Source organism: Molossus molossus, unplaced genomic scaffold, assembly GCF_014108415.1.
Source record: "Molossus molossus isolate mMolMol1 unplaced genomic scaffold, mMolMol1.p scaffold_m16_p_1, whole genome shotgun sequence".
NCBI lineage: Eukaryota > Metazoa > Chordata > Mammalia > Chiroptera > Molossidae > Molossus > Molossus molossus.
Genome location: NW_023425344.1, coordinates 121,983,545 through 122,111,139, shown reverse-complemented (window position 1 = coordinate 122,111,139; position 127,595 = coordinate 121,983,545). Strand labels below are relative to the sequence as shown.

Genomic DNA, 127,595 nt, shown 5'->3' with positions numbered 1-127,595 from the left:
TTAAAAAAAAGTAACTGGAGAGTTTTTTGTTTTGTTTTTAATCCTCACCCAAGAATATTTTTCCATTTATCTTCAGATAGAATGGGAAGGGGAGAAAGAGAAACATCAATGTGAGAGGCACCGATTAGTTACCTCCCACACGACCCTGGGGTCAGGGAACCGAGGTACGTGCCCTTTACTAGAATCAAACCCACAACTCTTTGGTCCACAGGCCAATGCTCTAACTGCTGAGCCAAACCGGCCAGGGCTGTCACTGGAGAGTTTAATAGAGATGTACTATGATGTTTTCTTCATTGTAAAGTTCCTTGGGGCTGCTGAGTAGAGCCTGGATTGAGGGGGAGCTGGGGTAGGAGCAGGGAGGAGACCAGTGGGTTGGGTATTGCAGTTGCCCAAGGACGATGAGACCAGGCTTGGCTAGGGTGAGGGAGGGACTAACTAGATCCAGTATGTAAGTTGTAGCAGAAGCAGTGGCAGTTGGCTGGAGTGGGATGTGAGGAGTGGGGTAAGAAAAAGGCACCGAGGATAACTCCTAGATCTTCTACCACAGATGTGCACTGCTTTTACCACCAAACCCCCTAAATCACACACAACTACTAAATATTACATAATTACTAAAATATCACAGCAGGTGAAGACGGCCCCTCCCAATAGACTTTCTTATTTCCCAGGAACATCCTTCTCCCCCCAAGTCCCTGCTCTGTTCCTTGCCCCCATGTGTGGCATGTAGGGAGGAGCAGAGATTGGGCACTTCACTCAGGCTGACAGGAGACAAGACTGTAAAAGACAGGACAGGGAAGGACAGGAGGGCTGCAGAGGGGCTGGCCCAGAGCATGACCCCAGCATATGCCTGGAGCAACTTTTTTTGGCAAAGACTGGGATGGAATCTTGAAGGTAGGTCCAGTCTGGGAGGGGTCAATTAAGGAGACAGGGTCCCTTGTACAAAGCCCTCCACTTTCCCTAGGAATGGGCCAAAGTGGACAAGAGAAAGTTAGTGAAACATGGGTGAATCCTGAGAGTAGTTGCCAGAGCCAGCTCTGCACAAACTGGCTAGGGAGCCTGATGGCCAGGAGACCCTGGGGCTGGGTAAACCAGCCACTTCAGCTCTGGAGATGGCACAGCCACCTCCAGACAGCCATGTCCCGTCATTGATGTATCAGTCCAGAAGGTCTTTAATAAAATGAATCCTGCTCACAGGGGCCTTGTCAGAAACAGGTGGGCCTTGAACCCATGTCCTCAGGATACTTCAGGTCCCTGACAGACACTTGGCATTTATGAACCCAGAGAGCAGAGCTAGGCCCAGTGAGAAAATATTTCAGGGAGACAAATCTTTCCTTTGCATTAGGAGTAGTGAGCTCCCTGTCCCTGGGGGCATGCAAGCAGAAATCTGGGGATCATGTATGTCATGAATACTGGGTGAAGTTTGCACTAAATGGGAAGGAAAATTGCCTTCAGCTGTGAGTTTCTTCAATTTTATCAACATATGAATTAGAGTTAGATTGTGTGGATCAAAGTGGATGTTACAAAAGTGAAGGGAAGGCAAGGTAATGCTCAGAATGATAGTTATTATTACAACATTATAGATCACAGAACACTCCCATCTATTCTCTAACTGGATCTTCTGCTCAACCCATGCGACATATAGGGCAGGATGATTAACCTCATTTAGCAGATGAGGAAACTAAGGGCCAGAGAGGGAATGGGACCAGCCCAAGGTCCCACAGCACATCAGCCACAGATTCCCTCTATGACCCCGCACGTAGGGACCTCCTGCACCCTCAATGGTAATCCTGCTATTCCCAGCCCTGGAAGGAGCAGGAATCTCCCCCATCCCAACCCAGGCTTCCATCCAGCTTCCAACACTTCCCAGCCATAAAGGTTAGGGGCTCTCTTTGCCTATCTTTCTAAAACCTGGGGGTAGAATCCTAGCTTAGAAGGCTCCTGTTCTCAGGGGACACAGGTGCTGCTCTTCTACCCACTCCTTTTCCCCTGGTAGTCTTATCTCAGTCCTTTAAAAGTTGGCTCCTTCAAACCAGACCTGGAACCACACACTAAGCTTTCCTCAGAAAATGAACTCAAGGAGAAAGGTCTCTCCCACTTAGCCTCATTATTTCCCTCACACCTCTGGATCCCCTTGTGACCAGGGGGATCCAAAGGCCACCTTGCCAAACACCCTTCCTGATCAACTTTCCCTTTTTTGGCCAGAGGGGCAGAGAGAGGGCATCTGGGCAGGAGAGGTCAGAACATCAGAAGGTGGGGTCTCAGCAGGGGAGACTGGGTTCACCAAGACAGGACAAGCTGCCGCCCCGGCACCACTTCTCACATTACACACTGAGCCCGTAGAATGCAGCATCTCTACAGGTGAGGGAATGAAGGCTTAAAATATTAAATGGAACAGAAACAGCTTATAAATCCTGGAGTCAGGATTTGAACCCAGGACTGATTGATTCCAAATATCCAATGCTTTCCCAGAAGTACAAGGCAGTTCAAACAGGCAGCCTGGTGAGCAGATGAATGGGGGGGCGGGCAAAAAAGGTAGGCAGAGAAAGGGCTGAGAAGGCAAGAGAGCAACAGAAACACATGAACCGACAAGTAGACCCCCCAGGGGCTAGGAGGCAGCTCCAGAAGGTGCCCTCTATCCATGAAAGGCCAGGAAGGTCTACCTCTGCAGCCATCCGTCCAGCCTCTGTCCGCCCATGCCTGGCTAGAGGGTCCAGCCTCCGTCCGCCCATGCCTGGCTAGAGGGTCCAGCCTCCGTCCGCCCATGCCTGGCTAGAGGGTCCAGCCTCCCAGACTGCCTACCAGACACAGCCTCCCCCCAGCCTCTGTGTCTGAGTGACTGTTCGAGGCCAGTGAGGGGTTCCGGTGCCTGCTGGCAGTGAGCACAATGGGTCTGTCCCCAGAGCATGCAGGGTTTAAGCAACCATCTCTCAAATGAATATTTAAGAAGAAAAATACATTTTTTTAAGAAAGAGAGAGAAAAGGAGGGAGAAGGAGCCCTCACAGGAAGAGGAGGGAGGGAGGGAGGGGGAAACTTATACCATCACTGCAGTCAAGGTCACAAGCATGGGTGCAGGGAGAGCACAGGCAAGGTGCTGGCAAGGAGCCTTTAATCTGGGAGTTCAGGCCATGGAAACTAAATTCCCGAAGCTGGGATACATTACTGCCCTGAACGATCTGTCGGCTTCTATTAGGCTAACTATCTCTGTATAATGGAGACTTATCCTCTGAAAAGGCAAACTTCTGGCCTTTCCAAGGAGGGGTGAAGGACGGAAACGTCTCATAGTGAGGGCTCTCCTACGGCGGGTGGGGGGGGAGCAACAGGAGAGTCTTGGGGGTACACAGGACCAACTCAGAAAGCCACCCCTCATCTTTCCACACCCCCTCCCTGAAAGTCAGTTAGCAGCTGTTGATGCTTGGTTTGTGACAGATGCCACCCTCCTTCCTAGACTCTCCCTTGCTCTCTCCACTTAGGAGCCTAAAGAGATGCTAGACCTGAAGTGGAGGCCTGACAATGCCTTCATGACAGTGGGTGAATCTCTGTGCCTCTTTGAACCTCCGTTTCCCCATCTGTTAGATGGAGCTGATAACACCCACTCAAGCACTGTGCTGTGGGAGGAAATGAAGCTGGCCCAGAATCCACCAGAGTGGGCACTTGGGACGGTTTTGCTTGTGCTGCTCTGTCCTCTGGTAAGGACCTCCTCCTCTTCCTCCCCTCCTCCTCATTCTCACTGTCCCCCATAGGACACTACCACCTCCTCCAGGAAACCTTCCCTGATGGCAACCCATGGATATCTCCAACAGCAGAATCCCACCTTCCAGTCTCTCCCAGTCTCCGGAGGCTGTATGCAGTGAATGCTTCAGGGGGTTCCCTCTGAACAGAACGGCATTTCTATCCTCCCATCTGCCCCAAGCCTCTCCCACACTCAGGACTGGCATACAGGACTCTGCCCAGATGTGCAGGCTTCGAGAAGGGGCTGCTAGAAACCAGGAGCATGTATGAGCTGAGTCCACTGAAAGGTGACATTCATGAAAAGGGGTCAGCACCAGGGAAGCTGGACCAGGAAGCCAGAAATCTCAGGACATGAATTTGTGAGAGCAAGGTGGTACCCAGACCATCTGCAGGACTGCCAGGGCACCAGGCAGGGTCAAATGAGAGACTGTAGAGGTGGACTCAGTGCTGGGTTCCTGACTTAGTGCTGAGGCACCGGATGTGCTCAGGCCAGGCCATGACAAGAGGGGCAGAGAGGACTTATTGGGAGGGGCATGGACCAAAAGGCTATAGCTGGGTAAGAAACAGGGCAGCAAAGCTAAGAGCTAGGTGGGGAGATTTTGCAGACCCTAGTCTCTTTCCCTCAGGACTCCCATGCCACCCTCGGTCTGTAGTAAAGCCCTGGGACAGCTCAGGGTCCCTCACTGCAGGGACAGCCACTGATACTGCAGGGCATGAAGCTGGGCCAGGACAGCTATGCTGGGAGCAATTCCAGGACAGTGCCTACAGTTCAGCGTTGACACTCAGAAAGGAAGGCCACCAGGGCAGGTAGAGGCATGCTGTGCTGCTCACCCCCACTGTAGGGCCTAAGGTCCAGCCCAGAGTCTCCACAGCCTGGGGACAGGGAGGGGGTGGCTTGTTTCTTGATTGATTCATTCGGTCATCCAGCAAATGCTCTCTAATGCTTTCTGTGAACTAAAGGAACAAACATTGAAACATGTCCAAGATCCTGCATCAGGGAATTCAGTCTAGTAGGACAAGTGGGCGGGGAGAGGAGGGGCACACAGGGAGATAAGAGACCACCACCCCTCAGGGACTGTGTGAGAGGAGAGCCCAAGGAGCTGTGGGAACAACAGGGTGGGGGCATCCAATCCAGGGTTGGAGGTCAAGGAGTTCCAGGGGAAGGGATCTTTGAAAAGGTCTCCAAGGAAAAGGAGTTGAGTTTGAAGCACTGCGGAGGCGGCAGGAGAGGAACCTATGTCACGCCCCAGGGGCATGAGCAATGGGCTGAAGAGGGCCTATATGCAGGACTGAGATGTCTGCTGTTATCAGCCATTGGGAGCCTGAAGGGTTTTTAATGGGAGTAACAGGGTCCCATTCATTCTGGCTGCCACTAGTGCAGAATGGGTACACAGGAGAGCTAAGTGAGGACTGAGGCAGTAGCCAGGGGACAGCTGATGGGGCTTGAGGTGGGCAAAGGGATAGAGAGGACGGGTAGATGTGAGAGGTATTTAGGAGGCAGAATCTGCAGTGAGGGCAGTGATTATAACACCAACAGCAGCAATATCCCGCTGAGCACTAAGGATGCTCATGGCTAAACAACACTATCAAACTTCACAAAGCCCTTTTAAATCCACTTTGATCTGTATAACACTCAGGTGAGGTGGGCAGGCCAGGAATTACTTAATTGGTTCATTCATTCAACAAGAATTTGTTGAATGTCTACTATATTCCAGGCATTGCTCTGTCCCATTCACCAGAAGGGAAAACTGAGACCCAGAAGTGCTGCCCAAGAAGTTCCACAGCCACTTGGGGCTACACAGGGTGGGAGCCCAGGCTTCTGTCAGTCTCTGTTAATGAGAAGTGGTGCGGGACTTCTGCCCTAGCCTAAGAGGCTGCAGGAGTGAAGGGGAAGGGCCACTGGCTTGAGAGACCCAGATATCCTCCAGAATAGGGAAACAGGTGGGTGCAGAAGCCAAATAAGAGCTGTGCAAAGGGAATGCCTGACACTGGGGCTGGGTCATAATGGGGACAGGGATGAACGTGACTGGAGTGAAAGCACCTCTTCCCCCAGAACAGGAGTGGGAAGCCAGAGAGGAAATGTGAGGTAGAAGGAGGCACGCTGACAGTACAGGGCTCGGTCTCCTCTATGGGCAGGAGGGGCACAGATGGGCAATGGCAGGACCATCAGGCCCACCTGAGGAAAGGGGAGGCATGCGGCAGGCCCAGAGGGTGACAGAGGTCAGGGTGGGCACAGCAGGAGGACCCAGAGCTGCCCTGGGACCCCTAAGTTGGCTGCAGGAAGAGGAGAAGAGCAGGGCTGAGCTAGGGAAGGGGCAGAGGCCAGGGAGACCCAGCAGAGAAGAGCAAGCCCCATGACCTAGCAGATGCCCCATGCAGTGGCTTCAGGCTGCCCTCCATACTCCCACTGCTACTGACAAGAGCCACCTGGGCCAACTCTCCTCCACTGGCTCCCCTACAGTTCCCTGTCTGTAAGTCAGGCCTCAAGGCCAGTGGTCCACACCCACCATTGACCAGTAGGCTCTTCATTGCCCTGGAACCTACTCTTCCCATCAGTAAACCGGGGAGCTGGAGAGGCCCCCATCTTTCAGGAGGTCAGGTTGGGAAAGCAATACCAATGTTCCGCACACAGTAGGTGCACACAGATGATTGTCCCTGCCCTTCCCTGGTGGCAGAGCCTCTTGGAGTCCCCAGTGCCTCACACACACTTTTGTTCAATGAACTTTTACTGACCTGAGTTTAAATGCTAACCACCTGATAGCAGTGTGAGGCAGTTAGAATTCTGCCCACTGGACCCGGTGGGGAAAGAGCTGCAAGGAAGGAGGACATGGCAGACACCTCAGGGAGCAGGCATGAGGATGAAGCAGAAGCCAAGGTCGATGGGGCAGGTGGCTGAGGCCCTGCTCCTACCACACACAGTAGCACTCCTCAGTAATTTAGCAGACCAGCAGAGGAGCAAGTAGAGAGTAGTGAGGGGTAGGGATGGGGTGCACCCATGTGGAGGGTCTCTGGGCAGACAGGCCTTCTTAGGTCTCCTAATAGTATACATAGTCATGTGAGCTGCCCCTCCAAGCCACCACAACCCACCTCAGAATTCACCCCACTGTATGCCAGGCCCTGACCAAGCTATAGCATTGGAGAGACAATGAAATACATCAAAAATAAGGAAGGGCCACTCTAGGAGAAGGGGCAGAGCCTGGAAGGCTTCATGGAGGCAGTGGCTTTTCAATTACTCTGGGCCTCACCTTGCTGTACTGTAAAATAGGACTGGACTCTTCCACTTCCTATTCTTCCTCCTCCTCCTTTTTCTCTTCCTCTTATGACTATCACCACTAATAATAATATCAAAAGCATTTGGGGCACTTGCTCTGGGGGAGCTCTTTGTGCCAAGATAGACAGGTAAAGCTGAGGCTGAGCCTGCTCTCTCCTGGATTTTCTTCTGCTAGACTGGCTAGTACAGGTTTGACTGGGGTCTGGGCCTTGGGCCAGCTGTAGGCAGGGTGGTAGGGGAGGTGGGTGTCCAAGGTCTGCAAGTTGCCCAGTATTTTCAGCATCACTCCAAGTGGCCTCTCCTGAGCCTGGGTGAGTGGGGCAAGGGTGGAGTTGGATTAGGAAACCTTCCAGAGGCAGCTAAGTCAGAGTTTACACAGTGGCTGTGGTAGCAGCTCAGTTTGGCCCTCCTAGTGTTTAAACCACTGATGCTGAGTGTTGCCTATAGCTGCAGCTTCCGCATTCCTGTAGTCCAGAAGCCCAGCTTCATCCGTGTGTAAGGCTCCAGGCATCCTCAGAAATAAAGGAAAGAGGGAGGAGAGGAAGAAGAGCAATAGTAGTCATCGCTATATGTGTCTCCTGGGCTGAAACTGTGCAATGCTGGGTGGCAGGTATTATTCACAGTTGACTAGGAAACTGGCTCCAGGGGATTGTGTCTCTTACCCAAGGTCACAGATGGAAATGGCTGAGCTGGGACTCACACCTAGCACTGTCTATTTCTAATGAACAAGAAGATGCCAAAGGATGACAGAGCTCATGGGGCTGAAGTCAGAGGGCATTTCATGCATAATCATCAGGCCTTGGAAGGCCTTTGAGAGTGGACTTTTCCTGGATCCCTACACAGTTGGTGCCAATTGTCCCACAACACCCAGGGCTGGGGGAGGGCTAGGGTGGGTTAGGAAGTTTGTGAAGATAAGTGGCAGGGGAGGATGAGGGAGGTCTCTCCTTTGGCTTCCAGCAGCCCTCTGCCCTACCCGACCCCTCTCTGAAAACATCCCACTCCCTGGCGAGATGAGGCACTCAGGAGGCTTGATGTTGCCAATAGGGCTTGAGAGGTTGAAGAGAGATGAAAGCTCAGCCTAGAGCTAGGACAAGGCTACCTGCGGGCTCAAGCTGGGTGGCAGGAGCGTTGGGGGGTCAGTCAGGAAAACCCACGAGAACAGATGTTGCAGTGTCTGGACTCTAGCTATCAAAGCATCATTTCTTTGAGTCCTCAACGGTGTTTAGTTTCCACAAGGCTTCTGAGCCTGGGAGAGGGACAATCCTGGAATGCTGGCAATGGACACAGTACCCTGGAGTCCAGTTCCCATCTGCTAACACACTGTGTTTCTTGGCACAAGTGTCTTCTGAAACTCACTGGTTACCAGTCACCTCATGAATTGTCCAGGGAATACCTAAGGGGACTGGAGACGCCCCAGACAAGCCACCCCTCCCAGTGCCCATGTCAACTGTATGCAGGCTGTGTGCTCAACACAATCATCCATGGCCTTCCTTTATCCTCTCAACAGGCAGTAATGTAGGTATCAGACTCCAGTCTACTAGGAAACTGAGGCTCAGGGTGTCCAGGAAGAGGGGCGGACCAACTCTGTGGGCACTGTTTTGTGCTGCACCCTGGTCAGCTCCTGGCTGCTGCCTTCTTGACAACCACTAGTCACCTCCCTCCCCCCAACAAATACACACCCTTAGCTATGCCTGCTTTTCCCAGTCCCCTCCTCTTGTCTAAACTTCATCAGCTCCTGTGACTGCTCCAGCTGCACACATCTGTCCTGAACTTGGGACACATCTGTGATCTGTATATATAGCACTGAAACTTAATGGACCACTGGCTCCCTTTACTTCTGACTTAAATCTCACTCTTTCAACATCTCCTTGACAGCAGGAAACTCCACAGTCTGGGCACACAGAGGGGACTTGAAAAAACACACTGGCATTAGATCTTGCAGACATGGGTAGAATTGAGCTGGAAAACTCTTGGCCCATCTCTTTATCTCACTGAGGTACAGATTCCCCAGCTGGGACACAAGATGACCCTATCTAGTTCACAGAGTGCAGATAAACTTTGAAATGGGCTGCTGCCCCACCTCAGGTCCCCTCCCTTCTGGGACTTCACTTGAATTCTGTACCACTTCTCTCCATGAAATTTTCTAAACGACTAACAAATAGGCAGATTCTTATGGCTGAGAAACATCTGAGGCTAGTAGAGGGGCCAGGAAGGCCCAAGAAAACAGTTGGGACAGTGCTCAGAACCCCACTATTAGAACATGATTCTTTTGTATGCTCATGAGTCTTCAGTTTCCACAATGGTTTTGAGCCTGGGAGCAGGAACACCTAGGAATATTGGCAGTGGGAAGCAGGGTTCTGGGGTTCTGGTTCCTCTTCTTTACTAATATACTGTGTTTCTTGGCACATCTTCCCCTCTCCAGCCTTCAGTTGCCCCATCTGCAACATAAGATGTCCAGGAAGTGTGCCCTCTTCATACCACTTCCTGGAAGCAAAGAAGAAAAATGATGTAGGGGTGATGTCAGAGTGGTGAGAAGGACCCTCCAAAGGTCTCAAATCCAGGACTATGATGACCAGATGCCTCCACTGGAGGAGCTGTCACATTCCTTCAACCCTCTAAAAAAGGACAAAGCCAACCTCTAGGATTTAAGGACCCCTGCAGACTGGCTCCACCTATTCCCACATGCCCTCTGAGGAAGGACAGGGCCTGAGTACATGCCTTGGACTCTGGAATAGGGTCTCCTAGTCCATCCTCAGGCCAAGATAGCCTACCCAGGGAGCTTAAGCCTGAGGAAAGCTGAATTTACATCCCCCAATCTAGATGGAAAAGGGAATGAGATTCCAAGGGGGCACCTGGGCAGGAAGAGCTCTGCTGAGTGCCCTCTGCCCCAGGAAGGGACGCTGAGGGAGCCTAGAAAGGTAGAAGGGGGCAGAGTTTTATCTTGGCTCCACCACTTACCCACCTGGCTGACTGTAGAAAGTCACTTCACCTCTTTGAGTTCATTTCCTAATCTATAAAATGAGTAAAGTGATAGACACCTCACAGTGCCTGGTAAGTGGCATGTTCTAGAGGAACTATTACTGCAGGTAGTCAGAGAGCACTGGGGAGTCTCCTCCATCAGCCAAGGTGGTGCAGGGGAAGGTTCTTACACCGAGTGCACTGAAAGCTAAAAAAAAAAATGAATGGATGGGGCCTGAGCATGCCAAAAGCTAGCCAGATAATTAGATAAAAAAATAATTAAAAAGCCCTCCTATCCCTATGAGAAGCACAGATTTAAGCAGAAAGGGAGTATCGTCTTTGAGACAGGAGTCCACCATTCTCCCAGGCTGCAGCACTTGAATAGTCTTCTTTCCTTTTACACCAGCACCTGTTTCATGAGTTTGGCTTTCATTGTGGCTGGCAGCCAAACCTGCATTTCAGTTACAGAACTGTGGACAGTATGACCAGATTCCTGGCCAAGAATTTGCTTTTTCACATTAGGCCCACATGGGGTGACCTCAGTCTTGAACATGTGATAAATAGGCACAATGGGGGAGATGAATATTGAGACCCAACAGGGAGTGAGAATGAGGTAAGGCCCCAAATCTGCCCCAGTGGGGTTCCACCTAGAGAATCAGGCTAGTCCCAACCCTGTTCACATACTGAACCCTGATGCTGCTCACACACTGAACCCCAAAGCTGTTCACACAATGAGCCCCGATGCTGCCCACACACTGAGCCCTGACCCTGCTCACATACTGATCCCTGTTTCTGGTCCATAAGGAGCACTGGCTCTGGTCACACAAGAAACCCTGGTCACACACTGAACCTTTACCCAGTCACTAGCCACTGTAGCCAATCCCCACCAGAGAAAATATTGTATTTGGCTCTAAGGAGGGCTCTCATCTCTTTGTAGAATAGCTGCTGGGCTCATCTTTCATCATATGAACTGGCTCATCTCTAGTGAGGAGGGTGTGGGAGACTGTGGGCTCAGTGTATAGCCCCAGCCCCTCACTCCTCCTATTTATACCCTCTCCATACCTTCACCTTATGCCACTGCTTCTGCCTGAAGATGCCCCACACACATCCCAGCCCCACTTCCATAACTCTGGCCAAATTTCTAGGCCCCATGACCATAACTCTACAGCCCAAGCCCTTGGTATGTTTTTCCCCTCTGACCTTGGAAGGTGGAGATTCTGGAAGGCCTGAGGGAAAAGGCCTCAGGCCTCACTCATTCACTGAGCTCATTGTTCAGGTGGGGACATTGAAGTCACTAGGGGTGAATGGCAGCCCCAGGACTTCCATCCTGGTCCAGTGTTTTTTAAATCCAGACCTCTGACTGCCAGGAGGCTTCCTCCTCTCAGTGCCCCACCCAGCCAGCACAGGACAGGCCCTTGTAGATGGGGACCAGATAAGCCCCAAGCCCCCTCTCATGTCCAGCAAAGCAGAAGGAGGTAGCAGAGCCTTAGGAAGCCACCCTGCCCTGGGCTCCTCTGCCTTCAGAAAGTCCCAACTCAGGGTTAATTTTAGATCTCTTCTCAGGCTGAACAACTGAAGAATCCTTCTAGATCCTCTCTAGCATAATGGGACCACAATGGGGCTGAACTGCCCCAACCCTCTCCAGTGCAGCTGAGGACTCCTGGCCAAGGACAATAGAGATGATACTGAGACTCTGCAACTGAATCCAGTGGCCCTGGGAGAAGACCCACCACACATGACTCATCTTTCAGGTAAAGCCCTGATCTTCTCAAATACAAGACTAGGCAAATGAGGGGGTCACCTTTAGCTCTGTGTTCACATCCTGGATCTGTGTTCTACCAGTGTGGTCTTTCAGATTCTTAATCTGTAAAATGGGGATAATAATAATGTCAGTCATCTGATTGTGACTGCTAAGATTCTGACATCCTTGCCATCTCTTCTGGGATGTCCTGCAAACACCTCATGGGGCCCTCATCTTCCCCCAAGCCCTCTCTTCCCCTCTAGTGCTCTGCTTCTGTGAAGGTCACCATTGGCCCAGCTGTGCAGACCCAAAACCTGGGAGCCCTGTGACTCTTCCTCCTCTGTCTTAATCATCCAACTCAGAACTGTATCCCCAGTCCCTGGAACATAGTAGGTGCTCAATAAATAAGAATCCTCCCTGAGGTTCATCCCTTAGGAGCAAACTGAAGAATCCACCCTCCCTGCTTCCCCAGCCAGTCCCAGAAGCCATATCCGGAGTTTCAGAAGAGGCCATGCTGGGCACGGACACCAAATAAGCACAGCTCTGCTTGCTTGGCCAGTGCCCATGCCTGCGGCACCCTTTCTGATGCTCCAGGAGAGAGAGAGAGAGAGAGAGAGAGAGAGAGAAGAAAAAGCCTAACTTGCCCCTCTGATTGTGCCCATCTCAATGCTGGGCTCTGGCAGGTCAGCCTTTTGTGGGGTACACCCACTGCAGTGGCCACACTCAAGACACCTTGACCTCAGGAATGGGGAGTGGCTGGGAAGGGCTGGGTCTCACACACAGGGTTCGTGGACTCAAATTTTGGAATTGAACCACTGTGACTTCTAGAATTGCTGCAGGGAGCCAGATAGCATCCATCCATCCTCTGGCATTTGGGGGTCCTCAGCATCTCCCAGCTTGACACCTCCCAACCTTCGCCCACATGAATCCCTCTCAGAAACCCACATTCTCATGTTCCTGACAGCAGGCCACAGACATCCAGTCACACCTTTACAGCCAAAGCTGTTTCCTTTGTTCCTCAACATCTCTATCCAAATTTCACCGATCTAGTCCCAATTCTTATGGGAAGCATTCCCAGCCGATGGAGCTCCTACAGAAAGAGGATTCTGTCCCCATCACTTTCTCCAGATGAACATCAGCACCCCTGGGACATAGTATGGAGACCTGTTAAGTGGAGTGCTGGTGGTAACCATAGCCATGTGTGTAGTGAGAGTCAGCACCTCCTACTTTTTACCCAGCCCAGGCCTATCCCCTGCCAGGTCAGGGGAACAGACTTCAGGGAGGAGGAGGAAAGAGAAGGAGGAAACACCTTCTGCTTTCAGATGAGCCTCAGTCTTTGAGGCAGGCAGGGTCCCTGTCTCTAGGAGTCATGGTCTGATGAAGGAGACCTAGCCATGAGGTCAAATCCTTCTATCATTCATTAATGAGCAGATCTGCACCAGGCACTGCTTGGGCACTGGGGGCACCAGGGTGACAGAGCCCAACACAGTTCCTAGTGTGACTCCTGGGAAGGATGACCACACAAATAGAATTCCTTCAACCTCACCTATTCAAGGCTTCCTAGGTCCTGGGCTGGGCACAGGTGAGAGGGGAGAACTCTGTGGTAGCAATCTGAGAGCTGGGGAGCACATAGGAGGGGTGCCTAGACCAGAAAGGGAAGGCTCAGGGATGCTAAAGACAGACCTCCCAGAGAAAGAGTGCTGACAGAGGCCAGAGGACCATGGTGGCAGGGAGGGTCTGGAGGAACTGGCACTAAACCTCAGATATCCTGTCCTGCCACTCTGGAGCTTCTTCACACAGACACCCCCAACTCCTGGCCCCCAGGCCTATGGGACAGGGAATTGGTCTATCACCATAGCTGTCCTATCATTGACTTAGCAGCCCTATCTCCTGAGGGAGCCACTTTGTCAGGCTCTGAGGATGTCACTGACATTTTCACATGCTATTATCCACTAACTGTGGCCCACCTAACTAGCTGGTGGGGACCAAGGCAGTGCCAAGAGCCCACCAGAACGCTGAAAACTAAAATGGTCAGGATGGCAACAAAATGTCCCATAGGGAGTATCTCCAGTAAGGGACACCCTAATGGCCTCTCTTCTCCTCCCACCATAGCTCCCCCATATGCTGGTGACCTCAGGGGAGAGCAAGGCTTGAGGAGTGGCCCCAGCTGTGCCCACAGCTGGGACAAGGACCAAAAAAAAGGGGGGGGAATCAATCATCCCTGCCACCATCTAACACATACACATACACAATCCCCTGGGCTCCAGGTGTGGGGAGGAGAGCCACACCCCCTCCGGGCCTCTGAGGGATACTGGAAAGCCATTCTTCATGTCAGCCGAGTGGCCATTTGGTTCAGCAATATGCAGAGAGGAAAGAGAAAGGAGCCCCTATGGCTAGCCACTCCTAGGGAAAGGGACACTCACTTCCCAGTATGCGCCCAAGACCAGGCATGCCACACCTGTGGCCACAGACAATGCTCACCATGACCCTTGAAGCAGAAACAATTCTGACCATTCTGCAGGTGAGAAAACATAGTTCAGAAAGGTCACATGACCAAGGTTGAATGCCAGAAAAAAAGGAGCTTAAAACCAGGTCATGCCTGGGGCAGCAAGGGTTTTAGTCATATACAAAGGAAACCTCCTGAAAGGTTGGAGAGAAATCTGGATCCCTGGAAGCTGGGCTGGGGTCCAGGAAGAGAGGCTGCTGGGGAGAAGGACAGGGTAAGTAGCTGAGGGCAGGGGCTGGACCTATTGACCTCCAGGGTCCCACCCAGCTGTGATTTTCTGGGACCACTGGGCAAGCTCCACCAGCCTCCAGAAGGACAGGCTTGGACTGGGCAGCCCCTGAGAATGGTTGGGGGAGGCTCTGGTGATCGGAGACCAAGTGCTTGGCTGCTCTCCTCTCTCTGTGGAATGTTTGACCTCTGAGGTCCACCAATAGAGACAAGAGTGCCCAGATCCCAGAAGGAAAGGGGCAAGAGAGGATTAAATGGGGGAAAGGAGGAGCTCAACTGTGCTGGCCAGACCAGCCAGCGGTGAACCCTATCCTGCGGATTTGAAAGTGCTAGGCACCAGCTCAGCCAGACCTCCTTCTTACTCTTCCTGTGTAATAAGATGGTTTTTAAAAGCCATTCAAAAGAAATTTCCTATAATACGTTGAAGGGGTTTATAGTGTTCTACATCAAGGTGGCTGGTAATTGGTAGGGTCCAGGTTGAGTTCTGGTGTGGAGCAGTGGCAGTTCCATGTCTAAAGGTGAGAAGAGCAGGAAGGACCCACCACGAGAGGTGAGACAGACACTCTGCCAGAAAAGTTGCTGCAATACCAGCAGGCATCCCTGAAAAGGACATTGAGGGCATGACAAGGCTGGAACCCTTTGGGGCATCGGAGGCTGACAGAGCTGGGGCTGGGCAGGAGGATGCATGGGGATGAAGTCACAGAGCAGACATCTGGTCTCAGGAGGAGGAAAATGAGTGTACTGTGTTGAATTGGGTCCCCAAAATTCATGTCCATCTGCAACCTCAGAATGTGACTTTATTTGGAAATAGGGTAATTAGTAATTGCAAATATAACTAGTTAGGCCAAAGTCATATTGGATTAGGATGGGTTTTTTTTTTTTCTTCTTTATTAATTTTAGAGAGAGAGGAAGGGAGAGGGAGAGAGATAAACATCGATGAGAAAGAACATCAATTAGCCACCTCCTGCATGCCCCCCACTGGAGATTTGGCCCACAACCTGGACATGTGCCCTGACCGGGAATCGAACTGGAGACTTCTTGGTGCATGGGTCAACCCTCAACCACTGAGCCACACCAGCCAGGCTAGAATGAGTTTTGATCTAATGATTGGTGTCTTTATAAGAAGAGGGAAATTTGGACATAGACACACAAACATGGAAGAACTCCTGTGAAGAGGAAGGGGAGATTGGAGCGACGTATACAAGGTAAGGAATGCCAAAGAAGCACCTGAGCCACATGAAGCAGAAGGAGGCAAAACATCTCTCCCCTAGAACCTTCAGAGGGAGTGTAGCACTGCCCACACCTAGATTTCAGACTTCTAGCCTCTAGAACTGTGATAGAACAAATTGCTGATGTTTTATTCTACCAGGTTTGTGGTAATTTGTTATAGAAACCTAGGAAATTAATACAATTACCATTTTAACAACTGCAACTATCTAGCAATAAAAAACAGCCTCAAAAAGTGGTGAGCACCCCATCGACAGAGGATGCAAACAAAGCCAGGAATGTCCTCTTCCCCCCAGGGCTCTGAACAGCTACTGAAGCAGGTTCACATTTAGTCCCCCACCTGACCTCACTGTATGCAGTCCAGAGAGCTGGACAGGACAGTGATGTCATTCAGCACAAGTCAGTGCCAGCGGCAGACCTGGAATCCTAGAATCCCATCCACCGGTCTGGGGCTCTTTCAGGCTCACTCCCCTGAGTCTCACTGCTGTGTCTTCCCTATCTTTAGACTGAACTGCCGTGCAATGTCCTCGAAGGCAGAAAAAACCCATAGTCCATAGCCCAGCTATTCCAGACTGAAAGTGACATCAGTTGGGCCTAAAGTATTGCCCAATTCTAACACAAAGCTTCCGAGCAGCACCGATGGCCTCTGATGTCCGTGTCCTGGTGCAGTCACCAACCTCTCAGACACGTTCAACTAAGAGAGAAATGCTACTGTGTGCAAAGCTCTTAGCAAAATGGAAAGTGGGGGGTAAAAAGCAAAGGAAGGCAGAACTCCCTCATCTTCTTGGGGACCCAGAGTCCATGCAAATCAGGCCACCAGTGAGACCCCATGGGGTGTCCCCAAACCAAGTGTAACCTCTGGCTGGGCATCCTGGGCCCTCTCTTGGAGCCCTCTCAGGAGCAGCTGGACCTGGAAGGAACGGGGTGAGAGAGTGTGGCTGAGGGAGAGCAGCAGTTCCTCTGCCTCCTCCAGCTCCTTTCAGGCCTCTGGGCCCAGAAGGCTATCCCTCATCCCTACCTGAGGTTGGCACTCAACTCCACTCATCTACCCCAGGAACTGGAGAACTGTTCAGAGGCCTCAGTCTGACAGTCCAACCTGAAACGCTGGTTAACTGGTGCCATGAAGCCCAGGCACGAGAGAGGAGCAGGCTTTGAGGTCACCTGGTGTGACTTGCTGGGCAGGAACAATGGGCCACCCAGCCTGTGGAGTCACTGCTCCTTCTAATTAGATGCCACTTTGAACACAGAGGCACCAGATTAACGAGGTTTACAGTGCTGTTTCACATCCTGGCGGCCTGCCTCTATTCTCTGATCGCAGTTTGATGCCAAAACCTTGTTCTTTCTAAATCAAAGTTTCTCCCAAAACTCTGCTTTCTGATGCACCTTGGGTTTCTGCTGGGCATCTCTGCCAGGGAGCTGAAGCCTTCGCCATCACTCCAGTGCTGACTCTTGTTTTGCTGAAGAAGACTGCACAGGGCTGTGACACCTCACACAGCCACTTATATAACACTCACTAAATAGCAAACTACCAAAATATTGGGAAGGAGCAAGGGGTGACTGGGTTAGCTACATTCTGCAAAGTTGGCTGGCTCAAGGTCACAGGTGAGCTGGTCAATCACACCCTGCAGCCAATACCCTCCTCCAACCCTGGCTTGCAGGCCCCTTTGTCTCAGCAAATGGTGGCTTGGGCATGCTGGGCTACAGAGAATCCACTGGCCAATTTCCCATTGTTGGCATCTGTTCATAAGCCTTAGGCGCATCTGGGCCCCTCTCCCAGAGAAGACAGACATCTCAGGAGCCAGCCTGCATACCTGGCCTTCCTACCTCTGTTGATCTAGTGGACACCCCCCTAACCCATCTCTGGGACTTTGCTCACATAGCTCCCCTCCCCCTTTCTCCTGGAATACCCATCTCTTCCCTGCCCTTGGATAAACTCACACTACTTTTCAAAACCCATCTCCACCCTTGTTCCTTCTTCACCACCACAGTCACCAGACCTTTCTTTCTCTCTTTGACATCTTCCAGCCCCAAATCCCTGTCACCTTGAGCAATTGTATCTTTACCTACATTCCACTGTTTAATGTTACCACCTTTGCTTATTATTTTGTCCTGTCTCTCCTATGAGACTGTGGTATAGGGGCAGGAGCAGCATCTGTGTCTTCTGTATGTCCCTCGTAGTAAAGACTGTCTGATAAAAATTCTGACCTCCCTCGGCACTTTGGGAGACATAGAGAGAACATTTCTTCCTGGCCACTTCCCCTCGTCCACATAAGGCTTGGGTCTCCCTCTACATATCAGCCCTTGTCATCCTATAGGTGACTTCATTGTGCTAGGGATGACTAGCACTGGAGCTCTTCATTCCCTGACCTCCTGACTCCACTGACCTTTGGCTTCCATTCCCTCGAGCCTCTATCCCAGGCATGGCCTGACTCTCATCTCCACCACAGCTCCAGGGCAGGCCTCCTGGCCCAGCCAGCCCTCAGGTGCCTCCTCTCAGCCCTCTTGCCACAATTCTTTCACTGAATTGAGAAATTCACACCTCTCTATCTCCATCACTGCTCTTCTTTCTTTTCCTAGCCCATCAGTGAATTAACCTCTCCAATGCCTTGACCCTCTCTCCCTTGGCAATACTTTCATGAAACCCTAACCTGAATGCACTCAACCAGCACCCTCTTGGCACTCATCTGGGAAGTCAAATGTTGTTGGAAGAAATGAGCTTGCCAGGAAAGCTGTGCCCTCCATAAGCTTAAGGCATGAGCAGTCCCAGCTCATGTCACTAGCCAGCTCACTTTCCTGCTCTCCCAAGAGGTCAATGTCTCTCCTTGTCTGCTCTCCTTATACCTCCCATTTCTATCTGAGTCACCACTCTCAACTGAGACTTCCTTCAATTCTCAAGTGAAGAATGTCAACCCTATCATCTGCCCCCTGAGTATTCTAGAAGCCCACCTGCTCTGCCCATGTCCCCTCTTGCTCCCTGAGAAGGGGTCATGCTGCATGTCAAAGGTTAGGTGTGCCGCCTGGACTCTGAACCCATTTCCTCTGGCCCAGGAGTCAGCTGCCACCTCTATGCTGTCTTTCGTCATCACCCATCTTGCCCTGTCTACTGGATCCCTCAGCTTTCCCACCAGCAAACAATCATGACCTAGTATCTCCTGTCCTTTAAAAATCCCCTCCCTTAATTACGCTTAAAATGTTCAGTCTCAGAAGGTTCTACATTGTATGATTCCACTCATATAGTACTCACTAAATAACAAAACTACAGAGACACAGAACAAAGGAGTGGCAGCTGGAGAGAGGGCCAGTGTGAGAGGGAGGGGCATGTGGTAGCACAGGGAACCTTATGGTGATGGAACAGTTCTGTGCCTTGATTGTGGTGGTGGTTACACAAAACTACATATGTGACACAATTACAAAGAACTGCACAAGCACACACACACACACACACACACACATGCATGTATAATTGGGAAATCTGAATAAGGTCTGTGGGTTATATCATTGTGGATCGTGACCTGGTCTGCTCTTGTCCTAGAGTTATACAAGACATCCCCACTGAAGACAGCTGGGTAGGATCTGGAATGAGCCTATATATCACTCGAGATTTCTTGTGACTCTTCCTCCAGCCACCACTTCATTTCTCTTCTTTACACAAAATTTCCAGGAAGAGTCAGCAATACCCTTTCTCTATTTCCTCTTCTCACTTGAAACTAGATTCTATCCATCCCTTCATAGCACTTTCTCTCATCCCAGCCCCCATGACCTCCCTGTTGTCAAATGTAATGGTGGTGTCTATGTCCCCATCTCCCCAACCCCTCACAACACTGACCATGGTAACTTGGTCCTTACTTTTGAACCCTCTCTCTGCTTCTGAGATGCTACAGCATCCTGGCTTTCCTTGCCCTCCTTGAATGTGCTCTGTCAGCCTCCTGTGCTGGCTTTGCTCCTCCATCAACTCTCCACATTGCTGAGCTCAGGGTCCAAACCTTGGTCCTCTCCCTCCACCATCCATATCTCTTCCTGGGCAATCTGCAAGATGTCTATAAACACCACCTACAGTTACTGACTCCTGCATCTCCATCCCCCGCTCAGCCCTTTCCTGGAGCTCCAGGCTTACAAACCCAACTTACAATGGACATCTGTGTTCCAGGAGACAGTCAAGAACAAGCTCCTGTCTGATTCCAACATTCAACCTTCAGGAAGTGGCGGCGGACAGGACCGGAGGGAGGGTGAGTGTGTCAGAGAATGAGCAAGGGTGTGAGAGAGTGTGAGTGGACGTGAAGATGGACAACCAAACCCAAGCAGTGCAGAGATGCGGTGCAGAAGGTTTCTGTGCTGTGGATGGGAGCAGCCAGCTACCAAGGTAAACAGCTATTCAGGGCGCTTCTCCCTGCGCCGCAGGGAGGCCCTACCATTTTGTTGATTTTTTTTTATCCTCACCCGAAGACAATTTTCAATTTTTTTTTTGTTCAGATAGAGTGGGAGAAAAAGAGAGGAAAAGACAAAGAGAGAGAAACATCGATGTGAAAGGGACACATCGAGTGGCTGCCTCCTGCACGACCCAACGAGGGCCGGGGACAAACTGCAACCAAGGTACCTGCCCTTAGCGGGAACCAAACCTGGATCTCTCTGGACCACAGGCTGATGTTCTAACCGCTGAGTCAAAATGGCCAGGGCAGTCCCACCATTTTGGAAGATCCTGGGTCTTCCTGGGAGGAGGCAGTAGGAGCAGCTAGGGCCCCGCAACCTGAGCCCACCAGTGCACCTGGCACCATCGGACCAGTGGACACTCTGTGTCAACACAGACCAGTACACAGCAGTGGAGCTCCCAAGGTGCTGGTCGTGGAAGCTGCAGACAGCCAGGAGCCCAGCACCATCCCCCATAGTAGCAGCCCAATCAGAGTCGAGATATACCCCCAGCAACAGAGGCTGGAGAGCAGACATCCATCCCCAGGCAACAAAAGCAGAGACCAGCAGCTGAGACCCATCCCCAAAAACTACAGCAAAAGTTGAGCAGGAGTTGAGCCCCACAGGGCAGCAGCACTCCCCAGCCGCCAGCAGCAGGACGTGGGGCTCCACAGAGGTCTGTGTGATCCAGTAGCTCACAAGAGCAGTGGGAAGCCAGAGCCCAAGTAAGACTGGTGCGATCCAGCTGCCCACCCATGGGAACTGCAGGGTACGGGGGCACCAGAGAGGCCTGTGTGACACAGCAGGGACTGCACAATCTAGTTACCCACGGGGCCTGTGGGTGCTGAAGCACCAGAGAGGCCTGTGCGACCAAGTAGCCCATATCATAGGCATAGACCAGGTCCCCAAAGGAACTGTGCGATCCAGGTACCCACAGGACCTGAAGGGTGTGGGGGCATCAGAAAGGCCTGTGCGACCAAGTTGCACACAAGATAGGCATAAGTATGTGAAAATGAAGGTGGAGTGAATGGAAGCTACACAGATGATCTCCCAGGACCAAACAAAAATTACAACTAAAATAAAGACAAATCCTTGGGAAAAAAGCAACAGAAAAGCAGCAGGACAAGACCATATAACCAGGGACACTGGTAGGATCTGTGGAGGTGCAAGAGGGTGGCAGGCTGGGAGCCCACTGACAGCACCAGTCTTAGCTGTGAGCAGCGCCCTTGGGGAATAAATACCAAGCCAGCTCCACAGCGCAGAGAGCTAGGACAGAGCACTAAAATAGCCATAGCTCCTCACCTGGGGGCCACAGCAGAGGGAGGGCAGACTGGGCTGGAACTCTGTGGGGAAAACCGGGATTTGGAGGGCACTCAGAGTTTTTGCTGAGTTGCAGCCACAAAGGACTGTGGCCAGTGTGCTCTTTCGCAAAGCTGTGGGAAAAAGCAGCAGCCCCCCCCCCCCCCAAGATTCAGCCTTTCCCAGATGAGGCAAAGAAATGCAAACTGAGGCTCATTAACAACCAGCATCTATCCCACCCTCTGGAAATCCTCTTATGCAGAACACCAGGGCCACATTCCAAGGCACTGAGTAACTGAGACTACTAGTCACCAGGAAAAAGCTAGAGGATAACTGAACCATTCCTTGGCTTGCAAATCTACCCAGGAAAGTCAGATTTGACAGTGGTGTTTAATGTGAGCCCGCCCACGCTCATCTAAACACAGTAGAGGGGGAGCCATGAACAGCAGAACACCAACACCCACATGGGAAATTTGGCAGGCTCCAAAACCCACTGAGATACCCAAAATGGTGAAACAAAGAAACAAATCCCAAATGAAAGAACAAGAGAACTCTATTGAGGATGAGATAAGTGAAATGCACCTAAGCAAATTATCAGAGGTAGAGTTCAGAGCCATGATCCTGAGGAAGATCAACAGCATGAGTAAGCACATCAGCACCATGAGTAAAGATATAGAAACACTGAAAACCAACCCAGTGGAAATGAAGAATGACATAGCAGAAATTAAGAATACTTTGGAAGGACTAACTAGCAGAGTAGAGGAAGCTAAGGACCGGATCAGTGAATTAGAAGACAGTGTAGAAAAAATCAACCAATCAGAAAACCGAAAGAAAAAAAAAAGCAATTAAAAAATAGAAAGACAGCTTAAGAGAACTGTGGGACAACTGGAAACGTAATAACATTTGCATCATAGGAGTCCCCGAAGAGAAAGAAAATGGGCAAGGGATAGAGAATACATTTGAAGAAATAGTGACAGAAAACTTTCCTAACTTGGTGAAGGAAGAATGCATTCAAGATACCAAGGAATAAACTTAACCAAAAAAATAAAGGACCTATCTGCAGAAAACTAAAGGACATTAAAAAAAGAAATAGAGGAAAACATAAAAAAGTGAAAGCACATACCTTGTTCATGAATTGGAAGAATCAACATCATTAAAATGTCCATACTACCCAAAGCAATCTATAGATTCAATGCAATCCCCATCAAGATACCAACGACATATTTCACAGAACTAGAACAAATACTTCAAAGGTTCATATGGAAGCAAAAAAGACCTCAAATAGCCACAGCAATCTTGAAAAAGAACAAAGTTGGAGGGATCACATTACCAGATTTCAGCTTATACTACAAAGCCACTGTAATCAAAACAGCCTGGTACTGGCACAAGAACAGACATATCAACAAGTGGAACAGAACAGAGAACCCAGAAATGGACCCAAGGCAATACGCTCAATTAATATTTGGCAAAGGTGGCAAGAGCATACAGTGGAGTAAAGACAGCCTCTTTAATAAATGGTGTTGGGAAAATTGGACAGCTACATGCAAAAAAATGAAACTAGACCATCAACTTACACCATACACAAGAATAAACTCAAAATGGTTAAAAGACTTAAATGCGACTCATGAATCCATAAAAATCCTAGAAGAAAATGTAGGCAAAAAAAATTTCAGACATCACATGCAGCAGAATTTTCACTGATACATCACCTTAGGCAACAGAAACAAAGGAGAAAATGAACACATGGGACTACATGAAACTCAAAAGCTTCTGCACAGCAAAAGAAACAGCCACCAAAATGGAAAGGCAACCCACTCTAAGGGAGAGCATAACTGCCAATGATATATCATATAAGGGGTTAATTTCCAATATATAGAGAGAGTGCTCATACAACTCAACAAAAAAAAGACAAAGGACCCAATTAAAAAATGGGCAGAGGAACTAAACAGACACCTCTCCAAACAGGACATACAAATGGTAAGAGACATATGAAGAAATGCTCAACATCACTAATCATCAGAGAGATGCAAATTAAAACAACAAAGAGATATCACCTCACACCTGTCAGAATGGCCGCCATCAACAAATCATCAAACAACAAGTGTTGGTGAGGGTGTGAAGAAAAGGGGACTCTAGTACACTGCTGGTGGGAATGCAGACTGGTGCAGCCACTATGGAAAACAATATGGTGTTACCTCCAAAAATTGAACTTCCATTTGACTCAGTGATCCCACTTCTAGAAGTATACCCTAAGAAGCCTGAAACACCCATCAGAAAGAATATATGTACCCCCATGTTCATAGCAGCACTATTTACAATAGCTAAGATCTGGAAACAGCCCAAATGTTCGTCAGTAGACAAATGGATAAAACAGCAGTGGTACATATACACAATGGAGTACTATGCAGCTGTAAAAAAGAAAGATCTCTTAACCTTTGAGACAACATGGAGGGACCTAGAGAGCATTATCCTAAGTAAAACAAGCCAAACAGGGAAGGACAAGTATCATATGATCTCACTTATTTGTGGAATATAAGGAACATAACAGTCTGAGGAATGGGGTAGTCCCAGAGACGTGGAAGTGAGGTACAGACTGACAAGCCCCAGAAGAGAGGATGGTGGGGGAGAGATAAGCCACAGAACTTATATGCATGTATGCATGAACAATGGACATGGACAACAAAGCTGGGGACGGGGTGGGGGGATCAGTGGGGGATAAAGGAGAAACATCTATAACAAAAATAAATTAATTAATTGAAAAATAAATAAATAAAATATACCCAAATGTTAAAAATATATATATATCCAACCTTCACTATCTTCCCATCTCAAGTTAGGAAATGAGCAGTCTTCCTTGCCTCCTTCACGTTCCCCCCCCCCCCCCCACCCCCCATTCAGCCTCCATGACAGGTCTGTAGTCATCTGCCTCTCTCCATCCTCATGGCTACCATTTTGGCACAAGCCTTCATCACTTCTGCCTTACCCCGTTTCCCCTCTTGGCCCCTCCTGCACCAACCAGAGAGATCTTTTTAAAGCATAAAGCAGATCAGTAGCTGATGACCCATCAATACCTGGTCACTGTCCCTTGGGAAACATTTCAGCTACTCCTCCAATAGCCCGAGTCTCATGCAAAGGTCCACACATGAGGCCTCCTCCCCTGTTACACAGCCTCCTCTTCCCCACACAGGGCCCTCCCACAGGTGCTCCCTGACCTGAGAGAGGCCTAGGCCTCATCTCACAGGTGTCCCCATCCCTCTCCATCACTGCATCATTAGCAATTTAAAATTCACTGTTAGCCTTTGTTTGTTATTGTCTGCCTTACCCACCAGTCAGCACCTGGTACATAGTAGGTGCTCAATAACGCTTGCTGAGCCCGACCAGTGTGGCTCAGTTGATTGAGCATCATCCCATGCAAAAGGGGGTCACTGGCCCGAGTCGCAGTCAGGGCACATGCCAGGGTTGTGGCTTGATCACCAGTAGGAGGCATGCAGGAGGCAGCCTATCAATGTTTCTCTTTCATCGAAGTTTCTATCTCTCTCTTCCTCTGAAATCAATAAAAACATATTTTTTGAAATAAAATAAAGATAATGCACAGCAAAGGAAACAATCATCAAAATGGAAAGGCAACCCACTGTATGGGAGAACATCATTGCCAATGATGTATCAGATAAGGGGTTAATTTCCAATATATATAGAGTGCTCATACAACTCCACAAAAGGAAGACAAAGAACCCAATTAAAAAATGGGCAGAGGAGCTAAATAGACACCTCTCCAAACAGGACATACAAATGGCCAAAAGACATATGAAGAAATGCTCAACATCACTAATCATCAGAGAGATGCAAATTAAAACAACAGTGAGGTATCACCTCACACCTGTCAGAATGGCTGCCATCAACAAATCATCAAACAACAAGTGTTGGCGAGGGTGTGGAGAAAAGGGGACTCTAATACACTGCTGGTGGGAATGCAGACTGGTGCAGCCGCTATGGAAAACAATATGGTGCTACCTCAAAAAATTAAAAATTGAACTCCCATTTGACCCAGTGATCCCACCGCTGGGAATATACCCTAAGAAGCCTGAAACACCAATCAGGAAGAATATATGTACCCCCATGTTCATAGCAGCACTATTTACAATAGCTAAGATCTGGAAACAGCCCAAGTGTCCACCAGTAGACGAATGGATAAAAAAGCTGTGGTACATATACACAATGGAGTACTATGCAGTGGTAAGAAAGAAAGATCTCTTATCCTTTGAGACGACATGGAGGGACCTGGAAAGTATTATCCTAAGTGAAAGAAGCCAAGCAGAAAAAGACAAATACCACATGATCTCACTTATATACGGAATATAATGAACATAACAGTCTGAGGAATACAGTAGACCCAGACACATGGAAGTAGGGCACAGACTGACATCCCTCAGAAGAGGGGATGGGGGGGTGGGGGGGTGGGAAGAGATAAACCATAGAACTTATATGCATGTATGCATGACCAATGGACATGGACAACTAAGCCGGGGTCGGGGCGGAGGTGGGGTGGGGTGGGGGGTGCCAATGGGGTAAAAAGTTAAAATATCTGTAACAAAAAAATAAATAAATAAAATAAAAAAATAAAATAAAATAAATAATAAAACCCAAGTCAAAAAAAAAAAAGATAATTCTTGCTGAGTGAGTGGACAAGCTTCCCTCATCTCCTCCTCCAGCAGTGTGTTCTCTGCCACCTGACGAGGCTGGCTCACTTGTGCATGGGAGAGGGTGCACATGTCTATAAACCCACACACTCCACTTTCCCCCAAACAGAAACTGAAACCCAGTTGACTGGACAATGTAATAGTTTTCCTACATCATGCTCGGAGCTGCTTCCAGAGGTAAAGTTTGCTGTTTTATGGCCCCAAGACGACATCAGCCATAATGTGCTAAAATTATAACCTAGGAGAGTCATCTGTTTAAATACTCTGGAAACTGCCTGGCTGGGTGGCTCAGTTAACTGGAGCATCATCTGTACAACAAAAGGTTGCAGGTTTGATCACAGTCAGGGTACATACCCGGTTGTGGGTTCAATCCCTGGTAAGGATGTGTATGGGAGGCAACCAATCAATGTTTCTCACATCGATGTTTGTTTGCTTGTTTTTAAGTGTTTTTATTAAATTTTAGAGAGAGAAGAAGGGAGAAGGAGAGAGAGATAGAAACATCGATCAGCTGCCTCCTGCATGCCCCGCAATGGGGATTGAACCTGCAACCCGGGCATGTGTTCTGACCAGGAATCAAACCAGAAACCTCTTGGTGTAGACAATGCCACATTGGCCAGGCTCACATTGATGTTTTTTTCTTTTCTTCTTTCCTTTCTTTCTTCTTTCTTTTTTTTTCTCCCTCCCTCCCTCTCTCTCTAAAAATCAATAAAAATATCCTTGGGTGAAAATTAAAAAATAAATACATACTCTGAAAACCAAACTCTCAGGGCTGAGCACTATTCCACATTGCCCTGGGTGCCCATGAATGACCTGGCTGATGGGGGACCCTGCACTCCAGGGTTGGGCACCAGAGCTGGGCCCAGCCTACTCTACAGGGTGACCATGGTCACATGTGATTGTGGCGTGCCACACCTCGTGTCCAGCACACTGCAGGTGGTTAGTGTGGGGCACTTTCCATTCCTTTCATGCATCGGGGGCACTGGGAAGAAATGGTGCAGCCTACTCAATGTGGGCCCAGCAGGAAGCCAGTGGGCCCAAATGGACAGGGTATGGCTGAGGGAGTATGAAGTTGATGAGGGCTGAGTTATGTCAATCAGATTTGGGCCTACCCTAAATATCACTGTTAGAATGAGTGGAATCAAACAAAAATGTCATGAACTATCTTGAAACGTGGAGTCAGCTCCATCACCAGAGGTGTCCAGGCAAAGCAGGGCATTATGGGGAAGGGTTTGAACCTGGGCTCTTCTCCAGCTCTGCAGTGCTGGGACTTGAGCCATGAGTGGAATAGAACTTCAGGGTCAAAATATACACAAGTTCAAATCCCACTTCTACCATTGACAGTTTGGGTGACTCTGAGTAAGTTACATATGTGTTCAGATGCAGATTCCTCACCTCTACAGATAGATAACATATACAAGATGTCTGCATGCTATAGGTGCCTACTAAACATTAGCCTCTCTGCTTCCCTCTGAATCAATGTAAACATCTCTCTGGACCTTGGCACTCTCCAGATAGCCTTTCTGTCCTTCCCCAACAGGTTCTCAGGCCTACCCTTCTCTGTCTATCGGAGGACTAGTGCAGGTACCACCTCCTCCAGGAAGCCACTCCTGGCTGCTCTGATGGACACTGGGCTCCTCCTCACTTGCAAGTTGTAGAGCACACCAGGTACACTTTTGGTACCTTATGGTCAGTGAGTTGAGGCAGGAGATCATGCTGTGTATGAGTGTGAGGGTGTCTTAAAATAATGACAGCAAATATTCACACTGAATTTGCATGTACCAGGCACCTTACAGGCAATTAACTCATTTAGTCTGTACAACAAAGTTAAGAAGGAGGCACTGTTCTCATCTCTATTTTACAGATGGGAGAACTGATGCCCAGAGAAGTTAAGTGACCTACCCAAGGTCATGTGGCAAAGCCAGATTTGTATCCAATCAGTGTGATCCCAGAGTCTGTACACCTAACCTTGACCTGCATCACTCAGCCTCTCAATGCAGAGGTGGGCCCTTTCACAAGTACTACAGAGGGTCAGGAGCCCTTAAGTCAACACTAATGATGCTTCATGACCCTGGAGGCCAGGCTGCATGCAGATACACACACACACACACACACACACACACACAGAGGCATTAGTTAACACATGCAGACTTATGCACACAAAGGAAAGAAGAGACATTGAGCTATCACTACCAGTCCCAGGGCCTGAAAGTCTCTCATCCCTTCTCTCCCCAAGGCACTACAGGCAAGGAGGAAGTGGGAAACATCAGGCATTGCCCACCTCTGCTGTCAAGTCTGTCCTAGGTGTAAAAATCAAATCCTGGTCTGCCCATGTGGTAAGACCCCTTTGCCTAGGTGGTAACCTGGAGGCTCAGAGAGGAATGAACATTCTCTTTAGGTCACATAGCAAGTCAAGGCAAAACTTGGTCAACACCCAGGCCTAGGAAGTTCTCAAGAAATGCTTTGTCACCACATCCCAGGGTCCCCTCCACAACCCCCAATTCCAGACATCTCTATTCCTACTTGCTTTGAGCAGGACATAAAGAAATAGAGATAAAGAGAAAACAAGAAAAAGATGGAAACAAAGGCAAGTAGGAGAGGGACCCAGGAGCTGAGAGGAGAGAATCAACAGGAAATGTCTGAGCAGAGAGCAGTAGGGCCCTGGCTCAGCTACCAGCTCACCAGGCCCCTCACTCACCCCTGTGCCAGAGGAATGCAGAGAGGCAGGGGTTAACTCTCTTCTGTGGAGCAGAAAATTAGGCTCCAGTTATTAGTTGATTTATTGCCCTGTCCTCAATCTGTGCTCAGGTCCTGGAAGGAAATGTTCCACTCGAAAGCATTAAGTGTCTTCAAAGAGCATGAGCATTAAAAATTGAAATCATAAAATAGACACGTAAATATAGTGGAGGTGAGGGGGGCAGCCCCCTGGGCAGGCTGAGGTGGGAGTGGCAGGCCCAGGTCCCAGCTGGCCTACACAGGAGCCAACTGTGTCTACTGTGGTGTGGGGGTGTTCCTGCCCAGAAGTGGCACCCAGCATCACTCACAGTGCCTGAAACCCCTCCATTAGCACTCCATGTCTTAGCAGTTGGAATTGCCTTATCTTTGAAAACTCTATTCCCTCTTGGCAGAGGGTCCTAAGCTCAACCCAAGAACCTGTCACATAATGGGGGAGAGGGCTGGGAGGAGAGGCAGATGGGGATTTAGCTGACTTCTACCTTAGCAGCTGTGTTGATGGGAAGAGGAGGGGGCAGGCCTGGGATTGGGTCAGGGCAGCTCCTTCTGGGCAGGTCCAGGCTGCTGCTTTACACAGGAAGCAGTCCCAGTAAACCAGCCCGCGGCCAAGGCCTTCCTCAGCAATGCTCAGACCCCAGTGCACGTCTGGGATTTGGTCCCACCATGTGAGAAAGGGCTCACCGCCAGTTGGGCCTCAGAGGGGAGTGGACAAGGAAGTCCCTGCCCTGTCCTTGGCACATCTAGGCAGTGGAGTCACAGAGCAGGTTATCCAACTCATGCTCTCTCCATACAAGGGCCTAGTGTGCTGGGAGAAGGGTCTGAGGCCTGCCTGTTACAGGACACTCACTGGCACCTAGAAAGACAGTGCCATCCCTCCCAAGGGGGCTGGCTCCCAGCACAGACCAGAGTTCATATCTCTGATTTGTCACCACCTGCCTAGAGAGCCGCCCTGTTCCAAACTCTAAGGAGGGGCCTTGTCAGGTCCCTCAGTGGCACACACAGACCTACATGGGAATACACACATACGAACATGCAAGGTAGTACTGGGGTGCAGCATCCCAGGTGCACATGTTAAAAGCCACATGTATGCACACCCATGCCCATGGATGTGTATACATACACAGGAGCATTCCACACATGTATGTATACATGTGCAACCACATGCCTGCATGTACCCATTTGTGTGTGCACAGGCATGTATCAACACTTATACATTTGTACAGGCACACCCCACATGCACACACATGTGCACACATGTATATGTACACCTAATGACACACATATGTATCCATTCCTACACATGTACATGTGTGAGTGTCCAGACCCATGTGCACAGGCAAGCCTCTGGACTCCAACATCAGGCCCCAAAGATGTATGTGGTCCAGAAGTTAGTGTGCCGGGTTCTCATGAGAGATCCAGGGGTCTAGAGAGCCAAGAGCATCTCTTTCTCTGGCCCTGGGGACCCTGCAGCCTTAGTTTCCTTGGCCTTGGCCACGGCCACCCTCATAACTCCCTGGGGTCATGGGGTCTGTCCCTTCCCCGACCATGGCTCCAGGCTGTATGACCTTGGACAAGCCTCTGTCCCTCTTGGTCCACATGCTCTGTAAACTACTGGGGCCTCTCTGACTGCAACAGCTTCTTCTTCAACCAGGCAGCACATTAAAAAAAGAACCCTTCAACTTATTTCCCCATTTTGAGCAGTAAGAGAGGCTAGAACTGGGCTGGGATTGGAGGGCAGCAGGAAGACAGACAAGGTTTCAGCTGTGTTTGGCTGGGGGGCCTGGGTTGGCATGAGCAGAATTGGAGCCAAAGCCATTAGTAAATCAGGAGTATGGCCAGAGGGGAGCAGTGACAATGACCTGGGGAGGGATACACAGCAGACTGATGGGGTCTCAAGGAGGAGAGGGTGGCACTCAGCTCTCCCTGCTAGGCCCTCACTGCTGTGGCACTTCCTGTAACCCTGTCCTCACAGCCTCCTTGAGAGAGTCAACCCCTAGCTTCGAGCCCCTTGGGCTGTGACCATGACTGGGCTGAGCAGCTCCTAGGACTGAGGTGGTGGGTATGAATGGAGTGAGGAAGCCAACAAAGTCTCCCTCCAGCACCTGGGACACTTGTAGTTGAGGCCTCGGGGACCTCATCTACACTCAATCCTCTTAGAAGGGCATGGCGGTCAGCTGAGATGTTCTCCCTTCTGAGGGGACCTAAACACCCTTCTCTGTAGAGACCATCCCTCCAACCCTCATAGGCCTTAGCTGACCACAGACTCACAGGGTCCCAGAAACCCATCAGGACTTTCTGAGATCGGGGCTTGACACCTCCAGGTCAGGCTATAATGGAGATGGGGAGGGGAGAAGGCTCCGTGAGAGTGGCTGCTGTTCTGCCCACCCAGGGCTCCTGGCATGCAGAGAGTCCCGGGCTTCTGACTTTTCCAAATACATCAGAAAGCCTGGTTTTGATGGGAAACATCCAATATTTCCAAAATCTGTGGGCTGAGATTTTTACCACATCTGTGGCTAGAATATACACATTCTCACACACATACATGATCTACACACTCAGGCTTACACACAAACACACTCATATTCACACACACTTGCATGCATAAATGCACAAATACACTCATATCACACTTACATAAACACACTCAAAAACACACATCATAAACACAGTCACATATACACTCTTACACATACATGTACTCACACACACTTGCCCACATGCTTACTCTCACCCATTCACACACACACAAGCACATCCATGGAGTAGATTGTGCTTCTGAGCCACTGTTTAGGATCTCTGACCCAGGCAGAGATGAGGAATTGAGGGTGAGACCATAAGGCTGTGTTGGTAACAAAGGACATCAGGGGTGGAGGAGCCAGGCCCAAACTCAGATTCCTGCCATCAAGGCCCCACTCACTCCTCCCAGCTCAGCTTCCCTGGGAGTGAGAAACAGGAATCACCCCTTCCTGCCTGCCTTTCCCCACCCCAGTCTCTCCCTCACTCTCTCTTTCATCTGAGCATATCAACAACCACCTGCACCCCTGCTTTACCCCTCACTACCCCCCCTTCCCCCTGTCCCCACTCAGCCCGAAGGCCAGGGTGGGGGAGTGCCCCAGCTTGTCTGAAACCACTCTGGCCCAGGAACTCTTTCTCCCACATGTAACTTTCCTAACTGGGAGCTCATTAATTATCTTCATATTTTCCAGAGGAAGTAAACAACAATTAGAGAGAGAAGTGGTATTTTTATTCTCCAGAAGACTCAGCAGCATAGCACCCCATTCCATCTCCACCCCTGATAGCCTGTCCAGCCGCCCGCCAGGTCCACTCACCTGCCCCTCTCCCTGCCATATGTGAGCAACCTGCCTGCCACCAGGCCATCCAACAGCAGGTCGCCTCTTGAAATCTGCGTGAAAATCAATAAATTGCTGAGAAAGGGCCTCCTTACTCATGCAACAGAAGGTTATAGTATTTACAGAGAGCAGTGAAACTGTTTTTATTAATCAGAACTGCTATAAAGAAAGCATTTTAATTAACATAATTATCCCAATTGACAAAAGCAGTCCTTACCCTATAGATACTTTTCAGACTAAAGATGCCAGCTGTCACCATCGGTCACAATTAAGTAATGCAAGCCTTTTCCCCTCTCCTCTCAGGGCACGGCTCTTCCTGAGTTAGATCTCAGAGTGTGACAAGATGTCATACCCTCAGTGCTTGTGCTCCCACACCCCAGATGCCTCTTGAGTTGCATTTCAGAGAAGGAGAACCCATGCCTGGCTTCACTGCCTCCTAGAGGAGGAAGGGCACCCACTTCATCCCCTTAGCCCTCCACCTCCCACAAAATAGTGAATCCCAGAGGGCTATCCCTCCTGGACACCTGCAGGGACTTTCCGGGGTTAGTTAGGGGGTGGAAATGGGGGCATACAGCTAGTCAGTTGGCACTTAGATCAGCACCCTGGTTCTGGCCACCAGTCCCTCCCACCTGGCTGCTCACATTCACCCCTAACTACCACCCCCACTCCACTGCTCACTTAACTTCAGACCATCTTCCCACATAACAGCCAAGAATCTGTCCATACCACAAATCTAAGTGTAAGACCCTCCCTATCCCAGCTTAGAGCCCTCATGAGCCACATGGAGGCCTGGCCCTGCCCACTTCACCTCCCACTACACCTCCCTAAGTGTGCTCCACTCCCGCCATATTGGCTTTTCCTCATTTCCTGAGCTCTACCACAGAGCTCATGCCATTTTGTACATGCCATTCCCTCTGCCTGCTGTCCCGTCCCTCCAGCTACCACCTCCCACCTTCCCAACTCATCTGTTTATCCTGCAGCACTCAGTTCAGGTGTCACCTCCTCAGGGAAGGCCCCCCAACCTCCCTGACCTGGCTAACCCTCTCTCAGACCCTCTCAGGGGATGGAGAGCCACCAGAGCAGTATGTACACTGCAGCCTTACGACTTGGATGGCTTTTCTATTGAGCTTCGGTCTCCTCTAATCAACTGTAAGCTCCATGAAGCGGCTAGAGACTTCAGTTTTGTTGGTTTGTTTGATCATTTTACTGTACTTTTTGTTTGTTCACCGCTGTATCCCCAGTGCCCTGGGATCAGTGTTTGGCTGGAGGTAAGCACTTAAGAAACATCTGTGGAAGGAAAGAAGGAAGAGAGGGAGGAGGGAGCCCCAGCTCTGTACTCTCTAGGAGACTGCCATAGCCCGAGTGTACTGGGGGCCTTCCAAGAAGGAAGTGAGAGAACATCCAAGAAGCTGAAATACTCCATTCCCCTAGTCCCACCTGGGCATCATGATTCACCCCACCAAGGCCCAATGAGAGGCAAAGGTGCACAGACTCTGGGTTTGCCCAGGTCCTGACTAGGTCTGCTTCCAGGATGAGGCAGGAGGACAGAAATATAGGAGTCCCTCCTATGGGTACAATGTTCCTTTGGGCTGCTGGAGACAGATATCAGGATGTGTGACCTTGGACCTTTCATTCCTCTTTCTGGGCCGCAGCTTCTCCATCTTTGAAATGGGCGGCCTGGAACAGGTAACTACATGCCCCACTCCACCCCACCCTATCTAACACCTCCCAAAGCTTCAGACATCCCTCCTTCTCCTCCCCCTACAAGGCTTGAAATGTTGACCTGCTCACCAAGTACCTGCTGTCCTCAAGACCACCCAGGGAGGGTGAAGCTGGGCACTCACTGTCCCCCTCATCAGAGCTTTTAGGATGACATATATGTGTAGGTGACACCATGGATGTATTTCACCCTGACATGCTGCAGTTTCCTCCCTGAAAAGGTGCTTATTTTTTAGTACATCTTAAATATTGGAGCTGCAAAGTGTGCTGTCAGCGCTTTTTAAATGGCTTGTTAATGTCCCGTAAAGCTCAGTGCTGGCCAGAGGAGACAGCTCACTCCTGGGCCCAATACAGCCTGTGCTCCAAGCACACACTTGTGCCGAGCCTCAGGACCCCAGACACTTCCCAATTAAAGATGCCAAAAGCCCTGCTGGGGCCACAAGACTTGGCAACTCTCAGAGAATGGCAAAGGAAAGAGAAAAGTGGTGCAAGTTCAAATCCCTTCTTGGCCACTTACTAGCTGGGTGACCTCAGGCCAATGACTAAGCTTTCTGCACCTCCAGTTTCCTCATCTATAAAATGGCAATGCTAAGTCCCACCTGAGGTCTATTTTGAAGAGTGAATCAGGTAATAAATACCAAGTGTCAGGTAACATTTGACTTTTAAGGTGTGGTAATGGCATTATGGCTATATTATTTTAAAGGGTTCTTACCTTTTAGAGAAACATGTATGGATAAAAGTATACAATGTCAAAATAACCCATTGGTGTGGGGTATGGGTGGGTATGGAGGAAACAAGTCTGGTCATGAGCTGATGTTCATTGATAGAAATGTAGGCTTCAATAAACTAGTCTCCCCACTTTGATGTAGGTTGACATTTTCACACTGGCACTCACTGAGTGTTCCCTAAACCCAGAGGTGCACACTCCCAGTTTCAGAAGGCTTGGACCTCACAGACCCCCTTGCAGGGCCAGGTTCAGAGACAGGAGGCAGCAAGATCCCATGAAGCACCAGGAAGGAGCATTCGGTGTATGTTGGGTTGGGGGTGGGGGGTGCTGAGCCTTCATGGAGGCCCCCACAGTCCACAGACGGGGAGACAGGCAGATGAGGGGCCCTTATAACCCAGAGACTTAGGAGTCCTGAGAATTCAGGTAGCCTCTGTTCCGGGTCCACCATCCCAGCTGTGTAACGCAGACCATGGCTTTCCCTCTCTGCTCTCCAGGATCCCGACATTAAAGTGGCAGTAGCAACAGCTCATCCCACTCCAACTGCCCGTAAATGTGCGCCTGGCCTAAGGCAGGTGCTCTCACTCGCCCTTAGACTGGTCCTGCCTTCCTCGGCAGAGCTGTCACCTCCTAAAGGTGTGGTAGGCAGGCTGCCCTCATACTGGGCACCAGGATGCAGATCTGCCCTCAGGAAGCTCCCAGGGGAAAAGTCGTTTTTAAACAACACTGTACCGTGCAAAGTCTCAGGAAATGGGGCTTAGAGGACACTCTCCTCAGGAAAAGAAGGACTCACTGCCAGGACAAAGATGAAGATAATATTAATAACAACGACAGTGACAGGGGCTGACTTACTGAGTGCTTTTGAAGTGCCTGGCCTCACGTCACAGTCTTTACCTGCACCTCTCCTTCCACCCTCACCACCTACCAGGTAATGGTTTCATTTATTCCCCATGTAGTTGAGAAAACGGAGGCTCAGAAGGTAAATATTGCAGCAAGTGAGTGCTGAGGCAAGTCCTAAAGCCACCTGAGTCCAAGGCCCAGTGGGGTGGGGAGGCTCTGGGCATCCAGAAGGGCCATGGCAGAAGTCTGGGAGCCTATGGGCCCACTGAGACAAGCCCTCTCCAGGCCTCGGTTTCTTCACCTGTGAAATGGGGGCAGAAAGACCCCAGCCCCATGAAAAGGGCACCAGGGAAAAGTGGCATGAGTGCAGGAGAAGGCAGTACCCTGAACGTTCCAAAAGGAGTGGAGGCAGCTGTGTGAGGTAAGTCGAGGTGTAAGGGCGGCAGGCAAGAACACGAGAGAGAGCTCAAGCTGAGGCTCAGGTGCTGGGATATTTTCCCAGGGCTGTATTTTTAGATGAACTACTTTTTCTCCCCTCCACCACCCCAGTAGGAGAAAGAACACAGAAATATCTGGGTGTGCTGTCTGAGCGGCTATATATAGTGGGCACAAACCACGCAAACCAGTCACCTGGGTTCCTCCCTCTCCCTGCCACTGGACCCCGAGCTGAGAGGCAGGGGCCCTTCCTCTTGCCCAATTGCCACAGTGTCTGCTCAGCTCCAGCAGCTTCCTCTAGGCATCCCCTCACTCCAGCACACACATGTGTGTACACATGCACAGCCAGAGACGTTGCCAATGACTACCTGCCCTGACCCAAGTCTCAGGGGTGTTTGAACAGTCCCAGAGCAACTGACAAGCCCTGCCCAGAGAGGTATTAATAACAGCATGAATGACTCCCCAGAGAGGGACTCATATCCATCATCTTGTTCAACCCTCAAAATTCCCCACAAGAAGGAAATAATGGTTATTTTACAGATGGAGAAACTGAGGACAAGAGAAGAAACAAGGCCTTCCTGGGTCACACAGAAAGCTTGTGGCAGAGCTTGTTAACTCCCTGGCTTCACAGCAGACCCATCAGAGGTGGAGCCTGCATCCGCCAGGTCTGGAAAAGATAGGACATCTCAGATGCCTGTATTGAGCAAGCAGCTCAAAAAATCCCTGAACACGTGCCAATGGGTTCAAGAGAGAGAGGTATTTGAGCTGGTTCCAGCTCAGCACTGCTGGGGGCGAGGGGTGGCAGCAACTGCCCAGTCCTCACTCCTATACCCATCCCTGGCATTGAGCTTTTGTGCCCAAGTGCAAACCTTCATTTTTTCAGCTCTAAAATTCCAAGTGGTTTGGTGGGTTTCAGCCAAGAAATCCCATCGGCCTCTTGCTGGCAAATGTGGACACTGCACCATCACCTCAGGCACCAGAAAAAAAATCGGGTAGGAAGAGGCCAGAGGCTTAGGGTGCCTCACTGGTGACCTTCCTCCCACAGATCAATGACTAGTCTTGACTCTGGGCTGTTGGTCCTGCTCAGTAGACTGACACTGGACACCCATACCTACTCCATCACAGAGCTTCTGACCCCACCCAGAGGCCCTGGAGATGAGTGGAGCAGAAGCCCGCATTCCTGAGTGATTTATAAGACCCCAGTGGGGATGGAGGCCCTGCCCTGAGGGCAACCCAGCCCTACTTGACCTGCAGGCAGCAGCGCCCAAAGGGAGGAAAAAGAACTCGGCACCAGTACAACAGCCATGCCCAAGAGGAGAGGACATGGGTCCTGCTCTCGGTGGACCTGGATAAAGACATTACATAAGATAGAATGAGCTTAAAGTTACTTTGGCCTATGTTTAGTTTCTCAATATCCGCATGCAAACAAATAAAGCTGGACCCGTATCTCACACCACACAAAAAAATTAAAGTTCCAAAACTATAAAACTCCTAGAAGAAAACGGGGAAAACTTCATGACATTGGATTTGGCAGTGATTTCTTGGATATGACACCAAAAGCACAGGCAACAAAAGCAAAAGTAGACGAATGGAACTACATCAAACTGAAAACTTCTGCACAGCAAAGAAAACAAACAAGAGTGAAAAAGCAACTTACGGAATGATAGAAAATATTTGCAAACCATATATCTGACAAGGGGTTAATATCCAGAATATATAAAGAATTCCTACAACTGAATATCATAATCATAAACCAAACTGGAGACTCATCCCATGATTGCCAAATGTCCATTCTCTTTCACTCTCCTTCCTTCAAGGCTTTACGGAACCCCACATCCCTGAGAGTCCAGGCAGCACCGGAAGGGAATTAGGTCACTCCACCATCCTGCCCTTAGCAGCTCAGGGACCAGTGATTTGGGGTGGGAAGGGCTAAGGTGGGTACCTGCAGAGTTAGGTCATGAGAGCGGGTGTGGGGAGCCCCAAGGGCTGAGCTAGGCTCTGGGTTGAGAGCTGGAAGGCCAGGGACAGAGAGCTGAAGCCAAGGCTCAGGCAGTGGGGAGACATAGAGTTCTTGAGGAGAGAAGCAGACTTGACAGAGCTGACCTCAGGCCCTGCCCTGCAGGTGTGCAGGCCCAGATGAACAGGAGAAACCAGAGCTGGGGGTGGGGCTGGGGCTGGGAAACTTGGAGCAGGAGCACATATATCGGGGGTTGTGGTCCAGTGCCCACCCCACACACGCTGGCCAAAGAGTCCTTCCCCTGTGCCCCAGCATCACCCTGTGCAGGAAGAGAGGGTCTTCCTGCCTGAAGTTGGTCAGCCTCCTGACCCAGATTTGACCTCCATTCTCCAAATCCTGAGCTTCTGTGGAGAGCAGGAATGGTTGGACAGATGCAGCCCCCACTTTAGTCAATCATGATCTTGAGAGGAGGGAGCACCACACATCTCCTCCCATCTCCTGAGGCAAGACAGGCCTGGTTTCAAGCCTGGCTCCTCAGTTTCCCAACCATGAAGCCCTGAGCAAGTTACTCAGCCCCACTGAGCCCAGCTTCCTCTTACACACCCACAGGGTACAGTAAGGAAGAAGTGGGTGATGGCTTTAAAATACCTGGCACAAAATGCCCCTCTGGGCCTCATTTTCCCCACCTGTAAAATGAGTGTTGAGAGATGGTATATGAGAGGCCTTTTGAACCAGACTCTACCTCTGGGTGGGTGGTTCCAGCAGCATCAGCCCAGCTCTGGTGCCCAGCTCACTGCTCACCAAGCTCTGCCTCCCTGAGCCCAGGTGCCAAGTGAAAAGAATGGGATGACACTGCACCACCTGCAGGGTTCCCACCCAGTCCACTCCTAGGCTGCAATGTGAATCCAGTGAATCCAATGTCCTGGTGAGTGGGCAGGAGGGCAGGGGCTGCTCTGATCCAACCTGACAAGTGTGGAAGCCTGCATATCCCATTCCCCTAAGACTCCTCCTCCTGGGAAACCACTCCTCAGAGCCCTCATGCTGCTCCGTTCCTGAGGACAGTGTAAATCTCATAACTGATGTTTCTCTCGTCACTCTGACCACCGGGAAGCACAGGCCCAAATATTCATCCCAACATCAGGCCCTGTGTGTCCATGTTGTAAGTTTCCTTCCTGTTGCATCCTATTTCCCAGCTCTGGAGTAAGTCTATCTCAGTATCACATGAATGCTTGGAAGCCCTCAAGAATACTTGATGGAATAAGGTGAGTTTAAATAGTTAACATGTAAAACAAAACAAAAATAAAGCCAAAAAATAAACCCCCCACACATAGCTCCTCCCTGGTGATGAAAAACTCAGGGCCTGAGGTCTGGAGAAGGAGAGTGGGGGTGGGGGCAGGTTGAGGAAGGCTCCAGCCCTGTCCTCTTAACTCTGGCCTCTAGTTGCACTCAGGAGCTGAGAGGGCTCTGCTGTCATCCTAGAACATTCCATAGTCCTACTAATAATAATCCTGGCAACTGTGACTGGAATTTATTGAGTACTTATTATGTGCCAGGCATCACTCCTGGTGCAGTACGTGAGCAATGCAGTTAATCCTCTAATAGCACTGTGAGTAGGTTCTACTATTCTTTTTTGTTTTCCAGATGAGAAAACTGAGGCACAGAGATTTTAAGTAACGTGTCAAAGGTCACACGGCTGATAAGTATTAGAGCTGGGATTCACACCAGGCTGTCTGATGCCATTGCCCAGGTTCTTAACAACTAACCATACTGCCTCAGGTGGTAAAAAGGACATGAGATGAGAGCCCATTCCTTACCCTCCACCCACCTGTGCAGGGGCTGATCCTGCCTCTCATTTGACGTCTGGACTGGCCCAGGCTCTCCCCTACCTTCCAGCTGCATGAGCAGGCACCAGGACTGGGCGGGTAGAGCAGGGTGCATTTACTCCCCAAGTAGCATTGGGGGCATGAGTGGGCAAAAGGAGTCACCAAACATTCTGACATAACAGGGTTGGGGATAAAGGCCAGACTTTGGCACCAGGATGGCCTGAGCCCCTTCTGAGCTTCAGCTTCCACATCTATAACATCGGACAGTAAGAAATTGCCCGCAGAGGCTCTCCTGGGATTGCCCACTGAGCAAACCAGAGCTGGGCCCATTAGCCCTCTACAACACCACGGCCAGAATCCTGCCCTTCAACTGCCTGACTATGTGACCTTAGGAAGGAAACTACACCCCTCTGGCCTCAATTTCCTCAGTGGCAGAATGGGAATAACATAACCCATACTTGGCATACAATGTCTTAGCCGCTAATTATTTTTATTATCCGTGGGCACCTTCCAGCCCTGAGCACCCCTCTTTCCTGTCAGGCAGGCTGGACAAGGGGCTAGGCAGAGGCATGAGAGGCATGTGCAGGAAAACAGGCTCCAGTGTGGGAGCTGCCCCAGGTGTCAGCACTGTAGGAGAAGGCAAAGAGCTGTTCCACCACCCTAGCTACCCAAGGGCTTTCTGCTGAAATGAGGAGGGGCATCAGCACATAGCCACACAAGGATATGCACACACAACCTGGACCATGTGTGACTAATTAATCCCCAGGTAGAAGTCAGCACTAGAGCCCTACCCATTCTTGGTCCCCTCTGCTGCCCTCCCCTCAGGTGAGAAGGTGCATGTGCGCTCAATCCCAGCTCTGCCTCTTCTGTGACTGGGGTCAACTCACCTTCCCTATACGTATTGGCCTCCATTTTTCATGTGGAAACAGGGCTAATAACATGCCTCTCCTGTATGAGGAACAAATGATGTTACCTGTGTGAAGAGCCTATGTTAGGTCCCTGGCACATGACACATGCCAGTTCCGTCTCCTGCCCTCTCTCCACCCTTCCCTCACCTCAGCCTGCCAGGCCTGTAGGCCCAGCCCCTTACCACTGCTGCCTCCCTGTGCCTCATTCAAACAGCCACCCTATTTCCTCACAACTCAGATTTCAGCCTTCTGTGCCCACCTCCACCCTGGTGGCTGAGAGCACCAGTCCCCAAAGCAGAGATAAGCTCTTTCCAACCTCACGCCCAGCAGTGTTCCTGGCAGCCCTCAGGAACTGATCCCCAGAGGAAGGCAGCAGAAAGGAAGCTGGAGCTGCCTCTCTCACTACAACCACGGGCTAGAGTAGAGAGATCCAAATAGCACTGGCTTCAGCCTGCCCTGCTCTGCTGCCTGCCCCGTCCGTGAGGGCACCCAGCTACCAATTCTGGCAACTCTCGACAGGGCTTTGCCAGGCCACATTTAAAGTCTTCTTGTGCTTCATCTTATCTCTCTCTGCATCCCCATGATGAAGCCACTACTGTGCCCATTTCACAGATGAGCAGTCTGAAGCACAGAGAGATTAGGACACTTATTCAAAGTCACACAGCACACAAGTCCAGGATGTGTGTGCATGTCCATGTGTGACTATGTGGTGATACCCCTCACTTGAGCTCATCATGTTTCTGCTAAGACCACCAGCACCTCAGAAATGCCCAGGTCTGGTGGGTACTGGAGAGAGTGCCATGGGGTCTCCCTCCTGTGTAGGGCTAACTGAGGTGAAAACCAAAGTAACAGAGCTGTGTTTGAACAAAGGTGATGACCTTTAAAGCTGAAAATTAGGTCCCCGGGAATAGAATCTTGTTTACGATACAGCCCTATTTCCTCCAGTTTCAGAAATGAGGAAAGTCACAGCTTGGGTCAGTGTCTCAGACCCTAGAGAAAGTCAGGTCAGTGAACTCCAGCAATGATGATGGAAAAGGGTGGGTACCTGGCAAACCCACCAACCCAACAAGCCTTTCCCTGGCCTCCTAGGCTGTGCTGGGTTGTGCCCTCAGATGAGTGTCTACCCCTTGGTGCCCACATATGGCTTCACCTGAGGCAAAACATTGGCAGAGGCTGATATGACCCAGGCCTGCCCAACTGCACATGGAGCCTTGGTGCAAACTAAGACTCCTCATTCTGCCCTCGGTGATGCTGTTGTTATAACCAGGGATCCTAGATTTGCATAATGCCTCCCCCACGTTCCCCAAACCCCAACACACAAGGTTCTGATCCAGCAGAGGTTTCTTCTATTCCAAAGATGACATCTTTGTCCCATGAGTCATAAGTAATCAACAGTCATGTGCTACATGCAAGTGTGCTGGGTAACATCCTTTCAGTCTGCAACAGCCAGACTCCTGGACTTGAACCTGCCGCTTCCCAGTGCTGCCAGGGAACAGCATCCCTATGTCTGTGGGCTCCCTGAGTTGCCTGCCCATTCTCCAGTCTGTTTCCATGACCTCCCATTCTCCAGTCTGTTTCCATGACCTCCCACAGGGCAGCAGACACCCCACACTTCTGGGGCCCATTCGGTCAAGAGAGGGTAGTAGGCTGGAGAGGTCAGCTGAGGACAAGTTACTGTGGAGGAGCTTCAACGAGGAGACAAACTCTGAGCAGAGAGGCTGTCAGGGTGCAGGCAGGAAGAAAAGGAAATGGGTCATGTCCAGAAGGATGGATGTGTCCCAGAGAGGGAACCCGGCAGACTGGCCCAGTGGTTCCATCTTGCAGCCCTGTGGCCTGGTCCAGACAGGCCTCCCCACTGACTTGATGCAGCCTCCAGCTCCCAGTCCACATGCTATGGCTTCTCAGAGGCAGACCCCACCTCTGGGAGCCTTGCCAGAGGACAAGGTGACCAGAGGCATGGCCTCCAACTGTGCCCCTCCCCATGGGTGGCCCCAAACTGGGAAGCAATGTGCAGGTAGTGGGGAGTGATGGGTAGACTGTGAGGCCTGGAGAGAGGAACTAGGCTGAATTCTATCTCAGCCACCAGAGTCTGTCCCCACCTCTAGGAAGGAAACAAACTGCTCCCTTTCATGGGTTGTTGTTAAAATTTATGAGCTAACTAAACTGGGGAAAAGTTTCTTGTACACTTAAAAGAAATGACCAACCACAACAAATGAATCACTATTAACACTCTTCCCCAGGGCCAGGCAATCTACCTGGATTGAGTCTACTGGGCACAGTTTCTCCTAGCTAGAATGGCAGAGAGGCTATGCTGGCCTAAGCAAGGACATCTGAGCTGCTGAGAGCTGCTCCTCTCTGTTCCCAAGAGTCCTGCAGGCACTCCCCAGTAACCAGTCCTACCCAGGGCTCTGCACATGCAGAACTCAGTCCATGCAACATAATAGCTGATGTGCGTTTTAACATTCACTGAGCACCAGCTGTGTGCCAGGGTCAATACCATGCCTTCCCTACACAACACAACATCCAGAAGGATGCCCTCTGAGGAGCCCATTTCACGGAGGAGGAGATGCAGGTGAGTGGGTCACACAGGGTGAAGCAAGAACTCCAACTCCATCTCATTTACTCCCTGCCCTGTAATGTGAGAGTGGAGGAGAGGAGCCCCACCCTCACCCTGCCTACCAGCTGCTGTAAAAGGCTTGGGGGTAAATTGCCACTTCCTCAACGTCACACCTCTATACTTGCTCCAAAGGCTGACTCAGCAGACACACTTGGGCCCCCTGAAACCAAATTAAAGCCAGAAGCCCTCCCAGAAATCATCCACTCAGCAAAGCTGCCTTGAAACTGAAGTTCAAGGAGACACAAGAAGCTGGGGGGATGAAAGAGTGTCTGTTCCCAAGACCTGCTGGGGGCCTGTTCCTGCAGGCCCTCACTGAACGGTGTGCTCAGGCACAGGAATCATGTCCCTCAAATTATGCACCCCCATACTCATCACACTACACAGCCAAGCCCCTGAGGCCAGAGTCTGATCCCCCAAAACATCTGCAGCCTCAATCATGTGGTGGCCTTCCCCAACAGGCAGGCCCACCCTACCTAGGTGACCCACAGCTATGCCCCCTGCTTAATGAGAGACCGCCAGGATTCCCAAGCCTCACTCCTGGCTGGTGCCTGAGCCAGGTACCCCCAGGACTCCAACACCCAGGGGCCCCCAGCACCCTAAGCCTGTCACAGCAAAAAGTTACCCTCCTCCTTTTTTTCTTCTTCTCCACTTTATTTTTATTTATTTATTTATTTTAAATTTTTTTTCTTTATTGATTTTAGAGAGAGAAGAAGGGAAAGGAAGAGAGAGATAGAAACATCAATGAGAGGGAACATTGATTGACCACCTCCTGCATGCCCCCCACTGGGGATTTGGCCCACAACCTGGGCATGTGCCCTGACTGGGAATCGAACCGGTGACCTCTTGGTGTGTGGGTCGATGCTCAACCACTGAGCCACACTGGCCGGGTACCCTCCTCCTTTCTTCCCAAAAGTTGTCCCCAAACCTTCTCACCCCTTTCTTCACTCTGCAACTCAACAGCACCTCTCCCCTCCTACACACACAGGTGCCTGGCTGAAGGGGGCAAAGGTGGACTCCAGGAGACAGAAGAAGAGAAAGGGGTGGCAGAGAGAGCCCAAGCGGAGGATAACAGCACCCCTGGAACCTACCGTGCACACAGACTCCCAGCCCCTACCTCATCCATTAATCCAGACAGTGGGAAAGTGATGAAGTGACAGACGGGGCCTACAGACTTCTGGCCCACAGGACCTGCCCTGCAATCAATCCCACCCAAGCCTCTACCCACAGTCCTGGGACAGATGGAGCAGGAGGAAACCTGGACCCTGCCCTCTGCAAGCTCCTGGGCAGCCCAAAAATGCCAGACTCACTCCACAGTGTCAAGAAGGCACTTTCTGCCTGGCCAGTGTGGCTCAGTGATTGAATATCAACCCATGCACCAAGAGGTCGCCAGTTCAATTCCAGTCAAGGCACATGACCCAGTTGCAGGCTTGATCCCCAGAAGGGGCATTGATCCCCAGTAGGCTTGATCACCAGTAAGGGGCCTGCCACAGGCCCACAGCTCTATGTGGCCTCTAAGGGGTATGCACACCAGAGAGAGCAACTGCTGCACCTATCCACGCCTGCAGGCTCTCTGGCCCAGGACATGCAGCAATGAACCCTGGATCCTTCCTCCCAGGGCAAAATGTGGTGTCCCTCTCGTTTACCTCTGACTAGGACCTTGACCTGAATCATCTCAGACTTTGTCATAGGCTCTCTCCATAATTCTGGACTCACCCTTCCCCTAAATGTACCTTGATTTCCCGTTAGTACCTCAAATTCAGTAGTACCTGTGGGTGCATCAGTCACTGGAGGGCTTATGAAAACACAGCTTGCCGAGCCCACCCCCAGAGTTGCTGATTCAACAGGACCAGGTTGGAGCCTCCGAAACTAATTTCCAACAAGCTCCAGGTGGTGCTGATACCACTATTTGAGGACCACACTTTGAGAATTGCTGGCCTAGATGTGTCCAGCCTGAAAAGTGCATAACCCACACGTTAAAGTTCATAGGCTGGACATGGCCAGGTAGCTTGGTGGGTTACAGTGTTGTCCTGATATGCCAAGGTTGTGGGTTTGATCCCCAGTCAGGGCACAAACAAGAGTCAACCAGTGAATACATAAATAAGTGGAACAACAAATTAATGTATGTCTGTCTGTGTGTCTATCTCTCTCTTTCTCTTTCTCCCTTCCTCTCTCTAAAATCAATTTTAAAGAAAAGAAGTTCAGCCCTGGCCGGTTTGGCTCAGCGGTTAGAGCATCAGCCTGCGGTCAGGAGAGACCCGGGTTCGGTTCCCGCTAAGGGCATGTACCTCGGTTGCAGTTTGTCCCCGGCCCTGGTTGGTCGTGCGGGTGGCAGCCACTCGATGTGTCTCTTTCACATCGATGTTTCTCTCTCTCTCTTCCTCTCTCTCCCTCCCACTCTATCTGTGCAAAAAATGGAAAAATGTCCTCGGGCGAGGATAAATAAAATAAAATAAAAAAAGAAAAGAAGTTCATCGCCCTGAATGGTTTGGCTCAGCAGTTAGAGTGTTGGCCCATGGACCAAAGAGTCACGGGTTCGATTCCGGTCAAGGGTGCGTACATCAGTTGCAGTTCAATCCCTGGTCCTGGTCGGGTCGTGTGGGAGGCAGCCAATCGATGTGTCTCTCTCACATAGATTTCTCTCTTTCTCTCTCTCTCCTCTCCCTCCCACTCTATCTGAGGATAAATGGAAAAATATCCTCTGGTAAGGATTAAAAAAAAAGAGGTCATAGGCTAACTGAAGAGACCACACACACACACACACACACACACACACAAAATCATGCATATTGGACTCAAAGCAGCCACAGCATGACATGTGGCTTCTAACCACTAAGAAGATCTGGGTCGTGGGCTGGTGAAATCATGGAAGGCTTCCCAGAGGAAGTAAAGACCTAAATTACCATTTTATATATTGAACTCATTATTACACAAGTAGAACATGAAAGCTTTCTCTGATTAAGAGCTTCAAATACAGATGTGTTTACTGTAGCATAAACAGTCATTCCCTACATCTCCAGAGGTCCTCACTGCCCTTTGGTGTGAAGCTTTCACTGTGCATTTGCATACACATTCAAAGAAGTGCATATATGTGTACATATAAACAAACACACATGGGGTTATACACAAGGGAGCACAGCCTCTGTGCCCTTGCATAACTGCATTTCTCACTTAGCAAGAGATTCTGGAGACCTTTCCCTGTCTGTACATGAAGATAACAATAATCGCTTCTTCTATTCACTGAGCACCTATGTGCCAGATACTGGGTTGAATGCTTTATGTAATTAATTTGCACAACAAGCTCCTAAGATGGGTGCTGTTGTTCACCTCATTTTGTAGTTAAGAAAACTGAAGTGTAGAGTGGTGGTCAGTAACCTGTCCAAGAACACCCAGCCAGGGAGTGGCTTGGCCTCTGGAGTGACAGTGGCTGTGTGCTCAGCAGAATGCCATCCTGAGGAACTCCACGCAAGGCATGCCCTGACCCTACTTAACCAGACCCCTGAAGACAGTGCTTAGGGGTTTCCAATTTTTATTTCAGACATTGCTAGAAATAAAAACTCTTCCTCTTTGTCACATGTGCAAGTATTTTTGAAGGGTAGTTCAAAGGATATACACATTTTAAATATCAATATTATCAAATTGTCCACCAAAAGTATCTGTGCCAATGCCTGGTTGCCCATTTCCCCATGGGAACACTTAAGAAAAAGTCCCATTTACTGAGCACCTATTATGTGCTAGATCCAGTAACACATCCATTTTGCAAATGTGGAACTAAGGCTCAGAGAGGTTAAGCTGCTTGCCCAAATTCACACAGCTAGTAAAAAAACATACTAATATGCCAGGTGGGAGCAGAAAGCCTGTGAGGTAGTAGGCTGGAGGGAGTGAGATGCCCTGTGGGGGAGCAGGCAGGTGTTGGGTATGTGTGGCGGGGGGGGGGGGGGGGGGCTTATTGGGAGAACTGTCAAATTTTGCTGATGGTTTAGGTGTGGGGTGTGAAAGCCTCAATACTGTGGATAGTGGGAGGGAGGTTCCTCCATCCTACATGCCCTTCCACTTTTCTGCTCCCTTTTGTAACAAAACTCAAGAGAGTAAGCTTCTCTCTCAGTCCCCCTTCAACCCCCATCCCACACCCCACTCACTTCCTGTTCTCCAGCACTCTCCTGTTGGGCTTCTATTCCCACCAGTCCACTGTAGTGCTTTTATCAAGGTTCCCAGAAATCCCTGTTTTGCCAAACTCATTGGTCATTCTCTGACTTGCACTTTAACTTTGGGCTACCGGCATTCAGCCTCTCCTGGGTGTTCTCTCCTGGGTGTCCTCCCATGCCTTCCTCCCCTTTTACCCCACCTGCTCCAAACATCCAAGGCCCCAGGGCTCTCCAGGCTCTCTTTTCTCTCCTGTCTATACAGTCCTTGGCTGGTCTCCCTATATCATGTGTCTTTAAATCCCAGCCAAGCCTCCAGTCCCTGTTCTCTGTCCTGGCACCAGCTGCATGTGTCCAAGAAACCTATCTGTCATTTCCACTTGCTCATCTAACAGACATGTCCAAAACAGAACTCATTTTTATCCCCAAAATTACATCTCCCTTTGCCTCGCTTGTCTCTTTCACACCCCACACTTAAACCATCAGCAAAATTTGACAGTTCTCCCAACAAGCCCCCCCACACACACACACACACACCCAACACCTGCCCACTCCCCCACAGGGCATCTCACTCCCTCCAGCCTACTACCTCACAGGCTCCCTGCTCCCACCTGGTCCCAAACTACCACAGCAGCCAGCAAGTGGTACAGATCAGATCCTGTCGCTACCCTGCCATAAACAAAGGGTTTCCATGGCAGAGAAAATCAAGTCCAGATTCTTCAAGCTTGCTCACTACTCAGAAATCACCTACTACATGCTGGCCAGTCTCAGGGTCTCTGTCCTTGCTGCTTCTTCTGCTCACAATGCTCTTCCCCAACTTTCCTATCATTCTGTTCAAATGGGACCTCCTTTATCTACCCTGGTCATCCTCGGTCAAAAGTCTTCATGCACCCCAATCTCCTCCATTTTTCATAGTATTTACCCTTACCTGACATTTTCTTCTTTATTTGTGTCCTTCCTATGTTTCTCCTCATCATAACATAAACTCTATAAGGTAGGGAGGAGCCATATCCATCTTGTTGGCCCTATGTCCACTCCTATACAAATGTGCAGTGCTTGGCACATAACAGATGCTCAGTAAATATTTGTTGAATGAGTGAATGCATGCATGAATAAAGGTGCAATGAATGAATGAATGAATGAATGAATGAATGAATGAATGAACAGGCAGAGCCACATCTCTCTAGCTCCAAAATGATTCTGTTCCCTATACAAACTACTTTCCATATGAAGAAGTGGGAGGTAGCCAGAGGCACACCCAGCAGAGCAGGACCCACTGAGCAAAGGCAGGGAGGTGGGCATAAGACTAAGACAAGTCCAGTTGGAACACTGGCTGCACCTTGAAGGCACAAGGCCTCCCAGGATGCCAGGCCCCACAGCCCCACCTCAGGGGGCTCCAGAGCTCTCACACCTGCCAACCTGTCCTAATCAGGAGAGGGCCTTGGGGGGCAGCTGGCAACTGAGTATAACTGGCAGGGGACCAGGATGCCTGCCAACATCTGGCACTGCTGCCAGGCAGCCAAGTAATCATATTAGCCATGGAAATTGGTCCAGGGAGTTTTTTTTCCCCCTTCACCTCCCATTTTCTTTCTCTTCCCCTTCTCCCTTGGAGCTGCAAGACTCGGAAGATTGATCTTTACCTGAAACAGAGGAGATAACTTGATATAATGAACTCCACTGTCTCTCTTTCCATTTGGAGCTTTTAAAAATTTTAAGGGCTAGAGACAAAAGCTTGTCCTCAGGCTCTCTGAGGCTGCTCCCCTCCCTGGAAGCCTCTGCCCCTGTGCGTGCCCCTCTCCCAAATCTCCATTTGCCTCCTTCTTCTTTCTTTTTTGCTTGGGATGCCTTGATGGAACAAAGGTTAAAAATATCTCTTTCTCTTGTAGGTTTTAAAAATAATTCCACTGAAGTCAGGACTGGATCCACCCTGCCTCCCATGGCCCCTGAGGCTGTCCCCACTCCCTAGAGTCACCAGCCAGCCTGGGGGTGACAAGCTGGCTCAGTTCACCTGTTCCCACAGCATTTCTGAAGGGAGCAAGTAAGGTGGCCCACCCAGTGAGGTGTTGCCAGAGATGGTTTTTGTTCCAGCAAACGGCTCTTTAAAGAGCAGTTTAATGACACACCAAGGGTGCACAGCTCTGACAGGGACCCAGGCTTTGCTCCCCAATTACTTCCCCTCCACCAGCCTTGGCAGCCCCTCCAGCCTGATGCTCGTGGATCTTGTGCCCTGGCATGCACACAATCAATATTATTAAGCACCTACTCTGTGCCAGGAACTGGGCTGAGAGCTGAAGGGGACAACCAAACCCCTATGATTCCTACCTCAATGGCTTTAAAGCCTGGTTGGCATCAATGACCATGTGTGTGGGGGGCACACTGAGGTGATGGCCAGGGGGCCCTGAGAGCATAAACAGTGATCAGGGAGGGCTCCCCTGAGGAAGTATCCTTGGAACAGAGATCAGAGGACAAGCAGAAGACCACCAGGAATAAGGTATGGGTAGATGTCTCCAGGCATCATGGGAAGTTCTGCTCTCAGGATCATGCCACCCAATCAGGGGCCTCTCCCCAGTACTTTCTGACTGCCGAGGGAGGCCAGACCTCCTGGTTCCTTACCTGACATTCGGGGCCCTTCCTAGCCTGGTCTCTGTCCCCAAGATCCCCTCATACCCAGCACAAAGTACGTCACAAATCTCTCTTTATTGGCCCTGGGGCAGGAGGTGCTGCTCCCTCTGGGCTCCCATACCACTGTGCTCCTCCCCACCCCATTCCACCACAGACCACTCTGGCCTACTGCTGGGTATTACAGGGCCCCTGCCCACAGCAGTCTCTGTGTAGCTGGAGCCACACACAGTGCCAGGAGTGTGTGCAAAGAAAACAGAAACAACTGGAGACACTATCAGAAGTTTCAAACCCAGCTCTATGAGCACTGAGGCATCAGGGTGGGCTTCCTGAAGAGGTGGGTCAGGACTCTGAATAAATAAGAATTTGGAGAAAGGGTGGGGTGGGAGTGGGGGTTCAGGGCAGCAGAGACAGAGGCTCAGGAAAGGCCTGAAGAAGTGGGAACCTTGAGGCCTGTTTAGACTGATCTCTAACCTGCAGCCCCCAAGAAGTCAAGGAGGGGAAACTGCGGCTCACAGAGAGCAGCGGCTTCCACTAGTCTATGCAGCTAGGCAATAGTGGCAGGAGGGATGTGGTCCAGAGGTGGCAGCAGCCTCCCTCGTGCTCTTAAGCAGTCACTGTCCACCAGAACCTCCCTCTGAAACTCCCCAGAAAAGCTTGGACCAGAAACCCGGCAGCTACCATACCATGTAGCCAGTGGAGGGGGACGGAGCCTGGAGCAGGAGCACAAATCTGGGCTAAAAAGCCAGAGACACCTGAAGTAGGTCTCTAAGAAGGAGAGGTTTGCTGGTCTAGAAAACGCATTCAGGCAGGGCAAGTTCTGGGCAAGGCCCAGAAGTGCCTTCCCAGATTTGCTTCTATGCCCCCAGGGCTTCTAACCTGGCTGGGCTCCTGGGAACATGAGTCAGCCCATCCAAGCCAAAACCTTGAAAGAACCAGCCCCTTCCCCACCCACTGCATTGTCCTCAGAGGTTATGCTGGGAAACTTCTGGAACCTGCCCTGGCCAGTCTCAGGTTTTCAGTCCTACACTTCTGGGCCCTGGAGACCCAACCCAACCTAGGACCTTGGGTTCATGACACAGCAGAGGCTAAGGGATCCTGCCTAGGAAGGCCATCCTGGGGTCCTCAGCCTAGGCCCCAGCAGCTCCCACCCCAGGCACAGGGCATGGCCACCAGGGTGGGCAGGCCACAGGCCCCATGGACTAAATTATGGCCAGCTGCTCTCCCCAGGGCCCACCATTGCCAGCAAAAAAACAGAGAGACTCAGCTTGACCTTGTGGTTCTGCAGGCAAATAACTTCCCATCTCAGCGTCCCCACTGCGGCCCTGGGGTGGCAGGTTCTGTCATGACAGGGAAGTTGGAGGCACGGGAATCTGTGTGACTAGCCCTGCCCCATTCTGTGGGCCTAAGCCCTGGTCCCCATACAGACCAGGGAAGCCTCACCCAGAATTCCCAAAATGAGGCTCCCCAAGACCTCTGATAAACCAGAAAGGAGAGTTGTGGGAAGAAATCAAGGCTCAGAGGAGGGGAGAGCCCACTAGGAGAGGGGCAGAAAGGAGCTTGGGCTATACCCAGTGATCAGAGACTTCAATGTGACAGATAGAAATATTAGGCAGCAATCTCTTGTGCCCAGAAGCTCATGGGCCAATCCATGCACAGGAGTGGGGCCTTCAGCCAGTTACTGGCAAAATAAGGAGCTGGGCAGAGGAGCTGCTGGGGGGTGGGGGGGTGGAGCTGACCACAGGTATGCGTGAAATCTCTGAGAGTGAGAAGACACCTCCAACTCCCACCCCTAAACCATACCAGCTCAGTCAGAGCTGCCCCAGCTTGTCAATGCACCTTCTCCCCAGGCCTCTGGGGGGGCAGTCTCTGCAGACAGGGCCTAGCTGAGCCACCACCTGGAGGGGGGGGTGCATGCAGCTCACCTACCCTCCCAGTAGCTCTCTGAGAGGGCATCAGTATCCCTTTTTACATAGAGAAAACCAAGACTTGGAAGAAGCCACAGAGATCATTGCTCCTGGCCTAATAGTGATAAAGCTGGATGATCTGCAAAATTATAACTTTTATTTAGTCCATCAGAGCTGAAGTTACGAGGCACCAATCAGGAGATCCAAATTCCAAGGTGACAAGCTGCTTGGAGGTGAGCAGACACACAGTTGGTCTGCCTGGCAGACTGGAGGAAAGGACAAAGCCAAACTGCAGTTGAACAGAAAGCAGCTGCAAGTGTAAAATATCTGGGGCTGAGCGTAGGTGACAAGACCACTCAGACCCTGGAAGTCCCAGACACAGTGGTCTGCCCTCCCCACCAGCTCATTTCCACAGGCCCTGAGGATGTTCACAAGAAAGCGTGAGGCAGTGGTGCACAGGCAAAACACCCTGCCTACCGCTCAATGGGGTAGACAGATGAGCAGTTGACTAAAAGGGCAGGGAAGGATGGGGGACAAACTTTCCAGCCTCCCTGTTGCCTTGGGCCTCCTAACTAACCCTCACCCTCCCATCCTCCCTGCCAGACTCCCCTGCTGGGGATGTTCCTGCTGGGGGATTTGGGTAACCCCCTTCTCCTCTCTGGGCTCCTTCCCTCCATCAGTCACATCCATCTCTAGCACACCTTCACACAGGACCCATAGGGTAGTGTGAGTGGGTGGGGTGTGGGGGCAGGGAACAGAGAGCACCACGGCCCACAACCTCCTCTGTGAAAGAAGGCGCTGTGGGGCAAAGAAGGCACAAATTCCTGAGGGGGGCTCAGAACCCAGGCTTCCTGGCCTCAGGCCTGTGCCCATGCCCTTCCTAAGGAATTCCAGTCTAAAGAGGGTTGGTGGGTTGGTCCTGCTCCCTCTGAAGACAGAATCTATTCTGGGCACAGAGTGGGGATTATTTTCTTTTCTCTCTCCTCTAAGACCTTTAGAGAGTCAAATTATAGTTCAATATAAAAACAAATATAAAGACATCAAGTCTGGGAGTTATTCTGATCTTAATGAGCAAGTGGGGAGGGCAGAGGAATGAAGGGAAGCTGAAGATTTGCTGTGACTGGGGGTGGGGGATAGAGCAGAGCAAAAGTCCCCAGGCTAAGGCCTGCACCAGGGAAGACACGCATGGAAATAGGGGGCTGGAAGGTCCAAGGATCTCCTGCAGGGAGTAGCTGGGTGGCCTTCCCACTTCCACTTAGCCAGCAAGCTAATCAACAAGTATTTCTTGAGCACCTCTGTATGCCAGGCCCTGACTTTCCTCAGTGAGTGAGCTGGACAAAGTCCGGCCCATAAAGGGGCTAGGAAGAGAACACATGATGAGCAGAACCTGGTTGGGCACCTAATCAGGGGGCCTCTACTCTGGCAGGGTATCAGGCCCCACTGGCAGACCATGGAAAGCCCCAAACAGAGGAAAGAGCAGAGCTTTGGAATTAATAGGCATTGGCCTAGATCCTGAACCTTCATCACCAATTGTGTGTCTACGGACAAATTCCCTAGTCTCTCTGAGTAACAACAGCAACTGACTTTTATTAAACAATGACTACGTACTCAGCACTGATCTAGAACTTTACATGTATAAACTAATTTAATCAATACAACAACACTATGAGGTAAATACTATTCGTATCCCTCTTTTCTTGGAGACAGAGAGGTTTAGTGCACTGCACAAGATCACACAGCTTGTAAACAGTGCAGCCAGGATTCACAACAGGGCAGCCTGGCTCCAGAGCTTGAGCCCTGCTACATCACGGTCAAGAAGCTGTCGCCAGCACAGACATTCCACTACAATCTAGAATCACTGCCACCCCACCTGTCTCTGCTCACTGAACTCCTATTCACTCTCTAGAGGCCATGTCAAGCACCCTCTCTTCAGTGAAACCTGCCAATTTCTTTCAGGATTAAAGCTCAAAAAGACAAAATGGCTTGTTCAAGGTCACTTAGCTAGTTGGGGAAAGAACTTGACATATACTACATGCCTCTAACAAGGATAGATATGAGGGTACTGTGTGCATGGAAGCCAATGTGAAGGTCACCTCATGGTTCCAGAACCACCTGAGAAGGATGTAGAGTATCTGAGCCTGAAAGAACAGCAGAGTATAAGAACTAGTGACAGGATCTGTCTCTTGTTCAACAGCACAGCTTGGATGCCTTCCATAATAAATGTGGGTGTGAATGCAGAGCCTCCTCCACTTTGTTCCACAGTCTCACATCCTGTCCCCTACCCCAATGCTGAAAGCATCTAGTCTTCTCTCCACCTGTCTAATTCCTGCCCAGCTATTTTTTCAGTCCGGAACCAATACTGCCACCTCCTCCAAGAAGTCAGCCCTGATTGCCCCAGCACCCCTTAGAGTACTCTGAAACTGCAGTCTGGCTGTGGACTGACTGAGGACTGGAAGGCAGAATTACCCTATGCCACATGGACAAAAGACAATCAGGTACATGAATATGGCTGAGGGGAAGGGACCCCTGCCTGGAGGATAACAAGGTACCCTACCCTGTAGGAGGCTCAAGCAAGAGCCCAGCACACCTGCTAGCAGCAAAGCTAATATGATGGATGACACCATTCAGAAAGAAATAAATCCCCATGCTCATGCACCAGGTAAACTGGGGGTGGGTTGGGATGTGATAGATCCATCTTAGAGATACTTAATGAATGTACCAGCCACTATAGTGATAGCATATACATCTGCTGCCCCCTCCTCCAGCTCCTTGTGCTCTGGGACCACCACACACCCCCTCAGGCTCAGCCCCTTCCCCAAACTTTCTTAGAATCAGGGAAGAAGGGTGCAGAGGGGTCCAGAAATTAGCTGTTCCAGACCCAAACTTCCACTGCACAGATGGGAAAACTGAGGCCCAGAGAGAGCAGAGACGGAGCCAACTGCAAAACCTGGACTAGAACTCAGGCCTCCAGCCTCAGCCCATGTGGCCTCTCCCTCAGGTTGCACACTCTCCAGGGACCTCTCCAAACCCTCTCTGCCTTCAAACTGAGTTCTCAAGAAGAGTTGCTAACCACTCCCATCCCCAGGCCCAGGATTGTTCCTCCAGAGCACCTATCCTAGATCCCTCTGTCCCTCTGTACCCTCTTCTACCCCTGACAACATGGGCATAACGTGGCAGGCACTCCAAGCTCAGGGATACTTCTGGTAGGACCAAGTGGATGAAGGGACATGACAGATCAGAGTGGGAACACAGACAGGTCCTGGGGTCTGCATTAATGACCAGGTAAGACCCATCCCTGGACACTCTTCCCAAGAACCAGACCCCTAGGTTCCCTCCCTCCAGTTAATTGCTCCCCCTGTGTGCCTGTTAATTACTCTCTGCCCAGTGACCCCTCACTTCCTAGAAGAGTGGTCAGGCTGGCCTTGCCTACATCAGAACTCCTGCCAATTCCCAGGCCTGGCTTTTACCAAGCTGATGAGCGAACATGCTCAAAACAGATCCCTCAATCACATTAATGAGATGTGAACAGAGCAAGGGAGCCTTGGGGAAGCGGGTGGGGAAAGGCCAGGGAATGGAGCTGTACACAACACAGGAGCCAGGCAAGCCCCCACCCCAGCATCTCCCCACAGCTGCCACCACATCTGAAATGTCACCATTGAAGGGAAACATCGATTCTTTGGGGTTCAGAAGTATGAAAGTCTCCTATTAAAGTGAAAATATCCCTGAGAGAAATCTACCTTCAGTCATTACCTAATTCTACACGTCAACAGAGAAAGTGGGCAGGGGGTGGGGGGAGAAATGGGTAACACTGACCATCTACTATGTGCCAGATTTTGGTAGCAATGCTGAGGCTCAGGGGCCAAGTGGCTGGCCAGATATCACTCAGCCAGTGGGAGGCAGAGGCAGGATTTGAACCCAGGTGCTGCGGAGCCCAGAGTCAAGCTCTCTCCTTCCACACATCCAGACAGGGACTACAGTTGCCTCCATGAGCCTCACTCTGGCAGGATGAGTCACTGGCCACCACCATGAGTCCTGCAGGGTCTCAGGGCAGAGCTTTCCTGGGCCTCGGGGATATAAAAACTGGGACTCAGATCCTCCTCAGGCTAAGTACTCTAGCTTTCCTAATGAGGCAGGACTTTGCACACAACCTCACTCTCTGGATACATACCTCCACCTCTTTGGAATTAGATGACCCAAATTCTAATCATGTCCCCTAACCTTTCTGGACTTTAGTTTCCCTTCTGTCAAATGGCAAGAGTAACATCAGTTTGCAAAATCAGAAGTGATGTGAGAAGGCCGGGAAGAAATCCAGCAGAGTCCGGCTCAGGAGCATCTGCCTCTGGGTGCAGCCATCCACCTCGACTTCCTACAGAGCCAAAGCCCAAAGGTGGCTGCCATCAAGGAGGGCTCAGGCACTGAGAGCAGAACCAGGAGCATAGGAGAAGCAGTGGGTGAAGAAAGGCTGGGCCCCTGCTCCAGAACACAGTCATGGGACCCTGGTGGTCCTGGAAAGAGGTCTGGGAGGAGCATCAACTGACCACTTCAGGACTAATCTGAGGCCCCTGCATTCAGCCGGAGCCCGACAACAGGATGCGCTGCCAGAAAATAAGCATAATGCTGACCCTGGGCATGGCTCCAGTGAACCCCCACAGCCAGAGCCCCTCCTCATCGCTCACACTCAGTCTCCCACACTCTTGCCTCAAGGCCCAGATGAGAAAACAGAGGCTCTGCTGACTTTCCCAGAGTCTCCACTGCAGAACAGAATCTGGAGCAGAGGTCTCTAATTCCTGAACTTGCTCCTCCAAAGCTACCACTTACAATGCACCTATGCAGGAAAGGGTCTGGGGTCCCTCGTTAGAAATGTCTCCTCTTTAATCATCCTAGCGTTGCTGCCCAGGGAGGCTGTTCTAGCACCTCTGGGGTGGGTCACCTACAAGACTACCCTCAACCCAACTCATATCCCCAGGTCCCCAGCATCATCAGCACTCATCTGAAAAAAAGGGGCAGGACCCCAGCCACTTATTTGCCATCAAGTTAATCACCTCTCTGAGGGCTATCCGAGAGCATCCAGAAGTATCCAACTTGGGGGCTGTTGGGGAGGAACTGGTATTTAATAAGCACCAGCTGTGGACAGGCCCACTCTCTATAATTTAATCCTCCCCAAAACCCTGGGGAGAGTTATATTATGCCCACTTAACAGATGGAAAGAGTGAGCCTCTTTCTCTAAGGTGAAGGCACTGGCTTATCTTAGATTTGAACCTGGATCTGCCTGACTCAAGCTGAGCTGTCTCCAGGCCCTGAGTGACCACCAGCAAATGAACTGCCCTGGAGACAGAGCTGGGGCCATTCCCAGATCCCCTTAGGGTCAATAGTTGGCTTAAGCTGACCCCTGGGTGAGAGGTACTTTTTGCTTCCTTTGGGGATGTATCCATCTCCACTCTCACTAGCAAGTGAGTGAGAAGAATACAATTGTAATTTGGCTATACAAGACATAGAATTAGCAGGATTAAATATAAATAGCTATTAAAAGTGCCTTATAATTAAATTCATTTTCCAGTTATTTGTTTTACACACACACCCGCCCACATGTATGCACACACGCATGCGCTCCCATCCTCAGCTCCACACAAAGTGGGTGTCAGGGCCCCAGCTGCTAACCCACCTCTTCCCAGCTGTCGCCTCTTCTTAGGAGTTTCAGTGCCTGCTCCTCTCCTGACTCACTGGCCCTGCTTCCAGTTCATCTACTCAGCCCTTCCCAGAAGAACAGAATCTGTTAATGCTGCTGCTGCTATCCCCATGTGCTGAGCCTGCTATGAGCCAGGCAGTTGACACCATTACCTCCTTATTCCACACAGAGAATATTTTTATTCAATAATTGTTTGTTAAATGCCAAGTACTTAACATACACAGTCTCATTTAATCCATACAATGACACTCATTCCCCCATTAAACAAGTATCAGTTGAACACCTACTACATGCCAGGGCTGGGTAAATGCTAGCAATACTTCAGCCAAATGCCTTGAGCCTCTCCCCTTGTGGAGCCCACCCCATAGAAGAGAGCTCAGAGCCAGAGTCTGGGCCAGGTGACGGGAAAGACACAGATGCTACCTACCTGTCAGGCAAGGAGGAGATCAGGTGGAACAGGGATTCGTAGAGGGGGTGTAATGGGGAGATTCTTCAAACTGTGAGTTCCTCAAGGACCCAACACATCCCACCACCTCTGTGTGTGAAGGGGAAGAGGCGGGCGCAGAGTGGCAAGTCATTTATGACGGTCAGCCTACACTGACCTGAGCTGGTGTGAGCTGGGCTCTACCACTTTTCATGCTGTGCCCACAAGACACCCCTTCTCCCCTCAGACCTCAACTCCCTTCTCTGTGAAATGGAAGTGCACCTAACCCTGTGTACATACAACACAGGAGTGAATACATGTAGAGAGCTGTGAACTGTGCTTGCACATAGCTCAATAAGGGTCAGCTGTTTTATGATTAACTATTAATACCATGACTACTGCTGTTACCATTATCCACTTTGCCTGCAGAGTCAATGAATCATGAATATGAGAGAACACAGAAGAAGCCTCATAGGAATGGGAAGGATTATAAGACCTGTAATAATGGAGCAGGGGGATGCCTGGGAGGAGCACAGTGAAAGTCTATGAGGAGGAGAACCACATAGGAAAGGAATACCTCCAGCTGATCCCTGGAGGGCTTCTTTGAGGAGTACTTCAGGCCTTTCCATTCCAGCTCCCTCTCCTTTGCTCACTTGGCCTGATCTTCAGCCCCTTCCCATGGGGCTTTGGAAAGACCCTAGCCTCAGATCCTGGACTATAAGGGAGGGGGGCTCAAAAGTTTTAGCCTTTTACTCCAGCCATCCAATTGGCCCTACTGCCTCCTGAACCCTGGGAGAAGTGGAATAAGAAGACTCCATCTTTCTAAGAGATCAAATGGCAGGAGGCAGGGCATATGAACCCAAGATGAACAAGGTGTGAGACAATACCAGGGGCATGACCCCAAGTGGTGAATCTCAAGGCCAACAACATTTCCTAAGTCCCTGCTGGGCATCAAGCACTCTATGCCATCATGTCACTCAAGCTGAACATCTGCCCTCTCATATGCCAGATATGACCATGCCCCATTCTTCAGAGAGGTCAGCAGCAACTTGCCCAAAGTCACAAGACCTGCAAGTGGCAGAGCTGGGGACAGAACCCAAATCTATTTTATCCAAAGCTTTTCCTTGCCCCGTGGTTCCCCTGAAGGCCCTACTGCAGGGCACAGGACAAGGAGACTATTCCTGGAAAGCTTGCTCTGGAGGCCCTGCCTGCCCAGCCCCTCTCATCTTCACACTGCTGCCTTTAAGGTGGGCTGCCTACTTTGCTGGCTCCCCACAGAGTTCCCACACTCAGCCAGCCTCAGGAGCCCATCAGGAAAGTTTTTTTCTCTTCAAGGTAGGCACCTAATTAGCAGACTTCATCCTTTCCTCAACAAGGACATTACTTCATTATCTATAGCCAAAAACAGCCCCAAGGTGTTCGGCAAACCAGCAGCTGCCAAAAGCAGCACAAATTGGTGGCAACAAGAGGCCTGCTCTAACCAGCCTTCCCAGAGGGCTTCGGGGCTCCATCCCATCTTTCTGACAGATGCAGAGGGGGAAAGGAGCCTTGTGGATGGCATAAAAGACCCAGAGACAACCCATGCCTATTATCACTTCCAGATGAAATCAACCAACCCTAGGTAAAGGAGGGAGGGCAGGAGAGGTGGGGAGTGGGATCCTGGTAGCATGCCAAGTTGCAGCACTAGAGAGCTGAGTGAAAATCCTGCCCTGTCCATGGTGACTGACAGCCTTCCCTTGTGACCTTGCCAGAGACCAGCCCCTCAGCAGGAGCACTGCCTACCTTCCCAGACTTATCAGCTACTCTAAGCCTATTGGATGGGCTTCTTGCCATTCCCTCACACACAGAGGTGGCCTCAGGTCAGCCTCCTGTTCAGTCACCATGCTGTTTCCCCCACCTTGCTGCCTCTACAGGCTTCATGCCACCTCTTTCAAGGGGTCTTTCTGACTGTTCCATCCTGCAGGGATCTTCTCTGCCTCATGTTTCTGGAGTACTTCTCACAAGCCCCGCAAAATCAAGCATATGGTTCTATTGTGACTGCCATGCAGAGCTCTGTTGTGAAGAGAACAGATACCTGGCTGCCTCCATCTCTCCTTCATCACTGAGCTTAATATAGAGACAGGCACACAGTAGGTGCTTGATAAATTTTGGCTGAGCATTAGGAAGTCCTTGTAAAGCCTCTGTGTGTTGCAATAGTGAACACCCTAACCTGGGGAGACCAGGGTTGTAGTCAGCTCTAAAGCTAAGCTTGTGTGTGCTCTTGGGTAAGTCACTGGTATTCTTTTGGCCTTAGTGTACCCATTTTACAACATAGGGCTTGAGTCAGAGTGACCTCTGAGGCTGTGTTCAGCTGGGAGGAGATAGTGACCCAAGGCTGAGCTAAGTGCTGTTCATGGTGTTGAACCTGGGAGTGACCCTCTCTGGGGCTGGTGGGTACAAAAAATGAACAAAACCATGGAGAAAGAGAACTGGAGGCTGGGGCAGGAAAAGAAAGTACAGCTGAGAGAGACAATTTATTTGAACTGCTGGTTCTGAGTACTGCCAGGGGCTGTTGGTGTGGGGGCCATGTGCTCAGGCTGATGGAGAAGGTTCAGCCTCAGACACTGGGGAATCAAGAATCTGGCCAAGGACCCAGAGCCACACTGAGAACATGGTCTGATGAAGGTGGGATCTGGAAGCACAGACACACCAAGTGTGCACACACGGGCACACACATTACAATGTTTATGTAAGCAATGTGTACCCAAGCCTCACAGGCATTGAGTGCCTCCCAGGCTTTGCCACACTTTATTGTCCCCACACCTGAGGAGGTACAGGAACCCTTTATGGCCTATTTAAAAGAAGAGAAAAATAAGACTCAGTTCCTGGATCCTCCTCATTTCCAGAGTAAGAAGCTACTGCCCAATCACCTCCCTCTTCAGACTGTGCCAGGTGCCTATCTTCATGAGATGAAACAAAGAAGGCCCTCGCTGTGGTAAAGCAGACAACAAGCCCAGAGCTGAGAGAAAAAGTAGGAGCAAGGAGGGATTGGGGGAGAGAGAAAGGGAATGAGAAATGAAAGGGAGGAAGGGAGGGAAGGAAGATAGATCCCACTGCTATTGAGAAGCAGATCTTGGCAGGACCCTGAATAATTTCTCTGGCAAAAACTCCATAATTTGGGATAATAATAATCACTCTGATTTGTATGTATTGAGCACCTCTCAGCCTGAGCTCTCCGAGTGCTTTGCCAACATTAATTAATTCATTAGGCACACCCACCTCCCTAGGACAGGGCTACACAATGCTCTGATCAGCACAGCACAGCTGAATCCAGGATACTTGAAGGATGGCAGTCCCAGCACAGGCACCTGTTGAGTGTCCTGGGGGAGAGGCTCTGAGAAGAGAGCCTGCAGAGGGCCCTAGACCCTGACTCAGGCTACCCCTCAGAGGCCAGGGCTGCCCTCTCAGCACCTCTATTAGAGGGTCAGGTCCGGGGTAGTCAGGTGCACAGAGACAGCCTAGCCCCAACTCTGCCCTCCATCACTGGTGACCTTGGGAAACTCTCAAGTTTCCATAACAGTTTGATCACCTGTAAAAAGGTGCCTGTGGTCTCCAGCTCCCAAGGTGGTATGAAGCTCAAGGCAGACGGTATGGGTGAGAAGCATTCAGATCTGACCAGGACTGTGGGAGAGAGAACCAGATGGCCACAAACAAACACAAACTCTGCCTCTGGATCAGGACTCTCCTAGGACCATACATGGGCACTCAATCCCCTTCAGGAGCATGGAGACACCTCTCCTCCAAAGGACTTTTAATCTGCCCCTATTGCCTACCCCAGGTCAGGTCCCATGCTGGCTCTGGTACCAGAGGCCCAAGGGATCTGACTGGGAAGGAGGAGGTTTTCTAAAGGCCTGGCTCAGAATCAGGGCCAAGAGGGAACTTGGGGGTCAGCAGGCTTCAGCTCCAAAGCACAGCACTCTTGAAACTAACATAGATTGGCCAAATCTGAGGTCATTTCCTCCAGGCCCTCACAGTGTAGATGGGAAAACTGAAGCACACAAGTAGGGAGAGGAATACAGGCTTTGAGGTCCAACCTGGAATCAAATCCTAGTACCACATTTATTTGTGCTGTCACCTTGAGCAAATCACTACCTCCCTGAGCCTCCATTTCTTTATCTGGAAAGTAAAATAGTAATAGCCTTAGATAATGTGAAACAGCAATATGCTTAGTTAACAGTGCTCCTACACTGTAGGTGCCAAACAAATGGAGCTGTTATCATTGACTATGCTACAGTTACACTTTCCATTTAACACCTTCCCCAAGAACACACAGAAAACTCTATAACTGAACCCCCGGTTTCATGTCATAAGTATTCACTGAGCATATACTATGTGCCAGGCATTGGCTGCCTACCTCTCCAGCTCTTCTTTGTAAGTACCCTGTGCCCAGCTGGCTGGCTTCCTCCCTATCTCCTCCACCACATTCCTGCCTCCTTCCTGATGCCAAGCATTTGCCCGTGATGCTTCCTCCACCTGGACTGCCCGTCTTCCTCCCCTCTGCAAAGCTAAATTCCCTTTCAATCTGCCAAGGCCTGCCAGCCCTGTCTCCTCCAGGAAGCCTTCTCTGATTGTCCCTATGTGGTTTAACACCTTACTGTTGCCAAGTTCCTCATCCTGTCTACTGGGTAAGACTGGGGCCTCCTCCAGGGCTAGGACCAGGTCTCCTCCACATCCTGTTTTCACAGTGTGACCAAGCAAAGGCTGGCAGGAGGGTTCTGGACCAGTCCTGGCCAGGGCTGGGAAGGCAGAGACTCAACTACAAGGAGTATGCAAATCCATGTACATGAAGAAGGGTCAGGGCAGGCCCCAGGCTAGACCCTGCCAACTGAGCTTTCTTCTCTGAAAGGTCCTGATCTCTGCATGGAGATCTCGTGTGGTTACAGCTCTTTACAGTCAGGAAGTCCATAGTTTCATGGGGTCCATGAGAAACACAGGGCCCAAAGGACTCAGATACTTTGATACCAACACTGGCAAAGACAGTCACACCCACATATATGGCACTAATACAATGGCACAGTCATGCATGCATTTTCACAAACATAATCACATGAAATGCATAGTGACACACATTCATACAGAGTTATACAATGACAACCACACATCCACAAACACACACACACACACAGTGCAGAGAAGGCCAAACCAAAGTGGTAGCCCAGGGTCAACACCCTGATTGGTGACTGTTTCCCTCCATCTGGGCACCTAACCATCCAGCTTTTTCCTATACCTTCTACACATTTTCTCTATATTCTTTTTTTTTTATTTAATTAATTTATTTATTTTTGTTACAGATGTTTCTCCTTTTTTACCCACTGATACTCCCCTCCCCCTCCTTTGTTGTCCATGTCCACTGTTCATGCATACATGCATATAAGTTCTGTGATTTATCTCTCCCCCACCACCCCCTCTTCTGGGGATTGTCAGTCTGTACCCCACTTCCTCAGACTGTTATGTTCATTATATCCCACAAATAAGTGAGATCATCTGGTATTTGTCTTTCTCTGCTTAGCTTGTTTCGCTTAGGGTAATACTCTCCAGGTCCCTCCATGTCGTCTCAAAGGATAAGAGATCTTTCTTTCGTTCAGCTGCATAGTACTCCATTGTGTATATGAACCACAGCTTTTTTTTTTTTATTCTCACCCGAGGAGATTCTTCTATTTTTTGTTTAGATAGTGTGTGTGGGAGAGAGAGAGAGAGAGACAGAGAGACAGAGAGAGAGAGAGAGAGAGAGAGAGAGAAACATCAACGTGAAAGGGACACATAGAGTGGCTGCCACCCGCATAACCCAATCAGGGCCGGGGACAAACTGCAACTGAGGTACATGCCCTTAGCGGGAACTGAACCCGAGTCTCTCTGGACTGCAGGCCAACGCTCTGACTGCTGAGCCAAACTGGCCAGGGCACCACAGCTTTTTTATTCGTTTGTCTATTGATGGATATTTGGGCTGTTTCCAGATCTTAGCTATTGTAAATAGTGCTGCTATGAACATGGGGGGTACATATATTCTTTCTGATTGGTGTTTCAGGCTTCTTAGGATATATCCCTAGAAGTGGGATCACTGGGTCAAATGGAAGTTCAATTTTTAATTTTTTGAGGTAACACCATATTGTTTTCCATAGTGGCTGCACCAGTCTGCATTCCCACCAGCAGTGTATTAGAGTCCCCTTTTCTCCACACCCTCGCCAAGACTTGCAGTTGGAGGATTTGTTGATGGCGGCCATTCTGACAGGTGTGTGGTAATATCTCCTTATTGTTTTAATTTGCATCTCTCTGATGATTAGTGATTTTGTGCATTTCTTCATATGTCTCTTACCATTTGTATGTCCTGTTTGGAGAGGTGTGTGTTTAGTTCCTCTGCCCATTTTTTAATTGGGTTCTTTGTCTTCCTTTTGTTGAGCTGTTGAGCACTCTATATATATTGGAAATTAACCCCTTATCTGATGTATCATTGGCAATTATGCTCTCCCAAAGAGTGGGTTGCCTTTCCATTTTGGTGGCTGTTTCTTTTGCTGTGCAGAAGCTTTTGAGTTTGATGTAGTCTCATGTGTTTATTTTCTCCTTTGTTTCTGATGCCTTAGGTGATATATCAGTGAAAATTCTGCTGCATGTGATGTCTGAAATTTTGTTGCCTATATTTTCTTCTAGGATTTTTATGGATTCATGAGTCACATTTAAGTCTTTGATCCATTTTGAGTTTATTCTTGTGTATGGTGTAAATTGATGGTCTAGATTCATTTTTCTGCATGTAGCTGTCCAATTTTCCCAACACCATTTATTAAAGAGGTTGTCTTTACTCCACTGTATGCTCTTGCCACCTTTGTCAAATATTAATTCAGCATATTGTCTTGGGTCCATTTCTGGGTTCTCTGTTCTGTTCCATTGATCTATCTGCCTGTTCTTGTGCCAGTACCAGGCTGTTTTGATTACAGTGGCTTTGTAGTATAACCTGAAATCTGGTAATGTGATCCCTCCTACTTTGTTCTTCTTTTTCAAGATTGCTGTGGCTATTTGAGGTCTTTTTCAGTTCCATATGAACTTTTGAAGTATTTGTTCTACTTCTGTGAAATAAGTCGTTGGTATTTTGATGGGGATTGCATTAAATATATAGATTGCTTTGGATAGTACGGACATTTTAGTGAGGTTAATTCTACCAATCCATGAACAAGGTATGTGCTTCCACTTCTTCATATCTTCCTCTATTTCTTTTTTCAATGACCTGTAGTTTTCTGCAAATAGGTCCTTTATTTTTTTTTTGGTTAAGTGTATTCCTAGGTATCTTAATTTTCTTGCTGCAATGGTAAATGGGATTGTTTTTTTAGTTTCTCTTTCTGTGACTTCATCATTGGTGTATAAGAATACCATCGATTTCTTGAAGTTAATTTTATATCCTGCTACTTTGCCAAATTCATTTATTAAGTCTAGTAAATTTTTGATGGAGTCTTTGGGGTTTTCTACATATAGTATCATGTCATCTGCGAATAATGACACTTCCTCCTTTCCAATTTGGATGCCTTTTATTTTTTCTTCGTGTCTGATTGCTGTGGCTAAGACTTCCAGTACTATGTTAAATAAGAGTGGTGAAAGAGGGCATCCTTGCCTTGTTTCTGTTCTTAAGGTAAATGCTTTTAGTTTTTGCCCACTGAGTATGATGCTGCTGTAGGTTTTTCATATATGGCCTTTATTATGTCAAGATAGGATCCCTCTATTCCCAGATTGCTGAACGTTTTTATCAGAAATGGGTGCTGAATTTTGTAGAATGCTTTTTCAGTGTCTATTGATATGATCATATGATTTTTATCTTTAATTTTGTTTATGTGGTGTATCACATTTATTGATTTGAGAATATTGTACCAGCCTGCATCCTTGGAATAAATCCCACTTGGTCATGGTGAATAATTTTTTTTGATGTATTGCTGGATTCGCTTTGCTAGTATTTTGTTCAGGATTTTGGCATCTATGTTCATCAGGAATAATGGCCTGTAGTTTTCTTTCTTTGTAGTGTCTTTTACTGGTTTTGAAATTAGAATTATGCTGGCCTCATAAATCGAGTTTGAAAGTCTTCCTTCTTCTTGAATTTTTTGAAATGGTTTTAGGAGAATGGGTATTAGTTCTTCCTTGAATCTTTGGTAAAATTCCCCCATGAAGCTGTCCAGGCGTGGGATTTTGTTTGCTGGGAGAGTCTTGATTACATCTTCAATTTCTTTTGTTGTTATTGGTCTGATCACGTTTTCTATCTCTCCCTGGTTCAGTTTTGGGAGACACATAGTTTCCAGAACTTTGTCCATTTCACTTATATTGTCAAATTTGTTGCCGTATAATTGTTCATAATATTTGTTAACGATCCTTTGTATTTCTGTGGTGTCAGTTATTATTTCTCCTCTTTCATTTCTGATTTTGTGTATTTGGGTTCTCTCTGTTTCTTGGTGAGTCTAGCTAAGGGTCCATCGATCTTGTTTATCTTTCCAAAGAAGAGCTCTTTGTTTCATTGATCCTTTGAATTGTTTTTTGGTCTCCATGTCATTTATTTCTGCTCTGATCTTTACTATTTCCTTCCTTATACTTGCTCTGGGGTTTTCTTTTCGTTTGCTTTCTAGTTCTTTAAGTAGTGAGGTTAGATAGTCTATTAGAAATTTTTCTTACTTCTTGAGGTAGGCCTGTAGTGCTATGAACTTCCTCTCAGACCTGCTTTCACTGCACCCCATAGATTTTGTGTTGTTGTGTGTTCATTTTCTTTTTTTTTATCTTTATTGTTGAATATATTACACATGTTCCTCATTTTCCCCCATTGACCTCCTCCTCCCCCCTCCCACACCCCTCCTGCCTTTTCCCACACTGTTGTCTGTGTCCATTGGTTATGCATATATGAATATGTTCTTTGGTTTATTTCTTCCCACCCCCTAACCCCCCTTCCCTTAAAGGTTTGTCACTCTAGCAACCCATTTGTACTTCTAAATCCCTTCACCTTTTTCACCCATTCCTCATCCCCCCTCCCATCTGGCAACTAACAAAATGTTCTCTATATCTATGAGAATGTTTCTATTCTGATTGTTCATTTTGTTTGTAGATTCAATTTTTGATAGCTATGTATTCATTGCCATTTCGTTTGTTCATATATATATATATATATATATATATATATATATTTTATCCTCACCCGAGGACATTTTTCCATTTTTTGTTCAGGTAGAGTGGGAAGGAGAGAGAGGAACAGAGAGAGAGAGAGAAACATCGATGTGAAAGGAACACATCGAGTGGCTGCCACCCGCACAACAGACCAGGGCCGGGGACAAACTGCAACCGAGGTACATGCTCTTAGCGGGAACCGAACCCGGGTCTCTCAGGACCGCAGGCCGACGCTCTAACCACTGAGCCAAACCGGCCAGGGCTGATCATATTTTTTATCTTTTTATTCAAGAAGACCCTTCAACAGTTCATATAATAATGGTTTGGTGGTGATGAACTCCTTTAGCTTATCCTTGTCTGCGAAACTCGTTTTATGGCCATCGATTCTAAATGACAGCTTTGCAGGATAGAATAATCTTGGTTGTAGGTTCTTGCTTCTCATCACTCTGAATATTTCTTGCCACTCCCTTCTGGCCTGCAAAGTTTCTTTTGAGAAATCAGCTGACAGCCTAATGGGAACTCCCTTGTAGGTAACTAAATGCTTTTCTCTTGCTGCTTTTAAGATTCCCTCTTTGTCTTAAACCTTTTGCATGTTGATGATGATGTGTCTTGGTGTGGGCCTCTTGGGGTTCATCTTGTTTGGGACTCTCTGTGCTTCCTGGACTTGTATGTCTGTTTCCTTCACCAAGTTGGGGAAGTTTTCTGCCATTACTGTTTCAAATAGGTTTTCGATTTCTTGTTCTCTCTCTTCTCCTTCTGGGACCCCCAAGATGCAAATGTTGGCATGCTTGAAGTTATCCCAGAGGCTCCTTATACTATCCTCATTTTTTTGGATTCTTTTTTCTTTTAGCTGTTCAGATTGGGTGTTTTTTGCTTCCTTATATTCCAAATCGATGGTTTGCTTCTTGGCTTTACCTACTTTACTATTGACTCTGTGTAATTATTCTTTATTTCAGTTAGTGCCTCCTTCATTTCTGACTGGTCCTTTTTTTGTGCTCTTGAGGCCCTCACTAAGTTCACTGATGTTCTCACTGAGTTCATTGAGCACCCTTATAAGCAGTATTTTGAACTCAGCATCTGTAAGGTTGCTTATCTCCATTTTGCTTAGTTCTTTTCCTGGGGTTTTGTTCTGTTCTTTCATTTGGGACCTGTTTCTTTGTCTCCTCATTTTTGCTGCCTCTCTGTGTTTGTTTCTGTGTATTACTTAACCAGAGGTATGGGGCTAGCTAAGACCAGATGCTGCTTGTTTGAAAGAATTTAGGAAAACCTGAAGCAGGATCCAAGAAAGGCCAATCCTATAGTTAACCAACTGGCAACAACTTGAGTGGGCCTGAAAGTTGGGTGGGGCGGGGCCTCAGGGAATCACCAGGGCCGGGCAAACGGTGTGAGCCAGGTTGCTGGAGTCCCAGATATGGCGGCTGTTTGCCACCCCAGGGAAGGGCTCACCAAAGGAACAAAGGCCTCTGACAGCCGTCTGTCCCAGAGAAAGCCCCCTCTTCAGCCCTCGCCCCAATGCCAAACAGCTCAGTTCTTCCCTGTATGTCTCTGGCACCCCTTGAGCTGCCTCCCCTCCAAGCTTAGAGGAGTGAGTCCGATAAGTCCTTGCATGGGCCCTTTAAGAGGATTTGCCTGGGGCTCCAGCCACCTCAGCTTCCCTGAGCCTCAGTTCCTGCTTGTTTTTCCAGCCAGAAGTTATGAGGACTTCTCTTCCTGGCACTGGAACCCTGAGCAGGATGCCTGGTGTGGGATGGGGACCCCTCAGTAATCAGGGAGGACCTTTCCAGAACTGTTATCCTCCTAAATCTTATCTACCACACATGGGTGTGGGGCCAGCCCATCATGCCTCCACCCATCCTACCAGTCATGATGTGGCTGCTTCTTTAATTTCATAGGTGTAGGACTTCCATTCAACTTGATTTCAGGTGGTTTTGAATGATGGTTGTTCTGTAGTTTAGTTGTAACTTTGATGTGGTTGTAGGAGGACGCAATACTGCATTTACCTACACCGCTATGTTGACCGGAAGTCCTGTGACTTCATTTTCATTGGTTTCCAGGAAGTTTTTTATTTCTTCCTTGATCTCAGTGGTAACCCATTCATTGTTCAATAACATAGTATTTAGCCTCCATGTTTTGAAATGTGTTTGCATGTTCTTGTTGCAGTTGATTTCTAGTTTTATGCCATCATGATCTGAGAAGATGCTTAATATGATTTCAATCGTCTTGAACTTGAAGAGACTTAGTTCGTGCCCTAACATGTGGTCTATCTTTGAGAATGTCCCCTGTGCACTTGAGAAGAATGTAAATTCTGCAGTTTTGGGGTGTAATTCTCTGTGGATATCTATTAAATCCATTTGATTTGGCGCTTCATTTGGAGTCTGTGTTTCCTTGTTAATCATTTGTCTAGAGGATCTATCCAGTGATGTCAGCGGGGTGTTGAAGTCCCCTACTATAATTGTATTGCTGTCGATTTCTCCTTTGAAGTCCTCCAGAAGATTTTTAATATATGTTGGTGCTCCTATATTGGGTGCATATATGTTTGCCAAGGTTATATCTTCCTGTTGGATAGATCCCTTCAATATTATGCAGTGGCCTTCTTTGTCTCTAGTTATGGTCTTCATTTTGAAATCTACTTTATCAGATATGACTATTGCTATCCCAGCTTTTTTTTTTTTCTTTCCATTTGCTTGAAAGATTTTTTCCATCCCTTCACTTAAAACCTATGTGAGTCTTTTGTTGTGAGGTGGGTCTCTTGTTAACAACATATATGTGAGTCATTCTTTCTTATCCAATCAGCTAATCTGTGTCTTTTTTTTTTTTTTCCTAACCTGAGGACATTTTTCTATTTTTTGTTCAGATAGAGTAGGAGGGAGGGAGGGAGGGAGAGAGAGAGAGAGAGAGAGAGAGAGAGAGAGAAACATCTACACGAAAGGGATACATCGAGTGGTCGCCACCCGCTTGACTTAACCAGGACCGGGGACAAACTGCAACCGAGGCACATGCCCTTAGTAGGAACCGAACCAAGGTCTCTCTGGACTGCAGGCCAACGCTCCAACCGCTGAGCCAAACAGGGCAGGGCCTAATCTGTGTCTTTTTATTGGAGCATTCAAACCATTCACATTTAAAGTGATAATTGATATGTACTTATTTATTGCCATTTTTGTTTAGTGTAGTTCTATTTTTCTTTCTATTTCTTCTACTAATTACAGCAGTCCTTTTAGCATATCTTGCAGTGCTTGTTTGGTGTTAATATATTCCCTTAGCCTTTTTTGGTCTGGAAAGCTCTTTATTTGACCTTCTATTTTGAATGATAGCCTTGCTGGATATAGTAGTCTTGGATTCAGATCCTTGTTTTTCATGACCTTGATTACTTCATGCCATTCCCTTCTGGCCTGTAGTGTTTCTGTGGAGAAGTCAGCTGAGAGCCTTATGGGGTTTCCTTTGTAGTTAACCTGTTGCTTATCTCTTGCTGCCTTTAGGATCTCTCTTTGTCCTCAATTTTTGGCATTTTAATTACTATGTGTTTTGGTGTGGGCCTATTTGGGTTCTTCTTACTTGGGGCTCTCTGTGCTTCTTGAACTTGAATGCCTTCTTCCTTCACCAAGTTAGGAAAGTTTTCTGTCACTATTTCTTCAAATATATTCTCTAACCTTTGCCCATTTTCTTCCTCTTTAGGGACTCCTATGATGCGAATGTTATTACGTTTCCAGTTGTCCCACAGTTCTCTTAAGCTGTCTTCCTGTTTTGTAATTGTTTTTTTCCTTTTGGTTTTCTGATTGGTTGATTTTTTCTACCCTGTCTTCTAATTCACTGATCCGGTCCCCAGCTTCCTCTACTCTGCTGGTTAGTCTTTCCAACGTGTTCTTCGTTTCTGCTGTCATTCTTCATTTCCACTGGGTTGGTTTTCAATGTTTCTATATCTTTACTCATGGTGTTCATGTGCTTACTCATGCTGTTGAGCTTCCTCAGGATCATGGCTCTGAACTCTACCTCTGATCATTGGCTTAGGTGCATTTCATTTATCTCATCTTCGATAGAGTTCTCTTGTTCTTTCATTTGGGATTTGTTTCTTTGTTTCACCATTTTGGGTATCTCAGTGGGTTTTGGAGCCTGCCAAATTTCCCCTGTGGGTGTTGGTGTTCTGCTGTTTGTGGCTCCCTCTACTGGGTTTGGATGGGCCTGGGCGGGCCCACATTAAACACCACTGTCAAATCTGACTTTCCTGGGTAGATTTGCAAGCCCAGGAAAGGCTCAGTTATCCTCTAGCTGTTTCCTGGAGGCTAGCAGTTACTCAATGCCTTGGAATGTAGCCCTGGTGTTCTGCATAAGAGGATTTCCAGAGGGTGGGATAGACGCTGGTTGTTAATGAGCCTCAGTTTGCATTTCTTTGCCTCACCTGGGAAAGGCTGAATCTCCGAGGTAGGGCTGCTGCTTTTCCCTACAGCTCTGGGAAGGAGCACACTGGTCACTGTCCTTTGTGGCCACAACGCAGCAAAAACTGAGTGCCCTCCAAATTCCGGTTGTCCCCACAGAGTTCCAGCCCAGTCTGCCCTCCCTCTGCTGTGGCCCCCAGGTGAGTGGCTGTGGCTATTTTAGTGCTCTGTCCTAGCTCTCTGCGCTGTGGAGCTGGCTTGGTCTTTATTCCCTAAGGGCACTGCTCACAGCTAATAATGCTGCTGTCTGTGGGCTCCCAGCTCGCCACCCTCTCTTGCCTTAGCAGATCCTACCAATGTCCCTGGTTATATGGTCCTGTCCAGCTGCTTTTCTGTTGTTGTTTTTTCCAAGGATTTGTCTTTATTTTAGTTGTAATTCCCATTTGGTCCTGGGAGATCATCTGTGTAGCTTCCATTCACTCTGTCTCCATTTTCACACCCTCCAAGCCTATCTTGTGTGCAGCTGGGTCGTACAGGCCTCTCTGGTGCCCCCGCACCCTGCAGGTCCTGCGGGTAACTGGATCGCACAGTCCCTTTGGGGACCCGGCTCTGTGCCTATGTTATGGGCTGTTGAGTCGCACAGGCCTCTCTGGTACTTCAGCATTCCGCAGGCCCTGTGAGTAACTAGATTGCACAGTCACTGTTGGGTCGCACAGGCCTCTCTGGTGTTCCAGCACCCACAGGTCCCACAGGCGGGCAGCTGGATCACACCAGTTTCTCTCGGGCTCGGGCTTCCCACTGCTCTTATGAGCTGCTGGACTGCACAGGCCTCTGTGGAGCCCCAGGTTCCGCCGCTGGTGGCTGGGCAGTGCTGCTGCCCCGTGGGGCCCAACTCCTGCTCAGCTTGTGCTCTAGTTTTTGGGGCTGGGTCTCAGTTGCTGGTCTGTGTTTCTGTTGCCTGGGGATGGATGTCTGCTCCCCAGCCTCTGTTGCTGGGGGTATATCTCAACTCTGATTGGGTTGCCACTGTGGGGGATGATGCTGGGCTCCTGGCTGTCCGCAGCTTCCGCGACCAGTACCTTGGGAGCTCCACTACTGTGAACTGGTCTGTGTTGACACAGAGTGTCCACTGGTCCAGTGGTGCCAGGTGCACTTGTGGCTCAGGTTGCTGGACCCTAGCCACTCCCACTGCCTCTTTGGGATCTTCCAAAATGGTGGGACTTCCCTGTGGTGCAGGGAGAAGCACCATGAAGAGCTGCTTACCGCGGTAGCTGGCTGCTCTGTCCACAGCATGGGAACCTTCTCCTCCACATGTCAACACTGCACGAGTTTGGTTGTCCACCTTCATGTCCACTCACACTCTCTACACACTCACCCTCCCTCTGGTCCTGCCCGCCGCCATCTTTCAAGGATAGGGCTCAAAAAAAATCTCCATATACTTAAGAACACTTATGTCAACACACTACCTTGAAAGACAGCTGCAAAAGTGCCCCTTTAAAGGAATGACACTGCACTCACCTATTCCAACCTGTATGTCCTCCATGTAAGGCACTGGATACCTCCACGCTTATGCAGCATGCCCAGCACTGCACTGCCCACACATACTCATCGTGCACACACCCCCATCCCAGAGTGATACACAGTTACACCAACTTCAGTTCCCATGGTGGTTGTAAAGATTGAGGGAGGCCATATATGAGAACACAAAGCCCAGTGCCTGGCACACAGTAAATGTTCACCAAGCTGAGAGAAGCTTTCATCTCACACTCAGCTACAGCAGGAGACCCCACTAAACAGTGAAAGATAAAGTCAGTGACTAGGAAAAAAGGTGCCATCTTCTGAGGGGGCATCTGCCCTCTGTAAATCTTGCTCTAATTGAGTGTCCTAGTAAAACACCTTGATTGGGAATGCAGCCATTTTATTTAAAAGTTCCTGTGGTTTTTTGTTGTTGTTGTTTTGTATCTTTATTGTTGAATGTATTACAGATGTTCCTCATTTTCCCCCATTGACTTCCTTCTCCCCACTCCCGCCCCCCTCCCGCCCCCCTCCTGCTTTTTCCCACACTATAGTCTGTGTCCATTGGTTATGCATATAAGTTCTTTGGTTTATTTCTTCCCACTCCACAACCCCCTTCCCATTGAGGTTTGTCAGTCTAACAACCAATTTGGATTTCTTAATCCCTTCACTTTTTTCACCCATTCCCCCAACCCCCCTCCCATCTGGCAACCAACAAAATGTTCTCTGTATCTATGAGAATGTTTCTGTTCTGCCTGTTCATTTTATTTGTAGAATCAATTGTCGATAGATATGTATTCATTGTCATTTTGTTTGTTCATATATTTTTCTTTTTCTTCAAAAAGACCCTTCAACATTTCATATAATAATGGTTTGGTGGTGATGAACTCCTTTAACTTTTTCTTGTCTGGGAAACTCTTTATATGGCCATTGATTCTAAATGACAGCTTTGCGGGATAGAGTAATCTTGGTTGTGGGTTCTTGCTTTTCATCACTCTGAATATTTCTTGCCACTCCCTTCTGGCCTGCAAAGTTTCTTTTGAGAAATCAGCTGACAGCCTAATGGGAACTCCCTTGTAGGTAACTAAATGCTTTTCTCTTGCTGCTTTTAAGATTCCCTCTTTGTCTTAAACCTTTTGCATGTTGATGATGATGTGTCTTGGTGTGGGCCTCTTGGGGTTCATCTTGTTTGGGACTCTCTGTGCTTCCTGGACTTGTATGTCTGTTTCCTTCACCAAGTTGGGGAAGTTTTCTGCCATTACTGTTTCAAATAGGTTTTCGATTTCTTGTTCTCTCTCTTCTCCTTCTGGGACCCCCAAGATGCAAATGTTGGCATGCTTGAAGGTATCCCAGAGGCTCCTTACACTATCCTCATTTTTTTGGATTCTTTTTTCTTTTAGCTGTTCAGATTAGGTGTTTTTTGCTTCCTTATATTCCAAATCGATGGTTTGCTTCTTGGCTTTACCTATGTTACTATTGACTCTGTGTAATTATTCTTTATTTCAGTTAGTGCCTCCTTCATTTCTGACTGTTCCTTTTTTGTGCTCTTGAGGCCCTCACTAAGTTCACTGATGTTCTCACTGAGTTCATTGAGCACCCTTATAAGCAGTATTTTGAACTCAGCATCTGTTAGGTTGCTTAACTCCATTTCGCTTAGTTCTTTTCCTGGGGTTTTGTTCTGTTCTTTTATTTGGGACCTGTTTCTTTGTCTCCTCATTTTGGCTGCCTCCCTGTGTTTGTTTCTGTGTATTACTTAATGAGAGGTATGGGGCTAGCTGAGACCAGATGCTGCTTGTTTGAATTTAGGAAAACCTGAAGCTGAATCCAAGACAGGCCAATCCTATGGTTAAGCAAGTGGCAACAGCTTGGGTGGGCCTGAAAGTTGGGTGGGGTGGGGCCTCACCCAACCCAACCCAGAGAATCACCAGGGTGGGGCAACTGGTGTGAGCCAGGTTGCTGGAGTCTCAGATATGGCAGCTGTCTCCCACTCCAGGGAAGGGCTCACCAAAGGAACAAAGGCCTCTGTCAGAATGTTTGTCCTGGAGAAAGCCCCCTCTTCAGCCCTTGCTCCACTGCCAAACAGCTCAGTTCTTCCCTGTATGTCTCTGGCACCCCTTGAGCTGCCTCCCCTCCAAGCTTAGAGGGAGTGAGTCCGATAAGTCTGTGCGCGGGCCCTTTGAGAGGAACTGCCGGGGTTCCAGTCACCTCAGCTTCCCTGAGCCTCAGTTCCCACTGGTTTTTCCAGCCAGAAGTTATGGGGACTTCTCTTCCTGGCACTGGAACCCTGAGCAGGGTGCCTGGTTTGAGACGGGGACCCCCTCAGTCCTCAGGGAGGACCTTCCCAGCCGAGGTGGCCTCCTGGTTTTTATCCGCCACACGTGGGTGTGGAGCCAGCCCCTCCGCCCCTCCTACCAGTCTTGATGTGGCTGCTTCTTTAATTCCGTAGTTGTAGGACTTCCTTTCAGCTTGATGTCAGGCAGTTTTGAATGATGGTTGTTTTGTAGTTTAGTTGTAACTTTGATGTGGTTGTGGGAGGATGCGATACCACGTTTACCTACGCTGCCATCTTGACCAGAAGTCTCTTTCTGTGTTACTTTTAAAAGTCATAACTACACCAATTCTCTCCCCTGGCCACATCCTCAGGGAGGCTGGCATACAAGTGAGCAGGACACCACTGCTCACTTGGTGCCAACTAATGGCCATCCACAATGAGGCCTGGAGTGCAGCCACACCTGAGAAAGTGACTGTCAAGTCTCAGAGGCCCTCTACCTCCCCAAGCAAGCCTGAGTGACAATTCTAAGGAGGCAGCTATTTTTCATCCTCAAATGGGAGCTTGGTGGTGACTCACACCTGTTTCCCTGTGACTCACACCTGTTTCCCTATAGCAGTCTGTTTCTTTACTGTCACTCAAGCATACTGATAACTCCCTCCCTATGGAGGTGGAGGTCACTGCTAGGGCAGGGGAGGAGAACAGTGTACAGTCCGGGCTGGATATAGATAGGGTCAAAGAGGCAATGAGCCAGCCATAACAGGGTGTCCCAGACCCACACTGTGACCCCAATACCCACTGAGCCTCAGTGCCTATCTGTAACAGAAGAGAGTAGACTAGACACAGGGATTGCAAACTGGGCAACAGAATGTTTTGTTGGCCTTCTCAGTGTTTTTTAAAAGATAAGAATCAGTTGCCAACTTTTACAAATCACATAAAAATCTGGGTTTCTGCTTTCTCTTGGAAAAATCAGACCTGGCCACACAGGGCCTGCATTTCCACAGGATAATAATCAGTGGGGTATAACAGTGGCCCTCTGGGTCCCCACAGTCCCCACCCAGTCTGCTTCACTCATTTCCATTCCCAGCCTGGCCCCTGGAGCATTTGAGTTTGAGACCCAAGGGCCTCCAGTGCTGAGGTTCCAAATCTCTCAATCAGTATCCAGCCCTTGAGCCTGGCTGAAGCTGGGGAAATAGAGCACAGGAAGAAATGGGGGTAACAGGATTCACAGCTAGACTCATTTTAGAAATGCAATCCAGCCCTGGCCAGTTTGGCTCAGCGGTTAAAGCGTCGGCCTGCGGTCCGGAGAGACCCGCGTTCGGTTCCCGCTAAGGGCACGTACTTCGGTTGCAGTTTGTCCCCGGCCCTGGTTGGTCGTGCGGGTGGCAGCCACTCGATGTGTCCCTTCACGTCGATGTTTCTTTCTCTCTCTCCCTTCCTCTCTCTCCCTCCCACTCTATCTGTACAAAAAAATGGAAAAATATCCTCAGGTGAGGATAAAAAAAAAAAGAAATGCAATCCAGCCTGTCTTATGTGGCTCAGTGGATTGAGCATCTTCCCATGGACTGAGAGGTCCTGCTTCAATTCCCAGTCAGGGCACATGCCCAGTTTGCAGGCTTAATCCCTAGTACGGGGCAACCGAATGATGTAGAAACATCAATGTTTCTATCTCTCTCTCTAAAAAAAATAAATAAAAACATATTGAAAAAATTAAAAAGGCATAGCAATCCAGGAACATACAAACCACAGAATTTATTGTAAATGTTGTTATTTTGTTGCTGCTGTTAACAAGTATCCAATTTTCGTTCACACCATCCTATTAAACCAAACATTTGCTCCAGTGCATGGAGTGGGACAGTGCTAGGACCCACCCCCCAACTGTGAGGGACCAGGCCACAGCAGCCCAACCCAAACACAACACCACACATGATCAAAGGCTGTCTTAGCATTCTTGATAATAGCACAAAAGCCTGGACAGACATCCTCTGTTATCATATTTGGGGATGTAATAACCAATGTAAAAGGATGACTCGTAATTGTGCAAATAGACATAATGAGCAAAAAACTTTTTCCGCTATGATTGTGCTCTTTGCAGTTAAGATATCTAGACTCTAGAAATACCATTTATGTGGCCCAGGTCAGGTATAGAACAGTACAGGTAAATAATCTTCACTGCAACTAAGTGCTAGAAGGAGAGATTTTGACTGACGGAGTTCTCGGAAGGAAGGGCACCACAGGCTGGGGACGCCTGGGCAGTTTCCTGGCCCCAGAGTCATGGAGCCAAGTCCCCTCACTAGCTACCTGTAGCCCCTATGCCCAAGAATCCCTCCCAGGGGAGTGGTGTCAAAGAAGATGACCCAAAGGAGCTCACTGAGTCGCTGTCACATGCACCATCTCTGCAGCTTCCATCCCTGGCACAAAGCCTCTCTGAGCCTCAGTTTTCCATCTATAAAGTGGATGTGAGTGATGGAGTGAGACCTGGCTATGCACTGTTCAGGGAGCAGGCTTCTGCTTCCATTTCCCATGTTTCCCCAAGAAAAGTCCCACAGGCCACGTGAGACCTGGTCCTAGGCAGTGCTGTGCTACTAAATCCTGGCTGTATGACCCCAGACCCTGACCCTCCTTGTTCTCATATCCCCCATCTGTAAAATGGGGCTTTACACTCTCTTGAGTTTTTTGAGCCCTAAACTTGATGATCCAGCCTTAAAGTCACCTAGGCAGACTTGGCTGTGGTCAGAACATCCAGAGCCTTCCTGGTACTGGGGGTGGAAGAACTCAAGGAGAGGGCTGAGGTGCACTGGGTGGCTCTTGCCGGGTGAAGACAAAGCCGGTGGAGGGGTAGCTAGAGGACAATGACGTGAAGACAGTGAATGTATGCCAGTCTTTTAGGACCTTGGCTGTGTTGGTCAGGCCTGAATGGAATGTGGGGCCATGGCACACACCAACCAAGCACATCTTATGCCCAAGACCCAAGTGCAAGGGCAAGATACATTCTCATAGCTCTAGTGGAACAGGCCTTGGGCAAGCCTTCTCCAGGAAGCCTGACCTGAACACCTTCTTCTCTAGGTTAGGACCCCACTCACCATAGGCCCACATCAATTCCTGACCAGACCCTGAGGATGCAGATGGAGTGAATGAGACCCTGAGAGGAGCAGGTACCCTGTTCAAGGCTCTCTGCATGGAGCCTCTGAGCCTCCTGTGCTTCACAGCCAGGAGGTCTAGACTGCAGACTGGGAAACAAGCCTAGAGTGGGAGAGCACATGCGGGAAGCCACACAGTGGACAAGGCTCCAGCCACCAGGTCTTTTCCCAAGCAAGTCCCTCCACCTAAACTCAGGTCTCTTCTCTGTCTTGTGAACACCTTTCTACTTCTAGCACTCAATCCATGGGCCCCTCCTCCAAGAAGCCTTCCCTCACCCATCACTCCAGAGATGCAACAATTCCTCCACTGGACCACTGGTCCTGCCAAGCAGCCCTGGACGCCTCTACCTCTGCCCCAGGGGCCTTCACTGTAACATCTACTCACAAAGCTACCTCCTCAAAGTGCTGGGAGCTCCCTGGGGAATGAACTGGGTCTCACTGTTCTCTGTCACCCTAATACCAGCTTCAGCACCCTGCCTGGCACATATTAGGTACTTAAAAGATGTCTAAGGACAAATAGAGTACCAAAGGTGAGGAGGTATGGAAGAAACACTCAGCAAGAGAGGTGCCCATCCACCCCCACCTGCCAGGCAGGCAGCCTCACTCCACCCTGCCCCAGTTGGCAAAAGCTACAGAATTAAGCCCAAATTATAATTAAGACAGGATGTTGGAAGAGGAACACAATCTCCATTTCCGTGGGATGCACGGGCACAACAATAAACGTCTCATTAATATTCACCTAATTAAGCAGTTTATGAAAGTACGTGGATTTGCATACAGCCACACCAGCCTTGTTCAGGTGGAAAATTATCCCCTCAGGCCCAGCCTGGCCAAGAGGTGGGAGGGCTCAGTGAGTTCTGGGAAAGAGGAGGGGTAGGTGACACAGGTCAGCAGAGACTAGAGGAGGGATGGTCCTCACCCTGCCCAATCCTAGCACCTCCCCAAGTCCCACCTCCCCGGGACCCACTCTCCAGCTTGAGAGTGTACAGTTCACTCTTCCCCTCTTCCCTCTGCCCACTCACTGGGCCAAGGTCAGGGTTTCTCAACTAAGACCTTTTACAAGAAAATAAAGGTCAAGGATCCCCGTCCCACCACACCCCCCAGGCTTTTCCTGCCCCTCACTGACCAACCCTGTGCAGCATAAGCCTGGGCCATGCTCCTGGGTGCTCACTGCAACCCCACCCCTGTGGCAGGAAACAGACCTTCCATCTAAGAAAACCTTTTCAGCTTCAGGTACATTTTACCTGCATCATCTGACTCACCCTCCCAGTTCCCTGAGGGCAGGGTTCGCATTATTCCCATTCTGTCCTGAAGGAGAGGGGTTCTGGGAGTTCTAAACCCTGCTCAAAACCACAGAGCTGGTAAGAGGCAGAACCGCTGCTCTATGACCCCAAGCCCCTCCCACACCTTCAAGTAGCAAGCTTTTGGGGACACAAACACTCCACTGCCAGCAACAACAACATGAGTGACCCCCACCATGCAAAAAGACAGCTTGCTCCTTCTCACATGCCCAGGACACTAACCACCACCACGGGCCTTCTCAACTCACAGCTCAGAGGCCCCTGAGGGAGTTGAGCTGGAATCAGTCCCCTGTGATGGGTCCACAGCAGGAGACCTCTGTTCCCCAAAGGAAAATAAAGGGGCCTGTTAGAATGGTGTCCAAGATGAAGTACAACATTTTCCCCTCAAGCACTTTGAAGCTTTGAGCACTGTCCATATTTCAGTTGTTCATGAATTGCCTTACTGATCCTGGCTCCCACTGCAGGCATTCCCACCATTTGTGCACCTGGATGCCAGTCAACTCGCTGCCCATTCCAAGAGCAAATCAGGACAACGTTTCTCAGTGAAAATGATAGAGAGAGAGAGAGAGAGAGAGAGAGAGAGAGAGATAAAATTTTTAAATGCTCATTCCCAACAAACTATAAAAAGCATCAGTTATAAAGGTGAGACATTTGACTTTGTTACAGTTTAAATAATCCATTTGCCACAACTTAAAACAAAGCCATCACAAAGGGAAAAGAAAACCCATAGACAGACCAGAAGAATATAACTGCAGTACATATAGCTGACAAAAAAAAAAAAATGTTTCCACACTATATAAAAAAACTCTGCAAATCAATAAGAAAAAGATTAATCAGCCCTGGCCGGTTTGGCGCAGCGGTTGGAGCGTCGGCCTGCGGTACTGAAAGACCCGGGTTCGGTTCCCACTAAGGGCACGTACCTTGGTTGCAGTTTGTCCCCGGCCCTGGTTGGTCGTGTGGGTGGCAGCCACTCGATGTGTCCCTTCACATCGATGTTTCTCTCTCTCTCTCTTCCTCTCTCTCCCTCCCACTCTATCTGAACAAAAAATGGAAAAATGTCCTCGGGTGAGGATAAAAAAAAAAAAAAGAAAGAAAAAGATTAATCATCACTTTTTGTAAAAGGCAAAGAACAGGAACAGGCTACTGGAGAATAAAAAGTCCTGAAGAGCCACAACACATGATAAGACTTGCCTCAGTGCAGCCGAGTTCTTGGATACAATTCTGTGCCCATTAAGATACTAGACATCTGAAAAGTCATCATGCCAAGAGTTCTTGGGACTGTGGAGCAGGAGGACCTCTCCTACATTGCTGGTTGAAGTAGAACTTGTCAAAAGCATTTGGAGAAACAATTTGGCCTGTAAAGTTGAAGATACATGTACCCTACCACCACCATTCCATTCCAAGAGACCCTCTCCCCACAATACACACACAAGGAGGATGGGCAATGCTGGCAGCAGCCATGTTTGTAAGACTGAAGGGGAAACACTGCAAGTGGCAGCCAGCAGGAGAATGGATCAACACCGATGAACAGATTAACTGCGGCCGACTGAACACTTGCTCTCACCTTTACTCTTTTCCATAAATCCTCAAGGGCGAAGAATGGAAGAAAAGGAAACAGCAACATAATTTTGGAAGCTGGAAAATAGATGGGTGAATGGTAATTGATTTGGCAGAGCTGAGAAAGCAAAGTTCCAAGTCCAGGTTCTGTTACCTGGCAGAACCCACCAGAGGTTCAGTATCTGATGGCACTGGGTAGCTCTGGACATAGAAATAAAGGGCTTGTTGGAAGGCTGTGTAAGAAGTAGGTATATCCCCAAGGAGCTTCCATCTCCAGCTAAGCCCAGAGAAGACTGGAGTTTTGTGGTGTTTCCTCTGGGGAGGATCAAGCAGACTGGGAGACACCAGACCTGATGGAGATTGAGGACCATACTGAAAACTGAAGGAGTAGGTGAAAGTTTATATGTTGAATTTCAGGTATCAACCCAGCCTTCCTCTCCCACTCAGCTCCAGAAGGCTCTGCCATCAGGGCTCCCCATGAACCAGCCCAGGCAGACCAGCCACAGGGTAGCCACAGCTGAGGAGTTGCAGAGAGGTGACGGGGCACCGAGGAATGGAGGGGGGAGGCTGGGAGCCTCTGCACAGCAGGCCTCTAGGGAAACGGAACTGAGCAGGTCAGAAGGCTCAGGGAGAGAGTTCTTCCACAAGACTAAAGAGGAGAAGTCCTTCCAGTTGACAGAGGACTTTATGTGTTTACCTATGTCCAGAGGAGATTCACCCAACTAGGCAAGAGTTGGAAATTCAATTAGTGATAGGTATTAAAAAAGAACTGCCCTGGCTAGTTTGGCTCAGAGGTTAGAGCACTGGCCCGTGGACCAGAGACCCGGGTTCAGTTCCCACTAAGGGCACGTACCTCAGTTGCAGTTTGTCACCGCCCCGGTTGGGGTCATGTGGGTGGTGACCAGTCATTGTGTCTCTCTCACAACGATGTTTCTCTTTCTTCCTCTCTCTCTCTACCTCCCTCTCTCCCTCCTGCTCTATCTGATGATAAATGCAAAAATGTCCTCAGGTGAGGATAACAAAAAAAAAAAAAAAGGACCACCCTCAATTCCACCCCCACCCCTGAAAAATTAGTAAACGGAGAAAGCAGAGCTGTCAAGAAAGGAAAAGTATTTGGCGTATTCTACCTAGCTCAGCTGGGAGGCTCAGCCAACGAAAAATGTGAGTGGGGAATGGGGTCAAATGGAGCTAAATTCTCAGCTTCCATTGTAGAAGTCAAGAGGTAATGTCTAAAACCAGAAAATCAAGGAGCAGCCATATAAGCTAGTTATATAGAAGCAGGAAAGTAAACACAGAAACAATCCACAGAAAAGAGTTTGCTCTAATGGCAAGTGGCCCAGGGAAGGACAGGGGACTATAGGGTTTTTGACAAAGTAACACCAGTGCCTGCCTACCCCATCCCATTCCCACCCCAGTGTGGCCACCTCTGGCCCTAAATACCTTCCTCCCCTACCCTAACCAGTTAGTGTTCATTGTCCCATGCACCCCTACCCACCAGCACCCCAGCCTCCTGGCCAGCTCCTACCTCTACCCCTGCTGGGTTCCCATACCTGGGCCCCCTCCCCTCCCTCAATGGGACAGAAGCAAGACACCCTGGGCAGACAGGGAGACACTCAGCTTCCTCTTTCTCTTCCTCTTCTCCCTGGTTGGGGGTGTCCTGAGGGTAGGGGTCTGCCCAAGCCAGCAACCTACTGAGTTTTCCTGTCTTTCATTTAGCATAGTTATTGAGTGCCTCTTCTGCCCTGGGCACTGAGGACAGGGCTGTGAACATGGCAGCTACACATGAATCAAATAAAGCAACAAATACAAATTGTGGGAAGAGCCCAGAGGGAAGGGAATCAGGTCTGTGGAAGCAGAGCTCTAATTTCTTCATAGGGACACTGAGGGGTGGGTGGCCTGGGACACTGACAAAAACACAAGTGTCCGAGTGTCCAGGCTTGGAGAAGGGAGGAAAGGACCAGGCGGCGGGTAGGGGGAGCATAAAGGTCTCTCCCCCCAACTCTGTCCTGCCTCTCCCTCTTTGCTCCCCACCTATCACACTTGGGGCCAGGCTTGACAGAAGACAGCAGAAAGAGAAATTCACAATCCAACCTTTAATGGACACTGATGCCCATCTCGCCAGGGTGATCTACACCCTTAATTCCTTGCCCACTCAGATCAGATGAGGTTCTACAGCCATGGGAAGAAGGGTGGGGCAACAGAGCATAGGTGCAGGGCCCCTCTGCCAGGGATTTCTCTCTGTCTGCTGTAGTCCTGTCACTGCAGGTATCTTCCTGCCTGTCCTTCCTCCATAAACCCTGCTTTCATTCAGGCCTCCCCTTCCCAAGAGCCCTCCACTGCTCCCACTGCTCTCAGGGACAATTTATGGACCCTAGCATGTAGTTCTGGCTACAGCCAGACCCAGGCCAGGCTCAGGCCACAGAGCTGAACCAGGAGCTGACAACCACTTCACTTCATGCTGGCTGAAACAGAGGTTGTCCATGGCAAGGAGGAACCCAGAGAGGGAAACAAGCTGGCACAAAGTCAGCAAAGACTTCCAGAGGGACCATGATGAGGCCCAGCGTTGGAGTGCGTGGAAATCTGCCAAGAGCTCATTGACAGGAGGAAAGCCCACTTGGCCCATTCCCACCTCCAGGCCTTTACTCTAGCTGGGCCACCTGTGTACTGGGTCCTTCCTTCTACTACCCAGATAATCCACTTCAAGTCCTCCTGAGGCTGCTCTTTCAAAGATCCTTCCAAGCCTCTCTCAGCCTCATCCGTGACTTGGGCCTCTTTCTTCCCTCCCCATAGCACACAGTGGGTGCTCCGCTCTGGGAGATCTGTTTGTTGGCCAATAGTGTGGCCAGAGTCAGCAATGGGGCAAAAGGGGCAAATTCCCATGGGAAGAATCTCCTTCACACACTGCTCTACCCCAGATTATACTTGGCAATGTCAAAGCCAACTAGAGCCCAGGACGGAGGCAGGGGGATTGACACAGAAAGAGAATGAGGGAAAAGAGCCAGTTCCTCAGCCCCCCCACCCACCCCTGGTGAATGGCGACTCATACCTGACAGTGCTAGATAGCCATCATCCACTTGCCTTGTGCCCTACCCCCACCCCACATCATGAGCAGAAATGGTCCCTGGGAAGAGGGGCCAGGGAGCCTGAAGTAGCTATCACCATCTAATTCCTCCTATGTGCCAGGCACCTCACATGAGACCTGCTTTTCCTTACCTGCTCACTGTCTAAATGTGCCAAACATGCATGTGTTTAATTCTGAGGCCCTGATCTGCCCCAGGTGGAGAAACTGAGGCCCAGAGAGGTTTAGTGACTTGCCTGCAGTCACACTGTGGTAAGTGGCGGACTAGGATGTAGGTCAAATATGCCAGCCCGGGAAGCTGGGTTATTCCCAGGGACCACCTACAATGGGGGTTCCCAGGATGGGGAGAATATATGACTTGGGCCTGAGTACCAAGAAACAAATAACCTGTGGTGCTTTCAACTGAAGTGGGACACCCTGTGAGGCCTCTTCCCAGGCTCACCCCTAAAACCAATGTTTTCCCTCCAAGTGCTAGACAATGCCTGGAGGGTCAGATCATTGCTGCCATTTATAGATGGGGAAAGTGAGGCTGTGAGAGGCTCAGGGACTAGTCCACACACTAGGACGGGTGGATTCCGACTAGAGATCCAGGGCCCTTCTCCAGGAACAATTTATCCTCCTCAACTCAGCAGTAGCAGGCCCTTCATTAGCTCTGGACCAGCCAGAGTGGGCTCAGCCATTCAGGGCCAGGGACACGGGAGGCTGGAGGGCCAGCCTGGACTAGCAAGCTGCCTTCCAGGACCAGAGAGAGTGGCCAGACACCTGTCACTCTCCACCCCTGCCTGAGCAAGTCAGGGGCTGGGCCCCAAAGGGGTCAGCTGGTCCCCATCTTCAGCCCTTGAATGATGACTGCAACCTTCTCTGGGCTCAAGTCACCCAGAAAGCTGAACCCCACTCCATCCCCTGACACAACACCTCTTCACCTACAGGTATCTGGTATGATGAGACAGGATCACAGAAAGGATGAGGCCAAACAGAGGAGAGATGAGAATATCATAGCCCTGGGGAAAGAGCAAGCCCCCTCTAGAATGGGGGTTAAGCCACGAGCTCAGAGGTTCCTTCCAACCTCTTTGACATTAGAGAACCCTGGACCCCAAAAGTCTATGATTCTAAAATCCCACAATTCTGGGGCTTTTGCATCTGCCACCATTGTTGGGCACTGACTCCATGTGCAACATTACATAGCATGGGCATCACCCTCTACCACTCCAGCACGAGGCAGGTTCCACCCACAGAGAATGGACCTGCCCAAGGTCCCAGTGATGAGAGGCAGGCCAGGGTCGGATGCCAGGGCACTGACTGAAGCTGCTGTGTCCTAAGCTCACAGCCCATAGGTCCTCATGTTTCACACTATCCCAGACTGCAGGTTTGCAATAGATTCCTCTGGTCTAGAAAACCAAAGGTCTGAGAGCCATTATTTCTCAGTCCTAGGATTCTCCACAGAGACTTCTCAGAGCATAGAAAGGAAGCCCCCACCCTGTTCCTGCCCTCCCAGAGCTCTCCAAGCTCTGTAAACAAGATCTCCCAGTGTTCATGGAGATCCCTGAGGAAGGACAGGTAAGTCTTGGGCTCAGAGTCCTGGAAGCTGGGTCAGGAGGCTGGGGTAGGGCCAAGAGGGGAAAGGGGCTGGTAGGGACTCCAGAGCCACTGCCAGCCATCTGCCTGCAAATGAACAGGGTGCTATTGGGCCCACTCCACATATGAAGTAACTCAGGAAGGAAAATTCTTGGCCCAGCTAGGCACCCTGGGGACAAGGCACATGCTCCCTTCCCAGCCCTGGCCCTGAAAACGGATTGGGCAGGCCACCTGCCCTCTCTGGCCTCGAGTTTCTCTCTGTTCTGTGAACTGAATCACCCCCTTCCAGCCAGGTTCCAAGTCTGGTGTTAGAATCCTCAGAGTGGCCACCCTCCAATTCAGAGGCCACCAGAAAGGTAGGACACCCACTACCACTGTGGACCCCACCTCCAAACCTGCAACAAACACCACTTAAATAGCATCATCCATGTAGAAAGAGAAACCTTGCAGCCTTCCTCCTGGGTCAGTGTGACCACAGGTGCTCTTGGGCCAGGGATGGCCAGTGGCTAGGAGAACTTGCTATCCCTGGGAGTGACCTGGATGGACAGTCCCATTCTGGCTGAACTCCTGCACCCGATGGGTCAGGCAACAAGATGGGGTGGTGACATGATGGAGTTTGGTGGCAGACAGCCCAGGTTCAAATGTCACCCACCAACCCCTAAAATTTCAGAACCGTTTAGGGCAAGTATTTTAATTTCTCTTAACCTCATTTCCTCATCCATAAATGGAGGCCATATGTACTTCCTTAAAAGGAAGGGATGTGTGTAAGCAGGCAAACTGGCGGGGCTGAGGGAGGTGCTCTGCCCAGGCCTCCCTGAACAACCTGCCTGCCCCCAGGTCCGCCCTACCTGACACCTCAACTTCCACTTTCAATGTCCAAAATCCACAGACCAGGAGGAAAAATCTGTAGTTTAAAATAAAGTGAGATTTGCTTCTCATTAAAATGAAGTTTGTCACCTCTGTCATAAGCTGTTGTCTTCCTCAGCAGCAGAGAAGGGTCCATTAACACATTTTCTTCTTTCTCCAAATGAGGCAAGAGTGGATAGGTTTGAAAATTCCTGTGGACAATAAAAAAGTCTGAAAAGTACCCCCACCTCCAGCTGTCCCCAGAAGCCAAAAATCACTGTAACGATGTGTCTAAGAGCAGACTGGGGAGAGCACCTTAGTCTGGCTCCTTCCAGTGCTGATCAGCAGGAACCAGCCCTGGTTCTAGGAGGTTGAAGACTGGGTAGTGGGCTTCAGTCTCTCCCTCTCACCATCCCTGCCTTCCACCTCCAAACATTTGCTCTCAGAGCCTAGGTCCCTGCAGTTACACTCTCTCTCAAGGCCTCAGCCTCCAATCTGAGCCATGGAGCTGTCTGTGCAACGGCTGAGGGCACTGGAGCCCTAGGTACCTGTTCCTGAGAAGGGCGGGCTGGTGGGGAAAAGGGGCTGCCTGGTGCTCTGAACACTTTCAATTCTGATATTATAACAATGATGACCAACATTTAATGAGCAGCTACTATGTACAGGGTTTGACAGAACTGACACAATCTTGGCACAGAGCCACACAAAGTCGTCCCTCCCCATGTCCTTTATAGATGAGGAGGATAATCACAGTAACATTAAGTGCCAGCTAGAACAGACAGCTAGAACAGAGAGATCTGAACAGAGAGGCCAAACTGAGCCCCATCCCCACCCACCCAGCACCCTGGATGCCCATGTATCCCAGCCAAACTCCAGCCCCAGATCTATGCAGGAAGAAACACAACAGTCCAGCCTTCAGCAACTTTCAGCACAGTAGACCTAAGAGATGGGAGCTATTACTGTACAATGACACACAAAGATAAAGGCTCTTACCTGGGGTCACTCAGCCCAGAAGAGGTGGAATTTTAAGAATATGGGCTTTGGGCCCCAGTTCACAGCCCTGGAAACTTACTTGGGCCCAGCTAGCCTCTAAGAGGCCCCGCCTGGAACAGCAGCTACCCCTCCGGAACTCAGAGGCCCTGCTAACTCAGGGGTCTCTGCCTAACCCATCTCCTTTTAAATCCTGAGAGCACCCCTCCTGAGGCTCCTGCCCCAGCCCTCACAAACAATACCCTTCCTCAGTCCCACACTTTCATGCTTCAAAGGGGTTATAAGTTCTTGGAGGGCTCCCAACCCTCCTGAACTCTGACCACCAAAACAACAGTGGGGACCCTCACCCTACCTGCCGCCCTCCTACGCTGCTCCCAAGGTGGGAGGCTCATGCTCTGATCCCTGCCTGGCCAGAGCCTCTGGGAGCTGCAGGCCAGCCCATGTTCTCTCTAGGGAGAATGGGTGAGGGGAGTTAGAGGCCACAGAGGATCAGTCTAGTGGGTGGTGAGAGTGTACAGGGAGGGGGCCTCACTTTCCTATAAAGTTTTCTTGGCTCCTCAAATGAGCAGGTAAGTGTGGGCCTTCACTCACATGAAATGCTGATCTGGCCTGACAGGACTTTATCCCCTGCCCAATGCTCACTCTGTACCCAGCCAAGCCCTCCAGCCCCTTGCCCACCTCACCCAGAGCCCATTGCCCCTCAAGCACCTTCTAGTTTAGATTCTACCTCAGAATTAAGGACCAGCCCCCATCCAATTCCACCCACACCCCCCTGGATGCCAGAGGTTATGTGGCATTCTTCAGGAGCCCTGCTCCAACCCCCAACATTCAATGCACACACGTCCACACAAATTCTCACACATGCAATCTGGGCATTCTACATGTGTGAGCATGGCATGAGTGCCTACCACACACACAGTTCCCTGCCTACCTGGGTCAGGCCAGTGACATCAGCAATGACAGCAGCATTCCAATCGGTTACAAGGGCTGATTGCCACTCACAGCAGATAAAAAGAAGCTTCCTGACCCCAGGCTGAGCCCTGGCCCTGGTCACAGGTATCATCATGGGTATTCCTCAATTTCTAGTCTCTCCCTTTACCTGTTTCAACTGTGCAGAGGAAGTAGTCAAGAGAGGCTGGAGTCACCACCCAGCATCAGGCCCTAAGGTTCCTTCGTAGCAGCTCCCTGTCCACAACTACAATGTTCCTTATTTCCACTTCAGAGAGGCCAAGGGTTCCAGCTGAAGTCACAAAGCAAGTCAGGGCCAAACTGGCACTGGGACCCAGGTCTCTCATCTCCTGGACCTGAGGCTCATGGGCAAGGCATGCCATGAGAGAGCAGAGCCACAGTGCTCGTGTCATGGTCCATCTCATGATGGTAGCACCTCAAGCCTAGAAGGACAGGACCCAAACCCACCCCTCTCTCCATCATAAATTCCCTCTCCAGTCTCCTTGGCCATATCCATCAAGCCCCTACTTGCATAATTCTGATGACAGCAAGCTCACCACCAAAGCAGCCTCTCCATCTGGAGCTCTAACTGGGATCCCTGTTCCTAGACTTGCCTCTGTTCCAGAGCAGATAGTACCCACTGCAAACCATGGTTTGTGGGGAGGGGGAGTTCTGGCCCCTCAGAGATTTCTAGACAGCAAGTATAGCCCCTGAGCCTGCCCTTTTCCAGGTTGCAGGTTGCAGTCCTTCTTTGCCTTCTACTTCCCATTATGTCCTTATGGACCAAGGTGGGGGCCCAAGCTGGAGCACCCACCAATTGGCTGAGTGGCTTAAGGTAAGTTCCTCATGCTCTCGGATATGAGATAACTTAGGTAAAGGCCTGACCCCAGAGGCTCTGGCAGCGTGGGCTTATCATACTCAGCCCTGGACAGGGCCCTGCACACCAGGCCTAACTGAGCCTACCCAGTCATCTCCTTCACACCAGACTCACTGTTCCTTGCAATATAGCCTCCAACAGCCTGAGCCAACACTTAGTAGCACTCTGCCCTATGTCTGTGCCTCTCTAGGTCTGGAACACCATTGTGTGGGTAGGCCTCCAACTCTGCTAGTATCTCCCTGACAGCTTGTTCTGTCTCTGAGGTTGTCCCTGGGCCAGGGGCCAGAGGTTTTCCCCAAAGCCTGGCCAGCAGACACCCCACTGTCCCCCCAACATGCTCAGTTCTAAGCCCTCATCAGCATCCCAGCCATACTCTCATTAACATAGTCAGCTGTCCCAAGCCCCAGGCTTAGTGAGTTACAGCCCATCCCTCCCTCCCAATGTCCTCACTACTGCTACCACAGGCCCATATTACAGTATGCCCATCTGTTAGCCTGTGGCTGCCATCACTACTGCTATTCCAGGGAGACAGAAGAAACAATAAGAACAAAAACAGGAAACAAAATAGTAAGACATGGTCTTGGGACAACTGAGGGGGCAGGAAGTGAGACTAAATAGATTGAGCAGGAGCTAAGTTTGAAGGGCCTTAGACAGCAGATCAAGGAGGTTGAACTCTTCCCTGTGGGCAATGGTGGGCCACTGAAGGAGAGAACATGGCAGGCGTATGTGTCTTGAGGCTCCCCCACTTCAGACACCAACAGGCAGACTAGATGTGGAGAGAGGTTGGGATATACGGCCCACCTACCGCATGCCAGGGAAAGAACTTGGAAATTCCCCCAAATTGTGGCCTCAGTTAGGAAGCAGTTCAAACCAGAGTGTCATTTTAGAGCCCCCAGTATGCCCTGGACTGTGGTGAGAGGAGACCTGGGGAAAATTAAAGCCAATGGTTTGTAACAAATGCTAGACTGTGTGGCTTCAATGTAGCCAGGGAGCAGGTATGGTGCTATGGACCAAACTGTGTCCCCCAAAGTCCATGTGTTAGAGCCCCTAACTCCCAATGTAACTATATTTGAAGGAAATAATTAAAATTAGATTAAGTCATGGCAAAACACCCTAATCTCAGAGGATTAGTGTCCTTATAAAAAGAGACATCGGAAATCTCTCTGTCACATAAGTACACAGCAAAAAGGTAGCCATCTATAAGCCAGGAAGAGAGATATTCCCAGAACCCAACCATGCTGGCACCCTGATCTCAGACTTTCAGCCTCCAGAACTGTGAGAAACAAACTGCTATTGATTAAGCCACCCAGTCTACGGGGTTTTGTTATGGCAGCCAAGTGAACTAAGACAAATGACAAAGTCAAGGAGAGCTTCCTAGAGGAGACAAGGTGTTGGGCAGTCCTAGGGCTGAAGACAGGCCAAATCATGGCTGGCTGGACACAGTGGGCCCCAGCCAAGGCCCACCCTTAATGAGGCCTACAAAGCCTCAGCAGTTTCTTTGGGGTATGACTCCTCCACAAGGAGTACTGAGGCAGTTGCAGGGTTGACAGGACTTTGAATCTTCCACAAAGTACAACAGACCTCCCTGGACAGGGTAAAGGCTAGAATTTTATGGCTCCTTGGCACCAGATTCTCTCTTCTGCCTCTACTAAAGGTAACAGCCTGGCCCAAGCCAGCCAGGAGTCAATGTGCAAAGACCTCCCCCCTACCCATGCTACCACCCCTAAGGGGGATGCCTGAAAGTGGAAACCTGAGCTCTGAACAACAGAAATGATCAGAATATGCAGAGAGAGAAAAGTTCTATAAATAAATATACATTTTAATGACATGTTTAATTAAAGTGGATTAAAATTAACTTGCTTTAAGAAAATCAGAAGTGCCCTGGAGGATTTCAGAAGCAGGGCCACAGTCCCTGAGTCCAAACACTCCACAGAAAAGCCTGTGGTGAGGTAAGGGAAGTACCCCATTCCCTGCATATGGTGTCCTTAGAAGGTGGTTGTTCACACTTACATAGCGCTCTGTGTACCACAAGGTGTATTCACATGGGATGATGGGCATGATCAGCCCTACTTTGCCAGGGGTAAACTAAAGCCCAAAAGGCACAGTGACTTTCCCAAGGTCACACAGCATGTCTGTGGCAGCTTCCACAGGAGGCCGCAGGTCCTTTTTGTCAACCCTGGGTATTTAATTCATTTTCAGCAACCAAAAGCCCCTTGCCCTCTGTACCCATGATCTGAGCTGCTGCCCACTAGCTCCCTCCACCTTCTCTGTGACAATCTGGTTCCTCTGAGGCCCAGCACAGGGAAGGTAGAGGGAAGTAGCCTGGGGGTTGGCAACAGGAGGCAGAAAAGGAAAGGACCCAAAAATCAAGATTCCAGAAATTCAAGCAGTCTTTGGAGGAGTAGATTCAGCTGTAGCAATTTGCTCCAGGGGAAAATCATGTTCCCGTGCTCTATTATACAGAATAGAAGGAACATTTGGTGGGTTGAATACTTTTTAATTTATTTCTCTGTTAATGGGCCCAAGGCCAAGCTCACGTGGGTGCAGGCGCGTGCACACACACACACACACACACACACACACACACATCAGGCATCAGCAGGAGATAGTGCATAAGCTCCCCAAGTTTTTCTGCCATCTCTCTATCAAGTGTCACTCAAGTTCTTGCTCCCTCCTCTAAATGCCAGAGGTCAGAGGGAGGCCATATATGGTTCAGAGACTGAGGTGAGGCCCTAGTTTCCTCACGTGAAAAATGAACTTAGCAAAGAAATGACCGAACATGTTAGGTTGACCTTGGAGCCAGTATAACCAGATGTGAGAAGACGTCTTGAGAGTGTCTACAGATATGCAGGGAGATCCCGACTGGATGGCTCCTTGGCACTTCACACTGAGCAAATCCAAACAAAGATTGTCACATTTCCACCTGGCCCAGATTCCCATTTTAGACAACAGTGCCACCATGTATCTTTTTGCTCAGGCCAAAATGACTTCCCCAACCTGGACTCTCAGCCTTCCCACCCCAAAGCCAATCTCTAGTATCTCTCCATCATCCATTTCTCACCATCCCACAGCCATCCCAGCCATGACCCCATCTCTCTCCTCCAGACCCTGCACCCCATCCCATCAGGCTTCCTGCTTTCCCTGCCACTGACTCTAATCCAATTCTCTCCCCTTCGTGAGAAAGACAAAGCCAAGGAACACTGAGCCACCCAAGGAAGTCTGTGAGGTCACACAGCCTCTAAAAGTCAGCCCTGGAGAGTAGAGTGGGGACCCTGGAAAGGCAAGAAGTTTGGAGTTCAGGTTTAGAATATGACCCACGGAGAGTGTATCATTAGCCTGTATGAGCCTAATCTTCAATTCATTAGGATGACACTAAGTGCCACCTCCATTCTGGGCTGCTGTGCAAGCCGAGTTCATAGTGAGTTTGAGTTGGAGCCTGGCACAGTGAGTATTGAATAAGCACGAGTCTCCCAGCCCCCCCAACCCACCACAGACCACTCCCTACCTCTCTTGGCCCTTGAGAAGCCAGACCACCTGGTTCCTTATCCTGGCTTAGAGGCTACTCTCAGGCTGACCCCCAATTCTAGCCAAAGCTCCCCACAGGCTCTTCCTGCCAGTTTGGACAGCTGCCACCAGCCTTTTCCCGGGCCTTGTACCAGGTCTTCATACCTCCCACTTAAGGCCTCAGAGCCTGGGGAGTCCTGTCTGTGCATGGACCCTACACTAAACACCACCCCTCCTCACTGGCCCCATATCAGGCTCTTTGCTAGGATCCAGGCTGCATGTTTGTTGTCCCCCTGCCCTAAGTCAGGAGACAGCTGTCCCACTCCCAACTCTTAGTCTCCTACCCTACCAGGAATCCAGGGCTTGGACTTCTCTGGGCTCTGACTGCACCTGCCCTCGCACACCCAATGCCGCACTGCCTATTCTCAGGAGCTCACACCCTACCCTGTGCTTGATCCTTTTGCCTGGTCTTTTTTTTTTTTTTTTTTTGCTCACACAATTCCCAACCAGGCTTACCCTCTCCACACTCCACCCTGCCCCACCCCTTCCCCTGATCCTCCTGAACACTAAGGTCCAGCCTTCTCCAGAAAGCCCTCCCTAACTTCTCTAGCCTTTATATCCTTCCCTTTTCTGGGGCCCACAACATTTCTCCTTGGCCCCTCTAACTTCAGGTTGCTACCCAGAGGCAAGGTCCATATCACCTACTCATTTTGTGGTCACCAAGCCGAGGCCAAGCCCAGTGGGTATGCAGGAAGACAGGCTCATTAAGTGATTCTGGGGAAGGAACACAGAGGACTCCCACTGATGGAGTACGAACTCTGGAGTACACACCTCTGTGAGATAGGTGTCATTTTGCACCTTGTGCAGATGGTGACAAAGAGGTTAAGAAAAGTGAAGCACTTGCCCAGTGGAAGTACTGGGATGTGAACAAGTCCCAACAAATCCACAGTCCTTGTACATGACCCACCAGCCCTGCAGTCCACACACTATTCCATGTGACCCCTTCTTCTCCACTGTTGTCTGTGTCCCACAGAAGTGAACTGAGATTCTGAGAGACGAGGTCACTTGCTCAGGCCACACAGACAGTAGGCAGCAAGACTGGAATATAAATACAAAGTGTCTCAGCTCCCAGCCTGATGAGACACATGTTCAGGACAACCCCCTCACACGATCTGCAGGACCCATCTTGCCCTGCCTGGTGGCTCACACTTCACCAAGACAGCAGAGCCACCACCTGGACTGTGACAAGGTCTCCTCAAATGACCTTGGCAATTCCTCAGGACAGACCCTGTGGGGCCTAGGGTAAAGGCCTGAACTGCCCACTAAATGGAGGGCCATGGTCAATGTCCCCTCCAGCTTCTCTGCTAGATTAACTGGAACGCCTCAGAGGACATAAGAAGAGACATATTTTTTAGCAAGAATCCCCCTCTGTGTTGAGAGGTCACCTCACTTCACTGAGCCTCTCTCTGCCCCCTCATCTGTAAGTAGGGTTCAACACACTACCATCATCTCCAACACACTACCTCCACATTCTAGGCACTCAGCTACACTAGGTTGGCTCACCCCAGCAAGGTCTGAAGATGCACCTCTCTCGGGACCCAGACATAAGTAGGAAAGATCTGGTCTCCCAGGAAAACAGCTAGGCAACACTGGGTGGGGATACCAGGATAAAATGCAGATGGGTACCCCACCAAAGAGCAATAACATCATACCCAGGATGTCACCTAGCCAGCTGGGTCAGAACAGTGGGCATGGCATGGGTGCTGAGGAGCCTGGGTCTCAGAAGCCAAGAGAACACTACTCCCCCATCCAAACTGGCTGCTCCTGAGCCCAAGGTCCAGGCCATGTCCACCATTAAAGAATGTCATCAGCATACCCCTGCCTCCTCCCAACTCCATCCTGGCCTGAATAGAAGAGCAAAGGGTAGGCTGTGGAAGACAATGGGTCCCTGGTGAAGGATACCCATGTATGCAATTCAGGCTGGGACCAAAAGAAACTAAGGGCTGTGGGGACTGGGAGTAAGACCCTTCACCTCTCTTTGCCCTCCCCATGCCAACCCCCACCTTCACCACTCCCACTGCTGTGCAAGAAGGAGACACAGTTTCACCCCACCCCCACCACACAATCAGAGATCTCAAGGCTCTGGGGCCATCTTCAGCCCCCCCCACTTCCACCTGCAGCTCAGGTTCCAATTGTCTCTCCAACCCCAGCTCAAGCCCTTTTATTATTCAGAAGAGCCTCTTGATCGAAAAGGCCTCTAATGCATCTCACAAATAAGAATCCTTTAATTGGGAAGTTGTCAACTTCTCAAAGAGAAATTTTAATTTTGCTTCCCCACTATCTCTTCTCCTCAAAACCTGCCAACTAAACAGAAAGCCTAACAAAGCCAAGTACCTGACAGCTGGGCACCCCTTCCCAGGGGGCAGAGGCAAGAGTGGCAGGTGCCCCGCCCCATCCCACCTGCACAGATCCCCAGATTCCTACCTGTGACTATGAGAAGGCCTCTAATCCCTCCCTGTGGGCATGCCTGCTTCCTATCTCCCTCACCACCCCACACCCAAAGTGCCCTTGGAGCAAAGGGTGGCAAATGGCTAAAGGGTTAACAGGATTACAGGGTACCCAGATAGGGCAGGGACCACACAGACTGCCTAACACTCGAAGCACAGCTCCTCATTCTGCCCTCTATCATCCTGTCCTATAGCTGATGACTTAGAATCATATTTATTGGGCACTCACTATGTTGCCAGACACTGCTCTAAGCCCTTTACATGCACCAACCTACTTTTTTAAAAATTAATTATTCATTTATTTTTATCCTCACCTGAGGACACTTTTGGATTCATCTTCAGACAGAGCGAGAGGGAGAGAGGGAGGGAGAAAGAGAGAAACATCAATATGAGAGAGACACATTGACTGGCTGCCACCCGCACGACCCAACCAGGGCCGGGACAAACGGCAACCGAGGTATGTGCCCTTAGCAGGAACCGAACCCGGGTCTCTCTGGACAGCAGGCTGATGCTCTAACCACTGAGCCAAACCGGCCAGGCCTGCACCAATCTACTTAATCCACACAAGGTAGATGTAATTTTCATTCCTAATTTACTGATGAAGAAACTGAGGCCCAGAGAGCTTAAGTAAATGGCCTAAATTCACACCACTAGCAAAAGTCGGAGCTAGGACTAGATCTGTACAGTCTGGCTCCAGAGTGAGCATAAAGCTTTAGTGCCATTTTCACCTGCCTGTTCCACCCATGGCCCGTACGTGTCTTGAGGGCCAGGGCCATGAGCATCTCATCTCTGTTTCTCTGGAGAAGCACAGGGCCTAGCAAATAGCCACACTGAACAAATGTCTGCAGGGTGAATACATGAAAATGAACAAAAGCAAGACCTTCCTACTCATTCTCTCACAGGCGGGATGGTCCCCAACTCAATTAGGCAGACTGATGACCAGAGGTGAAAGCAATTGCCCCAGGTCACCCAGCTTGGGGTGTAGAGCCCTGGGAATTCCTCCTCCCAGCCTGATTATGCATACCTGCCTTCTACCAGAATGTATAGGGATGAGGTTTTTTCTGGTCCCCGATTAACAACCCAGGTGAAACAAACCTCCGAGAGCCCTGGTCACGGCCCTGATACAGTAATCTCCCCTAGATTCCTCACAGCTTAGGCAGCCTCACCTATTCCCTTGCACACCTTGAGACATGATATGCTCCCCACCACCTGTGTACTGCTAGGGAAATGCTAGGTCTAGCCATGAGGAGTTGAATTGCATGCCCCCAACAAAAAATTTAATGTTGAAGTTCTAACCCCTACTGCCTCATAATGTGAGCTGATCTGGAAATTGAGCCATTGTAGATATAATTAGTCAATTAGGATGAGGTCATACTGGTATAGGGTGGGCCCTTAATCCAATATGGCTTGTGCCCTTATAAAGGGGGAAATCTGGACACTGACATGCACACAGAGGGGGACAGAGGAAGATGGCCATCTATAAGCCAAGGAGAGAGGCCTGGCACAGAATCATCCCTCATAGCCTTCAGAAGGAACCAGCCTTGTGGACATCTTGATCTCAGATTTCAAGCCTCTAGAACTATAAGACAATAGGTTTCTGTTTAAGCCACCCAGTTTGTGATATGTGTTACAGCAGACCTAGCAAACTAATATACCTATAAACCTGGGTTTCAGTGCTGACTCAGGCCTTCAGTAGTTGTGTGACACTGGACAAGCCCCTGCTCCTCTCTAAACTTTAGCTTGTTCCCATCATCCCCAGTACTGCTTGGCACACAGTAGGTTCTCAGTAAATGCTTGTTAGAAGAATGAATAGGACAACAGCATCCATCTTCCACATGGCTGTGACAAGGATGAGATACGATGAAGAATGGGATATGCTCTGATGATGCCAAAGCCTTTGATGCACATGGTGATGGCTGGATCTACAGACACACAGAGGGCTGGCTGAGCATAGAGAGTTGCTCCTGGTAGGCAGAGGTGGAAGGAGGCAAGTCCTCCATCTGTCAACTCAGTCAGCATAAGGGAGAGTTTTCTCCACATCAGAGCTGCCTCCAGGGCCTGGGCTGCCCTGAAGAGAGTGAGATCCCCATCCCTGCAGGTGTGCAAGGACAGCTGCACTCCCCAAGCATGAGTTGCACTCCCCAAGCATGAGTCTGGGTTGGGCCAGCAGATCATCAGAAGTAACTGTGGAGCTTGTTAACCATCCACATTCCTGGGTCCCCACAGTGACTCTGAATCAGAAGGTCCTGGTGAAACCCTGAAGATCACTCTCTTTAATAACATCCCTGGGTGGTCCTGATACAGAGTCAAGCTTGGGCACCCTAGAAACAGAGCTCCATGGGTTGAGCAGGATTCCATTTGGCAGTAGTGCATGGGGGCAAGGAGCAGGTGTAACAGGAGACATGAGGGACAGAGGATGAGGAGGGCAAAGATGAAGACAAGTTGAGGAAGATGACAGCAAAATCACAGGCAGCTAGCTCACCAGGAAAAACAGCCATTCAAAGTGGCTATCGGGCATGGAAGAGTTGGGGAAGATGTTCAAGAAGAAGTAGGATTTGGCTGGTGCTGAGCAAAGCCTTCTAGGTGGTGACAGAAGGTGAGACTGAGCATGCTATGTACAGACGATGGAGGAGGAGAGTCGCCTGTTAGAAAGAAGGGGGGCAGGAAGGGTGGGCTTCAACCAGATGGTGAAATGCCTTGAACAGCCAGGGGTTGGGGCTTAGACTTCAACCTTAGGCAGCAAGGAGCTGCTGAGGGTTTTTGAGGAGGAACATGACACGAAGGCAGGCCTATAGTGGTGACCATCAGCAGGGCTTACAGGAAGGAGCCTGGGCTGTTCCAGACTTACCAGATGAGGCTTCCTTTGGGAGGGAAAGGTGGGATAACTAGGCCTAGTAGCAGCACCCCACTTTCTGCTCACAGCCGCCCTGAAGAATGTTCTAGAATGACAGTACCAACCATTAGGCAATTTGGAAGGAGCAGCTGGGAGGGTGAGCTGGCAGCAGTTTCTCTGGGACAGCAAATCCAGAGAGCTTGTCTGCAAGGCTGGAGTAACAGGGCTGCCCATGGGCAGGAAGCTCCACAGGCAAGAGTCACCCTAAGCAGTGAGGCCCAGATCCCTCCTGTACATGACCATGTCAAGGCTCAGAGGCTTTAAAACACACCCCCTCCAGATGCTGATAACTCCCTCCCTGACATGCCCAGCCCCCAACGGCCCTCGGCTACAACCTTACACCCCAGGTCTGTGCAGCCTCTCTGCCTGCCTATGGGCATCTCAAATGTAACACCTCCAAATAGGTCTCGTCCCCTCCAAACCCATCCTCGACTCCCTGTTGTTCAGCTCTGTCAGAGGCTTCACCACCCACCAGTTCTCAGACTCCGGGCTCTCACAGCCCATCTTTCACTACCCTTCAATCTCCTACACTCCTCCCTGCCATGGCCTCCTAACCAGCCTGCCAGCTTCTACTCTTGCCCACTCCACCCCCCATCTTTGTCCACAGGGCAGTGAGGAAGAGCCTGTGAGCATGAATCACCTTTATTTACACCATGCAGCCCTGTTTCCCAGCCCCTCTTCACGACAGGCTCTTTCTCCCACAGCTCAGAGCCTGTCCAGACCTCCAGGGGCCTGTCCTTTCTCCTCCCATCTCTGCTCAGAGTACCTCACCTGAGAGGCCTTTTCCTGACCACCCTACAGAGAAGGGCTCCAGCTGCATGTTCCCACCCTTTTCTTGACTTATTTTTCTCCACAGCACTTATTACTCCCTAACCTTGTATTATAAATTACTTATCTGTTTTCTTATGTCTACTCTGTTTGAATTTAAGCTTTATGAGGGCAATGACCTGGTCTAACTTATTGACCCATAGATTCTGGGCATGTAGAACAGGGCTGACATGCAGCAGGTGTTCAGTAAGTTCTGTGTCAAATGAAGGATAAATGAACCATTGAACTAGTGAATGACTTCAGCAAGCATTTGTGCAGCAGCTGGTGTATGCCACAACGGAACAAAGGGGCGAATCAGGCTAGATCTGCCCCGAGAGCCCTCGTGGTCTATGGGGAGAAAGAAACCAACACCTATGGGTAATTCCACCCAGTGTTCAAGCAGTGCAGGTGAACAAATGTGCACAGGGAGGAGAGTACTGGGGAGGGGGCCACCAGCTGGGCCCAAATGTCAGGAAAGCTTCCTGGAGGAGACACCCTACCCTCAGCTTCTCTCCCTGCCTCTCAGGGCCCTGGGCCACCTCCCACTCCAAACTGAGGGGATGAAGGAGGCCTGACTCACAAGCCACACTGATTCAGGGGTCAGTGAATGTTCGTAGCTGGTGTGTGTGTCCCTCCTGCAAAGAGTAGACCTGGGCAGGGCTGTCAGGAGAAGGGGGCATGATCCCATCAGTGAGAGGTCAAGGGCTATAGAATCTGGGACCCCAGCCTTGTCTGCCCTTCCCTAATCACAGGAGCACTAGAGAAGCAGACAGAGCAAGAAAAAACCTGAGCTTCCTCAGGCTTCAGAACTTTGATGAGTTAAGTCTCAACTCCTCAACATGTCTCCAAGGCTGCCCATGACCAGCCCTACCCCCTCCTTGGCACATCACTCCCAAACACTCCAAAGTCCCCTGCCTCGACAGCTTTGCTTAGGCTGAGCCCTCCCCTTTCCCTAACCCTCTCTGCCCATCATGGCCCTACACATATCATCTTGTACATCCAGGCTGCATTTATAATGACACCATTGGAAACAATCAAAACATATAATGGAGAATTGGTTAAACATGCTATGGCTCACACAAGCTGAAACATTACACTGTCATTAAAAAAAATCACATTACAGAAGAGTATTAATGATGGGGAAATGATTTTGCTATTGTATTAAGTGCAAAAGGCAGGTTAGAAAACAGTAAGTACAGTTTGATCCCAATTATGTCATAAAAATATATTTTGTAAAAGACTGATGGGAAAAACACCCAAGTGCTCATATTTTCTATACGGAACACACATTTTTTTAACAACCAGAAAAATAGAAGATTTTTAAAGAATCCTACAGCCTTTAAGTCTCAGCCCAGGCATCCTTTCATCTAAGCCCCACTCCAGTTTCCCAGCTGAGAACAGCCTCCGCTCTGAGTTAGCTCTCCCTCTAGCTCCCTGCTAGCTTAGTTTCCACAGTGCCATCCACCTGGGCAGTGGTGAGGCTGCTATGGCCCCTGCTGAGGGTGGATGCAAGGCCCGGCCACCCTGCCTCACTGACTCCCCTACCCCAGGTCCTCCCATCACCCTGGTCACCTTGAAGACAACCCTGACCGTATCCTCTCTCCCCATCTCCCAGCAGCAATTACAGATTAAACTGGAGGAACTAATTAGCTGCTTATTCCACCCAGGACTGACTGATTGGCAGGAATATTTTGTTGGCAATAACTGAACTTCAAAGAAAGACTTAGTGCCCAGGAAGGAAACCCAGCCGTCAGCTCCCTGCTACACCCCCACTAGCTTCCTGGTTGAGAGGACAGTGTCAGTTGAGCCTCAGCCACACCTACCGAAACTGAAACTGTCACCCCATCCTTGAGGAAGAGGGTTGGAGGCCTGCTGCCCTGCTGATCTGCTGCTGGGTCTTCTTCACCTGAAAAACGGGGAGCACATACCTGGCCAGTCTGCTCCCCGAGCCTTTCCCCAGCATTCCTTCTATTTAGCAAATTCCTCTGCAGCCCTCTCATGGGTCACAGAGGTCTGTCAAGGACAGGGGATTGGCCTAGATAAAATGTAGAAGTCACTTGTGCAAGGTCACAAGCAAGCCAGGGGTCATGCCAGGCAATAACACAGTTCCCACTCCTTCCCTACTTCCCCATCTCTTCAAGATTTGCTGTAGTTTCCCTCCATTCTCTCACATGGGATATGGAGTGGGAGGGCCTGTCACCTCCCACATTCTGGGTGTCCTGCTCCTCATGATACAGTCCAAGAGGCCATTTGTTCTGCTCACACAAAGCCAAGGTCACCTGGCTGTCAGTGCTTGTCACACATACACACATGTGTCTGTGCTTCATCCTGCCTGGACAGTGTCTGGAACCACACATTGAGTTTTGCTTGGAACCTTGTTAAACCCCACATATCAGAGTCAGTCTCTTAACAGTTTCTTGGATCCTGACTATCTCAGTCCACCTGTTCCCATTCACTCCTAACCTGGAGTCATGCACACATTTTGTCAACAATGTGAAAGAACCAAGAACAGAGTCCTTCAGCTCACTATTAAAGACCTCTCACACCACACAGGAACCCACTAGTTGACATGTCCATGAAACTTTGTCACTCAGAAGAATGAGCTAGCTACCAGAAGTCTGCTATAGCAAGGGCTGGTAGGAAGTGGCACTATCCCATCAAACCTCCTAGACTGGATTTCATGTGGCGAGGGAAAGAGGGAGGCACCCCCAGAAAGACTGTCCCTGAATAGCCTCCCTACAGCCTCTCCCTTGGGGACCCCACTCTGCCAAGTGGCCCAGGGTGGTTTCTTACCTCAGGTCAGGCAGGCATTTGGGGAATGCAGCTGGGGTGGGGGTCAGGCTGGGCTTGACTTAGCTGCCCTCTCTGCCCATTGGCACCAGAGCCTCAGGGCCTATAGGCACAGGAAGCTGTGGGAGAAAGAGGAGATGAGCTGTCAGCAAAACAGGGCAGCAGGGGCAATTATGGGAAGTAGTGGGGGACCATGCACACAGTTGGTCTGATCCCACTTGGCCGGGCGATAAACACTTATACCTCTCTCTCTCTCTCTTTCTCTCTCTCTCTCTCTCTCACACACACACACACACACACACACACACACACACACACCATGCTTCTCTTGCTGATACACTCACTGTCGCATTCACACATACTTACACATGCTCTCACTCACTGACACTCACACACACACACATTCATATGCCACCAGCTGGGGCAGGTAGGGCTCTGGGAATGCTGGGTTTCTGGCCCCAGGCAGAGGGGGATCTGAATACGCTTCCCCACCCACTGGCTCTGTGACCTTGGGAAAGTCAAGTCTCTGAGTCTCACTTCCCTCATCCATAAAATGGGGATACCAGTCCTCCTGCCAGGGCTACTAGGAAGATAAAAAGAAAGAAGGGACTTGTGACCTAGCATACAGTAGGTATCTACCCAGCACCAGGGCCTGCCTTCCTTCCCAGCCCTGCCCCAAGAAGCAAACCCAGGGGCTGGCCCTTGAGGGGGAGCAGAAAGAGCACCAGGGATGCCTACCAAGTGCCTGAGCCTCAGCCTCCTGGTTCCCAAGGATGCCTGCAGCTCAACCTCTTCTGGTTTATGGTTTATTCCTTCGCCACACATTCTCCAAGAGTAACTTGGAACTGCCCCACTACCCTCTCCCCACCTCCGAGAGTAGAGAGGACACTAGGGAGTCCTGTCTCCTTGGCAACACCGGCAGACTGAAAGGCCACAGACATCAGGCTGAAAGTCTCCCACTTGCTGGTTGTGTAGCTCTGGGCAAAACTTCCCCATCTGAGCATGTTTCCTCAAACTCTCAAAGACCCAAATCCCCTTCTGAGTTGTTGCCAAGAGGTTCCAATTCGATCAGTGTTTCTCAAAATGTGGGACCACACACCAGTGGGAGTGCACAGACAAACTTTTAGTTTCACACATATGTGTTTATTTCTCTGTATATTAAAAAATAAAATAAAAATTAAAAAGACAGGCACATCACAGCTGTGATTTCATGGATGTATGGCTTGGGGAGTGCCGGGTAATCCATCTTCACCTGTGAGTCACTGCACAGACAAGGATTAAGTAGAGGTGAGTGCAGGTAGTGCCCAGAGGTAGTGAAAAGCAACTATGGAGCCCTGGCCAGTTTGGCTCAGCGGTTAGAGCGTCGGCCTGCGGTCCGGAGAGACCCGGGTTCGATTCCCGCTAAGGGCACGTACTTCGGTTGCAGTTTGTCCCCGGCCCTGGTTGGTCGTATGGGTGGCAGCCACTCGATGTGTCCCTTCACGTCGATGTTTCTCTCTCTCTCTCCCTTCCTCTCTCTCCCTCCCACTCTATCTGTACAAAAAATGGAAAAGTGTCCTCGGGTGAGGATTAAAAAAAAAAAAAAAAAGAAAAGCAACTATGGAAAGTTGGCATCTAACCCAGGCCTGGCTCCTGGCAGCTATTATGAGAATGAGCAGCTCACTCCCTCTCTGGAAGGCCAGGCCAGCCCCTCCTTTCCCTCTTCATTCCCCACATGGCACATCCAGCACAGTCCTAGGTCCCAGGAGATTTGCAGGGCCCTCCAGATGGAATGGATGGAGCTCAGAGATGGTTGCCATAATGTGGGCAGAAGATGGCAAAGGGCTCTGACTCCCTTCCAAAATTAACATTCTATCAAGACTAAGGCACAAATGGTGGAATTTCTAGGCATATGGTAGGTGAGAGTGGAAGGATTCTTTGGAGGCAAGGGTTTCCTTGTTTCATGAGCTGAAATCTTCTCCTCCAAGAAGGAGGCAGAGACATGGGCACCAAGCAGATTCTAGGGCCTACTTTGGCCTTCCCATTCAGACAACAGAGCCACAAAGCAGTGTGTACCTAGTAAGAGAGGGTTTGCCTAGCCCACACTTCACCAGCCTAAAACTACTTTGCCTGCTGCCAACAGGCCCCAGGGGTGCCTCCTAATGGATGCTGATCCTGGAGGACAGAACAGGACTCAATGGTACCAACCTGGGACAGAGGGGTAGCCAAAGCCTGGGCAGTTGCTCAGGTCTGGGTCCTCCAGGCCAGACCTCACTAAGTAGTGTCCTCAGTGATAGCCTAAACTGGCTCCCGGTAGATAGGCACAAGCTAATTAGGCCCAGGCCGATCAGGCAGCCCTGTCCTGGCAGGCTTCCTAGCCACCAGGCTGGCAGTCCTGAGCCAGTTCCACCTGAGCCAGCAGGGCAAGCCATCCCCACAGCACCACTCCAAGCCCCCAGCTGCCATATTGCCAGATAATGAATGGTCTTTCTGCTCCCTTCTCCCCAGACTTTCCTGAAGCTCCCACTCTCCTCAGCAGCATCACAAGGAGTTACTATAGAAATGGGGCCCCAGGAAGAGGGTAACAATGATCTGGGGCATGGGAGGAGACACAAATAGAGCCAGGAGCTCTCCTATACAGAAGGCATTCCTGGGTGCCAAGTTCCAAGAAGGACATGAAGTCCCAGCTACAGGCCTGAGAACCAAGGGGGTGAAGAAAACCACAGCAGAGGTGAGGGCTTTCTACCTGCCCTCCTGGCTCCTTCTCCCTCAGTGGAGTTCAGAGAGGTCTGAAAATCAGATGCCTTTGTGTTCAACAGAATTACCACATACCCTGGAGAGCATGAAACTTCCAGCAACATGGCCACCACAAGATACTGCCAGAGCGGGTTCGTTCATCCTGTGTGGGCTGGCACCCAGTAGGTGCTCAGTGATACTGTGATCAAAGGGGATGGTACTGGCATGTGTGTGTGTGTGTGTGTGTGTGTGTGTGTGAGAGAGAGAGAGAGAGAGAGAGAGAGAGAGAGAGGCATGTGCCTACTCTAGTCAACAGTCATAGAATCACAGAGCTTGAGAAGCCCACTCCCATTGTACAGATGGGAAAACTGAGGTCCAATAAGAACTGGAGACACCCCACAAATCAACCAAAAAGTCAAGCCCAGACCCAGGTCTCCTCTTCCCCAGGCCTGAACTTTTGACCCAACATCCCCAGCTTGCTTTCCCTCCTCCCTCCCTCTTTCCCTCCCTTCCCTTCCCTTCCCCTTCCCCTTCCCCTTCCCTTCCCCTTCCCTCCCTTCCCCTTCCCTTCCCCTTCCCCTTCCCCTTCCCTTCCTTCCTTCCTTCCTTCCTTCCTTCCTTCCTTCCTTCCTTCCTTCCTTCCTTCCTTCCATTTTGACTTGATGATTTGGATAAAGAGATGTAAAGGACATCATTCCTACCTGCCTAAAGCTCAGAGAGAAGACAGGTTAGAAGGAGGGCGCTAGGACAGAAGTCCAAGGGGCTGCAGGAGTCCAGGGAAGTTTACCTAAAAAATTGTAGTCATGCGTTTCTGAGCCATGCTTCAAAGAGACCTCCAAGTCTTCCTGATTTGTCTCCCAGCTGCTCTCTCAGCCCCAATAAGGAAGTCTCACATCCAGGAGGTGATGGGGTGTATTCCGCATTAGCACCCCCAGTCCCTAGAAATGAGGAACCATGAGGAGAGTGTCCTTGACTGCCCTTCTCTCCCCTCAGGTTCAGCACCTTCTTGCACTGTTCATTCTTTCCTGTGAGTCAGACATTGTCCTTGGCCTGGGGCAGGGCACAGGACAACGGAGCCCTAGTTATCAGTCTTCGCCCTATGGAACTCAAGTCCCCATCTCTGTCATCAGCTTGCAAATTCTCTCCTGGAGTGTTTTTTTATTTGCTTTTTTGGTGGAGGGAGCGGGGCGGAGTATTGAGAAGGCAAAAGAGGATACCTTCCTTCTAGAGCTTGTCTTGGAAGACATGCTAGCTCTGCTGTATCCCACATGGGCCATGGCTCCCAGCAGCTGGTACAGACTCTCAGGACCTGTTTTCCACAGATGGAAACTGAGATCCCGAGAGGTAGCCAGGTAGACCCCAGGTTACTCAGTACTTGGAAAGCAGCGGGGGACTGAAGGGTGGGGCCAGATCCAGGGCTGTGGAAGTGGTAGAAGGAGCTGTCTGGGAAGACTTCCTAGTGGTAAAGGACCTTAATTGGCTCAAATCCTGCTCTCAGAGTCCTGGCAGGAAATGTGTTTCTCTGAGAAAACTGGGTCAGGGCCTGCCCTGGCAGCCCATGTGACTCGGGGTTAGGGTAGCAGGTGGAAGGTGAGGGGTGGATGCTCTCTGACAACCACCATCCCATCCCAAACCCCTGAGGGCTGCCATAAGCTGCCATCTCTCATCCCTAATTGCCACTGCCCAGTGGGAAACAAGTTGGGGATGGAAAACAGTACAGACACAGAAAGGAAGGGCAAAACACAAAGAAAAACAGAGGCCCAAAGAAAGACAGAGCAACTGCGACCCCAAACCAGAAGAGGGGGAGAGGCAGAGATGAAAATGAGCTGCTTAGCAGATGGGCCAGCCCTCTTCCCCCAGTATCAGTGCTACAGATGCCAGGAAGAGCCTACAAACCTGGGCTTTGCAAAGATTTTTCAGCAATAAAATTCTTATTTGAAATGAAATTATATACATTGGGGGGGGGGGCTTTCTATGCCAGACATTAAATCCAGAACGCATAAAGTGAGTATTTGATAAATCAGACTACATAAATGCATATAGCATCTGTACAGCAAAAAGACACTATAAATGAAGTTAAAGGATAAGTGAGACACTGAAAGAAAATATCACTAATATACAAAGAGTCCCTACGAATAAATAAGAAAAAAGACAAAAAAAAGGCGGGGGGGACTGGCAGCAAATTAGAAACCTGCAGAAGAACTAAAATGGCCAATAAGGCGACTTCCGGTCAAGATGGTGGCATAGGTCAACGGGGTACTCGCCTCTTCCCACAACCACACCAAATTACAACTAAACTACAGCACAACCACCATTCAGAACTGCCTGTAATCAAGCTGAGGGAAAGTCCTACAACTACAAAATTAAAGAAAAAGCTACATCAAGACTGGTAGGAGGGGTGGAGGGGTGGAGGTGGAGGCGCGGACAAGCTGGTCCCACACCCACGTGTGGCAGATAAAAATCAGGAGGGACACCTCGGCTTGAAAGGTTCTCCCTGAAGACTGAAGGGTCCCCATCCCACACCAGATGCCCAGCGCAGGGTTCCAGTGCCAGGAAGAGAAGTCCCCATACCTTCTGGCTGTAAAAACCAGCAAGAACTGAGGCTGAGGGAGGTTGAGTCTTCATGAGCCCCAGGCAGTTCCTCTTAAAGGGCCCACACACACATGGACTTACTCAGACTTGCTCCCTCTAAGCTCAGAGGGGAGGCAGCTTGAAAGGCACCAGAGACATACAGGGAAGAAGTGAGTTGTTTGGCCTCTGGATGAGGGCTGGAGAGGCAGCTTTCTCTCAAACAGACATGCTGGCAGGGCCTTCATTCCTTTGGTGAGCCCTTCCCTGGGGCAGGGACTCCAGCAACCTGGCTCACACTGTTTGCTCTGCCCTGGTGATTCCCTGAGGCCCTGCCCCACCCAACCTTTGGGCCCACCAAAACTGTTTCCAAAGGCTTTACCATAGGATTGGATTGTCTTGGATCCTACTTCAGAGTTTCCTAAAATCTCTCAAATAAGCAGCATCTGGTCACAGCAAGCCCTATGCCTCTTGTTAAGTGGCCCCAGACCTGGCACTAGAAGCAGCCAGCCTTGGTTCACAGCTTGGCTTTGCCTGGGCAACTCCAAGCCCAGGGCAAAAAGCAGCCATCTGAAGATCACTTTGTAGCTTAAGCCTGGTGTAACCAGGCAGAACAAAGGCAGAGGCTGACCTTGCCCCAGAGCCAGCACACCCAGTGGACAGCTTCAGACCACATAGAAGCACCACCTCCATAAGTGACACACTCAATGAGTGGACTCAGTGGGTATCAGAGCCCTGCTGAAGTAAGTCTTGCTCTGTGTGTTGGGCCCCTACACTGCTGATCCTCCAAGGTAGTCAGAAGCCAGTGGTCAGTGGACACAGCCAGTCCTTGCAACTTATCAGCCTGAGTAAAACCCTCCCATTGACATTCCAACAGCAATCAAGACTCAATTACAACAGAAGGGTGTACAGTCCACACTAGGGATGCACCTTGAGGGCCCAGCTGGGGTGATCAGAGAGACTGTGCCACTAGATCCTACAGGACACCTACAACAATAGGCCACCTTACAAAGCCTAAGAGACATAGCAACTCTACATAATACATAGAAACAATTACAGAGAAGCAGCCAAAATGAGGAGACAAAAAAACATGTCTCAAATGAAAGAAAAAACAAAACTCCAGGAAAAGAACTCAACAAAATGAAGATAAGCAATCAATCACATGCAGAGTTCAAAGCACAAGTTATAAGGCTGCTCAAGGAACTTAGTGAGACTTTCAAGGAACTTAAGAAGACCTCCAAGGAACTTAGTGAGAATATCAACAACATCAAAAGGACCACTTAGAAATGAAGGATGCACTAACTGAAATAAAGAATAATTCACACAGATTCAATAGTAAAGTATGTAAAGACAAGAAGCAAATCATCAATGGAATATTAGGAAGCAAAAAACACTCAATCAGAACAGCTAAAAGAAAAAATAATCCAAAAAAAATGAGGATAGTGTAAGGAGCCTCTGGAACAACTTCAAGTGTGCCAACATTTGCATCATAGGGGTTCCAGAAGGAGAAGAGAGAGAACAAGAAATTGACAACCTATTTGAAACAATAATGACAGAAAACTTCCCTAACTTGGTGAAGGAAACAGACAAGTCCAGGAAGCACAGAGAGTCCCAAACAAGATGAACCCGAAGAGGTCCACACCAAGACACATCATCATCAAAATGCCAAAGGTTAAATACAAAGAGAGAATCTTAAATGCAGCAAGAGAAAAGCAGTTCATTACCTACAAAGGAGCTCCCATACGACTGTCAGCTGATTTCTCAAAAGAAACTTTGTAGGCCAGAAAGGAGTGGCAAGAGATATTCAAGGTGATAAAAAGCAATGATCTACAACCAAGATTACTCTATCCTGCAAAGCTATCATTCAGAATCAATGGACATATCAACAGTTTCCCAGACAAGAAAAAGCTAAAGGAGTTCATCACCACCAACCAGTATGATATGAAATGTTGAAGGGTCTTCTTGAAGGCAAAGAACAAAAATATGAACAATAAAATGGCAATTAATACATATCTATCAACAATCGAATGTACAAACAAAATGAGCAAGCAGAACAGAAACAGACTCATAGATACAGAAAATCTTTTGTTGCTTGCCAGATGGGCGGGGCCTGGTGAGATGGGTAAAAAAGGTGAAGGAATTAAGAAGTATAAATTTGTTGTTAGACTGGTGAAACTCAAAGGGAAGGGGGGAGGGAGGGCAGGATGAGATAAACCAAAGAAGTTCTATGCATATATGCATAACCAATGGACATTGACAATAGTGTGGGGAAGGCAGGAGGGGGACAGGATTGAGGAGGAGGGGGTCAATGGGGAAAAAATGAGGAGACATCTGTAATATATTCATCAATAAAGATGAGTTAAAAAAATAAAATAAAATAAAATGGCCAATAAGTGTATGAAAAAATGTTATACCTCACTAGCAATCAGGAAAATGCAAATGAAAATGACACAATACCATTTTTTGTCAATCGGATTAGGAAAATTAAATTGATTAATTGTAGCCAGTGCTGACAAGGATGTGGGGAAATTAGGACTCAGACCATTGGAGGGAGGAAAAATTGGCTCGTCCTTTGAAAGAGTAATTTGGGAATTCCGTTCAAGATGGTGGCGTAGGTAAACGTGGTATTGCGTCCTCCCACAACCACATCAAAGTTACAACTGAACTACAGAACAACCATCATTCAAAACCACCTGAAATCAAACTGACTGGAAGTCCTACAACTACGGAAATAAAGCAGCAGCCACATCGAGACTGGTAGGAGGGGCGGAGGCGAACGGGCTGGTCCCACACCCACGTGTGGAGGATAAAAATCAGGAGGATACCTCGGCTGGGAAGGTCCTCCCTGAGGACTGAGGGGTCCCCATCCTACACCAGGCGCCCAACTCAGGGTTCCAGTGCCAGGAAGAGAATCCCCATCACTTCTGTCTGGAAAAACCAGCGGGAACTGAGGCTCAGGGAAGCTGACGCGGCTGGAGCTCCAGGCAAATCCTCTTAAAGGGCCCACGCAGGAACTTATCGGACTCACTCCCTCTAAGCTTGGAGGGGATGCAGCTTGAGGGGCGCCAGAGACATACAGGGAAGAACTGAGCTGTTTGGCACTGGAGGGAGGGCTGGAGAGGGGGCTTTCTCCAGGACAAACGTGCTGTCAGAGGCCTTTGTTCCTTTGGTGAGCCCTTCCCTGGGGCGGCAGACAGCTGCCATATCTGGGACTCCAGCAACCTGGCTTACACTGGTTGCCCCACCCTGGTGATTCCCTGAGGCCCCGCCCCACCCAACTTTCAGGCCCACCCAAGCTGTTGCCAGTTGCTAAACCATAGGATTGACCTGTCTTGGACCCTGCTTCAGATTTTCCTAAATTCCTTCAAACAAGCAGCATCTGGTCTCAGCTAGCCCCATACCTCTCGTTAAGTAATACACAGAAACAAACACAGGGAGGCAGCCAAAATGAGGAGACAAAGAAACAGGTTCCAAATGAAAGAACAGAACAAAACCCCAGGAAAAGAACTAAGCGAAATGGAGTTAAGCAACCTAACAGACGCTGAGTTCAAAATACTGCTTATAAAGATGCTCAATGAACTTAGTGAGAACCTCAGCAAACTTAATGAGGGCCTTAAGAGCATAAAAAAGGACCAGTCAGAAATGAAGGAGGCATTAACTGAAATAAAGAATAATTTACACAGATTCAATAGTAAAGTAGGTAAAGCCAAGAAGCAAACCATCGATTTGGAATATAAGGAAGCAAAAAACACCCAATCAGAACAGCAAAAACAAAAAGAATCCAAAAAAAAATTGAGGAGAGTGTAAGAAGCCTCTGGGACAACTTCAAGCATCCCAACATTCGCATTTTGGAGGTGCCAGAAGGAGAAGAGAGAGAACAGGAAATCAAAACCTATTTGAAACAATAATGGCAGAAAACTTCCCCAACTTGGTGAAGGAAACAGACATACAAGTCCAGGAAGCACAGAGAGTCCCAAACAAGATGAACCCCAAGAGGCCCACACCAAGACACATCATCATCAAAATGCAAAAGATTCAAGATAAAAAGAGAATCTTAAAAGCAGCAAGAGAAAAGCATTTAGTTACCTACAAGGGAGTTCCCATTAGACTGTCAGCTGATTTCTCAAAAGAAACTTTGCAGGCCAGAAGGGAGTGGCAAGAAATATACAGAGTGATGAAAAGTAAGAACCTACAACCAAGATTACTCTATCCCGCAAAGCTGTCATTTAGAATCAATGGCCATATAAAGAGTTTCCCAGACAAGAAAAAGTTAAAGGAGTTCATCACCACCAAACCATTATTATATGAAATGTTGAAGGGTCTTCTTGAAGAAAAAGATAAAATATATGAACAAATAAAATGGCAATGAATACATATCTATCGACAAGGGAATCTACAAACAAAATGAACAAGCAGAACAGAAACAATCTCATAGATACAGAGAACATTTTGTTGCTTGCCAGATGGGAAGGGGGTTGGGGGAATGGGTGAAAAAGGTGAAGGGATTAAGAAGTATAAATTGGTTGCTAGACTGACAAACCTCAAAGAGAAGGGGGTTGGGGAGTGGGAAGAGATAAACCAAAGAACTTATGTACATAACCAATGGACACAGACAACAGTGTGGGGAAAAGCAGGAGGGGAGGAGGGGGGCGGGTGTGGGGGGAGGGGACCAATGGGGGAAAAATGAGGAACATCTGTAATACATTCAACAATAAAATAAAAAGTAAAAAATAAAAATAAAAAAGAGTAATTTGACAATACTGAATAACATTTTAAACCCACGCACCCTACAACCTAGCAATCCCACTTCTAGGAGCTTCTCCTACAGAAATGGTAGCACAGGCACTCACATATAAATATTTAAGAACGCTCATAGCAGCGTTACTGGTAAGAGGAAAAAAGAAATCAGAAATGGCCTAAATATTTGTCAGTAAGAGACTGTTCAAATAAAATACCGCGATCTGTGCTATGGAACACTCTGCGGCCACTCGACAGAAGGAGGCACCTCTATGTATAACAACATGAGAAAAAAAATCAAGCTGTATAATACTATTTCAGAACGAACCCATCTTTATAAATAAGTTTGTTGGTATATGCCCCAAAAGGCAATATCCAGATGTTACAGTGATCACCTCCTAGGAGGGGAACAAGGGAACTTTCATGGTCTTCATTACCCATAAATATGTTTTTAGATTTTCCTTTGTAATCAGAAATGCAAAACCAATAAAGAGTTAATGGTTTTTTGTTTGTTTGTTTGTTTTTCATTTAAATCCTTCCTGGACCCTAATATAAAATGCAGACCTAAGCAGCTCTGCTATAGTTGAAAGGGGAGAGGTCTGTCCAGGCCTATCCCTAACCCCATAGTTCCCAGGCCTCCTCAGGGACAACAGGGCTCTAACACTAGTTGAAGAACCTCCTTTGTTGAAGAACGTGGAGCCAGACAAACCAAAGGCCATGGCAGGAAGTTGCCATGGTCACACAGGCTGTCCAGACTGGCTGAGGCTAAAGCCAGGGCCTCTGGCTCCCCTGGCAGGGCTCTGTCTCTCCAGAATTGGAATGGAAGGTTTCCTTAGGTATCCAAAAAACACTGGGATATCACAGTTTTGGGGAAACCTAGGCTGAGGCTCAGGGGTGAGGGCAACATGGGAGAGGGCTTTGAGGCTCAACTCTGAACTCTTACAGGGCTGTGGTACTAGGGAAGAAGAGGGAGATAGAGTAGAAAAAAAGGCAACAGAGAAGTTGGGGGTGTGTTTCTCTCTGCAAAGAGAAGGTGGAAGCAGAAGAGGGACAGGTGTATGCAGCTGTTGGTGTTCACACAGAGAGAGGGTTCACATGGATCTGCGAAGGTGAACTGTGAAGGTGGTGTGAGGAAGTGTGTCTCTATCAGGGGAGAGTGTGAGTGTGTGTGCATGTGTGTGTGTTGTCACTTCCAGGGATGACAGTAAGAAGGTAGTGTGTGTGTCAAGGAACAGGAGACCCAAGGGTGTGTGTGTGTGTGTGTGTGTGTGTGTGTATTAGGGCATATGGTTAGGTAGCAGATGTGAAGACAGGCCAGATGGCAAACTCCAGAGACCTGTCCCCAACGGGCCCTTAGCCTCATGCTTTGACCCAATGCATCCCAATACTACCCTCCAGTTAGACAAGGTACCTGCCCTCCTTGACAGAGACAGGCCTCCAAGCCTTTGCACTTACTGTTCCCTCTATGAGGATGCCCTCCCTCCCTGACCAGTCCCCAATGTCCTTGAAAAAGCCTCTTCTGACCCCCCCTCCCTCAAGGCTACTATCCCCACCCTTTGTCACCTCTGTCCTGCCCTGACTCTGAAGTTGTGAGTACTGACAGGTGTGACTTCCCATGGGCAGACCCACCCCTTGTTTTTTTCCTGCACTCAGAGACTGGCACAGAGGAGACATTGAAAAGTAGTTTGTGGAAAGAATAAGTGGATTACCACAGCACTTGAGCCCCAGCCAGGTGCGCAATGGGACCTTCGTAAGGCAACAGAGTAGAGCAGAAAGAGCGTGGCCTGGGGACTGAGACGGCTAGCTGCCTGTCCTAGGTCAGCATGACAGGTAACATGTCAACTGAGAAACGATTAAAGCAGGAGCTCCTAACCCAGGTCTCCAGTGAGCAGGACTTAGGAGGTCTGTGAGCACTGATACAAATTGATGAACAGAGTGGGGAGGAGGTGTACTTGTTTCAGGTATACCCTGTGGCTTTCATTCCCCAAGGGCCCCACAGACCAAAAGATACAGAACCATGGAGCAGGAAAGAACAAGGCTATCCTCCAGGAGAAAAGACTCAGGGGCCCCACTTCTGCCTGCATATTAGAGGGCTATTAGGGGGCAGGGGCCAGTACAGGTTCTGCAGCCCCAGGCCCCAGCCAGGTCCCCTGTGAAGTAACAGGGACTAGACACTGGCCCTGAGCAGGGAAAAGAGATGTCCAAGATGGTGGGCCACCTTGGTGGAGATGAGCAAGAGCACAGCTGGATGGGGCAGGGGTCGGGGTGAATGAGTGGCAACCCTGGGTCTCACTTAGGGTCTTTGGGTCTGTTTCCCCATCATACAGTCCAGAGCTACACAACGTGATCCCTGTGAATCCATTCTGAGTGTGTGAAATGGGGTGCTCGGCCATGCAGGGGTGAGGTTCTGGGCTCTAGGGCTGAGTGCACAGTCCTGCATTTGGGCAGTCTTCCCACCTGGTGGTGACCTGCAGCCCTCTTCTCTCCTGGGGTAGGGGACAGGCTGCCTTGGCTGCCTCACACTGCTAACTGGGCCTGCTTGAGTGCTGCAGCCACCAGCTCCCACATGACAGTGACTCCAGCGAGCACAGGAGGAAGAGGTTTCATTATGAACTTGGACTGGGGTCAAGGGAACCTAGGGGCTGGACAGAAGCGCTGAGCAGGGCTGGCAGCCACCCCAAGGCCACATGAGCTCAGTGGATTTCCCCAAAGTCTCCACCCCTCCAGAGCCTCTCCCAGTCTGTCCTGGGGAAACCAAGGTGCAGAGAGAGCCCTCTGCCCTGGGTCACACAGATCTGGGCCTGAATCCCAGGCCTCTTGCCCCTGGCTGGGCTTATACTCTGGGCACCAATGCACTTCACCCCTCAGGTGACACTGCATGCCTCAGCACCTACTAGTTCTGCGAGAAAGAGGTGGCTGGCATGGGGGTTCCAATGGACTAATTCAAACACAAATCTGGTGTGTACCCCAGGATCCAGCCACCCTGAGCCTTGGTTTCCTCCTCTCTAAAACAGAGGTACAAAAACTGCCCTCCTATGTCTATGTGGGGACTATAAGAGCACAGATGTATAAACAGAGGGCCTCAGTTTCCCATCTGTAAGTGAAAAGATAGCCCTGAGTGATTCCCCAGGCCCCCAGAGCCTCTGATGCTTTACTGGAAGCCTGTTCATTGTCCAGCCCATGCCCATGTCTTTGGGAGACAGGCTGCAGGGTAGAGAGCAGGGCCTGCCCTCAGGGAGTGCCCTGCTGGTTGGCAGATAGAAATGGTGGCCCTGGAGTAAAGGCTCCCAAACTGGTGCCCTGTGCCTCCACATTGCCAGTCCCCACCACTCCCTACTGCATCACACCCAGCCTGCTTCACTCATTACCTGCCTGTTCCCTTGAGGTGATATGTTTGTATCCATGCTCCAGGGGGCACGAGAGGCTTAAAAATGGAAAACCCAGTGTGAGCTGAACAGTGATAAAAGAAGGCCTCCAGGAAGAGACAGAACAAAGAGGGTCAAGTTCATACAGGTGCCTGAAGACGCAGTTGAGGAATTCAGACCCTGAGAAGCCACTAGCAGTTTTTCATATGTGCCCCTTCCCCCTGGGCAGAGATACGTGACCCCACCAGGGGCTGGCCTCAGAGCTGTGTCCCCAGCAGAGGGCTTGAGATGGAGGGGGGACCTAGGTGAGAGGCCCCATCCACCCCTCCTCCACAGCCATAGACTGTGCCTCCACCCCAGAGAACTCAGTCCTAGTCAGTGAAGTCCAGCACTGCTGAGGCCTCACTGCAAATAGCTTTGCTGCTGGTGAGTGCCATATGGCCAAGGAGGGCTCCCCCAACAGATTAAGAGCAATGCCAGCCCAGACTCATTCGTATTCTGGTCTGACTGCTGGCTTCAATATGGCTGAGAGACACAAGGGCAGAGGCGCCCCTCTGAGAATGCCCAAAGATAATTCCTCTCCAATTCCAATTTATTTTCTATCATTAATGCTTTTGAAAAGCCCCACACATGCCCTGGCCTGTTTGGCTCAGCTGTTGGAGCTTCGGCCTGCAGACCAGAGAGTCCCGGGTTTGGTTCCTGCTAGGGACATGTACAAAAAAAAAAAAAAAAAAAAAAATTTCTAAAAAAAAATTGTAAAAGCCCCACGCACTCCACAAACAGAGAAGGTGCACAGGGCCCTGAAGGGGAGGAGATGGCTGGGGATGGAGAGGGCACAGCAGACGTGATGTGGGCAGCCAGCTAGAAGTCCTAAGACCTGGGTTCAAATCCCACACCATTTCCACCTGCCTACAAGACCCTAAGGCAAACCTGGGTCAGTGGGGAAGACCCCCCTCCTCTATCTACTCTGCCCACCTCATGGGACTGTTTCCAAAATCTACTAAGGGTCAGAGGTGAGTAAACTTTTTACACTTTAAAGGGCTATACACCTTAAGGGGACCCCCACTCCAGGGTTCAGGGAAGGCCTGGAGCCACAGCGCAATGAGAAGAGATGAGCACCAGGATTTGGGTGATACCCCCACTCCCACCTTATCTGTCTCAAACTCACACTGCCATCCTCCCTTTCCCCACAAGCTCACCTGAGACCAGCCTCTCAGCCAGCATGCTCCCTCCCCCACCCCCTTACTGTGGAGCCAAAGGGATCATCCCCACATGTCCTCTACTCAGAACCCTTTCAGAGCTCCTGGTTATCCTTGAAACCAAATCTAAACTCCCCACTTCCATGTAAACCTCTCCCAGGCAACTCAGGCTCAACCGGGCAGCCTCACCTCCTCCCTAGCCCAACCCCATCCACAACTCCTCTCATCTTTGCACATGCTATTTCCTGTCTGGAATTCCCTCCTCCTTTGCCCCAGTTAACCTGTCAAACTCCTACTCCCTCTTCATGGTGCAGTCCAAGTTCTCCTCTACTGCAGCTTTTCTGACTCTCCTGGCCCTCCCTTCTCTGTGCTCCTAAGTACCAAGTACCCACCTGTATTACGACTCAGTAATACAGTAATTACATTTGTTTAGTGGCTCACCTCCCATCAGTGAGTTCTCATGGCCCAAAGCTGCATCTGATCCATCCCGTGCATTACCAGTGCTTGGCAAAGTGCCTGGCTCACAGTGGAGCTAATGATCCAGTCACCTGATATTAAATGAGCACCTACTCTGTGTTGTCAGGCTCTGTGCTGGGTGCTTGGAGATACAGCAGTGAAGGAGAGAGTCCTCACCCTCAAGTTGCTTCCAATGGATGTACTAAGGGAATGTCTGTTCAGTGAATGAATGGACACAAAGCCACCTTGTGAATGGGAAAACTGAGGCCCAGAAAGGCAAAATGCCTTAAGGGTGCCATGTCTCCCTGCCCACATGTCTTTCTAATCCATTTCTCTTCCAGAACCTTAACAGAAATAAGGAAGAACTCAAAATGAAAGGATACAGTAAAAAAAGAAGAAAATGTAATGGATTCTCCCCTCTTCTCCATAATGTAAAGAAAATTGCTTTGCCAACTATCACAACTTAAAAGCAATTAAAGCTTTTGGAGGGGACTCTGGGCATGAGCTTCAGAGTAAGTGCCCAGCACAGAATTTTTCCAGCATTCATTTGTATCAAGCAAAAGGGGGAAAAAAGTGTTAAAAGTAGCAATTTTCAGCAGCAGACATGGTAGAGATAAAATGTTTACTGTCTCCACCCAGGGGTTGGAGTGTTAACCAGGGAGTTGCCAGTTCAATTCAGTCAAAGGCACCCTACCTCGGTTGCGGTTTGGTCCCCAGCCCTGGTTGCGGTTTGGTCCCCAGCCCTGGTTGGGGTCCTGCAGGAGGCAACCAGTCAAAGTGTCTCTCTCACAGTGATGTCCCCCTCTCCTTCCTCTTCCCCCTCCCCCTCCTTCTGTCTGAAAATGAATGGGAAAAAAATATCCTCTGGTGAGGATTTTATATATATACATATATATATGTATATGTGTGTGTGTGTGTGTGTGTGTGTGTGTGTGTGTGTATCCTCCAAGGGACAGACCTGGGAGGGGCTAGAAACCACACACACAAACTCTCCATGTTCCAGAGGTAGGAAAAAGAAGGGAGAAGAATAAGAGACAAGTAAAATGAGCTGCCCTCTCAGCATGCAGGGATGTGAGCTCGGGGCAAGGGGGGGGAAAGCCCCCAATGCCCCCTGCTTTCTCACCTCTTTTTCATTGTCCACAGCCCACTAAGCAGCCCCCAGCCATCAGCAAGCCATCCATCCCAATTCCTAAGTTGGAATACCATTTCCTCTATTTACTAACTGTGTGATCTTGAAAGTCTCTCAATCTATCTGAGCCTCAGTTTCCTCATCTGTTAAATGGGAATAGTAATAGTACATAGCATGGGTTTTTAGAATTAAATGAAGTAATGCATGTAAAGCACCTGGCACTGTAACAAACACTTAATAGGTGTTCAATAAACTTACCTCTGCCTTACTTCATGCTCAGTCCTCAAGTGTGACTCTCAGAATGGCCCCACACATATGCTCACAGGTTCCCATACCACCATGCCATGCACAAAGGGCACACACTAGCTGAAAGCAAGGGGTGCAGGAGGCTCTGAAGGGCTTTGCACACACACATAGAAGCCCAATCCTTCAGCACAGTGTCACGGATCCTCTTACTTTGTGTGGCTTAGGAGGGATTCCTCCAAGAACAGCCATACCCAGAACCTTTAGAACCTGCCTGTCTGGGTGGAGGAGGTGACTGAAAGTTCAGCCTCCCCTCCAGCCTATGGCAGCAGCCCAGCCCTCAGCAGCCACCCTCCCAGTCCCATTGGACAAAGGCAAACCCCAAAGCCCAGACAATGGCAGTTAGTGGCACAGCTGAGAGCCGAAACCAGGTCTGGAAGGCAAGGGAGGCAGTTCTGACCTCAAATCCCACTCTCACCACTGACCAGCTGGTGGGCCTTTCTGAGCCTGCTTCCCCATCTGTCCACTGGGGGTAGCCACCTTGCAGCACCCTGTCTGGGTTCCAGCCATACCCAGAGTACTTCTGTCCCACCTGTCCTCTGGACTTCAAGCACAGTGCTCTCCCTCTCCCTATAGCACTGAGGACCTGCCTTCTTTCCTGTGACCCATTTCCCACTGGGCAGGGAACTGAAGGACCTGCCAAAAGACAAGCTAACAGCCCATGGCCTGCCCGGTTTTCCATGCCTCACTTGAGAGTGAAAGAGGCTGTTCCTTGTCTCATTTTACCAGGAGGGGTACTGACATGCCCCAGGTCACATAGCCCCTATGGAGCCACTCATTTGAACTCGGGTGTTTTCCTCTCCTCCAACTGCAAAGAATACACAAAATTAATGTAGGGTCTAGCAAAGCCACAGGGGCACAGACTGGGGATCAAAAGGTGTTTGATATCTGTTTCTTACTTTCCTCTAGTCACCTTTTTCACAGGGACCTCTCCCACCACCTGAGCTCCCATCCTGTCCTAGAGAGGCAAGCCCAACAGTAAGCCTGCACTAATCAAGTCTCTCCTTGTTGTTGGGGCAGAAACGGGAGCACAGGAGGCCAGTCCCAGCCTGGGAAGGTTGACCATCCACACACATAGGAAGGAAGTCGGGGGGACATAATAGGGGATCCTGGGGTTTGGCCTCAGGGATAGCTGACAGCTCTTACCCAGCTGGGCTCACTCTCCCCTTTACACCTGGGGGAACCCAGGTGGCCCAGAAGCAGGGGATCCTGGGACTGAAAAGCCAGATTCCTGACTTATTGTCAAGGTTCTGCAATGCTTTTCATGTGAGACCCAACACAGTGCTGACCACTCCATGTGACTCAGTTTCCCTATCTTGAACCTATACAAAGAAGATCATTTCTGAAGCCACCTTCTAGTTCCAACATTCTCCAATTCTATACCTGTAACTTCTGTGACCCCCCACGGGGTCCACAGATGCTCTCAAGTCACCTAGGGCAGAATGAGAAGTCCCAAGCATGTGTGGGTGCTGGGGGACAGGATCACTCAGACCCCAAGGAGACAAGGAAGTGCAGGGAGACCTATGCCTGCCCTAGGCTGGCAGAGGACACCATCCTATGAAGCCTCCCCAGGGAGATGGCAAGACAGGAGAGCGAAGGACAGCTCCCGAGGACAGCTAGAGGTAGCCATAGCCCTCCGCTCTTTCTGCACATGTCCAAGAGCTCAGCCCTCCATGCCTTACTTCCCATCAATGAGGCTATAGTCTTCTGTCTAGCCCAGATCTCAGGCTCAACCCCAAGGTCCTGACACCCGCAGTTTCCTTAGACCCTGTGGCTGTCCAGACTGGGATCCTAAGCCTTCCCACCAGACTAGCCCTCCTTTGCCTTCCATGCTGCCACAAGAAGCTACTTTAGGTTTTTCTAATCCCTGAAACAAAAGGAACAAATAATTACATTAAAAGACAGTTGTCTCCTGTTTCCAGGTAGAACCTCCAGCCAGAGCCAGCGGAACCCACCTTAGGGGGATCCTGCTCAGCCATCTGCCCAGCTCCAGATTACTTATCCTCCCTCTCCCATCTCTGCCAGTCCTGGGCTGACCCCTGTAGCCCACATCTCCTCCCAGAGCCCTCTCTGCTACTTGACCTTGGACAGGATAGGCAACCTCTCAAGCCTAAGTCTCCTCATCTGTCAGCATCCTCATCTCTCAAAAATAAAATGAAAAGAAATATGTGACCACTTATGGTTAGACAGACATTTTCCCTTATTTTTTACAGATGGATGTTGAAATATTTAGGGGTGAAATGTTATGATGTCTATAATGTACTTTTTAAAAGCTCAGAAAAAAAGATGCAGCAAAATGTCAACAATTGTTAAATCTAGGTGAGGGGTATATGGCAGTTTCCTATACTATTCCCTCTACCTTTCTGTATGTTCAAAAATGTTCCTAACAAAAACAATTTTTTTTGTAATAAACCAGCATTGATCATGTGAACCAGGAGTCCCACAAACAGTGCCCCATGCTCCTGGTGGGCCTGAAAGGCAGCTGTGTCTCCTAAGTAGGTTAAACATCCCCCCTGCCATCTCCTTTATGTCGTTTTCCTAGAAATCACTTTTTCACAGATTCCAAGGAGTTCTAGCTCCACATTTAGAAGCCTTAGTACTTCAAAAGCCAGACCAGCGCTTTGGTGCGGCAACGGTTGTCTTCTGACCGACTACCCGCCCTCTTGCCCACCATTGCCCTGTCCTACAGAGCAGCCCTGGGCTGGGGATTGCAATGCTAGCTCCATCCTCACGTGGCCACCACCCTCACTGAGCTTTAGAATGCCCCCACCCATTAAGCAGAAATTATGACAAGTCAGTGACTGCCTGGCCATTTCATTCAAAGGCAGTGTTACCTCATAAAGAGAATGAAAAGGCCGTTTAACAAATGGGAAAGCTGAGACCCAAGACCAGGAGAAACTGGAAGCAGAACAGGAAAGGTGGGAAGGTTGGAACAGGGGAGATAAGAGGGAGCAAAACCTCCCTGCCTGCCCCAAATCCCCCTCCTCTACATCCCTCAATCCCAGCCCTGGCAGCGTTCCGAAGAGAGGATGGACTGCACCTCCTTTTTCCTGGAGCCTTTTCCAGCCAGCCCCAGCCAGGTCTAGCTGACCCACACAAATGCTGGCCAGGCCCACCACTGTTGGTTGATAATGGAAGAGTTATTGGTACCCCAAGTAATCAATTGATAACTGCTGAATGCCACACAGTTCATAAGGAAGACATGTATGGCCAGAGATCAGGCCCTGCCCTGAACTGATGGAGCCTCTAGGAGTGGGAACAGCCATATCTGAGGTGAGCACCTCAGGGCAAAAGCCTGAGATGTCCTAGGCCTAGCCCACAGTCCTGGCCCAAGGGGGAAGAGAAAGTGGCAGTAGCCATAGCGGTCCTCAGGGACACACCACATGCTCCTGATCAGTCCATCTGGCCCCAGGTCCATGGACGGACCAAGTACCCAATATGGATAAGCCCGTCCCAGGCATTATGTCACAACCTCACATACAGTAGGCCTCGCACACAGTAGGTGCACAGCAAATGTTCACTAAATGTAAAGCAGATACACTGCTCTCAGAGTTCTGAGGAAGGAGCAGCTACTTCCAGCTAGGGAGACAGGGGAGGGATGTTTAAACATGGCTTTTGGGCTGAGTGTTGAAAAGTGGGTAGGGTCTATACCAGCAGAGATAGAGGAAGGGATCAGGTGAAGGGGACAACACAGCCAATCCCTGGAGGGTGAAAGCCACAGTTTATGTGAAGAGGAGGGTATGTAGTGTTTGGCTGGAGCCTGGGACACAGAGGAGCATGGAGGGAGATTGCTGGAGCAGAGGGTCAGAGGGTCAGACTGCACAAAGCCCTGAGGGGTCCAGATGCCAGCCTGGAGGCAACAGGGAACCCTTAAAGTTTGCTGAGCATGAGGCTGATGGCCAGTGAAAAGCCATGGAGTCCACAGTTAGTGCCAGGTTGCATTCTCCAAGAGGGGAGGTCTGGTCTTATTCATCTCTGTCCAGCACAGGCAGCACAGCCGTTCCAGAGGAAGTGCCCAACAAATGAATCGCTGAATGATTATAGGATCATCAAATGGAAGACTGGACTCAAAGCTGTAGAATATCATGTTTGTATAAATATAAATATATATATATATATATATATATATATATATATATATATATATATATAATAGAGCCTCAAGAACAGCCTTGAGAAGTAGGTAGGGAGATAATTATCTCAAATTTACAAAGAGGGAAGCTAAGGCTCAAAGAGGGATAGTAACCTGGTCAAGGTCACCCAGCTGGTCAGCAGTGGAGCCCAGTGCTCTCCCACCCTGCCCACCCAGAAGGCTAAGCCCTGCTTGTCTTGACATGGCCAAGGGCTGCCCAGGAGGTGAAAGCCCTCCCCTCCGTACTCCCTGCACCGCTTCCTCTACCTCTACCCAGTTCCGGGCAGCCAGAGAAATGTATCAAATGCTGCCTCACTGAAAGTCCCTTATACCACCCCAACTTGGCTACTTGTCACCATGACAGTGTGTCCCTGCACCTATGACAGAGACAGGGCTATTCAGGGAATCTCTGGAATCCCCAATCTTGGTCTAGACAGGCCTCCACCCCTGAAGTTTGGGAAGCATACCCATGGAGCAAGAGTTCTGGTCTAGGAGTCCAGAGACAGGGTCAAGCCCAACTCACCATGAGTCACTTCCCATTTTCAGCGTCTGTGAAATGTAGCAGTGGCTCTCTGCCTACTTTACAGAGAACTGTCATGAGGACTACTACATGAGGAAAGGAGTGTAAAAACTTATGAAAAATTATAAAACAAATTTTGTCCTGGAAAATAATAATAATAAGCCTCTTCTCTACTTCAACCTGAACACTGAAACTCCAACAGGACTTACCTCCCTTTCCTAGCAGAGATCAAGCCAAGCTAACATTCACCGACATTCTTCAATGTATCAGGCTAGTACATGCATCCCATATATTATTTCAAAGCATGCTAATGATGCCCCATAAGGTAGGTACCATTATTCCAGATACAGAGGAGGAAACTGATACTCAGAAAACTGAAATGACTTGCGTGAGCTCACCTTGCTTAGAAGTGGCTGAGCCAGGATTCAAACCCAGTTCCAGATGGCATCCAAGCTCAGGCCCTTTTGATCACAGCAGGCTGATTCAAGGGGCTTATTTTCATACCTCCAATTCTCAGAACTACAGAATCAATGCTCAGGGTGAGGCTGCATGTCACATACACATACTCCACTGAGGCCCAGGACCCTGATATCAGATGTGCTGTGCCACCCCAAGGTTTGTGGACCAACAGGGCCATAAGAGCTGGGTGGGGATGGGAGGGTAGCTGGCACAGCTGGTAGAATTAACTGGATCTGTCCTGGGCATGGAGCCACCTGTCTGGCTGCCCTGGCAGATGGGTGCTGGAACTGGGCTAACTGCCAAGGTCCAACCTTTATGTCTAAACCAACCTGAACATTGAGGTTCCATTTTGGCTTCTCATTTTGACCCTGGTGGCTAGCAGTACCTACAGATATCCAGAAAACCAGGAATTCTCTTTCTCTCCTGATGTGACCATATGACCCCATATGCTATCTGACAGCTGTACTGCAAAGGCAAATGCCTGAAGATGTCCTCTGCAGAGGCCCCAACCACTGACCAATCCCTACCCAGCAGGCTAGTCACAGCCAGGAAAACCCTAGGCTGGAATGCCCTGTCCCCAATATGCTTTAAGACTTTATACAAAATCCAATTAAAAATGGGCAGAGGAACTAAATAGACACCTCTCCAAACAGGACATACAAATGGCTAAGAAACATATGAAGAAATGCTCATCACCACTAATCATCAGAGAGATGCAAATTAAAACAACAATGAGGTATCACCTCACACCTGTCAGAATGGCCGCCATCAACAAATCATCAAACAAGTGTTGGCAAGGGTGTGGAGAAAAGGGGACTCTAGTACACTGCTGGTGGGAATGCAGACTGGTGCAGCCACTATGGAAAACAATATGGTGTTACCTCAAAAAATTAAAAATTGAACTTCCATTTGACCCAGTGATCCCACTTCTAGGAATATACCCTAAGAAGCCTAAAACACCAATCAGAAAGAATATATGTACCCCCATGTTTGTAGCAGCACTATTTACAATAGCTAAGATCTGGAAACAGCCCAAGTGTCCATCAGTAGACGAATGGATAAAAAAGCGGTGGTACATATACACAATGGAGTACTACGCAGCTGTAAGAAAGACCTCTTAGCCTTTGAGACTACATGGAGGGACCTGGAAAGTATCATACTAAGTGAAACAAGCCAAACAGAGAAAGACAAGTTTCATATGATCTCCACTTATTTGTGGAATATAATGAACATAACAGTCTGAGGAAGGGGGTAGTCCCAGAGACGCAGAAGTGGGATACAGACTGACAATCCCCTAAATGGGGGGTGGTGGGGAAGAGATAAACCACAGAACTTATATGCATGTATGCATGAACAGTGGTCATGGACAACAAACTGGGGAAAGGGCAGGGAGGGAGGGGGAAGGGGGAATCAGTGGGGGGAAAAGGAGAAACATCTGTAACAAAAATTAATTAATAAAAAAATAAAATATAAAAAAAAAAGACTTTATAAAAGTCACTGCCCTCTCTGGGTCTCAGACTCTTCCTCTGTCAAATAGCAGTGCTGACCTTCTACCCCTCCCCTTGGTATCCCACTTCTGAGGTCCCAAACTTCTACCCAAAAGTCACTCTAGGTCTCCAGAGAAACAAATAAACTTATCCTTTTTACAGACATAGAAATTGAAGCCCAAAGGACCATAGGGACTTGCTCAAGTGTGACACTGGGAGGCCCGTACTTATGACTCCAGGACACCTGTCATCTCAGTATACCCAGGTGGTGGGAATAGTGATGCCCCAGGCTCTGGCCAACTCTGATGGCCTACATTGTCCCACCTGGTTTCCCACCCTGGATGAATCTCTCCACCCTTCATTGGGTGAGAAACCATGCATGGGCCCCTTAGCCGCCCTGGTGAAGACAGGCAAGGTGCCTGTCCTGCTGTTGCCCTCACCTCCAGCCTGGATTTCCATAGCAATCTCAGGACCTCCTCTCTGCCTCTGGCTCTCTTAGCCAACCCCTCCCATGACCACCAGAGGGAGCAGTTTAAACTGCAAATCAGATGGAATCCCTCCAGAGCCTCAACCCTGCAAACCCGGAATAAGGAATCAGCCCACACTCCTCAGTCAGACACTCAAGGTCCTCCTCCATCTTTTGCTCTTTCTCTGTCTTGTACCAACCTGCTCTGTGCCTTTTGTGCCTCTGCATGAACTACTCCATTGCAAACACGTTTCACCCATGCCTACTGCACCTCTGTGCCTTTGCTAACGTTGTGCCACCTGCCTGGAAAGCCCTGATTCATTCACATTCTCCATTTATTCATTTATTCAATATATTTACTGAGCATCTACCAAGTGCCAGAAATATCTGAGCAAGTCAAAATGCACCAGCCCTTCTGATCCACCTGAAATAGCCCCTTGCCCACTTCCCTCCCCTAAGGCATGTTTCTTGATAGCAGATATCTGGGCCCCGGAAATCCACAAAAGAGACTGTGATTGGTACCTTTCCTTCCTCAAGTCACTCTAAGGTTGTTGAATTTGTTAGAATGTAATATTTTTATAATTTAAGACATATACACAGCAGGTCAGGGCCTGGCTAGAAAGGAAAATTAAAAGGGCCACACTAGGCACTACCCTTTACCAGTCAGAAGATTGGAGGGGTGAGTGGCTGTCTTCCTAAAGGGACAGCCAGTGGGGGCTGGGAGCACCTGGCTGGGATTTTCATCCTTGACAGCAGAGACCAGGGACCAAAGAGGTATCCTGCACTCTCCCTCCCCAAGGCTTGAGACCCCAAATGGATGGCTCATCCTGCTGGAATCATTTGGGGCTGGGGGTGGAGGAAACTGAAGAATTAGGGAATGGGTTCAAACAGGCCTGATGGCAGGGGTGGGACCAAGCAGGCATCTGGCCATGCTCCAGCCACCTGGGTGTCAACCAGAGAGCATTGATTAACACTCAGGAGGTTCAGGGAACCATAGGAAATGAGCATAGGGGAATGGAAAAGAGAGAGAGAACAGCTAAGAAAGACTGAGTTAGCAAAAGGATGCTGGAGAGTGAAGCCAGCAGAAGATGAGAAAGCTACTATAAGGTCCATCAGGCCCACCCCATCCCCAGCCCCAGGAGAAGTTCTGGTTACTCCTAGGCAACTGCTCTTCCCCCCTCCCCACAGGAGGCCTCCAAGGGCCTAAGTAGCCCTGGGGATGAGTCTGGGCTGCCATCAGGACTGGAGAGTCACACAGGCCTCCCTGGGGCTGATGGCTACTCTAGCCTCCTGTGCCTCAGGTAGGCCACCTGGGAAGAAAGTGGTCTCAATAGCCACCAGGCCCCCCTGCCCCCAATACACATTTAGACCTCTGTGAGGAGACCATTTCCTTGATGGTGAGTTCTGTAGCTCCAGAATGGAGATCTCAAGAGACTGGGAAGGGTTCCAGGGCCTAACCTAGAAGGCCAGGCTAGGAATGGGGAAACCCTTCTGATCCCCAGAATGATACCAACATCCCAATGCTGGGGATTTGCAAACCATCATGCAGAACCCTGGCAGACTCTGGCCCCAAATCTAGGAAGCAAAGGTTAATGAGGGTGGGGTCAAAAAGTACCATGAGTCAAGCCAGAGAGTATCAGGCTGGGAGTGACTGTGCCCACCTTCCTGCCCATCAGGGGAGCATGTTGGTCTCAGGCAGAAGAATAGCTGCCCTGGGCAGACACTCTATCTAGTAGCAGGTCCCCAGAGCCCTGATGCTAAGTTAGTAAAGAGGGCCTTCCCTGCCCCCTCCCCATCTCACCAAAGACCAGAGTAAAAGAATGCCTTCAAAGTAAGGGCTGCCCTGAAACTGAAGTTCTCCTAGCTCCATCTCTGCCTCAAAATCCTCCTCAGTGAAGTGAAGAGGAAGTGTGCCCATGGACCCTGCATTCTCACAAGGTGGCTGAGAGATTCCAGAGGAAAAATGGAAGTGGAAGTAAGGTTTAAGCCT

The 127,595-nt window shown here is 49.6% G+C and overlaps 1 long non-coding RNA gene across 3 annotated transcripts; it reads right to left on the bottom strand.

Annotated features, from left to right (window-relative positions):
- Window positions 1-8,725: 8,725 nt before the first annotated feature.
- LOC118638748 lies at window positions 8,726-115,565 on the bottom strand. Of its 3 annotated transcripts, XR_004961128.1 has the most exons (8): window positions 115,458-115,565; window positions 105,572-105,722; window positions 102,073-102,188; window positions 101,103-101,185; window positions 86,865-86,965; window positions 81,261-81,331; window positions 32,121-32,194; window positions 8,726-9,485 (listed from the first exon to the last, which is right to left on the bottom strand). It is a non-coding gene; the product is annotated as an uncharacterized LOC118638748 (long non-coding RNA). The 3 variants fall into 3 exon arrangements; XR_004961127.1 differs by lacking the exons at window positions 8,726-9,485; window positions 32,121-32,194 and adding an exon at window positions 80,853-81,004; XR_004961126.1 differs by lacking the exons at window positions 8,726-9,485; window positions 32,121-32,194 and adding an exon at window positions 80,854-81,051.
- Between the last annotated feature and the right edge of the window lie 12,030 nt (window positions 115,566-127,595).